Source organism: Rhinopithecus roxellana, chromosome 7, assembly GCF_007565055.1.
Source record: "Rhinopithecus roxellana isolate Shanxi Qingling chromosome 7, ASM756505v1, whole genome shotgun sequence".
Taxonomy (NCBI): Eukaryota; Metazoa; Chordata; class Mammalia; order Primates; family Cercopithecidae; genus Rhinopithecus; species Rhinopithecus roxellana.
In genome coordinates, this window is record NC_044555.1 from 58468885 (window position 1) to 58596866 (window position 127982).

At 51.5% G+C, this 127982-nt stretch overlaps 5 protein-coding genes and 3 pseudogenes across 32 annotated transcripts in view; 5 read left to right on the forward strand and 3 right to left on the reverse strand.

Annotated features, from left to right (window-relative positions):
- SLC10A3 (solute carrier family 10 member 3) overlaps positions 1-3247 on the reverse strand; it is a 3396-nt gene extending 149 nt beyond the window's left edge. The window contains exons 1-5 of one of the 14 annotated variants that reach the window (XM_030933868.1): positions 3142-3247; positions 2861-2912; positions 2497-2530; positions 1991-2233; positions 1-1627 (exon numbers count right to left, since the gene is read on the reverse strand). The exon at positions 1-1627 is cut by the window's left edge and continues 149 nt beyond it. In XM_030933868.1, coding sequence (XP_030789728.1) covers positions 53-1486 — 1434 coding nt within the window. In that variant the 5' untranslated portion in view covers positions 1487-1627; positions 1991-2233; positions 2497-2530; positions 2861-2912; positions 3142-3247 and the 3' untranslated portion in view covers positions 1-52. Of the gene's footprint in view, positions 1628-1990 lie in introns of all 14 variants that reach the window. The other 13 variants (XM_030933869.1, XM_030933870.1, XM_030933866.1 and 10 more) reach the window with 13 other exon arrangements.
- A 12426-nt stretch (positions 3248-15673) lies between these two features.
- FAM3A (FAM3 metabolism regulating signaling molecule A) lies at positions 15674-25357 on the reverse strand. Of its 4 annotated transcripts, XM_010369226.2 has the most exons (10): positions 25009-25357; positions 24857-24911; positions 22258-22371; positions 21329-21352; positions 17948-18071; positions 17769-17827; positions 17297-17347; positions 16885-16969; positions 16683-16809; positions 15674-16382 (listed from the first exon to the last, which is right to left on the reverse strand). In XM_010369226.2, the coding sequence occupies exons 2-10, from the start codon at positions 24867-24869 to the stop codon at positions 16287-16289; spliced, it is 693 nt and encodes a 230-aa protein (XP_010367528.1). In that variant the 5' UTR covers positions 24870-24911; positions 25009-25357; the 3' UTR covers positions 15674-16286. The 4 variants fall into 4 exon arrangements, with proteins under 4 accessions (XP_010367528.1, XP_030790129.1, XP_010367527.1 ...); XM_030934269.1 differs by lacking the exon at positions 22258-22371; XM_010369225.2 differs by having other exon boundaries at positions 24857-25357.
- A 9637-nt stretch (positions 25358-34994) lies between these two features.
- Positions 34995-36856, forward strand: LOC104667050 (annotated as a pseudogene). The gene has a single exon (XR_004058400.1). The product of XR_004058400.1 is annotated as a eukaryotic translation initiation factor 5 pseudogene (transcript).
- Positions 36857-42686: 5830 nt separating this feature from the next.
- Positions 42687-59997, reverse strand: G6PD (glucose-6-phosphate dehydrogenase). 7 transcript variants are annotated; one of them, XM_010369231.2, is made up of 13 exons: positions 59886-59997; positions 58490-58617; positions 47568-47605; positions 47366-47474; positions 46580-46797; positions 45733-45891; positions 45430-45555; positions 44971-45064; positions 44337-44523; positions 43865-44100; positions 43686-43762; positions 43485-43577; positions 42687-43387 (listed from the first exon to the last, which is right to left on the reverse strand). In XM_010369231.2, the coding sequence occupies exons 2-13, from the start codon at positions 58607-58609 to the stop codon at positions 43297-43299; spliced, it is 1548 nt and encodes a 515-aa protein (XP_010367533.1). In that variant the 5' UTR covers positions 58610-58617; positions 59886-59997; the 3' UTR covers positions 42687-43296. The 7 variants fall into 7 exon arrangements, with proteins under 7 accessions (XP_010367533.1, XP_010367531.1, XP_030790280.1 ...); XM_010369229.2 differs by having other exon boundaries at positions 45733-45894; XM_030934420.1 differs by lacking the exon at positions 59886-59997 and adding an exon at positions 59439-59688 and having other exon boundaries at positions 45733-45894.
- Positions 59986-88571, forward strand: IKBKG (inhibitor of nuclear factor kappa B kinase regulatory subunit gamma). 4 transcript variants are annotated; one of them, XM_030934426.1, is made up of 10 exons: positions 59986-60179; positions 65290-65491; positions 69422-69633; positions 71791-71909; positions 73660-73812; positions 74961-75057; positions 76091-76234; positions 76831-76973; positions 77191-77252; positions 88531-88571. In XM_030934426.1, exons 2-10 carry the CDS (start codon positions 65305-65307, stop codon positions 88554-88556), a joined length of 1143 nt encoding a protein of 380 aa, XP_030790286.1. In that variant the 5' UTR covers positions 59986-60179; positions 65290-65304; the 3' UTR covers positions 88557-88571. The 4 variants fall into 4 exon arrangements, with proteins under 4 accessions (XP_030790286.1, XP_030790287.1, XP_010367530.1 ...); XM_030934427.1 differs by lacking the exon at positions 88531-88571 and adding an exon at positions 80920-84946; XM_010369228.2 differs by lacking the exon at positions 88531-88571 and adding an exon at positions 77551-78279.
- A 3895-nt stretch (positions 88572-92466) lies between these two features.
- LOC115898710 lies at positions 92467-95857 on the forward strand (annotated as a pseudogene). Its single transcript, XR_004058401.1, has one exon. The product of XR_004058401.1 is annotated as a cyclic AMP-dependent transcription factor ATF-4 pseudogene (transcript).
- Positions 95858-96197: 340 nt separating this feature from the next.
- LOC104677257 (cancer/testis antigen 1-like) lies at positions 96198-100224 on the forward strand. The gene is made up of 3 exons (XM_030934428.1): positions 96198-98906; positions 99565-99699; positions 99939-100224. The coding sequence occupies exons 1-3, from the start codon at positions 98647-98649 to the stop codon at positions 100075-100077; spliced, it is 534 nt and encodes a 177-aa protein (XP_030790288.1). The 5' UTR covers positions 96198-98646; the 3' UTR covers positions 100078-100224.
- Positions 100225-103326: 3102 nt separating this feature from the next.
- Positions 103327-110383, forward strand: LOC104667053 (annotated as a pseudogene).
- Positions 110384-127982: the final 17599 nt, after the last annotated feature.

Consider the following 127982-nt stretch of genomic DNA (forward strand, 5'->3'; position numbering starts at 1 on the left):
AACTTTGGTGGAGTGTCGGGGCTGGGGCTGATGAAAGCTTGACCCAGAGGCCTCAGGGAACTGGGAACAGGCTACTGTAGATGCAGTGGCCGATGACCAAGGCCAGCATCTCGGAGGTGCCGCTCAGCGCCACAATGAAGGGGGCCTGGGAGGCATAGTCAGCTTGAAGGCGGCGGAGGGATAGCTGCAGCATGGTCAAGGCCAGCAGGCTGTTCTGCACCCCTACCTCAATGCTGACTGTCCGCCGCTGGGCCACCGGCAGCTTCAGACATGTGGCCAGGCAGTAGCCCACCAACAGGCCAACCAGGGGCACTGTGATACCCACCAGTACGATGGGTAGCCGGACACCTGCCAGGATGAAGACCCCCATGCGATAGGCCAGGAAAAGGCCGCCCAGGAGGAGCACAAAGCTGAAGGGCTTGATGACTTGCAGCAGCAGCTGGGAGAACTTGGGGAGCTTGGACTTGATCAGCACGCCCACTGCTATGGGGATGGCGATGAACAGCAGGGTGCCTAGGATTTTGGAGATGGGCACGTGGAGTGTTTCATGGATGCTGAGCAGGTGGCTGTAGATGGCTGAAGACAGAGGCAAGAAACCAGTGGCAGCCACCGTAGAGATGAAAGTCATGGAGATGGCCAGGGTGACGTCCCCTCCAAGAAGGAGGCTGAAGAGGTAGCTCCCTCCGCCGCCAGGCGACGAGCAGGTGATGATGAGGCCCAGAGCCAGGGCCTTGGGCAGCATGAAGACCTTGGCCATTAGGAAAGCGTACAAGGGCATGACCAGAAACTGGCCCAGGAGGCCCAGCAGCATGGGCTGGGGGCTCTGCATGAGCCCCTTCAGAACCTCGAGTTCCACTTTGCACCCAAACGAACACTTGTTGACAAAGATAAGAGGCAGGAGCAGGTAGAGTATTGGGTTTTCCGAGAAGTGGGCCAGGTCGGTGCTGAGGGTGGCAGGGGTGTCTTCAGCAGGGGAGACCTTGATGTAGAAGTCTCTCCGCTCCTCGATCAGTGTGGGCGGGGCCTCATGGGCGTCCACCAGCTGGATGTGGAGTGGGGCCAGCCCAGCCAGGCCTGAGTGGATGCTCACCACAAAGCCACCCCCACCTCCCCAGGTTATGGCACTCACGTTCTTGATGGTCAGCACCTCTGTGTCCAGGGATGTAACCCTGAGCATGGGGCTGGGCGCCGTCCTGTTGGCTTGGCCTGGGTACTGGCTGGAGATCACAATGATGCCCTCACTCTCCTCAGGAAACTCAAACTCCATCACAGAGCCATCTCCAATGCTCAAGTAGCGGCCCCCAGTCAGTGGCACAGTGTGACCCCCAGCAGTGCTGAGGCTGCTGCTGGCTGTCCCTCGGGCCCCCCACGGCAGGCTGATGAGCAGCAGGGCAGCTCTGAGCATGCCTAAGGGACTTGTGCCACTACCCTCGCCTCCCAGACCAGGCCACTGCTGAGAACTGCCCCTGCCCTGCATTAACACCATGGCTCTTCCTGGAGGGCGGATGCGTGCCCAGGCCCTCTGTGGCTTAGGAGAACATCCCCACTGGTGCTGCTGGGTTGTCCTGAGAAGGATTCATGGGTGGGTCCCAGTCCTGTGCTGCCTTCCTCAATGGCAGGGCTCTCCCTGAGGAGGTAAGGGACACAGAGAGGCAGCTGGTGAGGGCGTGCAGTCAAGAACCCAGGAGCATGGGGATCTGGAAACCCACTGCTAAGAGTAAAACTCAGCAGGGACCCTTGCCCCACACTCAGGAATGGAGAGGCAATGCCTAGTGCTGGCCCTTGAGTGCCATTCGGCTGTGGCTCCCTGGCCTGCTCTACCTGCCCCTACAGTGACTCGATGAGGGTCCTGCTGGGAAGCAGGTCCTCCCTCCCCAGGGAAGTTGCCAGAATGGGCAGCAGGAGTGGATCATCCCAGTGGGGTGGGAGAAGCAAAGTAGAGGAGCTAAGATGAAGGCACCAGGGCTGAAGCCACCAGGGTGATACGAACCAGTCAGAAGGGACGGAGCCACATGTCTACTGGGGGGCTTTCTTCTCCTTTTGTCAGAGCTCCCACTGGTCCCAGACTTTGAGACTCCCAGAGCCACTGCGATATATCTCAGAGGCTGTGCTCAGAGTCCAGGGCTCCCCCCATGTTCACATGGAACTATGAGTGTTTCTAGGGACCAGCAGCACCTCCTTCCATTTCTCAATTTGGGCAGCGACCACTGTAGTGTCACATCACCTGCTAGAACTGGGGCAACCAGGATGGAGACACAACAGCTTTACATCACCCCTGTCAGTTGCCTCATGCACTGTTGTGTCCCAGTCCTAGAAGAGGACTGCCTCTGTAGACCCTATCACTTTGGCACTGGCCTCCCGTCATCTGAGACTGGGGCGAAAGGCAGAAGTAGGGAGCAGAGGTTAGGTTAAGCCAAAAGTTCATCCCGGCGAGCCTCCCCTATCCCTAGCTTAGGATGACATGGCCTCTGCTGGCTTGAAGTTCGGGTCACTTACCCTGGAGGCCTTGGTCCAGCCATGTGTCTTATCTCTGAAGAGGGAGGCAGGAAAACCAGTGGGGTGGGAGAAGCAAAGTAGAGGAGCTAAGATGAAGGCACCAGGGCTGAAGCCACCAGGGCGATACGAACCAGTCAGAAGGAAAAGGCTAGGGGCCATTCACCCCATGCCCCATCCCTCCAGTAGGGCTGGTGGCTCTGACTCACTCCAAGACGGGTTTGGCCCAGATCCCACACCATTTCTGCTTGAGGGGCCGACAGAGTTTGAGCAGATGCACCCCCAAGTCAGGGGAGGGAGTCCCGGCCCTTCCACACCGGCCAGGTGTTCGGGGTAACTGGCAATGCTGACAGGGGCTCCTCCCTACCTGGGAGTCCGGAAGTTGTCGGACGGGTCGCTAGCAGAGCTCTGGCGCGGACCTGGGAGGGAGGAAAGGAAGGGCACGCCGCCGTCCCACAGCCGGCGACCCGCTCGGGCCGTTTCGGGGTCTGGGGGAGCACCTTACGACATTCCTGGGCCCCGCGGCCCCGCCAGGCCTCGCGAACGAGCGGCGGCGGCCCTTCCCTGCCAGGCCCGACCGGGCGCCCCAGTGGGCGATCGCGGAGCGGGGTCGGGGCCAGAGGCCGCCTCCCTTCCGGAGGCTCTCACCTGCCACAGCCACGGCGCAGCTCAGCTGCAGCGTCTGCCCGGCCGGCAGACGCCCGCGAGCTCGGCCCGTCAGGGCCCCGCCTCACCGAGGCCCCGCCCTTCCCCGCCCAGCGCGTCAGGGACCCACCCCTCCCTCAGCGTCCCGCTCCACTCCAGCGGCTCGCTGGGTTCCGACCGGTTGTGACGTATCTGGGAATGACGCGGGTAAGCTGGTCGGCGCCCGGCTCTGCCTGGACCAATCGCTTGGCAGCGCATCTGAACCTGTTGTGATCGCTGGGGCGACCCGCTCTGGGAGGGAGCCCCACGCATTCCCGATTACGCTGCGACCTCTAAAGGCAGTGGGACAGAGGGTTACCGTTAGCAGGGCTGGGGCGCCCGTGGGCTGCTGTTACGGCTGGGAGCCCGGGGTTAGGGTTTTGGTCATGTTGCCGCTCAGGGTGCCCAGCCCTAGGGCCCCAGGGCTGAGTTGGACCGACCTGGACGCCAGGTTCTGTGCGGAGTTCCTCCTTTCGTTCAAGCATTGACCGAGCGCCTTTTTCTATTTATTTATCTTCTGAGACTGAGTCTCGCTCTGTCACCCAGGCTGGAGTGCAGTGACACGATCTCGGCTCGCTGCAACCTCCGCCTCCCAGGTTCAAGCCATTCTCCTCCCTAAGCCTCCCGCATAGCTGAGATTACAGGCGCCCGCCCCCGCGCCCCGCTAATTTTTGTATTTTTAGTAGAGACGGGCTTTCACCATGTTGGCCAGGTTGGTCTCGAACTCCGGACCTCGTGAGCCGTCCGCCTCGGCTTCCCAAAGTTCTGGGATTACAGGCGTGAGCCATTGCGCCCGGCGAGGGCCAATTTCTATATCGTGGAACATTAAGTGAACTTGTCTGCGTTTCCAAACTTTGGCGCCACTAGCAAGGTGCGGAGGCTTCGTGGTAAAGGAATAGAAGGCAGAAGGTTGGGGACAAGTATGATGGGAAGGTATAGAAAGAGTGTCGGAAGACAGTACAGAGGTGCAGAGCAAAGGGGGATCATATGTTCCCAAAGCTTGTTGGGGCAACTGGAATCAATCTGCACACTTCAACCTCTTGTCAAGACTGTGATGGAGTCGGAGGTATTTGCCCCGGGTAGGTGCACAAGACACATGGTTGCAGATGTGAAAAAAAAAACAAGCGGCCGGGCGCGGTGGCTCAAGCCTGTAATCCCAGCACTTTGGGAGGCCGAGACGGGCGGATCACGAGGTCAGGAGATCGAGACCATCCTGGCTAATATGGTGAAACCCCGTCTCTACTAAAAAAATACAAAAAACTAGCCGGGCGAGGTGGCGGGCGCCTGTAGTCCCAGCTACTTGGGAGGCTGAGGCAGGAGAATGGCGTGAACCCGGGAGGCGGAGCTTGCAGTGAGCTGAGATCTGGCCACTGCACTCCAGCCTGGGCGACAGAGCGAGACTCCGTCTCAAAAAAGAAAAAAAAAAAGAAAAGAAAAAAACCAAAACTGAACAAAACCACCCATGTCTCTAATGTTTCAAATAAATAATATACATTTGATTTCATTATTTATTTATTTATTTATTTTGAGACAGGGTCTCGCTCTGTCTCCTAGGCTGGAGTGCAAGCTTGGCTCACTGCAACGTCCACCTCCCAGATTCAAGCGATTCTCCTGCCTCAGCCTCCTGAGTAGCTGGGATTACAGGCATGTGCCACTACCACCCGGCTAATTTTTATATTTTTTAGTAGAGACAGGGTTTGCCATGTTGGCCAGGCTGATCTCGAATTCCTGACCTCAAACTATCTACTGGTCTCAGCCTCCCTAAGTGCTGGCATTACAGGCGTGAGCCACTGCGCCCAGCCAAATAATATACTTTTAATTAATTTATTGATATTTAAATTTATTTTAAAAGTTTATTTATTTATTTATTTAGAGACAGGGTCTCACTCTGTTACCCAGGCAGTAGTGCCATCATAATCACTGCAGCCTTGAACCCCTGGACTCAAGCAATCTTCCCGCCTCAGCATCCCAAGTAGCTGGGACTACAGGAGCATGCCACCACGCCCAGCTTAAAAAGTTTAGTTTTGGCCAGGTGCGGTGGCTCACGCGTGTAATCCCAGCATTTTGGGAGGCCGAGGCGGGTGGATCACAAGGTCAGGAGATCGAGACCATCCTGGATAACACGGTGAGACCCCGCCTCTACTAAAAATACAAACAAATTAGCCGGGTGTGGTGGTGTGCGCCTGTATTCCCAGCTACTTGGGAGGCTGAGGCAGGACAATCTCTTGAACCTGGGGTGGGGCGGAGGTTGCAGTGAGCTGAGATCCTGCCAGTGCACTCCAGCCTGGGTGACAGAGCGAGACTCCATCTCAAAAAAAAAAAGTTTTTTGTGTGTGTTTTACAAAGTTCAAGTTAGTATGTGCGCATAATATGAGCAAATATACATATGCTGAAAGTTCTTATAAGGGTTTGATGTGTGGATGATCAAAAACATTTGCAACCATAACTCTCAGCCATTCTTTAGCCTCCAGGGATCAGTAAGGCAGAAGCGATTTGTGTGTTTGTACTTGGTGTTCTGGAAAGGTTGTTCTGTCCCTTTCAAATGGGGTTGAAGGGTCCTGATGGAAGTAGACAGTATTTAGACTAGGACAGGTGAGAGGGCTTGACTTGGCACATGCTGGGGCTGAAGACTGCAATTTGGAAAAGCGCAGTAATTGGCCAGAGGGAGAAAGGAGTCAGCTGGAAAACCCAAAGAAGGAAAACCAAAAAGTTGTGTCCTTTTTGAAGGAAACGTGAATTTTTGTATTCCACTTGCCTGTGCTCTTGGGCCTACCTGATGCTGTCAGTGAAACTCACCTGGAACTAACCACTCGGCAGCCACCAATTCTTTTTTTTGCCAGAGGTCAAGGAGAGCAAATGCAGTCAGAAGACTGCTGTCTGTTATTGTCAATCACTTCAGCCTTCCCTGAAAAGCCTGAGTGGGCAGGTGGAATATCTGACATGAAGAATTGGTGGCTTTGTCTGCAGGAAAAGGGAATAGCTAGATCAAAGGCAAGAGAATGTTCCTAGTTGCTTTAGGGAATCAGTAGTTTACCCCAGGACTCGGTGGCTCACGCCTGTAATCCCAGCACTTTGGGAGGCCGAGGCGGGTGGATCACTTGAGCTCAGGAGTTCAAGAGCAGCCGGGGCAACATGGCAAAACCCCGTCTCTACAAAAAATACAAAAATTATCCTGGCGTGGTGACATGCGCCTATAGTCCCAGCTACTCGGGAGGCTGATGTGGGAGGGTCGCTTGAACCCGGGGAGATGGAGGCTGCAGTGAGCTGAGATCACACCACTGCACTCCAGCCTGGGCAACAAAGTGAGACCTTGTCTCAAAATAATAATAATAATAATAGTAATAATGATAATAATAATAATAATAATTTACCCTAGAAGAGAAGGAGGAAGAGGTGAGGATATCTAGTGCCCAAAGAGAAGTCATCTGGACTGGAAAAACAGATGGAACAAATGATAGCAACAGCTGGAACAACATCAACACATTTCAGATGGGAGGCCTGCCAGGTATTATGTAATAAGGTCACCGTGGTGACCCTGAGAGGCGTGCCTACCTCTGCTCTTGAGGCAGGGACCTCCAGAAACAGTTTTTTGTTTGTTTGTTTGTTTGTTTTGTTTTTTGTTTTTTGTTTTGAGACAGAGTCTCACTCTATCGCCCAGACTGGATGCAGTGGCACAATCTTGGCTCACTGCAACCTCTGCCTCCCGGGTTGAAGTGATTCTCCTACCTCAGCCTCCCGAGTGGCTGGAATTACACCCAGCTAATTTGTGTATTTTTAGTAGAGATGGGTTTTCACCATGTTGGCCAGGCTGGTCTCAAACTCCTGACCTCGTGATCCGCCCGCCTCGGCCTCCCAAAGTGCTGGGATTACAGGCATGAGCCACCGTGCCTGGCCCAGAAACAGTATTTGATAAATAAGGAGGCCAGGCGAGGTGGCTCATACCTGTAATCCCAGTATTTTGGGAGGCCGAGGAGGGAAGATTGCTTGACCCCAGGAGTTTGAGACCAGCCTGGGCATCATGGGAAGACCCTATTTCTACATAAACAGATTAAAAAATATTTTAAAAGGCATGGAAGGCATATGCTAATGTAAGTATGAGGTACACTGAGTATCCACAGTGAAGTGTAATGACACCTGTCACTTTTGCCTGCCCGGCATCAGGTTGCAGCACCTTAGTTTTCTTTGGGGGAACCATCCGTCCTCCACTCTCAGTACGCATGGTTTGCATGTGGATGGCCCCAACGCTGGGCCCTGGAGTGGGCACATAAGCAGGTGCAGCCAGCCAGCCACTCAGACTGATGCAAACATAATGCCATAATCCAATCTGGACCAATGAGGGTTAGTCCCCAGGGACTTGTACTGAAGTGTTGGGAATGCCATCCTACGCCACAGAGAGGGAGACTTAAAGAAAATGATATTTATTTGGAATGGGTATTGCAATGGGAATGTGTGTGCCATAGTAAACGGTGTATATTCAGGGAGGTGAAGGGAGAAAAAGGGTTTTGTGGTTGTTTTTTGTTTGTTTGTTTGTTTTTAAGGCAGGGTCTCACTCTGTTGCCCAGGGTGGAGTGCAGTGGTGTGATACTGGCTAACTGCAGCCTTCACCTGCTAGACTCAGGTGACCCTTCCACTTCTGCCCCCTCAAGTAGCTGGGACTACAGGCATGTGCCACCATGCCTGGCTAATTTTTTTGTATTTTTTGTAGAGATGGGGTTTAACCATGTTGCCTTACGCTGGTCCCGAACTCCTGCGCTCAAGCAATTCTCCTGTCTCAGCCTTCCAAAGTGCTGGGATTACAAGCATGAGCCATGGCAGCAGGCTGACAGAGGTGTTTTTGTTTGTTTATTTGTTTTTGAGATGGAGTTTGGCTCTTGTTTCCCAGGCTGGAGTGCAATGGCGCGATCTCGGCTCACTGCAACCTCCGCCTCCCGGGTTCAAGCGATTCTCTTGCCTCAGCCTCCCGAATAGCTGGGATTACAGGCGTGGGCCACCACGCCCAGCTGATTTTGTATTTTTAGTAGAGACAGGGTTTCACTATGTTGGTCAGACTGGTCTTGAACTCCCAACCTCAGGTGATCCACCCTCCTCAGCCTCCCAAAGTGCTGGGATTACAGGTGTGAACCACCGCGCCTGGCCAACAAAGGTTTTTAAAGAAAAAATGAGAATTACATAATTGTTTTCAGGTAATTATCCTTGGCTACAAGCATTAATAACAAAAGTGGCATCAGTCCAAGTTTGGACAGGCAGTTGCTGGGTAGATGTCTTCACAGAAGTATTCTCTCTGTGTCAGGTGATGATAGCCATTGTACAGGGTTATAGTTTTTGCAGAGTCTCATGATGGGTTTTGGTGTCAGGCATCACACATGAGAACCTTCTCTTCATGGCCTTCCCCAGCTCTGGTTTTCAGGTTTTTTTTTTTTTTGTTTTTTTTTTGTTTTTTTTTTTTTTAAGGTGGGGTATCGCTATGTGACCCTGGCCGGAAGTGCAGTGGCTTTTCATGGAGCGATCCTACTACTGATCAGCATGGGAGTTTTACTTGCTCTGTTTCTGAGCTGGCCCAGTTCAGCCTTCCTTAGGAAACCTGGTGGTCTCCTGCTCCCAGGAAGTTACCATATTGATGCTGAGTTTAGTGAAGACACCAGATCAGATTAGCATACCACAGCCCAGAAATCCTGTGCTCAAGTGATCCTCCTGCCTCAGCCTCCCCAGCAGCTAGGAATACAGGTGTGTACTACCATGCCTGGCTAATTAAAAAAAAAAAAATTTGTAGAGACAGGGTGTCCCTATGTTGCTCAGGCTCATCTCGAACGCCTAGACTCAAGGGATCCTCCCACGACAGCCTCCCAAAGTGCTAGATTACAGGGGCGAGCCACCACACCTGGCCTAGCATGGAAGTTTTAACCTGTTCCATTTCCAGCCTTGGCTGGTTCATTCCTCCCTAGACAACCTAGTGGTCCTCCACTCCCAGGATACTGATGCTGAGCTTTTTGTGGACACCTGATTGGCATGGCACACTATAGCCCAGAACTCCTGGGCTCAAGCGATTCTCCTGCTGCAGCCTCCTGAGTAGCTAGGACTATAGGCATGCGCCACCACACCTGGCAGGGATTTTTTGTTTTGTTTTGTTTTTTGAGACAAAGTCTTACTCTGTCACCCAGGCTGGAGTGCAGTGGTGCGCTCTTGACTCACTGCAACCTCCATCTCCCGGGTTCCAGCAATTCTCCCACCTCAACCTCCTGAGTAGCTGGGACTACAGGCCTGCATCACTACGCCCAGCTAATTTTTCTATTTTTACTAGAGACACGGTTTTACCACGTTGGCCAGGATGGTCTCAAACTCCTGACCTCAAGTGATCCACCCGCCTCAGCCTCCCAAAGTGCTGGGATCACAGGCATGAGCCCCCGCGCCTGTTTTGTTTTTAATACAAGTGACTCCATTTTGCTTCTGGCAACTTTCACGTTTCCCCCTTTTGGTCGTGATCTTTCTTCAAAAGCAGTGGGTTTGGACTGTCCCCCAGTACTGGGGTGGACCTGTCCTGGGCTGCTGGTCTGGTTCCAGATAAGAGGGAGTGATTGACAACTAGGAGTCAGTGTCAAAACCCCTTTAGGCACATCTGAGCAACACTGGAAATTCGGGGAGAGTTGCACTCAGACTAAGTCTACCTGAAGTCCATCTTTACGTTCAATTGTTTGTGTTCTGTGGTCTTCTGGCTATCATCTGGAAGCCCCAGGCCAGCATATTCTGTTAGCAGCTGTACTTCTGCAGAAGCTTCACAAGTAATAAGTACAAATTGTTAAAAGGAAAAGACCAATTAATATTAATAGTTTTCATAATGCTTTTGAGCTATGAACCTAGGCTTAAAGGCAATCAAGTGAATAAATCAAATGATCATGGGGAATTAGGTGAGACCCATTATAACCTATGTGACCCGTTATAACCTATGTTTTGTAATTTAGTGTATATGGGGCCTCAAGTTCTCCAGGGGAATTTATCCAGGTTCAGCAGGTGCTATTAGCAATAGAACAGATATTTCCTGATTTAACCAATAGATACTGAAGGATCTCTTAGGTCAGGTTCTGTGAGGTTACCGACAGAAGCTATTGATTGTGCAGTTTAAATTACACCATTATCCCGTCAACGAAAAGGCAGACATAAGAAAGGAAAAATTAAGAGTGATAAGATTTTCATTTTGATGGGTGAAGCTCTCAACTTCTTTTTTTTTTTTTTTTTTTTTTTGAGACAGAGTGTCTGTTGCCCGGGCTGGAGTACAGTGGCCGGATCTCAGCTCACTGCAAGCTCCGCTTCCCGGGTTTACGCCATTCTCCTGCCTCAGCCTCCCGAGTAGCTGGGACTACAGGCGCCGCCACCACGCCCGGCTAGTTTTTTGTACTTTTTAGTAGAGACAGGGTTTCACCGTGTTAGCCAGGATGGTCTCGATCTCCTGACCTCGTGATCCGCCCGTCTCGGCCTCCCAAAGTGCTGGGATTACAGGCTTGAGCCACCGCGCCCGGCCTTTTTTTTTTTTTTTTTTGAGACAGAGTCTCGCTCTGTCGCCCAGGCTGGAGTGCAGCGGCATGATCTCAGCTCACTGCAACCTCTGCCTCCTGGGTTCAAGCAATTCTCCTGCCTCAGCCTCCCGAGTAGCTGGGATTACAGGTGCGTGCCACCACATGCAGCTAATTTTTAAAAAATATTTTTAGTAGAGATGGGGTTTCACCATGTTGGCCAGACTGGTCTCAAACTCCTGACCTCAAGTGATCCACCTGCCTCGGCCTCCCAAACTGCTGAGATTACAGGCGTGAACCACCATGCCCAGCCGAAAATCTCAACTTCTTGTTCTGGTTTGCAGTTTGAGTGTCTCTGGTTATGGCATCAGGTGGTTTGGAGAACTTTCCGTGTGACCCATTAGGCATGAGACTTGTCCCTTGATATTTATACCAAGTTTTCTAGCTCCAGCTTCAAGGCCTTTAGCAACATAACAGTTTTTTTTTTTCTTAGTTGGAGAGTTTTAGCCAAATATTAGAGGAAATTAGGAGGATTTGGGGTCTAGTCCTGTCTTCGTGTAGATAAGAAACAATGCAAAGGGCTGCAATCTTTTTTTTTTTTTTTTTTTTTTTTTTTTTTTTTTTTTTTTTTTTTTTTTTTGAGACGGAGTCTCGCTCTGTCACCCAGGCTGGAGTGCAGTGGCCGGATCTCAGCTCACTGCAAGCTCCGCCTCCCGGGTTCATGCCATTCTCCTGCCTCAGCCTCCCGAGTAGCTGGGACTACAGGCGCCGCCACCACGCCCGGCTAGTTTTTTGTACTTTTTAGTAGAGACAGGGTTTCACCGTGTTAGCCAGGATGGTCTCGATCTCCTGACCTCGTGATCCGCCCGTCTCGGCCTCCCAAAGTGCTGGGATTACAGGCTTGAGCCACCGCGCCCGGCCTTTTTTTTTTTTTTTTTGAGACAGAGTCTCGCTCTGTCGCCCAGGCTGGAGTGCAGCGGCATGATCTCAGCTCACTGCAACCTCTGCCTCCTGGGTTCAAGCAATTCTCCTGCCTCAGCCTCCCGAGTAGCTGGGATTACAGGTGCGTGCCACCACATGCAGCTAATTTTTAAAAAATATTTTTAGTAGAGATGGGGTTTCACCATGTTGGCCAGACTGGTCTCGAACTCCTGACCTCAAGTGATCCACCTGCCTCGGCCTCCCGAACTGCTGAGATTACAGGCGTGAACCACCATGCCCAGCCGAAAATCTCAACTTCTTGTTCTGGTTTGCAGTTTGAGTGTCTCTGGTTATGGCATCAGGTGGTTTGGAGAACTTTCCGTGTGACCCATTAGGCATGAGACTTGTCCCTTGATATTTATACCAAGTTTTCTAGCTCCAGCTTCAAGGCCTTTAGCAACATAACAGTTTTTTTTTTTCTTAGTTGGAGAGTTTTAGCCAAATATTAGAGGAAATTAGGAGGATTTGGGGTCTAGTCCTGTCTTCGTGTAGATAAGAAACAATGCAAAGGGCTGCAATCTTTTTTTTTTTTTTTTTTTTTTTGAGACGGAGTCTCGCTCTGTCACCCAGGCTGGAGTGCAGTGGCCGGATCTCAGCTCACTGCAAGCTCCGCCTCCCGGGTTCATGCCATTCTCCTGCCTCAGCCTCCCGAGTAGCTGGGACTACAGGCGCCCGCCACTTGCTTTGTATTTTTTAGTAGAGACGGGGTTTCACCGTGTTAGCCAGGATGGTCTCAATCTCCTGACCTCGTGATCCGCCCGTCTCGGCCTCCCAAAGTGCTGGGATTACAGGCTTGAGCCACCGCGCCTGGCCGAGCTGCAATCTAATAACAGGCATATTTTAGTGTTTTTCCTTTAGAAACAACTATTTCTGGGAGGCCGAGACGGGCGGATCACGAGGTCAGGAGATCAAGACCATCCTGGTTAACATGGTGAAACCTTGTCTCTACTAAAAATACAAAAAAAAAAAAAACAAACAATTAGCTGGGCGTGGCGACAGGCGCCTGTAGTCCCAGCTACTCGGGAGGCTGAGGCAAGAGAATGGCGTGAACCCAGGAGGTGGAGCTTGCAGTGAGCCGAGAGCGCGCCACTGCACTCTAGCCTGGGCGACAGAGCGAGACTCTGTCTCAAAAAAAAAAAAAAAAGAAAGAAAGAAAAAGAAAAAGAAACAGCTTTTTCTCTCTAAGGTCATCTTGATTTTTACTAAAGATAATCAGAGTAATACAAATTTGTTTGTAAAATAAGTTTACTTTGATCAAATTTTGCCTGCAAGAATAGTGATTTGACCACATAGTAATCTCAGATTTTTTTTTTTTCAGATGCAGTTTCACTCTTGTTGTCCAGGCTGGAGTGCAATGGTGCAACCTTGGCTCACTGCAACCTCCACATCTGAGGTTCAAGCGATTCTCCTGCCTCAGCCTCCTGAATAGCTGGGATCACAGGCATGTGCCACCACACCTGGCTAATTTTTGTGTTTTTAGTAGAGACAGGGTTTTACCATGTTGGCCAGGCTGGTCTCAAACTCCCGACTTCAGATGATCTGCCCACCTCAGTCTCCCAAAGTGCTGGGATTACAGGTGTGAGCCACTGTGCGTGGCCTGGTTTTTTTTTTTTTTTTTTTTGAGACAAGGTCTCGCTCTGTCACCCTGGCTGGAGTGCAGTGGCACAGTCACAGCTCACTGCAGCCTCAACCTCCTGGACTGCAGCAATCTGCCTGCCTCAACCTCCATAAGTGCTGGGATTACAGACATGAGCTACCAAGCCTAGTCCCATAGAATCTAAACCATCTCTAGATTATTTATCATGCTTAATACAATACAAATGCTATGCAAATAGCTATTACACTGTATTGTTTCTTGTTTTTTGATAGGATCTCACTCTGTTGCCCAGGCTGAAGTGCAGTGGTGTGATCTTGGCTCATGACATCCTTGACCTCCTGGGCTCAAGTGATCCTCCTGTCTCAGCCTCTCAAGTCACCATGCCTGGCTAATTTTCTTTGTTTTTTTTGTAGAGATGGGGTCTCGCAATTTTACCCAGGCTGGTCTCGAATGCTTGGGCTCAAATGACCTGCCCACCTTGGCCTCCCGAAGTGCTGGGTTATAGGGCATGAGCCACTGTGAGAGTCTACACTGTATTTTTTTTTTTTTTCTTGAGATGAAGTTTTGCTTTTGTTGCCCAGGCTGGAGCGCAGTGGCATGATCTTGGCTCACTGCAACCTCTGCCTCCCGGGTTCAAGTGATTCTCCTGCCTCAGCCTCCCGAATAGATGGGATTACAGGTTCCTGCCACCACGCCTGGCTAATTTTTTTTTTTTTTTTTTTTTTTTTTTTTTTTTTGAGACGGAGTCGCGCTCTGTCGCCCAGGCTGGAGTGCAGTGGTGTGATCTCGGCTCACTGCAAGCTCTGCCTCCTGGGTTCACGCCATTCTCCCGCCTCAGCCTCCTGAGTAGCTGGGACTACAGGCTCCCGCCACCACGCCTGGCTAAGTTTTTGTATTTTTTAGTAGAGACAGGGTTTCACCATGTTAGCCAGGATGGTCTCGATCTCCTAACCTTGTGATCTGCCCGCCTTGGCCTCCCAAAGTGTTGGGATTACAGGCGTGAGCCACTGTGCCCAGCCCCCCCCCCCCCCCCGGCTAATTTTTGTATATTTAGTAGAGACGGGGTTTCACCATGTTGACCAGGCTGGTCTTGAACTTCTGATCTCAGGTGATCCACCCTCCTCGGCCTCCCAAAATGCTGGGATTACAGGCGTGAGCCACTGTGCCCGGCCACTGTATTGTTTTTTACTTGTACTATTTTTTATTCTTGCATTTTTATTTTTTTCAAATATTTCCAATCTGTGGTTGGTTGAATCTGTGGACATGGAACCCCCATGGATATGAAGGGCTGACTGTATGCTAGTCTCTCTCCTTCTGGAGATGTTTGCAATTTTCCATAGCAAATCTAAAGAGTGAAGTATGTATGATCCTGCAGTGGATCCATCATTACACATTTTTGTCCAAACCCATCAAATGTCCAACAGCAGAGTGCATGTGAGCACCGATGCTGGTTCATTGACAGCAACAGATGGGACGCTGGAGGCTGGCAGGGGGCACACAGGAACTCTGACCTTTCCACTCAGTTTTGCTGTGAACCTAAAATGGTTCTAAGAAAGAACATTTACCAAAAAAAAAAAAAAAAAAAAAAAAAAAAAAAAAAAAAAAAAAATACACGTAGAAAGTTCCTGGTGCAGAGACAGGACTGGGTATTGGCTGTGTGACCTTTTCAGTCCTGGAATCACCATTGTTTCCTGCCTGGTGAGTCTCTCCTCCAGGGCACCCCTGTGCCTCCAACCCCACGTGCCTGCTCCGGAAGCACTTTTGTCTTCCGAGGCTCTGAGCTCTACACTCTTCCTGGGGTCAGCTCTTAAGTCCATCGCCCCTAATGTGGCCCTGTCAAGGACACCACAGTGCCTCCCATCTAGGAACTGCCTTCTCTCCTTTCGCTGAACTCAGACTGCTTCTGGGCCTCTGGATTTGACATTCCAGCAAAATTGCTTCTAACTTGCTGGCTCTCGCTCAGCGAAGGGAGGTATTAACCGTAACCTGCGAGACACACGAAAAGCCCAAGTGACTCGACCCCTCAAACCCTGACTTCAAAGGCAGCCAAAGTCTGTGGGCGACACGTGCTCTTGGATGATGATGGGGGTGTGGCGGGGGGGCCTGGGCTGGTGTTAATCCCTGTCCCTACAGGCCTGCACTGGGTCAGAGGGAGTTGTTGAGTTTCCTGCAGCCCCTGAATGTGGAATCATCTCTCCCAGACAAAGCCATGGTGGCACTACCTGGGGCTGCTCTGATCACTGCTTGAGTCACATCTCAGTCACAGCAGGGCCTGTTGGTGGCAGGAGCCCTTGAGACAAAAGGCTGTCTGCTAGGGCTGTGGGAGCAGGTTGGTTAAGACGCTGGAATCTGTCCTCCCACACCCCAGAGGGCACCATCACCCCTGACTCCGTACTGACAACAGCGTCTGAAGGCATTTCTTCTGTGGGGCCATCACTTTATTAAGGGGTCATCTAGAAGGTGGGCCCCCTGACAAACCGCGGGCGGGACCGTGATCAGGCTCTAGCTGCTTTACCACCCTGGGCCAGCCTGCTCATGAAGCAGCCACCGGGTTTAGCTCACTGGAAGGAATCACACTGGAAACATGTGTAGCCCGCAGTGCAGAGGGCGGCTCCAGAAGGGAGAGGTTCTGGAAGATGCCCCAACCTGCCGGGGGCTGCTCCCAGAGTTGCACAGTGAGGGGCGGGCACCCAGGGCTGTTCCAGGACTCAGGATGGGGACGGAGATGGTGTGAAGAATGGAGGAGGACAGGGCTAGATGGGCTGACCGGGGGAACAGTGTTACGAAAAGGAGGCGGGTACCCTGGGCTCCCGTGACAAAGTGCAGCAGGGCTAGCCCCTGCAGCCCCCATATCCTCCACCACCTGGAACACCACATTCTGGTCACTGCCTCGGAGCCCCAATGTGTTGGGGCCACAGAGCACTCCTGCCCAGGCGTGGGGTGTGGGCTTTGGCCTGTGTCCGCCCGGCAGCGCGCGTGCCTCCCTTGGCCTGGCCTCCCTCGGCCTGGTCCTGGCGCTGGCCGTGCTAGCTGGCCATGCTTCTCCGCGGGATGCAACCTTCCATCTCCAGCGCCTCGGGCCAGCCTTCGTACTTGTTGCTGTGCTTACTGTTCTTCACGTGCTGCGGGGAGGGGAGCAGAAAGTCATGACCTTGGCCTTCAGGGACAGGGGACAGGAGTGGACCAGGGCCCAGGCTTTTAGTCACCTGTGCCGTGCTGGCCAACAGTGCACTCTCAGGGCACTCGGCCCCTCCACCCATCCCAGGGAAACATGGCACCAGCTGCACTGGCCCACCCCTCATAGCTGGACTGGGGATGGTCCCCTGCTAGGGCGGCAGCAGTCGGGGAGACGCATGGCATATAGGCAGAAGGGCGACGGGCTGCCCTGTGCTGGTGGGGGTGATGCCAAGCACCCCTCATACCTGCTCAAAGGGGCTCTTGTTCTGCACACCCTTGGCCCCCACAAACACCCAGCTATCCCGGAAGGCCAGCTCCTTGGCGTTCCTGCTGCCCAGCTCGCTGAAGAGCTTTCTGGTCTCTTCATTCATCCTGCAGCATGGGAGGAAGAGGTGTCAGCTGTCGCTGCAGAAGGTAAGGCTGAGGCTGGCCTCCCCAAGTACTTACTTGGTAGCTGGGTCGTCGTAGGATGCCACAAACACCAGGGTGCCTTCGTGCAGTGGCCGAATAAACTTCAACAGGTCGTTGACATCTGGCAGGGGGCAGATGCCACGGAACAGGGGTCATCAGGTACCACTGAGCACCCTCCCACCAGCCCCTGTTCTCCAAACAAGGAAACCGAAGTAGGGATTGGCCTGGGACGTGCCCCGCCAAGGGACAGACTGGTCTAGGAAGCTAAGGCATCCCCATGACCTTCCACAGCCTCTAGACCAAGCTGGTGATGCCCCTGTCATTTCTGAACCCAAGGAGGTGACTGAGAAGCCCCAAGTACAGACAGAGAGAGAGAGCAGTGTCTCAGGGGAAGCTGCCCAGGTCATTTTGCTGCAGTCAAAACGCAAGATGCTGTGCTATAACTCACCTCCGGCCCACATGTCAAAGGCCCGGGCCTCGATGAGCTCGCCGCTGACCCCTGTGTCAGGAGGGAGGGCCCTGCTGGGTGAGCCAGGCCAGCCTCAGGGCACAGCAGGCGGGTAGCAACGGGGGGCAGCCCTTCTGGAAGCTTTCAAACAGTCCCCCAATATTCATTCATTTGTTCAGGCAGCTGCATCCCACCCCAAGCTATGGTGCCTGTCTGGCATTTGAGGCCCTCCGGGGGCTCCATGAAGCACCCCCGACCTCCCAGAACCCTCCCCAGTGCTTTATTTTTTGCCATCGTGCCTTTTTGTTCATTGGGTCACTCCTCTGTGGAGCCTTCGGCTTTGCACAGACTCCTTCCTGGGCCTCCCTGGGAGATCCTGAAGGGGAGGGGAAGGGAGGGCAAACACCCAGAGGCCTCCTGGGGAGGGAGCAGGGAAGGAGGGCGGCAGGCCACACTCAGCCAGGGGCCTCACCGTTCACCAGGGCGATGTTCAGCCCACGGCCCACGTTGTCCTTGACGCTGCTCATCAGCCTAGTTAGGGGCGGGGGACGGGGAGATCCCACATGGGCACATCTGCTCCACTCTCCCTTGCAGACCCGGCCCTGGATCCCCCACTCCCTCCCTGATCCCCATTCACCCCAGGGAGCTCACATCTTGTCCTCAAGGCAGATCTTGGGCCCAATGACGTTGGCGGCCCCGCTGACCACACGGAAGGCCAGGTGCTCCTCAGGACATGGCTGGGGCAAGCCGCACTTGTACTTCCTGGCCCGTGGCGCTGGGCAGGGATAGCAGGTGTTACCCATGGGCCTGGCCCTGAGGTCACCTGAGATCTGAAGGGGAGGTCAGGACCAGCACACATGGCAGAACAAGCGACCGCAGAGCGGGGAACAAGTAGGGGGATGTGGCTCAGGCCAAGGCTGGAGACACTTCCATAATCTATGTCCTACTGGTGAGGCCACAGGGACCCAAGACAGAAGGATTTTCTGTTACTGGTGGGAGAAAAGAAAGGATGCTGAGGGCTGCCCTGGGCCACTGCACAGCCAGGAACAAAGCAGGGGTGAAGTAAGTCAGGCTGGGGACCTAGCTGCATGGATGAGGCCAACCAGAGCAAAGGCAGTATGGCAGGGGGTAGTGTGGCAGGGGGTGCAGCCTGTCTCCTGATTTTGATGGGGGTTGGTTGGGAGGACTGGAGCAAGATGGCTTCCCTTATGGGTTGAATTCTGTCCCCTCAAGATATGTTGAAGTTCTAATCTCCGGTACTTTAGAATGTGATGTTTGCAAATAGGGCCTTTGCAGAGAAATGAATTCAGATGGGGTCATATTGGAGTAGGTGGGGCCTTAATGCAACATGACTGATGTCCTCATAAGAACAGAAGCGACAAAGACACACAGAGGGAAGACAGCCATGGGACACTGGAGAAGAGACAGGAGTGATACAGCCAGAGGCCAAGGTATGCCTGGGGCCACTGGAACATGGGGAGGTCAGAAGGACCCTCCTGTAGAACCTTCAGAGTGAGTGCCACCCTGGTGACACCTTGATTTCAGACTTCTGGTTTTCAGAATGGGGAGAGAATCCATTTCCGTTGTTTAAGCCACCCAGTTGAAATGGCAGTTCCAGGAAATGGATACAGGTTTTGGCACCAGGAAGTGTCATGCTTAGGTAACAAATACCTAAAAATGTGGAAATGGCTTTGGAACTGGGTAGTCAGTAGAGGCTTGTCTTAGTCCATCTGCTGTGGCCATAACAGAATACCACAGACTGGGTAATTTATAAAGACAACAGATTCATTTGGCTCATGATTCTGGAGGCTGCGAAGTCCAAAAGCATGGCGCTGGCATCTAGTGAGGGTCATCCCGTGGCAGAAAGGTGGAAGGCAGAAGCAAGCGTATGAGACACAGAAAAAAAGGGGGCTGAACTTCAAGGTAATTAACTTACCGATAATAATGGCATTCATCCATTCATGAGGGCAGAGCCCTCATGACCTAACTACCTCAAAAAGGTCCTGCTCTCAAGACCAACACATTGACACATTTCAACATGAGTTTTGGAGACAACATTTAAACCACATCAAGGCTGTAGAAGTTTGAGGTACATGTTAGAAAAGGTCTGGATTGCTTTTAAGAGACTGTTGGTAGGAGTATGGATGTTAAAGGTAATTCTGATGAGAGGATGGGAGAGCAATAGACACAGCCTCTGTGGTCTTAGAGAATGCAAACATCATCATGAACAGAACGTTGCTAGAAACATGAATGTTAAAGGTGCTTTTGGGTTGGGTGTGGTGATTCACGCATGTGATCCCAGCACCTTGGGAGGCCAAGGCAGGAGCATCACTTGAGGCCAGGTGATCAAGACCAGCCTGGGCAACATAGTGAGACCCCGTCTCTACAAAAAATACAAAATAAGCTAGCTGTGGTGGTACATGCCTGTAATCCCAGCTACTCAGGAGGCTGAGGCAGGAGAATCCCTTGAGCTATGATTGCACCACTGCCCTCCAGTCTGGGTGAAAGAGCAAGACCCTGTCTCAATACATTCAAAAAATAAATAATAAAAAATAAAACATTAGCTGTGTGTGGTAGCACATGCCTGTAGTCGCAGCTACTTGGGAGACTGAGGTGAGAGGGTCGCTTGAGCCCAGGAGTTTGAGGTTACAGTGCACTGGGATGGTATCACTGCACTCCAGCCTGGGCAACAGAGCGAGACCTCTGTCTCTACAAAAGAAGAAAAAGGAAAAAAAGGTGCTTTTGGTTAAGCCTCAGAGGAAAATGAGGGACATGTTTTTCAGTTATTGGGCACTGGAGGAAAGCTGATCCTTGTTATAAAGGAACTTGGCCCAGGCGTGATGGCTCACACCTATAATCCCAGCACTTTGGGAGGCTGAGGTGGGAGGATTACTTGAGGTCAGGAGTTTGAGACCAGCCTGACCAACATGGTGAAACCCCATCTCTACTAAATACGAAAAGCAGTTGGGTGTGGTGGCAGTGCTGTAATCCCAGCTAATCAGGAGGCTGAGGTGGGAGAACAGCTTGAACCCGGGAGGCAGAGGTTGCAGTGAGCCAAGATTCCTCTATTGCACTCCAGCCTGGGTGACAGAGCAAGACTCTGTCTCAAAGAAAAAAAAAAAAAAGACCTTGGTTGAATGTGTTCTAGTGTTTTGTGGAAAGGAGAATGTGTAAGTGCTGAGTGCTGAACTTGGATATTCAGCTGAGGAGATTTCCAAGCAAAGTGTTGAGAGCATAGCCTGATTTCTTGCTGCTTATAGTAAAATGTAAGAGGAGAGACATGAGGAAGAAACTGTTGAGCACAAAGGAGCCAGAAAGCGAAGATGTGGAAAATTCTCGGCCTAATCATGTTACAAAAACTGCAAAAGTGTCCCCTGGAGAGAAGAGCAAGGCTGTTCAAGCATTTGTCCCAGAGCTGAGGTATGTGACTTGTGGGTCCACTCAACCCTTTCAGCAGAAATCTGCAATGAAGATGGGGTTATCTAGGAAGCATCTGTAGGAAAACCCTCTGACTTTATAGCTTGGACCCCTATAACTTGCACAAGAGACCAACAAGGCTCTTGAGAATCGTACACCAGCAGAAACACTGCTGACCTGGAGTGAAGGGGGCGGAGATGAGATGAAGGGACGGAAGGGTGGCCCCGAGGGTGGGGCTGTCTCCTGTTTCAGAGCATGGGGTCATTCCAGCAGGCCCAGAAAAAAGAATCTCAGGTCACAGAGGATTCCTGATTCCCCTCAGGCCTTGAAACCAAATGAATTTTGCCCTGCTGGGCTTTGGACTTGCTTGGGACTGGTGACCTCTTTCTTCCTTCCAAGTTGCCCTTTTGCAAGTGGGAGTACCTATCCTAGGCCGGCTCACTATCACGTTCAGGCAGGAAGTCACTTGGTTTCTAGGTTTCCAGTGGTGAGCAGCCCCCGTGGACCGCGATAGCTGGTTTTGGGAGGAATAAATGGAAAACAGAAGCCCTACAGGACTGGGAGCAGGCAGGGGCGTCACAAGGGAAAGGAGAAGGGGGGTGACAGGGGCCTTACCTGCAGTCACCGAGCTCTCTGGACCTGTGGATACAGAGTGGTTTCCGTTAGTGTGGAGCCTCCCAGGGCCTGAGGCAGGGCAGCCTGGCCCTCCTTACACCGTGAAGTGTAGACACAGGGAGTCAGGCTCGGGGGCTGGGGGCTAAGCCAAGCTGACCTTGGCATGCTTCCCGCTCAAGTGTAGTCATGTTCAGATGAAAAACTCCCTACTCCAGGAACAGGGGGAAACGGAATTAGAAAAAGTACTTAGATGACCTGGCCGGGCATAGTGGCTCATGCCTGTAGCACTTTTGGAGGCCGAGGCGGGCAGACTGCTTGAGCCCAGGAGTTTGAGACCAGCCTGGGCAACATGGTGAAACCCCATCTCTACTAAAAACACAATAATAATAATAATAATTAGCTGGGTTTGGTGGTGCGCACCTGTAGTCTCAGCTACTCGGGAGGCTAAGGCACTACAATCGCTTGAACCCAGGAGGTAGAGGTTGCAGTGAACCGAGATCGCACCACTGCACTCCAGCCTGGGAGACAAAGTGAGACACTGTCTCAATCAAACAAACAAAAAAGTACTTAGGTGACCTATTACCAGTCAACAAGGTGTAGAGTCCCCTCTCCATCTCAGAGCCTACAGGGAGCAACCCGGGCATCACTCCCCATGTTCAGTGGAAGCTCCCTGCCCCTTACTCTGGCCCTACTGACTCCAGTTGGGCACAGAATTCTAGTGATCGGGTACTGGCTTTCCTAGATGAAGCAACTGGGTGTTGGGGGAGGCTGTGCCTTATGTCAGGAGACAGACTGGGGACAGCCAAAGGTAGCCTGCCAGGGAGGAGACAGAAAACCCAAGTCAACCCCCAACCCCAAGCCTCAACCACACGCCCAGGTGGCCACCTTGGTGGCCTCCAGAGAAGGATACGGCGGGGTCCCACACTCACTGGTGAAGAGTTGCTGGATGCGAGGAAAGCCACTGCCAGGCCCACCCAGGAGGATGCTGACCACGATCCATGTGAGACCCACACTGACGACTAGGGCCACAATGCGGAGAGGGCCTGCAGGCAGGACAGACGCGGGGTGGGGTCACCTCAGATACCAGTGAACCCCAGAATGACCCCATAGCCTTGCATGACTGGATCTCCCCTGCCACTTGGGAAGAAGTGGCTGGAGGACAAAGAGGTGGAGAGCTGTTGCCTTCCACCAGGCCTGAGAGGGAGACTTGAGCTCCCTGGCAGGTGGAAAGAGGAAACTGAGTTCAAATCCCAAGGCTGCTGGGTTTGGTTCTCCCTGGCGGGTCTGAGAGGGGACTCTCTGCTCGAGAAGGGCTCCATCCCTCTTTCCAAGAACCCCCTGAACTTCCTGCCTCTGAAACCACCAATACATTTGGGTACCCACCTGCCCCTCCTTTCCTCCTGTTCTGAGGGAGAAGGGTCCCTACTCCCTTTTAAGACCAGTCCCAGCCAGGCGCAGTGGCTCACGCCTGTAATCCCAGCACTTTGGGAGGCCAAGGCAGGTAGATCACGAGGTCAGGTGTTCGAGACCAGCCTGAAAAACATGGTGAAACCCCGCCTCTCCTGAAAATACAAAAATTAGCCGGGCATGGTGGCGCACGCCTGTAATTGCAGCTACTCAGGAGGCTGAGGCAGGAGAATAGCTTGAACCTGGGTGGCAGAGGTTAAAGTGAGCCAAGATCATGCCACTGCACTCCAGCCTGATGATAGAGCAAGACTGTCTCAAAAAAAAAACAAAAAACAAAAAACAAAAAACAGTTCCGTCATCTGCTGGGACCTGGATTGCAAGCTCCCCAGCCTTCTCTGATTTCTTGCAATAGTGATCACTCTCTCTAGCTCGCTCTTTCTCCTGTATTTTCAACATCTCCAATGTTAAGAAAGCAAAGAAAACACTCTTCTTCAAAACCACATCCCCATCCTCTTTCCCCTAACCTTTCTTTTCCCTGTCAACCCCCTCAAAAGTCATCTATACTCATTCCATCATCTCACCTCCTACTCCCTCCCACCCTACTCCAGTCTGGCCTGGCTTCCACCACCCCACCAAATCAGCTTGTTGCCAAGGCCGCTGATGACCTTTGTGGTGTCACCACCCCGGTCACCTGTCAGCCCCCAACTTCCTTGACCTCTCAGTGGGCTGCCCATGTCCTCCTGACAGAAGCACTCATTTCTCTGCTGGCTTTCAGGACAGCACACTCCTCATTCTTCTTAGTTAGATTGTCTCCTCTACCCTCCCCTTAAAAGCTGGACTTTCCCAGGCTTCCATCTCAGGCTGCCTTCTGGTCCCTACCTGTAGTGTCTTTTTTTTATTTATTTTTTATTTTTTTGAGATGGAGTCTTGCTCTTGTCCCCCAGGCTGGAGTGCAATGGCACAATCTCGGCTCACTGCAACCTTCGCCTCCTGGGTTCAAGTGATTCTCCTGCCTCAGCCTCCCGAGCAGCTGAGATTACAGGCACCCGCCAACACGCCCGGCTAATTTTTGTATTTTTAGTAGAGATGGGGTTTCACCATGTTGGCCAGACTGGTCTTGAACTCTTAACCTCAGGTGATCCACCCGCCTCGGCCTCCCAAAGTGTTGAGATAACAGGCATAAGCCACTGCGCCCAGCTGTATTTTTATTTTTATTTTTTTGAGACGGAGTCTCGCTCTGTCACCCAGGCTGGAGTGTGCAGTGGCACAATCTCGGCTCACTGCAACCTCAGCCTCCCAGGTAGCTGGGATTACAAGCACCCACCACCATGCCCTGCTAATTTTTTTGTATTTTTTTTTGTAGAGATGGGGATTCACCACGTTGGCCAGGCTGGTCTCAAACTCCTGACTTCAAGTGATCTGCCCGCCTCGGCCTCCCAAACTGCTGGGATTACAGGTGTGAGTCACCGCGCCCAGCCTGTAGTGTCTTTTTAGATGATGTCATTTACTCCCAGCTCTTTAATTAACCAGCATGTGTCAATGACTTCCTATTTTCTAGTTCCAGCTGTGGCCTCTCTTGAAACCACTCCCTGCCAGCTGGTTCCTCACTGGCCAGCTCCACTTGGATATGTCCACAAAGTTACCAACTTAGCAAGTCTGAAGTTCAATTCCTGAGTTCTTTCCACTCTCCACCCCGCCCCAACCTATCCCTCCCCAAGGATCTTCATCTTAGTTGTCCAGGTGACAGTAGGGCTGTCATCGGGTTCATGTTGAAGCCCACAGCCACTTTTGTCACTTCCCCTCTAAGATCACGCCTCTCCACCTGCACTCCCCACCTCCTCTCTCTCACCACTCATTTTCCAAAAAGCAGCTGGTCTGCTACCTGCGTTGGGAGATACTGACTATACTAATCTTCCTGTCATAGCTCGGGGAGCTGATGTCCTCAGAGGTGAAAAGATTTGGTTAAGGTCAAGGAATGAGTGTTTGTACAGAGTCCTCTGAAATTTCCAAAACCAAACCCAGTGGTCCACCCGCGCCTCTCCAGACACAGATGTCGGGACGCTGGGCCTCCATCCAGGTGCCCTTTTCAACTCCCTCCCGTTCGCTGCGGAAGCCACCCACCTGCCAACCTCATGTCCACTCTCCTCCTGCTGGGTTGGGACCGCCGGCAAGTGCACTGTTTGGGGGGAAAGCGGAAGAACGGGTTTGGGTGGGGGTCAGGGGCAAGCCTGTGCAGGACCCCTGCTGGGGGCGGGCGCGATCGGTGCTACGACCTGTTTGTCCAGCCGCCCGGCCAGGCAGGGCTCCTCGGAAACGCGCGGGGAAACCCTGCCTGGCCAGGAGGGGCCTCAGGAACCCGTTGGCTCACGATCTTGCCCACAGGAGCCTCCAGGGCTGGGACGCAGATGTGGTTCTCCTGGGCTCGGGCAGTTCCTCCAGGCCTGGGGACTGGCGACGCGGGCCGGGCCGGAGACTTGTCTGGCCGTGGGAATACGTGGTCTCGGTCAGGAAGGCTCCCTGTCAGGCCCCCTGACCCGTTCCGCCCGGCAAGAGGAGGCAAGGTCGCTGCGCAGGGCGGCCAGGCAGGCCCGGCAATGGCGGCCAAGGGCGGGGCCACAGCCCGTCGGCCCCGCCCCCGGCAGCAGCCGCGCCGTCTGGCTCCACGCAGGCCCCGCCTCCAGACCCGCCTCTACCGCTCGCGCCGGCCGCCTGATGGGAGGGGCCTGAACCTGCCCCGTCCCTGGATCCCTCGTCGGCCCCGCCCCCGCAGTACGTTCAGGCTGAACCCACCGCCCGCGGAGTGGGAGGGGCCGCGTCGGTCCCGCCCCGGAAGCCTCCCCGCGGCCCTTTCTCTGGTGGGAGAACCCTGCCTACCTAGGCTTGGAGGGCTGGGGCTGCGCTTGCGCCCTGAGGTCAGATTTCTGAGGCGTGGGAAGACGCAGATGGATCTGGGGCGGAATTAGAACCTGTTCCAAAGTTGATCCATGCACCTTGTAAGGGCAAGAGAGGTACAGAGGCGCAGATAGGGAAGACCGCAGGATCCAGCATGAACCTCTGGCTGCCTTTCCTTAGAGTCTGTTTTCTGTTCAGAAGCACGTTCTTGCTGTCTCTCGTATCACTTTTATAATGGGACGGGGCGCCTCAAACTATTTCAACATCCTTGAAAACTCTTGCCTGCTCCACCTGCCTGATCTCTAACACCCTCCCCCTCAGAGCTGCTCAAGCTGTTGTTTACACCACACCCCACCCTAAAAGCAGAGGAGAATAAAATTTTCGGGGGGCAGTGGAGGGGGGAGTTTAGCGCTATAACCGGAGGCTTTCACAGCAAACCAGAATTTATTTTGAGGCCTCTCAGGTGCAGCTTTCAAGTCACGTGACTTTCGTGGCCTATGATTTGTTTTTCTAAGACCACCAGAGCGGGCACAAAAGAACCAGCGAGCAGGCAAGGGTAGGAGCAAAACTGCAAATTTATTTTGGTCACCTAGCTTCAGGGAAGTAGGTGGGTAGGGAGGGGTCTGTCGGCCTCCGGCAAAGGAGGCCGACAGAGTCCCCCGATCAGGAACCCCGCCCGAGAGCCCCACCGGGGGACTCTGTCGGCCTCCTTTGCCGGAGGCGGACAGACCTCTCCCTACCCACCTACTTCCCTGAAGCTAGGTGACCAAAATAAATTTGCAGTTTTGCTCCTACCCTTGCCTGCTCGCTGGTTCTTTTGTGCCCGCTCTGGTGGTCTTAGAAAAACAAATCAGCCTACACAACTCTTTTCACTTGAAAACAAGTGTGACGTTGTGAATTCCCTAACAATAGGAAAAAAGAAGGCTCTAGAAAGAGCAGTGCTTGGCTTTCCCTGCGGCTCCAAGCTGTGCCGGCACCCAGCGGACTGTGTGGACCTGGGGTGGTCTCTGGCCGCAGGCAGACGCGGCCCTTCGGCTTTTCTCCAGTCACTCCAATTCTGCCTGACTGCCTGGCTCTCTCCCCTCCTCGCCTGCCCGCACGCTGCCCCCACCCCTGCCCGGGCTCCCTCTGCCCATCAGAAGGGTCAAGCTCCCGTCCCTTCTGCCCTGCCGGCTGCCCCAAGTGCGCCCTGACCGCCTACTGCGCTGGCATGGCCGGGGCCACCCTGGCAGCTGATCCATCTGTCTGGAGGGCAGCAGCAGGGCCGAATGAGAACCATGGAAACCTCCCTGCCCTTTGACCCAACTTACGGGAATCTCCTACCCTCAGGGAAACAATGCAAAATATAGAGAAAGTTTATAGAGCCGGGCATGGGAGAGCCCTGGTTAGAATCCAGCAGTTCCTATACTGGAGTACGCAACAGGGTCAAGGTAATCCCTTTCAGCTGCTTGCTGCTGGAGCCAGGGCTTTGCATTTGCGTTTTGTCATGGAATTTGAAAGCCTCTCAAGTAATTATGGTACCAAATCTTGGGCTCCATGCCCTCCCCAAGGGGGGCCCAGTCGAAGAAGTTCCAGGTTACTCACACCCTTGAGCTGCCAGCCAGGCCCAGGGCGGCTGCCATGCGGTGGTTCTTCAAGGACAATGTTTACGTGTTGCTCAGAACAGGCAATTATGAAAGGTTGCTTTAATGAGTCTCCCTGAGCATTCGGAGACAACTCTCCCTTACCCCGGGACACCACGTGGGTGATGGGCCAGAGGCCTGGGATTCAGTTCCAGGTCTTCTGGACTTCCTGGGGCGGCCTTGCAAAAGTCCCTTATTTTCTCTGGGATGGTTTGGATTCCTGTGGGGGTCTGGCCAGCACAGTGACTAGAGCACATGGTCTGTCACCATCCAGGCCAGCATCGTGAGGCACACTCATTGTCATCTGTTCTTCCAGGTCAGCCCTCATAGATCAGGGCAGCTTCAGCAGTTCTCAAATAGCAGATGTCACAAAATGGGGGTGGGCAATCCTGCAGCAGATGCCTCTGCACTTTCTGTTAGAAGGAGACCCCAGGTATTTTTGAGCACTGTTCTGAAGAAGGAAAAATCCAGAGTATACATACACTTAAAGCTGGGAGGGGCACCTGCCAGGGAGAATGCATAAGGGATAGAAACAAAACAGAGGGCCGAAGCCTCCGCCAGAGAGAAGAGACTGAGTTCTCAGCAAAGAGAACACCTTTCAGTGCTGTGGCCAACGGGATGTCAAGCCTGCTGAGGCCCGGGAAGAGCAGGAAAAAATCAAGTTATAGACACACACCACGGAATAACCTCTATACAGAAAGGAGCGCACCCAAAATAATACTATATATTTATAGATGTACTTTTGTATTGGGGTAAGACATATATAACATAACATTTGCCATCCAAATCGTTTTAAGTATATGATCCTGTGGCATCAGTTACATTCACAATGTTGTACAACCATCACTACTATCTTTGTGTGTGTGTATATTATTATTATTTTTTTTTCCGAGACAGAGTGTTGCTCTCTCTCCAGACTGGAGTGCAGTGGCACAGTCTTGGCTCACTGCAACCTCTGCCTCCCCGGTTCAAGTAATTCTGCCTCAGCCTCCCGAGTAGCTGGGATTACAGGCACCTGCCATAATGCCTGGCTAATTTTTGTATTTTTATTAGAGACGGGGTTTCAACATGCTGGCCAGGCTCGTCTCAAACTCCTGAGCTCATGATCCGCCCGTGTCGGCCTTGCAAAGTGCTGGGATTACAGGCGTGTGCCACCGCATCCGGCTATGTATTACTTTTTTTTTTTTTTTCCTCACTGGAAGCTCCGCCTCCCGGGTTTACGCCATTCTCCTGCCTTAGCCTCCCAAGTAGCTGGGACTACAGGCGCCCGCCACCTCGCCCGGCTAGTTTTTTTTTGTATTTTTTAGTAGAGACGGGGTTTGACCGTGTTAGTCAGGATGGTCTCGATCTCCTGACCTCGTGATTCGCCTGTCTTGGCCTCCCAAAGTTCTGGGATTACAGGCTTGAGCCACTGCGACCAGCCCGTGTATTACTTTTATGGGCTCATATATATGTCCATAGAAATATAGAGTTCTTTAAAAAATTCTATCAATAGATATTTCTTTTTCTTTTCTTTTCTTTTTTTTTTCTGAGACAGAGTCTCACTCTGTTGTTCAGGCTGGAGTGCAGTGGTGTGATCTTGGCTCACTATAACCCCTGCCCTGTCTCCCAGGTTCAAGTGATTCTCCTGCCTCAGCCTCCCGAGTAGCTGGAACTACAGGCGCCTGTCACCATGCCCAGCTAATTTTTTTGTATTTTTAGTAGAGATGGGGTTTCACTATGTTGGCTAGGCTGGTCTCGAACTCCTGACCTCAGGTGATCCGCCCGCCTTGGCCTCCCAAAGTGCTGGGATTACAGGCGTGAGCCACCGTGCCCAGCAATCAATAGGTATTTCACTTCCACCAATACAGAAGCATCAATTAACAGTGACTGGTTGACACTTTTAGGCAGTGGCTTGAGAAGGGCCCTGAATGAGCCACCTACATGGAACACAGAATTTGAGATGTGCAAATGTGGAGACCTGAAGGCTTGTTATGGGAACAAAAGGTGGCCGTGTATACAGAGGAGCGCAAATGAAGGGGACTTATCAGCAGTGGCAGGGAGTTCATGCTCAACAATTGGCAACAAGTGAGGCAGCTACAGGCTACTCAACTGGGGATTGATGCGTGGTGCCTCTGAGGTTCAGCTCTGGGCCTGATTGTCCGATAAAGGGCAGCTAAGGTGGGTGCAGTGAATCACACCTGTAATCCTAGGACTTTGGGAGGCTGAAGTGGGAGGATTGCTTGAAGCCAGGAACTTGAGACCAGCCTGGGCAACAAAGTGAGACCCTGCACATATACATACATATATATACAAATAAACAAAGGGCAGCTAGACTCCACAGAAACCATGTTGAGGATTCCTGTGCAGGAAGGGGGGTGATAAAATGCAGAAACCTGAACTGACACAGCCAACACATAACTGCATTGTCTCATTTTTCATGATTTTTTTCTTTCTTTTTGGAGAGAGGGTCTCATTGTGTCGCCCAGGCTGGCGTGCAGTGGCACAGTCAGAGCTCACTGCAACCTCCGCCTCCCAGGCTCAAGTGATTCTCTTGCCTCAGCCTCCTCAGTAGCTGGGATTACAGGTATGTGCCACTACCGACCGGCTCATTTCTGTCTTTTTAGTAGAGACGGGGTTTCACCATGTTGGCCAGGCTGGTCTTGAACTCCTGGCCTCAAATGATCCACCTGCCTCAGCCTCCTAAAGTGCTGGGATTACAGGCGTGAGTCACTATGCCCGGCCATTAATTGCCAAGTCTCATTGGCTCCTAGTATCTTAATCCACATCTGCTAAAGTTGTTTAAGGTACAGCTAAAAGATCACCCAGGCTGGGCTTGGTGGCTCACACCTGTAATCCCAGCACTTTGGAAGACCCAGGCGGGAGTATCACTTGAGCCCAGGAGTTCGAGACCAGCCTGGACAACACAGGAAAACCTTATCTCTACCAAAAATACAACATTTAGCAGCATGTGGTGGTGCACACCTGTGGTCCCAGATACTTGGGAGGCTGATTTGGGAGGATCACTTGAGGCCAGCAGGTCAAGGCTGCAGTGAGCAATGATCACACCACTGCACTCCAGCCTGGGCGGCAGAGCAAGGCCCTGTGTCAAAAAAATAAAATAGGAGCTGGGAGCAGTGGCTCACACCTGTAATCTCAGCACTTTGGGAGGCTGAGGCAGGTGAATCACCTGAGGTCAGGAGTTCAGGACCAGCCTGGCCAACATGGTGAAACCTCGTCTCTACTAAAAAAACAAAAATTAGCTGGGCATGGTAGTACACGCCTGTAATACCAGATACTTTGGAGGCTGAGGCAGGAGAATCACTTTAACCTGGGAGGCGGAGGTTGCAGTGAGCCGAGACTGCACCACTGCACTGCAGCCTGGGTGACAGAGCGAGACTCCATCTCTAAATTAATACATAAATAAGGCTGGGTGCGGTGGCTCACGCCTGTCATCCCAGCACTTTGGGAGGCCGAGACGGGCGGATCACGAGGTCAGGAGATCGAGACCATCCTGGCTAACACGGTGAAACCCCGTCTCTACTAAAAATACAAAAACTAGCCGGGCGAGGTGGCGGGCGCCTGTAGTCCCAGCTACTCGGGAGGCTGAGGCAGGAGAATGGCGGGAACCCGGGAGGCGGAGGTTGCAGTGAGCTGAGATCGGGCCACTGCACTCCAGCCCAGGCGGCAGAGCGAGACTCCGTCTCAAAAAAAAAAAAAAAAAAAAAAAAAAAAGCATCTCCGGCCGGGCATGGTGGCTCACGCCTGTAATCCCAGCACTTTGGGAGGCTGAGGCAGGTGGATCACCTGAGGTCAGGAGTTCGAGACCAGCCTGGCCAACATGGTGAAACCCTGTCTCTACTAAAAATACAAAAATTAGTCAGGTGTGGTGGCGGGCGCCTGTAATCCCAGCTACTGGGGAGGCTGAGGCAGGAGAATTGCTTGAACCCAGGAGGTGAAGGTTGTGGCAAGCTGAGATCATGCCACTGCACTCCAGCCTGGGCAATAAGGGCGAGACTCCATCTCAAAAAAAAAAAAAAAAAAAAAAAAAAGCAGCTCCATTAGGAAGACTAAAATGATGGTGTGCTAACTTGAACAGTTAGGTTGTACAAGAAAGGACTTGAAAGTTCCTTTTCTGATGTCCTTCAAGACATGGGTTCCATTTATATGCACCTTGTTCTTTCCTGTAACTTCAGCCCGGAGTTGAGCAAAAACATGGCTTCCTTGTCCTCAAGTCATTCTTGGGCTTCAGAGAGAAGGTGCTGGACCTTTGAATCAACGAGCAGGTTACTGGTACCTTTGCCCTGAGAATACACTGGTGGTGCTTGTGGCTGCAGCGTTTACCCCAAGGTAACTTTGCTATGAAATATCTCGCTTTTATTATTTTTGCATCACTCTAGTATATTGACTTTGGAAATAAAAGACATCATTCTATTTATAGCATTCCGTTTTTAGTGGTGGTATTTCCATTGACAAAAAAACACCCAGTAATTCTCGATTGCTGAAAATGTCAAATCATAGAAAATGTAGCATTCCTATGCATTTCGTTAACACTGTTCTCCAACAGTTGTTAGCTGAAGATTCATCTGATGAATCAGATTTTTCCAAAATAGATGATTCGGATGTTAGTTCTGTTTAGAAATAACTCCAAGTACAGTTTTTATATATTAGTTTCACATTGAAAATCAGTCAGATTTACTTCAACCTCAAAGAGTGTGTTTATGTAAAAATAAACGAACACTGGCAGCCTCCGCCTCCCAGGTTCAAGCAATTCTCCTGCCTCAGCCTCCCCAGTAGCTGAGATTACAGGCGCCCGCCACCACACCTGGCTAATTTTTGTATTTTTAGCAGAGATGAGGTTTCACCATGTTGGCCAGGCTGGTCTTGAACTCCTGACCTCAGATGATCCACCTGCCTCAGCCTCCCAAAGTGCTAAGATTATAGGCGTGAGCCACAGCACCCGGCCGGCTTTTCAATGGTATATGGGAATGAGCTGCTTGGTCAGCTGGATAATAAATGTACTGTCAGCCTCAGGACTGCCTGCATTCACCCTAGGAGGCAATCAAACCCCATGTGATGGGTCATGAGATGCTGGAACATCACTGTATTGCTGGCTTTGGAAAAAGACAGATTTTTTGTTTTTTTTTTTTGAGACAGTGTTTCACTCTGTCGCCCAGACTGGAGTGCAATAGTGTGATCTCGGCTCACCGCAACCTCTGCCTCCCGGGTCCAAGTGATTCTCCTGCCTCAGCCTCCAGAATAGCTGGGATTACAGGCATGCGCCACCATGCCCGGCAAATTTTGTATTTTTAGTAGAGATGGGGTTTCTCCATGTTGGTCAGGCTGGTCTCGAAGCCCCAACCTCAGGTGATCTGCCTGCCTCAGCCTCCCAAAGTGTCAGGATTACAGGCGTGAGCCACTGCACCCGGCCAGCTTTTTTTTTTTTTTCCCCGAGACAGAGCCTTCTCTGTCACCCAGGTTGAAGTGCAGTGACACAGTCTCGGCTCACTGCAACCTTAGCCTCCGGGGTTGAAGTGATTCTCCTGCCTCAGCCTCCCGAGTAGCTGGGATTACAGGCACCTGCCACTAAGGAAGGAGACCACTACTACTCCTGCTGCCCTCCTCCCCCTACCTTGCCTAGTTCACAAGACAGGAGGAAAGAGAGAAAGAAACAAAAGTAAGATAAATAGCCAGACAACCTTAGCACCACCACCCGGCCCTAGGAGTTAAACAAAGTAATAATAATAACATCAACCCCTGGCCTAAACTACTTGTGTTATCTATAAATTCCAGACACTGTATGAAAAAAGCATTGTAAAACTTTTTGTTCTGTTAGCTGATGCATGTAGCCCCCAGTCACGTTTCCCACGCTTGCTCGATTTATCACGACCCTTTCACATGGACCCCTTAAAGTTGTAAGCCTTTAAAAAGGCCAAGTATTTCTTTCTCGGGGAGCTCAGCTCTTAAGACGCAAGTCTGTCGACGCTCCCCGCCGAATAAAAAACCTCTTCCTTCTTTAATCCGGTGTCTGAGGAGTTTTGTCTGCGGCTCGTCCTGCTACACCACCAAGCCTTGCTAATTTTTGTATTTTTAGTAGAGACGGGGTTTCACCATGTTGGCCAGGCTGGTCTTGAATTCCTGACCTCAAGTGATCCACCTGCCTCATCCTCCCAAAGTCCTGGGATTGCAGGTGTGAGCCACCATGCCCGGCCAAAAGATAGATCTTGTCTCATTCTCCTGCCAGAAAGCTCCCTGAGGCTGAACATCTGAAAAAAGAACCCAAAACAGAAAGAAGACCCCTGACATTTGCTGTGTACAGTGCTACTCAGAATTATTTGAAGAAAATGTTCGATTTCCTTCTTAATTTCTTCATTGACTCACTGGTCATTCAGGATCATATTGTTTAAGCAAATATTTCCCATAAAGGCCAGGTAGTAAATACCCTCAGCTCTGTAGGTTACACAGAAGTCTCTCTCATGACCACAGTCAGCCCTTTGTATTTGCAGGTTTCACATCCTCAGATTCAATCAACCTCAGATAGAAAATATTTGAAAAACAGCAGCAGCAGCAACAACAACAACAACACATAACAGCACTGGGTAGGTGTGGTGGCTCATGCTTGTAATCCCAGCACTTTGAAGGGCCAATGAGGGCAGATCACCTGAGGTCAGGAGTTCAAGATCAGCTCGGTCAACATGGCAAAACTCCGTCTCTACTAAAAATACAAAAATTAGCCAGGTGGTAGTGCGTGCCTGTAATTCCAGCTATTCAGGTGGCTGAGGCACAATAATCTCTTGAACCAGTGAGGTGAAGGTTGCAGTGAGCTGAGATTGGGGCCACTGTACTCCAGCCTGGGCTACAGAGTTGGACTGTGTCTCAAAAAACAAAACAAAACAAAACAAAAAAACAAGCAGCAATACAGTAAAACAACTATTTACATAGTATTTATTTTGTATTAGGTACTATAAGTTATCTAGAAATGATTCAATGATTTCAAGTATATGGGAGGGTTGGGTGTGGTGGCTCACACCTGTAATTCTGCAGTTTGGGAGGCCAAGGCAGGAGGATTGCTTCAGCCCAGGAGTTCAAGACCAGCCTTGGCAACATGGCAAGATTCCATCTCTATTAAAACAAAAAAATAGAAATTTAAAAAGTATATGGGAGCGGCTGGGCACGGTGGCTCACGCCTGTAATCCCAGCACTTTCAGAGGCCAAGGCGGGCAGATCATGAGGTCAGGAGATCGAGACCAGACTGGCCAATATGGTGAAACCCCATCTCTACTAAAAATACAAAAATCAGCTGGGCATGGTGGCATATACCTGTAATCCCAGTGACTCAGGAGACTGAGGCAGGATAATCGCTTGAATCTGAGAGACGAAGGTTGCAGTGAGCCGAGTCTGTCACTGCACTCCAGCCTGGGTGACAGACAAGACTCCATCTCAAAAAAAAAATAAAAATAAAAAAGTATACAGGAGGATGTGCGTAGATTATATGCTGTGCCATTTTATATCAGGCACTTGAGCATCTGTGGATTTTGGTACCCCTGGGGGTCCTGGAACCAATCCCCGTGGATACCAAGGGAAGACTCTACTCGACTCTGCCACTACAGACAGTAAGCAAATGGGTGTGGTTGGGTTCCCATAAAACCGTATTTACAAACAGACAATGTCTACTTAGGTGAGCTGCACATTGACCTCTTTAGCTCATTGACCTCTTTAGCTCATTATTCCTTCTTGCATCTCAAATTGTTCCATCTAAGTCAGAGAGTCAGAGCGAGAACATTCCAGAGGTCGCCAGGCTCCGGCGCTGATGGGTGTGGACCGCGGACGTCGCTGGGACAGCCCCTCCCCGCTGCTCGGCGGCGGCACCTGGCCCGGCCGCTCCTCGCTGCGCTTCGCCTCCGCTTCCTTGGACTCGGACTCGGGTTTAAATCGCGCCTCTCTTCATCCCAGTCCCGGGCGAGCAGCGTTGGGTTTATGTCTTTATTTGACGAAAACGAGCTGTTGCGCAGCCATTGGTACCTGTATTGGGGAAACATAGCATACAAGCAAGAAGCTTACAGCCTCAGTGGCGAAAATTTTTTCATGTCAGAGACCGAGAACTCTTGCAGTCGTTTATGTCATCCCTTCTTCTCCAGACAGAAGATACCAAAAAGTTGCAATCAAAGATCTCTTCATCTTATTGATAAAGCCACTAATAAGCCAAAATGTCTGTCAATGTCAACCGCAGCGTGTCAGACCAGTTCTATCGCTACAAGATGCCCCGTCTGATTGCCAAGGTCGAGGGCAAAGGAAATGGAATCAAGACAGTTATAGTCAACACGGTTGATGTTGCAAAGGCGCTTAATCGGCCTCCAACGTATCCCACCAAATATTTTGGTTGTGAGCTGGGAGCACAGACCCAGTTTGATGTTAAGAATGACCGTTACATTGTCAATGGATCTCATGAGGTGAATAAGCTGCAAGACATGTTGGATGGATTCATTAAAAAATTTGTTCTCTGTCCTGAATGTGAGAATCCTGAAACAGATTTGCATGTCAATCCAAGGAAGCAAACAATAGGTAATTCTTGTAAAGCCTGTGGCTATCGAGGCATGCTTGACACACATCATAAACTCTGCACATTCATTCTCAAAAACCCACCTGAGAATAGTGACAGTGGTACAGGGAAGAAAGAAAAGGAAAAGAAAAATAGAAAGGGCAAAGACAAGGAAAATGGCTCCGTATCCAGCAGTGAGACACCATCACCACCACCACCACCAAATGAAATTAGTCCTCCTCCACATACAGTGGAAGAAGAGGAGGATGATGACTGGGGAGAAGATACAACTGAGGAAGCTCAAAGGCGTCGAATGGATGAAATCAGTGACCATGCAAAAGTTCTGACACTCAGTGATGATTTGGAAAGAACAATTGAGGAGCGGGTCAATATCCTGTTTGATTTTGTGAAGAAAAAGAAAGAAGAGGGTATTATTGATTCATCTGACAAAGAAATTGTTGCTGAAGCAGAAGGACTGGATGTAAAAGCCATGGGCCCTCTTGTTCTGACTGAAGTTCTTTTTAATGAGAAGATTAGAGAACAGATTAAGAAATACAGGCGCCATTTCCTACGATTTTGTCACAAAAACAAAAAAGCTCAACGGTACCTTCTTCATGGTTTGGAGTGTGTGGTAGCAATGCATCAAGCTCAGCTTATCTTCAAGATTCCACATATCTTGAAGGAGATGTACGACGCAGACCTTTTAGAAGAAGAGGTCATCATCAGCTGGTCGGAAAAGGTCTCTAAGAAATATGTCTCCAAAGAACTTGCCAAAGAGATTCGTGTCAAAGCAGAACCGTTTATAAAATGGTTGAAGGAAGCAGAGGAAGAATCGTCTGGTGGTGAAGAAGATGATGAAAATGAGAACATTGAGGTGGTATATTCGAAGACTGCCAGTGTACCGAAAGTGGAAACCGTGAAGTCGGACAACAAGGATGACGACATCGATATTGATGCCATTTAAAGGGATGGATGCAACCTAGCTTAACAGTATAATGCTGCAAATTTTCTCCATTATCAGCCAGAAGTGCAACATGTATGTGCAAAAGCTAAAATGGCTTAACATCATGCTACACTTTACACTAAAAATCTACCACTGTGAGTGGTCTGTAATTAAGCCCAATGAGACATCTAGGGAGTCCATACACATCAGTGAGCAGATGTAGTTTGCTTATTTATAGCATGTTTCTTTTTGAAAAACTAGTGGTGGACACATTTGGATCACATTTATACAGTTATAAAAATAAAGATTTGATTTTGGTCATTCAAAAAAAAAAAATTGTTCCATCTAGTACTGGGTTTCTTCTGCTTGAGGCACACAGTTTTGGCTGAGAAAATGAAAATGTGGGTGGCAAATTCTCTGCTTTTGTTTGCACTTCACCATCATGACCCCCCCCCCCCCTTTTTTTTTGAGACAGAGTCTTGCTCTTTTGCCCAGGCTGGAATGCAGTGGCACAATCTAGGCTTACTGCAACCTCTACCTCCCGGGTTCAAGTGATTCTGCCTCAGCCTCCCACACAGCTGGGATTACAGGCAAGTGCCACCACGCCTGGCTAATATTTGTATTTTTATTAGAGATGGGGTTTCACCATGTTGTCTAGGCTGGTCTGGAACTCCTGACCTCAGGTGATCTGGCCACCTTGGCCTCCCAAAGTGCTGAGCCAGTTTTTGGTTCCCGCATTCTCTCTTTCATGTTGCATAATTTGCCACTAAACCAGTCCATCTACTTTTAAACTTACAAGCTCATATTTTACCTTTTTTTGAGACAGGGTCTCACTATGTCACCCAGTGGCTTGATATTGGCTCACTGCAACCTCCGCCTCCTGGCCTCAAGTGATCCTCCCATCTCAGCCTCCTGAGTAGATGGGACTACAGGCACTTGCCACCACACCCAGCTAGTTTTTGTATTTTTTGTTGCCCTGGCTGGTCTCGAACCCCTGGGCTCAAGCAATCCCTCTGCTTGATCCCTCCCAAAGTGCTGGGATTACAGGCATGAGCCATTGCAGCCAGCCTAGATGCTTGTATTTGTAATTTTCAGATACTCTATTGGGTTTACCAGATAGAATAAATTGGCAACATCACTTTATACAGTTTCCTGTTCTTTGCAGCTGTCCCACCATGACTTCTTATTTCGCTAAATTTGGTAAGTACAGTTATTTTATGATGTCTGGCTAACAATTCCAGTGCCGGAAGACTGCATGATCTGTCGCTATTGCTCATTGTTTCTCTTGCAATGTTGTTTCCTGGTGCGCCCAGTTACCTCTGATGATGTGCTTGCCCTCATGCTTTAAAAAGTACCTGTATGAGGAAGGAGTCTCCCCTGGGAGGGTTAGCATTGGGTTCTGCCAGACTGGGCGTTGGGGAACTGCCCATCCAGGATCCCTTAAGCCAAGTGAAAGGCTTAAGATTCCATGGTCAACCCCAGGGAATTTGAACCCTGGCTCAGTTGCAATTCTGGGTTTACTCTCAGTATGATGGGGCAGCAAGTTGGGGGCCTCAAGATTTGATTTGTGTCCACTTCGCTTTATAAGGCTGTCAAGGAAAAGTTCCTGGGTGGGCAAAGGCAACTCGGGGATTAATTTATATAATGGGGGTCCTAGTTTTCTCTGAAAAGTTGGCCTTACAAATATATGTGTGCATATATATATTTATATATACATTATATATTATATATATTTTATATTTATATATACACATATATCAAATTATATATATAATATATATGTAATTTGAGACAGGGTCTTGCTGTGTGGCCCAGGCTGGAGTGCAATGGTGTGATCATGGCTCAAGCGATCCTCCCACCTCAGTCTCCTGCATAGCTAGGACTATAGGCGTGTGCCAACATGCCTGGCTAATTTTTGTATTATTGTAGAGACAGGGTTTCACCATGTTGCCCTGCTGGTCTCGAACTCTTGGGCTCAAGCAACATGCCCAAAGTGCTGGGATTACAGGAGTGAGACACTGTGTCCAGCCATAGTCTAACTGTCCTTACAGAAAGCCAGAATTCAGTCTGCTTCTTGTTGCCTCAAAGCTTCCTCAAGTGTTCTAGCAGGGGAAAGCAGTGAAGCTCTAGGAGGCAAGAGGCCTTCTCAGGGACCCCAGCTTTGGCCTGTATGTCTGGGTGTGGTCCTGGGCTAGTCTGGTCAGGTCTCATAGCTGAGTTTCTCAGCTTCTCCTCCTGCAGCACAGGAAGGACAATCCCTTCCGGCTGCTTCTCACAGGGAGAGGGCAGTGGTGAGCCTACAAAATAAAGGCCCCAAGCCAGCCCCGCCCCATTTGTGCCTCTCCCTCTCCTTTTCTGCTCCTCAGAGCAGACAATGCAACAGTCTCCGCCACGCAGCTCAGCCTGAAGACCACTTCTCCACTCCCATCCCTTTCTGGCTCAGCCACCCAGCAGTGGGCCAGGCTGGGATGGAAGGAGGGAGAGGAGCTGGAGAGAGTTTTAAGTACTCTCTGGGCTTCTCACATTGCTGGCTTCAGTGGTTGCTGGACGCAAATTGATGTGATGTCAGACACTGGCGGCAGAGGAGCTAAGGCATTTGGGTCTGTGCTGCTGTGGCACCTGGGACTCAGTGTGAAGAGGTCAGGCTAGGTTTGAAATTCTCCTCTGGCTTAATTTGCAGGTCTGGGCTGGGAGGTGAAGCTCTGAGTACACTGCGAGTGTCAGAGGTCTGGCAGGGGGGCTTTTTCCAGTTCCTGCCCACTCCCACGTGGGGTGAAACCTTGAGAGATGAGACACCAATCCAGGGCCTCTGAAGACCCACGAGGTAGAGTGGACTTAAGAGTAAGTTGTTGACCGGGTGCAGTGGCTCACGCCTGTAATCCCAGCACTTTGGGAAGCCTAGGCGGGTGGATCATGGGGTCAAGAGATCGAGACCATCCTGGCCAACATGGTGAAACCCTATCTCTACTAAAAATACAAAAATTAGCTGTGTGTGGTAGCGGGCACCTGTAGTCCCAGCTACTCGGGAGGCTGAGGCAGGAGAATCGCTTGACCCCAGGTGGTGGAGGTTGCAGTGAGCTGAGATCACACCACTGTACTCCAGCCTGGTGACAGAGCAAGACTCCATCTAAAAAAAAAAAAAAAAAAAAAAAAAAAAGACTAAATTGCAGCCAGGCACGGTGGCCCACGCCTGTAATCCCAGCACTTTCGGAGGCTGAAGCAGGTGGATCACGCGGTAAGGAGTTCGAGATCAGCCTGGCCAGCATGGGGAAACCCCGTCTCTACTAAAAGTAAAAATTAGCTGGGCATGGTAGTGCGCACCTGTAATCTCAGCTACTCAAGAGGCTGAGACAGGAGAATCGCTTGAACCCGGGAGGTAGAGGTTGCAGTGAGCCGAGATCATGCCACTGCACTCCAGCCTCGGTGCCAGAGCCACACTCTGTCTCAAAAACAAACAAACAAACAAACAAACAAACAAACAAAAAACCCGGTAAATTGCTGGACCGGGCGCAGTGGCTCATACCTGTAATCCCGGCAGCTTGGGAGGCCGAGGCGGGTGGATCACCTAAGGTCAGGAGTTCGAGACCAGCCTGCCCAACATGATGAAACCCCGTCTCTACTAAAAATACAAAAATTAGCCGGACGTGGTGGCATACACCTGTACCTCAGCTATTTGGGAGACTGAGGCAGGAGAATCACTTGAACCCAGGAGGTGGAGGTTGCAGTGAGCCAAGATTACACCAGTATACTCCAGACTGGGTGACAGAGCAAGACTCCATCTCAGAAAAAAAAAGGACATTGTGGGCCAGGCGTGGTGGCTCACGCCTATAGACCCAGCTACTCAGGAAGCTGAGGTAGGTGGATGCCTGAGCCTGGGAGGCGGAGGCTACAGTGAGTTGTGATTGAGCCACTGCACTCCAACCTGGGCAACAGAGTGAGATCCACTCTCCAACAACAACAAAAAAAGCAAATTGCAGCTGAATTCTTCGGCATTGCAGACAGAGAAGGGGTGAAAACAGGGCTCCAGCCTTGAACTGGTCAGCAGGGGTCGGGCAGGCTGAGTGAGTCACCCTGCGGAATGGGTCAGGGTGGATCTGGGCTCACAGGCAAGGGCCTCAGTGCTCCTGTGAGCTCCAGGGGGCTGGGGACGACTGCCTTCTTGTTCAGGGTACAACTCCTGTTGTGTGTTTTCTGGGGCTTATGTCCTTGTCTCAGTGTAGGCACCCGCAACTGAGGCAACAGTGGAAAGCCCTGGCCTGATCTCTCATTCTCTCCCATTGTGGCCCCAGCAGTGCCCTCACCTGGGACCTCCTTCCTCCACCCAAGTAGGTGCTCAGAGCTGAAGGGACAGTTGCCTGTTGAGTTCGGGTGCCAGTGGATTGTCCTCCACCTCCCGGGTTCAAATGATTCTCCTGCCTCAGCCTCCCAAGTAGCTGGGACCACAGGTGCCCGCCACCACATCCGGCAAATTTTTGTTTTTTGTAGGGACATATTTTTGTCACGTTGGCCAGACTGGTCTTGAACTCCTGGCCTCAAGTGATCTGCCCACCTTGGCTTCGGAAAGTGCTGGGATTACAGGCGTGAGCTGCTGCACCCAGCCTTACTTGGGTGTCGTGCCCTGTCTTGGAATCTAACCTGCTTAGCCTTGCCACACCCCATCAGTCCTCAGCCCAACCTGGCTCTCAGCCTTGCCACAACCCCTTCTGGAGGCCACAGGAACCAGGACAGAGGACGAAAACCGCTGCCCCTGTGGCTGAAGCTTCATATACTTCCTCCCTCTGAAAACTCAGAGGTGCCAGTCCCCATGCAGGGGACAGGAGGAGCAGGAATTGAACACCGGGATGCAGCATGTGTGTCCCTGTTGCCACAGGTCTCACTAGAGGCCTCCTTCGTCCTAGGACATCGGGCCCTGCTACCTGCAGGGCCCAGGGTGTGTGTTCTCACCCGTGCTGCAGGTAGAACACTCCTCCCTGGCCACTGGTTTGCTCTCCGCAAAGGACAAAGCCCAGCACCACCTGGTCATTTTGTTCCCTGCTGGCCTCACCTCCTAGGACCAAGGCCACGAGTACAGGTCTTGCACCACACTGCCTGGTCTTGCCATCTCCCTGGCAGGACACATGCTACACTGAGACACCCAGGGGCTGCTGCCCGTGTGGGGAGCAGTGTAGGGGCTGAACAGCGGCCCCCAAATGCATGTCTCCTGGGAGTTCCCGATGTGACCTTATTTGGAAATAGGTGGTCTGCAGATGTCATTACTTGAGTTAGAAGCAGGTCATACTGGAGTGGTGTCCTTACGAGGACACAAGAGAAGCCATATCATGGTGAGACCATGAGAAGACAGGCAGTAGGAGCGGAGTGAGGTGACCACCAGCCCAAGATGCCTGGTTCCCCAGGAGCTGGAGGGGGCAGGAAGGACCCTCCCCTTGGGCCTCTGACGAGAGTGCTGGATCACGGACTCTGGCCTCCAGAACTGGGAGAATCAGCCTATGTTGAGAGCTGCCCGGTGTGTGGCACTTGGTTACGTGCCTTGGCAGCCCCCAAACTCTGGCCCTTCTGCCTGGAAGGGGCGGCCGGGCCGTGGCTGCATATCACTGTGGACCATCCCATCCCCCTTGGCCTCTGATATCACTTACAAAACCCACCCTCTCTCCTTCCTACATAATTCCGGGATCTGTGGACTGGGGCTGGCAGTGTTGCTGAAAGCCATCTTGGGTGGGGCAGGGACATGGACAATAAGAGTGGAAGGTGACCCCACGTCCTTGCACCTCAAGCCGGTCTCACAATGACAATATGTGTGGAGAGGAGGAGAACTCAAGAGGTGTCTCCGACACCACGCGTGGTCACAGCTGGACATGGGGTCAGAACGAGGGGTGAGGAGCCCAAGGTGGGGAGGCCACAGAGGAAGTACCCGGGTGACTCAGGGAGTGGGACGAGGAAATGGGTCCTCAGGGAAGCAAATGACAAGGGGACAGGAGGGGCTGTTTGCGGATTTAATGGCAGGGGATTGAGGTTGGGAGGAGTCCCAGCTGCTGCTTCTGCTTTTCTTGTAACAGGGAGGCTGCCTATGGGTGGCACAGCGTGGCCATGGAGTGCAGAGTTGGTGGGACAGGGGACATCCAGGGGGCTCGAGATGTTGCTGGTGACGAGGAATGTCAAGTGGCACTGAGGCTGGCAGGCAAGGCCACAGGCAGGTTCTCTCACGTGGGCGCTCGCCCCTTTCCTCCCCTTCGTCCCTCCCTCCTGCCCCAGGTCCCACTCAGGAGCGAGCCCCAGTGACCGAGAAGCTCTGGGACAGACGAATAGGCACCCTCCTCCTTCCTTCTGTTGGGCTGGAGTGAGTGGAGGAGGTGGCTCAGCTCCTGGGCTCAGGCAGGGTCTGGAGGGGCCAGGATGGTCTCGAGTGCTTGGCAGCTGAGGAATGTAGCTGGGCTCGGGTAGTGGCAGCAGCGAGGGGCGGGCCAGGGTGGCCGGAGCCCAGGGCCAGGAATGTGCAGCTGAGGCCAATGGTCCCAGAGTCCTCCCGACTCAGGGTTGGGCGGCGGGAAGGAGGGTGGCCATGGCGAGGGTGGAGGTGGGCGCCCACGGCTCAGAGCTTGTGGGGGTTCACCCACTTGTAGGTGCCCTCATACTGGAAACCCACTCTCTTCATCAGCTCATCTGCCTCCATGGGGCCTCGGCTAGAGAGTGACGGGTGGAGGAGAGGCATGAGGCAGCTCTGCCCTCACTCCGCCCCTGCCCTCTGGGCTCTGTCCCCAGACCCCACCCTTTCCTCACCTGCCATAAAGGTAGGGGATGGGCTTGGGCTTCTCCAGCTCGATCTGGTGTAGCAGTGGGGTGAAAATACGCCAGGCCTCCCGGAGCTCGTCGCTGAGGGTACATGGTGTGGGGCTTGGGAGGCTGGCACACAGGGAAGGAGGGAGGGCAAAGGCCACCCCATTCCCCACAGGCACGCAGGGGCCGGCATCTGGGCCTCACCTGCGCACGAAGTGCATCTGGCTCCCGCAGAAGACGTCCAGGATGAGGCGCTCGTAGGCGTCAGGGAGCTTCACGTTCTGTGAGGGAGAGGGTGTCACTCATGTCACTGCCTGCCACCATGCTGAGTCCCCCGGGTCCAGACCCCCCACCCTCCACGCTGCTCCTTCTCTGTGGGGCACCTTGTATCTGTTGCCGTAGGTCAGGTCCAGCTCCGACTCCTCGGGGTTAAAAAACATGCCCGGCTTCTTGGTCATCATCTTGGTGTACACGGCCTCGTTGGGCTGCACGCGGATCACCAGCTCGTTGCGTTTGCACTGCTGGTGGAAGATGTCGCCGGCCACATCATGGAACTGCAGCCTCACCTCAGCCTTGCGCTCGTTCAGGGCCTTGCCGCAGCGCAGGATGAAGGGCACTCCTGCGTGGCGGAAAGGGCAGCCTCAGTACCAGCTCTCGGGGTGTGGATCAGGGCGTGAGTGTCTCAGCGGGAGCTCCAGTGCCCACACAGGCGAACGTGAAAGCAACTGTAGCAGGGTCCCGTGTCCCGCACGGCTGGCTCCCCTGCCCAGCAGCAAGCGGGTGTGACCCCAGCGAGGGGGGTCTCCCGAGGGCATGCCCAGTTCCGCCTTGCTGGGCCTTGAAGGCGTCACCTACCATCCCACCTTTCATTCTCCACATAGAGGACGACGGCTGCAAAAGTGGCAGTGGTGGACCCGTGGGGCACCGTGGGGTCGTCCAGGTACCCTTTGGTGGCCTCGCCCTCTCCATCGGGGTTCCCCACGTACTGACCCAGGACCACATTGTTGGCCTGCACCTCTGAGATACATTTCAACACCTTGACCTGGGAGAAAGCCAGGGGAGAGAATGGGCCCCTTGGGTGTTGAGCTGGGGTGCAGGGATGACTCTGGCCACAGATGCGCAGCCCTCAGGGCAGGAGAAGGCCCCTGCTTGGCTCTGCTCACCTTGCCAGAGGCCCAGCTCAGGGCCCCTCCCTGAGGGCCCTTCAGGACCACCCTGGTCCATCTCAAGTCTATTCTGATGGATAAGCTGAGGCCCAGAGAGGCAATGGTCCTCCCTGGTCACATAGTGACTGTCAGACCTGGGACATGACAACTTGGGCTTCGTGACTGCCAGTCCAGGTCACCTCTGGGAGGACAAGCTGTGCTCAGAGCTGGTGACTTATCTGGGGTTGAGGACACTTGCTCTACATGCACACCCCTGCTCAGTGCCTCGTCACAGATGGGCCCACGACGGGGCATTGTCCTGGGGACTGGGGTACATCCCCCACCTTCTCATCACGGACGTCATCCGAGTTGGTGGAGGCGGGCTTCTCCATGGCCACCAGACACAGCATCTGCAGGAGGTGGTTCTGCATCACGTCCCTGGGGACAGAAGAGGCCAGGGCTCGCCTTAGCTCCTGGCCCTGTTCACCTGATTCAAGGGCGTGGGGGCCCCAAACAAGGCTGCCTAGTGACAAGCTGCAAGACTCACTTCCTGGTCCCCCTTGTCTTCTAGGCCCCCTTAAATCAAGGAAGGACATGGTGATGCTGTCACTGAATCATGAAACCCTGGGGTGCTTGGCTGAGTAGGGGTCCAGTCCTTTCCAGCCCCGTCTGACAGCTCAGATACTCAGGTTTTGAACTGCATGGTGAGGAGGAGCTCCCCCAAGACAGGGAAGGGCAGCCCTGCAGGGTTACTGGCTCTGCCACCCTGTGCCAGCCTCCCAGGAGAGGGGAAGAGCTCTCACCGGATGATCCCAAATTCATCGAAATAGCCCCCGCGACCCTCAGTGCCAAAGGGCTCCTTGAAGGTGAGGATCACGCAGGCGATGTTGTCCCGGTTCCAGATGGGGCCGAAGATCCTGTTGGCAAATCTGCGGGGAGGGGCAAGGTGGAGGAACCGCCCTTGGTCCTCTGTGGTGCAAGGGCCACATGGGAGGGGTCACCCTTGTCCAAGTTCTGGAGGAATACGTCCTCGGGGAGGCAGTGGGCCAGGTGAGGCCCCTGAGCACCACCCCCACCCTGGTCCCCCAGCCAGGGCTTGGCCCTACCTCAGCACCATGAGGTTTTGCACCATCTCCTTGCCCAGGTAGTGGTCGATGCGGTAGATCTGGTCCTCGCGGAACAGGGAGGAGATGTGGTTGGACAGCCTATCGGAGCTCTGCAGGTCCCTCCCAAAGGGCTTCTCCACAATGATGCGGTTCCAGCCTCTGCTAGGAGCCCGGAGCTGTGTTACCCCGTTGAACCCCTCTTCAGGGAGTGAGGGTCAGAGCTGCATCATTCAGATGCCCTCCCAGGGGAGTAGGGGTCAGAAACTCCTCACCTCCATGGCCACCTCCCCTGCCTTGTGTTCCCAGGTGACCCTCTGGCTCAACACCTTCCGGGAAGCCTTCCTACCCTGGGTGTCAGGGTGGTGTTGCTGGCATGCTGCCGGGGGCCCGTTCCCCTCCTGCCTCATGCTGGGTCCCCAGTGGGTCGGAGTAGCCTGAAGGCCCATAAGGGAGCAGAAGAAGGAGGCGTCCAAGGCATGGCTTCCTCATTGGTTTGAAAATGAGAAGGGGACCCTTGCTTTTCTACCCCTGCATTCAAAGCCAGCCAGAAAACAAGAGCCTCTGCCTGGGTTGGGAAACCACCCAGCGCGGGCCATGCTGCACTCGCGGAGCGAGGCTGCCACCCTGCGGCCTGGCCGGGCCTTTGGGGAAGCAGAGCAGGCAGGTGGTGAGCGTTTCGTGGAGCGATGCTGCCACCTTGTGGTCCCGGTGGGGATGGCCCCGGCACCATGGATGCTGCAGGGGACAGACAGGCTGCCTAGATCCCTGGCCGCGGACACAATTGCGGTGGGGAGTACTGCCTGGGCCAGCCTGGGAGGCAGGAAGGGAGGGCAAGGACAAGCCTTACATCTGGCTCATGCAGGACTCGTGAATGTTCTTGGTGACAGCCTCATAGACAGTGGGGGGCAAGGCCAGGTAGAAGAGGCGGTTGGCCTGTGACCCCAGGTGGAGGGCATTCATGTGGCTGTTGAGGCGCTGGTAGGAGGCTGCATCATCGTACTGGCCAGCCACATAGGAGTTGCGGGCAAAGAAGTCCTCCAGCTTGAGCTTCTCCTCTGGGGTGGCCTGGGAGACACGGACGGACAGACAGAGACAGATGTCAGCCCCTGTCTTGGAGTTCGTGTGTGTTCTGTCCCAGGGAAGTGGAGGGTCTTCCCTGGAGGCCCAGGGAGGGTGCCCTCAGAAGTCAGTGTCCCCGTCCCACACTGGGTTCAGCCCCATCTCAGCAGCTCTGCACATCCAGAGGGAGGGAGGCCAAAGCAGGCAGCACAGACACTGTCCCAGGCTGGGACCCTTGTGCCTTAGGACACAGGCCAGATTTCAGGACATTTTGACCTGGGAGAAATACACTGGAGAAAGTTCTCTCTCCAAAATCATGACACCTAACTGTGATTGGCAGAGAAAACGCAGCAGAGCACAACAGGATAGGACCCGTGAGTCCTGGTCACGGAGCTGGTTAATGGGGGTCTCAAGGAAGTACAAGAGCGGGGGGGGGGGGGGGCGGGGCAGGAGGCGAGGAGAGCATCCCGGGATGGGATGGGGGGAGGTACCCTGGTGGCCACCCGAAGCTGGCCATGCTGGGGGCTGGCAGAGAGGGCAGAACCAGGCCGGGGGAGGCCCTGAGGCCACCCACCTTGAAGAAGGGCTCACTCTGTTTGCGGATGTCAGCCACTGTGAGGCGGGAGCGGGCGTAGCCCACGATGAAGGTGTTTTCGGGCAGAAGGCCATCCCGGAACAGCCACCTGAGGGCAGAACAGCCGTAACCAGTGCAGGCAGGGCAGGACCAGGCCTGTCCCTGGCGGGAGGTCACAAGGGCAGTGGGGGGACACACTTACCAGACGGTGGGGTAGATCTTCTTCTTGGCCAGGTCACCCTGTGGCAGAGGGAATAGGTGTGTGGTTAGAAGTGGCTGGGGACACAACCTACATACATCATCCTCCACTCTTGGTGATCCGGGCACTACTCAGGATCACTACTGGGCCATAAGCATATCTGTCTTGCCTAATATACAGACAGAAGAGCCCCGAGATTCAAGCCTGTGCCAGCCCTCCACCCCTGACCCAGAAGGCATAAACGCATCTCCTGTGTTCCAGAAGAAAACCTGAAAATTCAATTCAGTAGAACTAAGGGACGACAGAAGTATCATGTACCCAAATTTGTGAGATATGACCTCAAATGCTTACATTAGCAAAAGAGTGGCTCAAAAATAAGGAGCTAAGCATTTCACTTAAGAAGTGAGAAAAAGGGCCAGGCGCAGTGGCTCACACAAATAATCCCAGCAGTTTGGGAGGCCGAGGTGGGTAGATCACCTGAAGTCAGGAGTTCAAGATCAGCCAATGTGGCAAAACCCCATCTCTATTAAAAATACAAAAATTAGCCAGGTGTGGTGGTGGGCACCTGCAATCCCAGTTACTCAGGAGGCTGAGGCAGGAGAATCACTTGAACTGGGAGGCGGAGGCTGCAGTAAGCTGAGATTGTGCCAGTGCACTTCAGCCTGGGTGACAACAGTGAGACTCCATCTCCAAAAATTAAAAAAAAAAAGGTGAGAAAAAGCATAGAATTGCAAGCCAAATTACAAGGAAGGAAATAATGACAAGTAAAATTAATAAAATGAAAAGCTAACCCAAAGAAAAGATGAACGAAGCCGGAAGCTGGTGTTTGAAAAAGACTAATAGAAACAGACAACCGTCTGGCATGGCTGCTTTTTTTAAAAGGGCATAAACAACTGGTACAATAAGACAAAACCCCAGACAGGAAACAAGAGAGGGTTTTATGAATTTTATTCCATGTCTGACAACCTAGATGAGATGGACAAATTTCTAGAAAAATCCAACCTACTAAAACAGACCAATGGGGCTGGGCACAGTGGCTCACGCCTATAATCCAGCACTTTGGGAGGCCAAGGCGGATCACCTGAGGTCAGGAGTTTGAGATCAGCCTGGCCAACTGGCAAAACACCGTCTCTACTAAAACAGAAAAATCAGCCAGGTGTGGTGGCTAATAATCCCTGTAATAAATAAAGCCTGTAATCCCAGCTACTTGGGAGGCTGAGGCAGGAGAATTGCTTGAAACCCAGAGGTGGAGGTTGCAGTGAGCCGAGATTACACCACTGCACTCCAGCCTGGGCAAAAGAGCGAGATTCCATAAAAAAAGAAACAGGCTGGGGGCGGTGGCTCATACCTGTAATCCCAGCACTTTAGGAGGCCGAGGCAGGTGGATCATGAGGTCAAGAGATTGAGACCATCCTGGCCAACATGATGAAACCCCATCTCTACTAAAAATACAAAAATTAGCTGGGCAAGGTGGCGCATGCCTGTAATCCCAGCTACTCGGGAGGCTGAGGTAGAAGAATCACTTGAACCCGGGAGGTGGAGGTTGCAGTGAGCCAAGATTGCACTACTGCACCTCAGCCTGGGCAACGAGAGTGCAACTCCGTCTCGAAAAACAAAAAACAAAAAACAAGAAAACAACCAAACAGCCAGGCACGGTGGCTCACGCCTATAGTCCCAGCACTGTGGAAGGCCGAGGCAGACGGATCACTTGAGGTCAGGAGTTCAAGACCAGCCTGACTAACATGGAGAAACCCCGTCTCTACTAAAAATACAAAATTGGCTGGGCATGGTGGCCCATGCCTGTAATCCCAGCTACCCAGGAGGCTGAGGCAGGAGAACTGCTTGAACCTGGGAGGTGGAGGTTGCGGTGAGACAAGATCAGGACATTGCACTCCAGCCTGGGCTACAAGAACGAAACTCCATCTCAAACAAACAAAAAACAGAGCAATGGACCTGAGAGGGGGCAATGGCCACAAATCTTCCTACATAAACCACCCCCTCGCATAGAGTGTTGCCAGTGGGTTCTACCAAAATGCAAGCACAAGAGAATTCCAGCCTGAAGCAAACTCTTCCTGCAGAAGGAAGAAAGGGGAACACTTCCCAAGCTACTTTATGGGGCCTACAGAGCTTTGGTATGGAAACCTGATGAGAAAGGCACATGGGAAAACCCACACGCCTCATTCACACACACATGCAGATGCAGAAATCCCACACGAAATATCAGCAGGCTGGGCACAGCTCACACACCCCAGCACTTTGGGATACCAAGGTGGGAGGATTGCTTGAACCCAGGAGTTTTTCTTTTTTGCCCCCCCCCCCTTTTTAAGACATGGTCTTACTCTGTCATCTAGGCTGGAGTGCAGTGGCACAATCTCAGTTCACTGCAACCTCTGCCTCCTGGGCTCAAGCAATCCTCCCACCTCAGCCTCTAGAGTAGCTGGGACTGAAAGGTACATGCCAAAACACCCAGCTAGTTTTTTGTATTTTTTGTAGAGACAGGGTTTCCCCATGTTGCCCAGGCTGGTCTTGAACTCTTGGGCTCAAGTGATCTGCCCGCCTCAGCCTCCCAAAGTGTTGGGATTACAGGCACGAGCCACTGTGCCCCACTAACCCTGTCTCTTTAAAAAAAAAGAAAGAAAACATCAGCAAAGCAAACCCTGCAATGTTAAAACCGGTAACACATCACAGCCAAATGGGGTTTATTCTGTAAATAAAAAGTTGGTTTGATATTAACATAGGAAAAAATCAATCATTGAAATTCACTGTATTAGGAGATCAAAAAAAAAACCTCTAAGAACTCTCTGCTTACTGCTATTTTGATGTTTAAATCTAGCAATCTTGCTTAACCCAACAAATGTAGATAAAGTGTTTCAGAAATTACCTATTCATGATAAAACTCTTATCAGAGGAGGAATACAAGGGAACTTCATTAACTTGATAAAGGGCATCTATAAAATACCATTACGGCTGGGCGCGGTGGCTCACGCCTGTAATCGCAGCACTTTGGGAGGCCAAGGCAGGGCATTGCTTGAGGTCAGGAGTTTGAGATCAGCCTGACCAATGTGGTGGAACCCCATTTCTACTAAAAATACAAAACTTAGCTGGGCGTGGTGATGTATGCCTGTAATCCCAGCTATTCAGGAGGCTGAGGCAGGAGAATCGCTTGAACCCAGGATGCAGAGGTTGGAGTGAGCCAACATCGCACCACTGTAGCCTGGGCAACAAAGCTAGACTTCGTCTCAAAAAACAAACAAACAAAAAAACAAACAATAAAAACGCCCAAAACCATCATCCTTACAAATACTATAAGCATCACACTTATGGGAAATGTTGAAATATTAATAATTCCTTTATGCAATCAGGAACAAGAGAAGTGCAGTAAGGCAAGAAAATGAAAACAGCTAAGGTTGAACTGTGAGGTGGTACGGGTGCTCCCCAACAGTCTGCAAGCCTCTGATCAAGTGAAACACACACGTAGCATGTGACCTACCCAAGAGAAATGAAAGCGCAAGTCTACACAAAGACCTGCACACGAATGGTCACAGCAGCCTTAGTTCATAGCGGCCCCAAACTGGAAACATGTCAAACACTTGAATTAACACGTGACCCAGCAAACTGTGCATTCATACAATGGATACTACTCAGCAACACTGGGAAATCACAGCATCAGAGATGTAATCCTCTGCGAGCTCCCTCACACGGAGTTCTGGAATAGGCAAAACCAATCCATTGTGACAGAAATCAGATCAGCAGTTGCCTGGCACAGGGGCAGGCTGGTTGGGAATGGGTACCCAGGAACTTTCTGGGGAGATGACAATGGCTTTTATTGTGATGAGGGTGTAGAGCCAATTGTACAGTTAAGATTTGCGCACCAGGACGGGCGCGGTGGCTCAAGCCTGTAATCCCAGCACTTTGGGAGGCCAAGACGGGCGGATCACAAGGTCAGGAGATCGAGACCATCCTGGCTAACCCGGTGAAACCCCGTCTCTACTAAAAATATAAAAAAAACTAGCCGGGCGAGGTGGCGGCGCCTGTAGTCCCAGCTACTCGAGAGGCTGAGGCAGGAGAATGGCGGGAACCCGGGAGGCGGAGCTTGCAGTGAGCTGAGATCCGGCCACTGCACTCCAGCCTGGGCGACACAGCGAGACTCCGTCTCAAAAAAAAAAAAAAAAAAAAAAAGATTTGTACACCAACAAAAGAGGGCGAGAAAACCAACAATGAAGCGGAGGGTGGGCAGTGGGTCAGAAATCACCCTTTGGGGGCCAGTGACTGTGAGGGCCCCAGGTGAGAGGGCTTCCTGGGTGCAGAGCATATTCTGTTTCTTGATCTAGGAGCAGTTTCTGTGGCTGTGCTGAGTTTGTGAAAAGTCATCAACAAGCTAGACCTGCACCATTCGTGTTCTTCATGACATATATTTTCTTTTCTTTTTTTTTTGAGATGGAGTCTCACTCTGCCGGCCAGGCTGGAGTGCAGTGGTGCCATCTCGGCTCACTGAAATCTCCACCTCCCGGGTTCAAGTGATTCTCCTGTCTCAGCCTCCTGAGTAGCTGGGACTCCAGGCACCTGCCACCATACCCTGCTAATTTTTGTATTTTTACTAGAGATGGGGTTTCCCCATGTTGGCCAGGCTGGTCTCGAACTCCTGACCTTGTGATCCAGCTGCTGTGGCCGCCCAAAGTGTTGGGATTATAGGCGTGAGCCACCATGCCCGGCCCATGACATATATTTCATTAAAACACAGTAAAAACTAATAGTCGGCCGGGCGCGGTGGCTCAAGCCTGTAATCCCAGCACTTTGGGAGGCCGAGACGGGCGGATCACGAGGTCAGGAGATCGAGACCATCCTGGCTAATGCGGTGAAACCCCGTCTCTACTACAAAATACAAAAAACTAGCCGGGCGAGCTGGCGGGCGCCTGTAGTCCCAGCTACTCGGGAGGCTGAGGCAGGAGAATGGCGGGAACCCGGGAGGCGGAGCTTGCAGTGAGCTGAGATCCGGCCACTGCACTCCAGCCCAGGCGACAGAGCGAGACTCCGTCTCAAAAAAAAAAAAAAAACAAAAAAAAAAACTAATAGTCTGGGTGTGGTGGCTCACGTCTGTAATCCCAGCACTTTGGGAGGCGGAGGAGGGTGGATCACCTGAGGTCACGAGTTCGAGACCAGCCTGGCAAACATGGTGAAACTCCATTTCTACTAAAATACAATTATCCGGGTGTGGCAGTGCGCGCCTGTAGTCCCAGGTACTCGGGAGGCTGAGGCAGGGGAAGTGCTTGAACCCCGGCAGTGGAGACTGCAGTGAGCCAAGATCACGCCACCGCACTCCAGCCTGGTGAAAGAACAAGACTCCATCTCAAACAAACAAACAAAAACTAGCCGGGCGTGGCGGCGGGCACCTGGGATCCCAGCTACTCGGGAGGCCGAGGCAAGAGAATCGCTTGAATCCGGGAGACGGAGGTTGCTGTGAGCCCAGATCGCGCCACCAAACTCCAGCCTGGATGACAGCAAGACTCCATCTCACGAAAAAAGAAGACACGCTCTTCAAAGTGATCAGGCACTGCAACCATGGATGGGTCCATTTCTGCAAACCATTACAGAATGGGGGCCATGCCACCAGGACAAATGCACCCACCCAGAGCCAGGCGGTTAGGAAGCCACCAGAGGGCTTCCAGGAGGGAAATTGCTATGGTGTGGGTTCCTTGTGTGCTTGCGCTCTTCAGGGGTCCTGCTCCGCTTCTGACCCTCTTCAGGTGAGCTCAGTGCCAGGACTGCAGCCACATGGACCTCTCACTGCTGCATCCTTCAAAGTCCAGCAGACGACCCCTCACCTTGGGGTAGGAGCTCCTCCACTCAGCTCCTCACAGCACCCTGCCATCAGTGGGGCTGGGGAGGGGAACACTGCCCATGTCACATCAAGTCACGGTTGGCCCCACACACAGAAAGGACCAGCTTGCTGGGAACTGGACCCTGAAATAAACAGTAAGAACCACAGCCTGCAAATACCTCTAAGCCTCACCCAAAGCAGGTCATGTTTGCTCATGACCAAATTCCAGAAGATTGGGAGGCATCGGGACAGACTCCAGAAAGGTACTGGTGGCAGTGGACTGGTCTGCTGAGTCACAGCAGCCCCACGCTCCAGGCTGTTTGTTTCTGCCGCTCCCTTTGGGATTAACTGCAGATTGAACCTGCTCACCTTGTTTCAGCTCAGCCTCTGCAACCGACTGTCTGCTGGGCTCCAAGTCACCTGAGAGGCGAGGTGAGGTAAGTCGGAGGACAGCAGGGGTGGGGGAAGGCAGGCCGCTCCCTCCCATGGTTATGGGGAGCTAAGCTAAGCTAAGCTGAGCCGGACTGAGCTGCTCTCCTGAGGGCTCAGGGGTAGCCCTGCCCTCCCAGCTGGCTGTGATGCTCTAGTGGGATTTTCTGGAGGAACAAACACGAAAAAACATCGGGAAACCTGACAGCTTGGTCAGGAGTCTACTCGCACCACATGGGTGCGGGCAATTCAAGGGGTCCTTAGTGAAAAGCAGTTGGGAGCTTCTCCTCTTCCCCGTGCCCTCCTCTCTCCTGAGGACCACAGCAAGGGAGGGATCTGCCCAAGGACACAAGGTGACTTAGCAGAAGCAAGACATGATGAAGATCTCCAGCTACCGATGTCTGGCTAGGCCAGGGCAAAGGGACCTGGGACATGACCTGTCTGTTTTATAAACCCAAATCGCTGCAGCCCTTGTCTTGGCATGAGGGTTTCATGGTAGAGTGCAATGCCTGCTGGAGGGCCAGCAAGGGTGGGCCATCCCATCCCCAAGGGTCACTGGGTTCAAGGACCTGCCCAGACTCCCTGGGTGGAGCCCTGGGCCTTGGCAGGGACCCAGTTGGTTCCTGGCCACTGGGGCCAGAGAATCTGGGGGCTGCTGAGTTAGTTCAGCTGAAAAACCAACAAAAGGGCCTCCCTCCTATACCCAGGGGCTCATGAGTCACCGGGGCTTTGGGGAAGTGCCAACATCATCATGACACAGCAAAAATCTTATCAGACCAATGGGGAAGTCAGCCCAGAAAAGTTCGGAGGAAAGCGGGGGCGGGGGCCGCTGGGTCATCCCTCACACAGGCCCATCATGGGTATGCGTCCTGAATGCCCATCAAGCCCAAGCCCATGGCCCTTGTGATCCAGGTGAGGAAACTAAGGCCCAGAGAGGTGAATACCCCGCAGACTCTCAGTCCCAGTCTCTTCCTCTCACCCCCTGTGAGGCTCTCCGGCCTCATCGAGGTCCCATCAGGTGGGGAAAGATGCTGTTCCAGGTGCACACTGGTCTACAAGGCCAGAGCTTTCTGGAAGGGGACAGTAAGTACCTCGGCTCCCTTTATGGTAGGGGTGGGAGTCCTGAGAAAGCGGGAAGTGGCCCACTTGGTAACTCTGAGGTGCCATCAGGGCCCCCAGGAAGGAAGCTGGGTGTGTGCGCAAGTGTGAGGTAAGCTGGCCAGGGAGGAGGAAGGGACAGAGGAAGGCCACGTGGGTCCAGCCTGCCCCAGGGTGTCCCGCTTGCCCAGGCTGTGGGTCTGCCAGCCACTTGCCTGCTTTCAGTTTCTAGGTCATGCTGAGCTTGTTCCCAACTTGGGGCTCCGGGCATTTGCTCTTCCTTCTGTGTGGGTGCTCTCCAGGCCCTCCTCGTGGGATCTATGTGCTCTGGGGGGCTGGGGACACATGGCCCACGTGTATCTTCTGAAACACACGCCAGCCTGTGCTCTTGCTCGTCTGCTTACTTGCCATGGTTTCCTGGCCACAATAACACATAGGTCCCATGAGGAGGGCAGGCACTGGCTGCTGTGGCCCAGAAGTACCCAATCGCTGTCTGCTGAATGAATGGAGAATGGGCTGCTTTCCTGGAGCAGCACATTCTAGGATCGTGTGCCCTCAAGTGCCACCCTGCCTACCTCCCACACTGAGTGAGGCATCAAGAGCAGAATGAGTCTGAGAGCGGGAGCTGTTCCAGGTGCTGCCTGAGCACACCACCTTCCACCTCCCCCTCCAGCAGGAAGAGGAAGAAACAAACCACCAGGCTCTTCAGAGACAGGACCCCTTGTCCCCTACCCACAGTGCTGGAGCTGGCACTTCCTATTTCTGCTTTGAAAGCCTCAGGTTGTCACTCTCAGAGCAGAAGAGAGCAAAGGGGAACCCTACTGATTTCAACAAAACGAAGTTGCCCAACCCCAAGCTGGCCACAGGCGAAGGCAGTGAAATGACACAATCAGCTTGGAAAAGCCTAAAGACCCTGGGCACTCTTTTCAAAAGCTGTCATTTGCTATACGAAATGCTGAGGTTCAGGGAAAGGAAAACACTTGCTCCAAGTCACACAGCAAGCTTGCATGCTCTCAATGAGGTGTCTAATAAGAGCTGAAGGCCTGGAGTCATAAGCCATCATTATGGTCTGAGTTGTTCTGTTGCAGTGTCCTTGTGGCAGCACGGGGTGGAGACGGGGAAAGGAGGAGAAAGCAACCTCAGTTACCTTCTCCTCCAGTCTGCTTCTTGGACTGAGGGCTTAACAGTCAGAGTCCTAGCTGTTAAGGTTTGTGGCCGATGAAGGTATGGCTCTTTTTATTTATTTTTTTGAGATGGAGTCTCACTCACTTGGTCACCCAGGATGGAGTGCAGTGGCACCATCTTGGCTCACTGTAAACTCCACCTCCTGGGTTCAAGCGATTTTCCTGCCTCAGCCTCCCAAGTAGTTGGGATTACAGATGGGTGCCACCACACCTAGCTAATTTTTGTTATTTTTCTTTTTTTTTTTTGAGACGGAGTCGCATTCTGTTACCCAGACTGGAGTGCAGTGGTGCGATCTCTGCTCACTGCAAGCTCTGCCCCCTGGGTTCACGCCATTCTCCTGCCTCAGCCTCCCGAATAGTTGGGACTACAGGCGCCCGCCACCACGCCCGGCTAATTTTTTGTATATTTAGTAGAGACGGGATTTCACCGTGTTAGCCAGGATGGTCTCAATCTCTTGACCTCGTGATCCACCTGCCTTGGCCTCCCAAAGTGCTGGGGTTACAGGCGTGAGCCACTGCGCCCAGCCTTTTTCTTTTTGTTTTGAGATAGAGTCTCGCTCTGTAGCCAGGCTGGAGTGCAGTGGCACGATCTCAGCTCACTGCAACCTCTGACTCCCTGATTCAAGCGATTCTACTGCCTCAGCCTACTGAGTAACTGGGACTACAGGCATGTACCACCACGCCCAGCTAATTTTTGTATTTTTAGTAGAGATGGGGTTTCACCATCTTGACCAGGATGGTCTCGATCTCTTGACCTTGTGATTCGCCTGCCTCGGCCTCCCAAAATGCTGGGATTACAGACGTGAGCCACCGCACCTGGCCAATTTTTGTATTTTTAGTAGAGACTGGGTTTTGCCATGTTGGCCAGGCTGGTCTCAAACTCCTGACCTCAGGTGATCCACCTGCCTCGGCCTCCCAAAGTGCTGGGATTGCAGGCGTGAGCCACCTCACCCGGCCAGGTATGGCTCTTCTGAGGAGACCAGGCTGAGGCTGGGGATAAGGCCAAGTCCAATCTACTGTGGGCTCCACCTGAGTACCTCTCCTGGGTCTCAGGCTTACGGGGAGTCAAAAGCCAATGGCCCCTCCTTACTCTCCCACTGGCAGAGCCCTTCTCCCTCGGCTGCCTCATTCCTTTTTGGCTCTCCTTTTCTAAGTTCTGATCAGAAGTACAAAGGTGTCAAGGAGTAGGTTTGGCAAAGAGCGACAACGCGTTGTCTATGTGAACAAAGAACCACTGAGCTCATCCAGCACTGAGGGGCGCACAATGTGGCAGAGCTAACTAGTTTTGATAGAGCTCCTTCTCAAGTTACAAGGTAAGTTAATGGCAAAGGTGGTCATACAGTAGTGAGCAGATTCTTGAGTGTATCCAGGGTTAAAAGTGAAAACTGAGACCACATGTAATTTGAGATGAAGCCCTTGTTCCACCAGCCCCTGCATAGTCTCACTGCCCCATGGGACACAGGGGAGGGTGCTCTAGTCTGGGGTGATGGTTGTCCTAGGACCACCCCTCCTTCCCCTCCCACGGAAATCCTCATGCTATACTATTCTTTGGTCTTTCCTATGAGTGCAAAATGGCGGTTCCACAAACTGGACAATTGGGGCCAGGTGGGGTGAGGCAGAGCTTCTTGGTAGGCTTTCGAAACTGAGGCAAAGAGATACTGTTTAAAGAAAGGTTGAGTGTTTGTACTGACAGAACTTGAAGTGTTAGTGAAGAGGCAGAGATCAGGTCTCAGATCCTGCCTTTGGAACTCATTTGTTAAGGCATGAAGAGGTTTAAAATAAACCACAGAATGAATAGCGTTCCCTGTTTTCCCAAGAAGTCCATCTAGCCAGTCCCTACAGAACCTGCAACTCCAGGACTAAGGGCTACATTCAGAGGCTAGGCACAGGGTTCGGAAATGTCCTGTGGCCGGGTGCAGTGGCTCACGCCTGTAATCCCAGCACTTTTGGAGGCCGAGGCGGGCGGATCACTTAAGGTCAGGAGTTTGAGACCAGCCTGACCAACATGGTGAAACCCCGTCTCTACTAACAATACAAAAATTAGCCAGGTGTGGTGGTGCATGCTTGTAATCTCAGCTGTTTGGGGGGCTGAGGCAGGAGAATCGCTTGAATACAGGAGGCCGAAGTTGCAGTGAGCCAGTATTGGGCTACTGCACTCCATCCTGAGCGACCAGAGCGAATCTCCGTCTCCAAAAAAAAAAAAAAAAAAAAAAAAATGTCTTGCAAGTACATATGCACATCAGGTAGAGCTGGGATGATCCTGGCACACTAGCAGGAGCGGGAGGAGGGGCTCAACTTAGCAGAGCCTGTGTGGTCCTGCAACAATTAGTTGGAAAAGCTGAGGCATGGAGCAGGCACTTCCTGGCTTTTAAGATTGGGGCCTGGGAGAGACTCACCGATGCACCCATGATGATGAATATGTGTGTATCTGACTGATGGAAGGCATCGCCCTGGAACAGCTCTTCCCGCAGGATCCCGCACACCTGGGTCCGGCTCAAGGCCACCTGCTCTGCCATGACGCTGTCTGGTAGAAGAAAGGCTCGTTAACAAGGCAGAAGAACAGGAGAGCATTGAGAAATTAGCCCTTTTCTTGAGAGTTCCTCTGGGGTCTCACCGGGATGACACCTGATTACCCAAGCCACTCCTTGTGAACGGCTGGGCATTGGGGAGTGCTTGATGAGTTAGAAACTGCTGGCTCTGGGCTCCAGCCACACTCTCCTTCATTCAGGGTGTACATTACAAAATTACCCAAAGCATTGGTGGATTCCGGCTAGAGCATCAATTCTGGACAACCAAGTAAAATCCTTGTGGGGCACGGAATTATGCGCCCAGGACCATTCATTCCCGACTGTAGCGGGAACTCCACAATGACCTGGACCATGGGACGTGATGCAGATGCTGGAGTTCAACTCCAGCCCTCCCCTGGCCAAGCTGGGAGACCCCGGCCGGCAAGTCCCCTTCGCTCTCGGGGTCTCAGGGGCTCGAGAGGAGGTGCGGAATATAAACGGATTAAGACCCTCTCGAACAAACAGCGTGTATTTTACCGCCGCGCGGCGCAGCGCCGGGCAGTACGCTCCTCCGGCTGCGCGGCGCCCGCCCGCCCGGTTACCTGCGCTTCGTCGCCTCCGCCCTCCGCGCTCGCAGCCCCGAAGTGTACGGCCGTTTCCGGGGGCTGAGCCCCGCCGGCCCATTTAATCTGCAGGGGCGGGGGCGGGCGCCTGGGCTGAGCTGACCCGCCTCAGGCGAGGCGTGCGGGGCGGGGCCTCGACCGCCATCCCTCGTGCGGGCGGGGCGGCGACAGGGCAGGTGCGCGCGCATCCCAGGCCAGCCCCGCCCCTCAGGCACCTGCGCTGGAGGCCGGCCCGCCGGCTGCCTGCCATACCCGCTGCCGCTGCTCCGCATCCCCAATGTCCGGCGGGGACGGGTGCAGCTCCGCGTAGTGCTCCCGCATCCCCATCGCCGCCCAGGCCAGGCCCCGCCCCTACTGTCGGTTTTCCCGCCTGCCTGGGCGGCCTCCCGCACTCGCGGAGGGCTCCACTTCCGCCAGCAGCGTGGCCACGCCTCCTCTGGGCTGTCCCTCGGCTCCTGGGCGGGGCCTTCTGGCGCGCCGCTCCCCCGGGAACCCTCGCCTGTTCGCGGGTCAAGCCGGCCCTATTGGGCAGTCTCTTCTTGACTCCTCCCCCGGAGAGGGCGGGGCGCCCGAGCGCCCCGAGGCTAGACGCCGCCGTCCGAGAGACGAGGGGGCGTGTAGGCCGTGACGCCCTTCAAAGTGGCCGGTGTGCTTATCATTACCGAGCTTCGGCGGGCGTGCAGAGCCTGGCTGACTCAGACTTCTCTCCGGAGCGGGATGCGGCCCTACCGCGACCTCGCACTTCTCGCCGGCTTCCCGTGTTCCCGGGGCGGGGCTTGTATGTTTTTACTTCCGGATCCGACAGCTATGACGCCGGAAGCCGGAAGCGGGGATTTCGATAGCGGAGAAGGAAAGGGCGACCGCGGAACTGGAACTTTCTCGGAGCGCCGGGGCCCTACCTGCATTCACAGTCCGCAGCTCCCACCCTTCTCACGTCTGACGGACTTTGCTGACAGGTGTGATCCTTTTCCCTAAAGACAGGGTTCTATCGGTGGGTGTTCCGCCGCTTCCGAGACTCCCCCGGACGTTCAGGCTCCCCCATCTGTTTTGGGCCCCAGCCGGTTCCTGCCGCGCGCTTCTGGAGCACTGGCCAAGGCGGGCCGATTCAGGACCCAGGTTACTTGGGAGGCGAGCTGGACTGTTTCTGCTCCTCCCTTCTCTTCCACTGCGGGGTCTGACCCTACTCCTTGTGCGAGGACTTCTCTAGTTCAGAGACATTTTCTGTTCTCCAAAGTTGACTGCGCTCGATCAGGGTCGTTAAATTCTTCGAAAATGCCTCAAATATAGTTTGGCAGCTAGGTATCTGATCTCATGTGCCTGTTTGCTCGTTTTGCAAGACAACATCGGTCTGTTCTCATACTGTTTCTGTGATCTGAGAATGAATGGGCTGTCCTGGCACATTAGAGGAATAGCACGGAGGTCACTATAGCTGGAGCAGAGTGAGGGAGGGGAGCACAGTTGGAGAGGAAGGGATGGGGTACCCGATGGTACAGGGCCTTGTAGGCCGTTGTAGGGAGGTTGACTTTTACGCAGAAGGCAACGGGGAGCCATGGTAGGGTTCTCAGTAGAGAAAGAATGTGATCGGAATTACGTCTTACACTGATCGTTCTAGCAGTGGTGGGGAGAACAGACCATAGTGGGGAAGGGTAAAAGAAGGGCGACCTATTAAGAGGTAATTGCAGTAATCCAGCTCAGAGACAGTGCTTTGAACATTTTATTATTGAAAATTTCAAAAATGTACACAAGTAGAAAAATTAGTATAGTAAATCTTTTTAGTTTGTTTCTGAGAGATGGAGTCTCGCTGTGTCGCCCAGGCTTGAGTGCAGTGGCACGATCTCAGCTCACTCTAACCTCCTCCTCCTGGGTTCAAGCGATTGTTCTGCCTCAGCTTCCCAAGTAGCTGGGACTGCAGGCATGCGCCACTACGCCCAGCTATTTTTTGTATTTTTGGTAGAGACGGGGTTTCACTGTATGTTGGCCAGTGTGGTCTTGAACTCCTGACCTCAGGTGATCTGACTGCCTCAGCCTCCCAAACTACTGGGATTACAGGTGTGAGCCACTGTGCTCGGCCAGTATAGTAAATCTTACATTCACAGCTCCCAACTTCAACAATTGAAGTTATCAACTTGTGACTAATTTTGTTTATACCCCTCGCAAATCTCTCCCATTATTATTTTTTTCTTTTTCTTTTCTTTTTTTTTTTTTTTTGAGACAGAGTCCCCTCTGTAGCCAGGCTGGAGTGCAGTGGTGTGATCTCCACCCACTGCAACCTCCGTCTCCTGGGTTCAAGCGATTCTCCTGCCTCAGCCTCCCACATAGCTGGGACTACAGGCGTGCACCGCCACGCCCAGCTAATTTTTGTAGTTTTAGTAGAGATGGGGTTTCATCATGTTGGCCAGGATGGTCTTGATCTCTTGACCTTGTCATCTGCCTGCCTCGGCCTCCCAAAGTGCTGGGATTACAGGCATGAGCCACCGTGCCCGGCCTCTTTTTTTTTTTTTTTTTTGAGACCCAGTCTCACTCTGTCACCCAGGCTGGAGTGCAGTGGCGTAATCTTGGCTCACTGCAACCTCCATGTCCCAGGTTCAAGCGATTCTCCTGCCTCAGCCTCCCAAGTAGCTGGGATTACAGGCATGCACCATCACTCCCACCTATTTTTTTTTTTTTTTTTTTTTGTATTTTTAGTAAATACAGGGTTTCGCCATGTTGGCCAGGCTGGTCTCGAACTCCTGACCTCAAGTGATCCACCCGCCATGACCTCCCAAAGTGCTGGGATTACAGGTGTGAACCACCATGCCTGGCCACCATTATTATTTTCAATAACAGCTTGAGATATCATTAGCATGTCACACAGTTCATCCATTTAAAGTGTACAATTCAATGGTTTGTGGTATGTGTATTCACAGAACATTTTCATCACCCCCCCAAAGAGACCCCATACCCTTTAGCTCAGCTTATCTTCCCCCCAGCCCTAAATGGCTCTCCCCGGTAACCATTAATCCACTTTATGTCTCTATGGATTTGCTTGTTATAAACATCTCATATAAATAGAATCATACAGTGTTTAGTCTTTTGTTTATTTCTCTTAGCATATTTGCAAGATTTGTTCATGTTATAGCATGTGGATGTACTAGATTTTGTTTATTTATTTATTTATTTATTTATTTATTTTTTTGAGACGGAGTCTCACTGTGTCGCCCAGGCTGGAGTGCAGTGGCCGGACCTCAGCTCACTGCAAGCTCCGCCTCCCGGGTTCATGCCATTCTCCTGCCTCAGCCTCCTGAGTAGCTGGGACTACAGGCGCCCGCCACCTTGCCCGGCTAGTTTTTTGTATTTTTTAGTAGAGACGGGGTTTCACCATGTTAGCCACGATGGTCTCGATCTCCTGACCTCGTGATCCACCCGTCTCGGCCTCCCAAAGTGCTGGGATTACAGGCTTGAGCCACCGCGCCCGGCCTAGATTTTGTTTATTCATAGTTGGTGGACATTTGTTTCCACTCTCTGGCTGCTATGAGTAATGCGCTACAAGCATTCATGTGGAGACATGTGTTTTCATTTCTCTCGGGTATATACCTAGGAGTTTTCCCATTATTTTGAGGTGAATTCAGACATCATCTTTAAATATTTAAGTGTGCCTCTCTCTAAGACAGGACTCTGAAAAACAACCACAATATCATTATGACACCTAAAATAGTTAATGTTAATTGCTTAGTGTGATCAGATGGGTCGGGGGATACATTTTGACGGGATTTCCTGATGGATTAGATGTGCTCTTTGTGTGTGTGTGTGTGTGTGTGTGTGTGTGTGACAGAGAGAGAGAGAGAGACAGAGACAGAGAGAGAGAGAGAATCAAAAAAGACTTGACAGCTGGAGGATGGATTTGCCATCAGCTGATAACAAAGGAGGCCTTGGGTAGATCTGAGTTTTGGGGACTGTCGGGGGTCTTAGAGAGGTTCGTTTTGAGAGGACTACTAGATAACCAAGTAGAAATGTTGAGTTTGATAAATGAATGTGGAGTTTAGAAAAGAGGTCTAATTAAGCATCAAGATTGGAGTTCAAGGCGTGAGACTGGATAGAATTCCTGCGGGAGCAAATGTAGTTACAGAGGAGAAGACGTCCTAGGACAGAGCCCTGGGGCACCCCAACATGAAGGGTGGGAACCCAGTGAGAGTGCCTGGGCAGGAGTAGCCAGCAAGATAGAGAGGAAACCAGGAGAAGGGGCTGTTCTGGAAACCAAGGGTGGAGTGCAATGGCACAATCTCAGCTCACTGCAACCTCCACCTCCTGGGTTCAAGCAATTCTCCTGCTTTGGCCTCCCGAGTAGCTGGGACTACAGGTGCGTGTCATGTCACCACACCCTGCTAATTTTTTTTTTTTTTTTTTGAGACGGAGTCTTGCTTTGTCGCCTAGGCTGGAGTACAGTGTCTGGCTCTCAGCTCACTGCCAGCTCCGCCTCCCGGGTTCACGCCATTCTCCTGCCTTAGCCTCCCGAGTAGCTGGGGCTACAGGCGCCCGCCACCACGCCCGGCTAATTTTTTATATTTTTAGTAGAGACAGGGTTTCACCGTGTTAGCCAGGATGATCTCGATCTCCTGACCTCATGATCTGCCTGCCTCGGCCTCCCAAAGTGCTGGGATTACAGGCATGAGCCACTGCGCCCTGCCAGACATTTTAATCTCACAGTTCTGGAGACTAGAAGCCCAAAACCAAAGGGTTAGCAAGCCCACACCCTCAAAGGCTCTAAGAGGGCGATCCTCCCTTGACTCTCCCAAGCTTCTTTTTTTTTTTTTTTTTTTTTTTTTGAGACGGAGTCTCGCTCTGTCGCCCGGGCTGGAGTGCAGTGGCCCGATCTCAGCTCACTGCAAGCTCCGCCTTCCGGGTTTTACGCCATTCTCCTGCGTCAGCCTCCCAAGTAGCTGGGACTACAGGCGCCCGCCACCTCGCCTGGCTAGTTTTTTGTATTTTTTTTTTTTTTTTTTTTTTTTTTTTTTTTGTGAGGCGGAGTCTCGCCGCTCTGTTGCCCAGGCTGGAGTGCAGTGGCCGGATCTCAGCTCACTGCAAGCTCCGCCTCCCGGGCCCACGCCATTCTCCTGCCTCAGCCTCCGGAGTAGCTGGGACCACAGGCGCCCGCCACCGCGCCCGGCTAATTTTTTTTTGTATTTTTAGTAGAGACGGGGTTTCACCATGTTAGCCAGGATGGTCTCGATCTCCTGACCTTGTGATCCGCCCGCCTCAGCCTCCCAAAGTGCTGGGATTACAGGCGTGAGCCACCGCGCCCGGCGTTTTTTGTATTTTTTAGTAGAGACGGGGTTTCACCATGTTAGCCAGGATGGTCTCGATCTCCTGACCTCGCGATCCGCCCGTCTCGGCCTCCCAAAGTGCTGGGATTACAGGCTTGAGCCACCGCGCCTGGCCTTCTCCCAAGCTTCTGATGGCCCCATTTATTCCTGGGCTTGTGGCTGCTTCACTCCAGTCTCCGAGGCAGTCCCGACATGGCCTCCTCCCCTTGCATCTCCCTCTGGCTTCTCTCTTCTGTCTCTCATAAAGACACTGGTTGTTGGATTTAGGGCCCACCCACGTCACCCAGAATGATCTCCTCATGAGATCCTACATCTTCAAAGACCCTTTTCCCAAATCACATTTATATGTTCCAGGGGTTGGAACATGGGCATGTCTTTTCGTGGGGCTACCATTCAGCCCACTACACTGGATGAGGGGCCGATACCCTCCACTTCTCCTGCTTGGAGGTGTGTAGGGGGTCGGGATTCCCAGCATACTGACATCTCCCTCCACAAACAGTCCTCTTGTGACTCTCCCACCTCTGGTGAAATTCATCTGTTTCCAGCCTGGAGATAGGCCTTTCCAAGTCCCACATGGGTGGTACAGCACCTCCCTTTGGAGTGGGAGTATCTGCTGCCCCTTAGACTGAAAACCCACTTTAGCATCCTGATACACTAGGCGAATTATCAGCATTCTGTTTAAAATGTAGCCCCAGAACTCATAGGCTCGTTCTGCTGGGTAAGGATGTGGGTCTCCTGTGACTCCCCTGCTGCCTTTCTCTTTCAGCCCGCGCCCTGTTGGATGAGCAGGCACCTCTGGAAGAGCCAACTGTGTGAGATGGTGCAACCCAGTGGTGGCCCGGCAGCAGATCAGGACGTGCTGGGTGAAGAGTCTCCTCTGGGGAAGCCAGCCATGCTGCACCTGCCTTCAGAGCAGGGCGCTCCTGAGACTCTCCAGCGCTGCCTGGAGGAGAATCAAGAGCTCCGAGGTGAGGAAAGAGTCAGGGGATCCGACCCTGCTGAGGGGAAGGCATCTTTTCCCCACCTGCACCTCTGTGTTTCCTGGGCCTGGGGTGGGGATGTGCTGCCTTCCCTCTTGGTTTCAGGAAGTAGACTCTGAGATGCAGATTAGCGGGGAGGAAGTTTAGAGTGCTCTCAGGACCAGTACTGGGAAGGGAAAGGAGGGACAGCGGAAGAAGCCGGGGTGGGCAGAGGGAGAAGCACGCTGCCTGGTAGGCTCCAGGACAGCCTTGATGGACCTTACAGGGAGCTCTGGAGCTGGAATGAACCTTCCAGGTTGGACCAACATGTCCAGGCCTCTGTGTCCCCGGACTGAGCACTCATGAAGTACTGTCCATCCTGGGACATGGCAGAGTCGGCCCTGGGAAGAGGCGTGGTCTGCCCAGAGAGGGGGTGGGGCCTGTCCTGGAAATGGGCGGGGCATGCCGTGGTAGAGGGGCGTGGTCTGTCTTGGGAAGGAAGGTGTGTGGCCCCCACAGGCAACATTCCTCTGGGGCAGTCCCGGTGCACACCTCAGCGGAGGTGAAGGCTGACTTCCCACATCCAGCGGCTGGGACTGGGGAGTTCTCTCCTAGGCTGCCATCTGGGCGCCCCGCACCCTCGGTGCTGCTCAGCTCCAGGTCGTCGTGGGTTCAGGGCTCAGCTGCACGCTCCTGCCCGCGCCTTGGGCGTGATGGCACCCCCAGCCCCTGCCATTCTTCCCCCTCACCCCCTCTCCCCGCCACTGCTCTGCATTGCCCTGGGTTAGCCCAGGGGGGCCAGGTGGCTCCCGCCCTACACTCTTGCCTTTCTGCTGCGGCGGCCTTCTAAACCGCCGGCCCCAGAGCTGCAGGGAGGGGCGGCACAGACTCCCCACGTGGCTCATTGTGTGTGGTGGGGCCTGTAGCCCCTTTTCTTCACCCTTTGGTTCCTGTTGGGGACTCAGGCCAAAGTGTCCACCCCATCGTGGAGGACAACACCCCTTCCTTGCGGGAGTCATCCCTGAGCTGGCACCTCAGTTGTGTCTTCAGTTGGCTCTCCGTGTCCTGGCTGGCTGGCTGGCAGCTCCTGGGCGAGGTGGCATGTGCTGTGACTAGTAGAGGCCGCTATCATGGGCCCACTCCCCTGCCTTCTTTGCTGGACTGTGGTCCAAGATGTTACGTGGGGCTCTGTGCTGACAAGTTACATACTCTGTAGGCTTCAGAGAGTGGCTCTGGCTAACACCCTGTGGGAAGGAACAAGACCCATACCTGGATGTGTCTCCTCTTCCTGTCACGGCAAATCACCTTTCCTTCCATGGAGGAAGGGTCAGTGCAGTCAGCTTGCTGTCAAGGGGCTGCTTGGTCTGCTCGACAGCGAGGCTGAATTGAAGAGGCCCTGCTGGAACACGGAGACCCAACACAACCTGCCTGCTCCAGGACAGGGTCCCCCACCTCAGTGCTGTCGGCACCTGGAGCTGGAGAATTCTCTTGTGCATTGTGGGTTGTGGAGCAGAGTCCCTGGCCTGTACCTGCTAGATGCCAGTAGCACCTGTCCTGTTGTGTCAGCTAACAATATCCCCAGATGTTTATTGCAGAATGACCCCTGGGGGGATACAGTTGTCCCTGGTGAGACCCACTGTATTGGGATCTTCAGAGCACTGGTGCACAGAGGTGACAGCTAGACTGAGGGCCTCTGCTCATCCCCAGGAGAGTGCTCTGTTGAGGGGGACTTGAGGGTGAGTGTTGCAGGCCAGTCGTGCTTCCCTTCCAGGCTGTGTGTTCAGCGCAGCAGCTTCCCCCGGGCTTCAGGGGCACAGGGAGGCCTCAAGGCTGTATTGACTCCCCTTGCTCTGCCTGACTTGAGCTTTGTGGGTGGCAAGTGAAACTTGTGTCAGGCCCTGGGCCAAGCCCCCAAGGGCCCAAAAGATGTCTGTCCCGGAAGATGTACATGCTTATGTTCATGGAGGAAGCTGTATTTAGAATGTTTAGGGGGAGATTCACAGAAGAAATTGCATGTCTCTAGTGTGTGACTCCACTTATGAGACATGTCCAGAAGAGGCCAATCTGCAGAGGCAGATGCAGATGAGGAGGGGCCTGGGGAGTGACTGCTAATGGGGTCCCGGAACTGTTCTGGAATTAGATAGTGCGGATAGTTGCGCAACCTGATGGACATGCTGAAAACTGCTGAATTAGTTAAAATGGTGAATTTGATGTCATGTGAATTTTACCTCAGTTCAAAACATTTTTTAAAAGACAAGTTGCCAGCCAGGTGCAGTGGCTCATGCCTGTAATCCCAGCACTTTGGGAGGCCGAGGTGGGGGTATCACCTGAGCTCAGGAGTTTGAGACCAGTTTGGCCAACATGGTGAAACCCCATCTCTACTACAAAAATTAGCCAGATGTGGTGGCAGGCACCTGTAATCACAGCTACTTGGGAGGCTGAGGCAGGGAGAATTGCTTGAATCTGGGAGGTGGAGGTCGCAGTGAGCCGAGATCGCACCACTGCACTCCAGCCTGGGCAACAGAGTGAGACTCTGTCTCAAAAAAAAAGACAAGTTGCAGAGGAGCTGAGCTTTGGGCAGAGCGAGCGGGATTCTAACGGGGTTGGATGTTGTGCTCATCAGCAAGCAATAGTTAGTTGGGTGAGGGTTTTGATCACGGGGTAGCTACTGCCTTCCCCATTTTACCCAGCTCTGTAGTTGCTATGAAGTTGCTAGAACCTTGGCATACCACTTACCAGTTTTGTCACCTCAAATGGCTCCTTCACTGCCTGGGGTGTCTCCTGGGTGTGGGGCTCTCCTTCCTGTGGCCTCTGCTGACTGCCTGGCAATGGCACATGCTCTGGTGAGGGGAGGACGAGCGGTTTTTGCTGTTTGTTTTCTGCTTTCTCATTTAACCCTCCTCGTCTTGTAAGATGAATGTTGTTGTCTCTGTTCACTATGCAGATGAGGACTTTGAGTCTCAGAGACACCACTAACTTGCCTGGTCCAAGACTTCTGGGCCTCTCAGGCTGCAGCCATCAATGCTGCAGTGACGTTTGCCTGGGAGGCTGACCCTGGGAGTCTGCAGGCGTATTAGGACCCCCTGATCCAGAAGACAGCAGAGATGTAGGCCAGGAAGGACCGCTACCGAGCATCTGAGGGCAGGCACACCTCAGACTGACCAGAATACAAATGAATTCGAGTCACTTACAAAGAAAGTGGCATAAGGCCAGGCACAGTGGCTCATGCCTATAATCCCAGCACGTTGGGAGGCCGAGGTGGGAGGATCGCTTGAGACCAAGAATTTGAGACCAGCCTGGACAATATAGGAAGATCTTGCCTCTACAAAAGTAAAAATTCAAAAAAGTGGCATTTGACACTTTTTTTTTTTTAATTGAGATAGTTTCACTCTGTTCCCCAGGCTGGAGTGCAATGGTGTGATCTCGGCTCACTGCAACCTCCACCTCCCAGGTTCAAGTGATTCTCCTGCCTTAGCGTCCCAAGTAGCTGGGATTACAGGTGTGTGCCACCACGCCCAGCTAATTTTTGTATTTTTATTACAGACGAGGTTTCACCATGTTGGTCAAGCTGGTCTGTAGCTCCTGACCTCAGGTGATCCACCCACCTCAGCCTCCCAAAGTGCTGGGATTACAGGCATGAACCACTGTGCCTGGCCGACACATGCTATTAAGTGAAGCTGATGTGTTTGGTGTTGTTTTCTTGTAGAAAGTGAGGGCATTTGTGTCATGGATTTTGGAAGTGTTTAAAGAAACAAGAGGGAGTGTTGAGGTGCCGCCCACCCCTGAGAGAAGCTGCATTGGTATTGTGGCGGGGAGGGCCCAGGATGGGTGGCCCCACTTCTGGCCTCTGACTTCCTGAGCCTCAGGCCCATGTGGGCCCAGGCAGGGCCCAGCAGGCCGGGCTGCCCAGCTCCCCTCCACTATCCCCTCTGCCACCAGATGCCATCCGGCAGAGCAACCAGATGCTGCGAGAGCGCTGCGAGGAGCTTCTGCATTTCCAAGCCAGCCAGAGGGAGGAGAAGGAGTTCCTCATGTGCAAATTCCAAGAGGCCAGGAAACTGGTGGAGAGACTCAGCCTGGAGAAGCTCAACCTGAAGAGGCAGAAAGAGCAGGCTCTGCGGGAGGTAGAGCACCTGAAGAGATGCCAGCAGGTAGCCGGGGCAGGGCCAGGTTCTGAAAACCCATGGTGACGCCAGTGTTCCACGAGGGAACTCGTGGTCGGGGTCTCCCAAAGTGCCCTGGGGCTCAGTGCTGTGCTGGGCTGAAAACCCAGAAAAGCCGTCACACTCTGAGTTCCGGTTTATTACAAGGAAAGGACACAGGTCACGGTGAGCGAAGGCTCAGGGCGCACAGGACAGGCTCCAGGAGACACCAGGCGTGAGCTTCAGTGGCTCCTTGCCCAGGGGAGTTGTGCAGATAGCACCTGTTTCTTTCAGCAACAGTGTGGGACAGTGTGCACGGAGTCATAACTAGGGAAGCTCACCCCAGCCGTGGCGGCCAGGGTTTCCATGCGGGGTGGGCTGTGTAGGCGTGGAGTGCCTGTGTGGCCAACCCTGGTCACTCAGGCTACAGCCACCAGAGGTCCAGCTGTGTGGCCCAGGGCTCCCGCATAAATCATGTGCTTAGCACAGACCCCCTGGTTTCAGGGCCTTTGTGTGTGGGCTTGGCTGATTGCAGGATCCTGGCGATGTTAGTCAGGAAGGGGCTGTGCTGCCTTTGAGGGGCAAGGTGGGAAGAAGTGGTGGAGAGGAAACTTACTGGCAGGTACCTGGCACTTGCCACAGCCAGGTTCTGCTCCCCTGGGGAAAGGCGTGGATGGTGGGCTGTGCACGCCGCTCCACTCAGGGCTTGGAGCGCCTGGCTTAAGGCGTTGATTTCCTGTGTGGGAAGTGGATGAGTTTTCTACAGCTGCCGTGACCAAGCACCACAGACTTCGGCGAGGCCGAAGCCCCAGAAACGTGTGGCCTCCCGGTTCCGGAGGCCTGGAGGCTGAGCTAGCGGTGGTGTCTGCAGGGTGAGCTCCCCGCCAGGGCCGTGAGGGAGCGGCCTTCCAGGCCTCTCCCCGGCGCCGGGGGCCCCCGGCGGCGCCTCTCCAGCCTCCACCTCCGTCATCCCGTGGCCTTGTCCCCGCGGGCCTCTGTGCCTGTCCTCCTCTTTTGACAAGAACACCGGAGATACAAAGATACACAAAAGCGGGCCTTTGTTCAAGCTGGGAAAAGAGATTTTCTTCAGAAACCCCTGCTTGTGGGGGAGAGAGCTGAGCTCCGTTCCCGCCCCAGCAGAGGCGACCTGGCTTTGCTAAGGGAGGATGAGGGAGTCGGGAGGGGGCGAGTGGAGGCTCAGGTGAAAGATGACAGGGCAGCCAGCGTCCTTGCCACGAGGCCAGCCGTGTGTGGGAGCTGCTGGTGCTTACCAAGGTTGGGATTCTTCCCTCCCGTGGAGACTGGGAGACCGGGCCCCATGCCTCCTGAGGTTTCCATTTCCAAGGAGTGGCTGCGGGGCCCTCGGGAAAGACCCTGGGTTGTGGGTGCTACGCAGATGTCTCAAAGGGACAGGCTAAGCCCTTGCTAGTAAATGCTGTAAGAAAGGGAGGTCAGGTGTTGGCCGGAACAGACAGTAAATGCTTTGGACAGCCCTGAGCGTTTCCAGACGGGAACTCACTCAAAAGGGGGCTGGGGCGTCCCAAGGGCACGGCCTTAGGCTCCCAGAGGCCCCGTGAGGTGGTGGCCGGGTGTCTTCGTGCAGGGGTTTGAGTGGAGCGTGCCTGCCGAGAGGTTCTGCAGTTCCCAGTGTTTAACAAAATTCAGTGTTCACTCTTTGATTTGCACAAACTCTCCCATCCTAGCGGCCCCGGGTGTGGACTGGGGCCTGTGTTTATTTTGCCCTGTTCGTGCCTGACCTCCTTTTGCCCCAAGTCTCAGAGAGGCTGAGAGAGATCCCCTGTTGGGGCTGCAGCCGCAAGGCCGCCGGGTTCAGCCCTTAAGGCCTGCTTGCCGGGGCAGTGACTAAGTCGTTGACAACCTCAAGGCAGCTTTGTGCTCCTTTATCTCTTTGGGGATCTCTTTTGGCCCCATCTGTGTGTCTCACCCTGTGGTAGAGGGTTAAGGTGGGCAGCTGGGGAGGGTTGGGTGGCCCTTGGGCTCATGAGGCCCCAGGGCACCCAGGTTTGGGGGTGCCGAGGGCAGGAAAAAAGGCCTCATGGTGCGCAGGCCTCAGCCTCTTGCGGGTTGCCCCGGGGCTTGCGGATGGCAGGAGTGGGCCGCTGGGGAGAAGGCAGTGCTGACAGGAAGTGGCTTTTTCTCCTGCAGCAGATGGCTGAGGACAAGGCCTCTGTGAAAGCCCAGGTGACATCCTTGCTCGGGGAGCTGCAGGAGAGCCAGAGTCGCTTGGAGGCTGCCACTAAGGAATGCCAGACTCTGGAGGGTCGGTGAGTCGTGGGAGCCAGCTCCGGAGACCCCTTCCAGGGTTTCCAAAAGCATGAGGTGGGTTTAGGGGCTTCCAGGCTGCTCCTTGATGAGGCTAGACCGGGGCAGGCTGCGTAAACACGTTGGGGCAGGTGTCGGGAGAGGTCTGGGCCAGGCATCCGGGACCTGGGTCCCAGCCAGCTCTCCGCACTCTGTGACCCTTTGATGGAGTTTTGATTATTTCCTTAGGAGGCATTTTGGGGGCCCTGAGCCCACACCCACGGTGTCTAGTTCTCTGGAAGGACTTCTGGGACCGGTGCACGGTTGCCCGTGTGGCTGAGGTAGATGACAGTTTTGGAAAAGGGCACAGGGCAGGAGCCGCCAGGGCAGGAGCCGCGGGGGGAGTTGGAGAAGCCCTGTCCCAGCCTCCCGCCGCCCTGCGAGCGGCACAGTGAGACGTGCCTCCCACACGGGCCATGTTCCTGCCCAGAGATGCCCACTAGACACTCGGCGCCCTGGGTGTTTACCGGGGACAGGTCCTGTGAGCGCCCTCTGCCAGACAGGTACCTAAATCTCCGACTCCCAGCAACAGAGTGGGTGCTCATGGCAACCACGTTGTCCCTACAAATGGTGCAGGTGCAGGGACCGCCCTGACCACTAGGGAAAGTGTCACTGTGTCAAGGGAACTTTACCAGCCAAGGGCCAACCTTGCCAGCCAGTGGCCTCAGGCCTGCTGGTTACTCTCTTTTGCAAAGGGGTCTTGGTTCTTGTGAGTGGGACCATTGGGTCCAAGGGCAGGGAGGTTTCTGTGGTTCTCATTCGGCCCTGCTTCTGCCCTCCAGACAGATGGATCAGGTGCCAGGGGGGCCCCGGCCACCCCAGCACAGTAGGCCGTCAGGGTGTACTTGGGGCAGCCGGCAGGACAGGGGGAGGGGAGCTCCACCAGGCTCTGATGGGCAGAGGGAGCCCGTGCAGGGTGTGGGGGCAGCATGGGGCAGGCGTGGAGGGGAGAGCCAAGAAGCCAGGCCTGCCAGGCAGAGTTGGGGTGACTAGAGAAGGGCCGTGTCTGCCTGTGGCCAGAGGCCACCCAGGACCTGCACAGAAGCACCCACCATCGTCCCTGCAGTGAGGCTGTGTGGTAGGCTGAGGCCAGACCCTGGAAACTGGAGGTTAAGGGAGCTGTAGGGGGGCAGGTGTGGGAACTGAGCATCCGAGCAGGTCGTCTGGGACTCCAGCAGAGCTCTGGGCAGCACCAGGGATGGGGCCGAGTCCTAGTCGGCATTGAGCTCAGTGCTTGCATGCCCAGGTGGGCAGTCTCTCACTTTTGGAACGACAGTCTCTCCTGACCCCTCCAGTGAGACTTCTTTTGCTGGGGCCCCCAGCAACCCCCCATTGGAACTCCACAGGCAGTTCCAAGGGCTCCTCTCATCTGGCCCCAGCACTGCGGGATGCAGGTGACCCCATCCTTTTCTCGGACCACCCCCTTCCCCTGGCTTCCAGGTCTCCTTGGCATCTTGACCCTGTACTTGGTCACCTGCTGGGCCCCTACATTGAAGCAAACACGTCTCAAGCAAAGCTCCTCACCTGCTGCTCCCACCTGGCCCCCTGCAGTTGTCCTTGTCTCTGGTGACGGTGCCTCCACCCTGCTGCCTGGCTTCAGCTCACGGTCACAGAGTGTTCAGAGCCGACCCCCACCCCCCCGCCCATGCCCTGTGCATAGCCCTTCCTCTCCCCCTGTTTGTCCTCCCTGAGTCTGCTCTTTCCCTGTGCCAGGGCCCGGGCGGCCAGCGAGCAGGCGCGGCAGCTGGAGAGTGAGCGCGAGGCACTGCAGCAGCAGCACAGCGTGCAGGTGGACCAGCTGCGCATGCAGGGCCAGAGCGTGGAGGCCGCACTCCGCATGGAGCGCCAGGCTGCCTCGGAGGAGAAGTGAGTCAGCCGGGGCGGGGCCGCACCGCAGGGTCTGTGGTTCTACACTTGATCTTAGCCAAAAGGCCGAGAAGTGTTGGGTCCGGGGTTCTTTCTGCCTTCTGAGGAGTCCTTCAGATTCTGTCTGTGGCTGCGGGCCCATTCTGTCCCTTAGCCTTGCTAACAGTAGAGGCGACTATGATGACACCCGGTTTGTCTTTGACACAATCATGCCCTCTGCTATCCAGACCACGTCTCACTGCCTGTCCACACATGGCCTTTCTTGTAGTTTTTTTTCCTAGCCACTAGGTCATCAGGGGACTTGTCCTTTAAAACCCCATCTAGGCTGGGTGCCCTGGCTCACGCCTGTAATCCCAAACACTTTGGGAGGCCAAGGTGGGTGGATGGCTTAAGCCCAGGAGTTCAAGACCAGCCTGGGCAACAGAAAGACAACAAAAATACCCCAAGCCTCCCTTCTACCGGCATCCAATCTGGGGCCTCAGGTTCCTGTCCTTGGCGTGCCTTTTGAGTCTCCTTTAGAACAGTTCCCCTGCCTTTCTGAGCTGTTTGTGAAGTTCACCGTTTCGAAGAGTACAGGGTAGTTCCATTGTATTATTACTATTAATTATTATTATTACTATTACTATTGTTATTTTCAAGACAGGGTCTTGCTCTATCGTTCAGGCTGGAGTGCAGTCACATTATCTCAGTTTACTGTACCTTCTGCCTCTTGGGCTCAAGCGATCCTCCCAACTAGCTGGGACTATAGGCACAGGCCAGTACACCTGGCTAATTTTTGTATTTTTGGTACAGGTGGTGTTTTCCCATGTTGCCCAGGCTGGTCTTGAACTCCTGAGCTCAAGCGATCCTCCCGCCTTGGCTTCTCAAAACGTTGGGATTACGGGTGTGAGCCACCGCATCTGGCCGCGATTTTATTATAAACATTTTAAAATACTAGCTTTTAGGAAAACGACATTAACTGCCTGGTGACCAGTCCAGCGCTCTGCTTTAGAGCTGACAGCCTCAGGAGTCCTCACACAGCCTTGGAAGACCCCATTCCAGGCCTGTGATGCGCGGGAGGGAAGGAAGCGGGTAGAGTTGGAAGCAGGCAGGAACTGTGGCTGGACTGGGATGAGGTGGTTTCTCCAGCAAAAGCTCCTTTTCCTCAGGCGGAAGCTGGCCCAGTTGCAGGTGGCCTATCACCAGCTCTTCCAAGAATACGACAACCACATCAAGAGCAGCCTGGTGGGCAGCGAGCGGAAGCGAGTAAGTGCGGCTGCCGGGGCTCTAGGGCTGGCCTTGCCTCTTCCTCTCCCCGCTTCCCTGAACCTTGAGAATGGGCTTCTGGGAGGGACGCTTGACTTGCCTTAGACCTTTATCAGGCTGCAGCTGTGACAGCTCAGGGAAGCTGTGGGGAGATGGCAACCCCGGGATGTGGCTCTCAGGAGTGTGAGCAAGCCATCATAATGGGGGGCTGGGCCAGAGCCTTGGGATGCTCCCTCTGTGGGGCTGGGGATATCTTGTCTCCATGGACATTCCCTCTTGCCAGCCATCGCCATCTAGGCACCTGGCTTAGCTTCCCCCAAGCCAAGGTAAGCCCGGCAACATTTCCACCCCAGTGTTGGTCGGGAGCCTTTCCCTAGTTTGTCCTCATCAGACCTAAGCTGGGTGCATTTCGCTAGCGATCACGTTTTAGCAGGGCACCATCAATTGTAAGTGTACCCAGAGGAGATTTATAAGGACAAAGCCTGAAGCCAGGTCACGTGGGGAGGAGTTAGCTACAAAACTGGCCACTTAATTTCTGGAGGGAAGCGTTGGTGGGGTGTGTCTGCGTGTGTCTCAGGGAGCTGGGGATGCCTGTGTGGGAGGAGTGCACCTCTGACCAGGTGGCAGAGTGGAAGGACTGAGGACTCTCAGCTTAGCTGTGCACGTGGTGGGCACAGGACCGGCTCGCTATGAGTGGGTGTAGCCTGTGTCCTACGAAGGGTGGGAGGAAGGCTGTGCAGCTGGGGGTTCTGGGAAGGGAATGTCGGCCTGGCTGGAAGGTTGTGCCAGATGACCTCAGCGGCCTCTTCAGTCTTGAAAAAAACCTCAGCATCTCCTCCTCTGTCGTTTTGGGCCGTGACAGGATGCAGTCTTCTCCCTATGCACGCTGAGATCCTGCAATGGGCCCTCAAATCAGGGGCTGGCATCACCCAGCTTGGTCAACCAGGGCCACTCTTTCGTCTTTCTCAGTTCTTCTCAGCCGGCCTCGCCCCGGGCCGACGAGGCTCCGTCAGCTCCCCTTGCCCGTCTTTAGGGAATGCAGCTGGAAGATCTCAAACAGCAGCTCCAGCAGGCTGAAGAGGCCCTGGTGGCCAAACAGGAGGTGATCGATAAGCTGAAGGAGGAGGCCGAGCAGCACAAGATTGTGATGGAGACCGTTCCGGTGCTGAAGGCCCAGGTGAGGGCCCTCCTTTCTGGCCCACCCTGGCACTGGGACCTGGAGTGCCTCTTTGGCGTCTTTTTTTTTTTTTTTTGCTTTTTGAGATGGAGTTTTGCTCTTGTTGTCTAGGCTGGAGTGCAGTGGCACGATCTTGGCTCACTGCAACCTCTGCCTCCCGGGTTCAAACGATTCTCTTGCCTCAGCCTCCTGAGTAGCTGGGCTTACAGGCGCCTGCCACCACGCCCGTCTAATTTTTGTATTTTTAGTAGAGACAGGTTTTCACTGTGTTGGCCCGGCTGGTCTCGAACTTCTGGCCTCAGGTGATCTGCCCACCTCAGCCTTCCAAAGTTCTGGGATTACAGGCGTGAGCCACCGTGCCTGGCCTCTTTGGCATCATTTTGTAGTGGCCTTTCGTAAGCTTCTGAACCACTTGTGCTGCTCCTTAGACCTCTCGGTGAACTTGGCGTTACTCGCTGACGTGTCTGTTTCCTCTGCGCTGCTGGGGGCTCTGGGAGGACAGCAGTGGGCTCTGCTTTGTTCCTGTGGTGCCCGGCACAGTGCCTGATGGGTGGCTGGCTTGTGGCGGGCACATCCCTTTCTGTTGGATTTGTCAGGCGGACATCTACAAGGCGGACTTCCAGGCTGAGAGGCAGGCTCGGGAGAAGCTGGCCGAGAAGAAGGAGCTCTTGCAGGAGCAGCTGGAGCAGCTGCAGAGGGAGTACAGCAAACTGAAGGCCAGCTGTCAGGAGTCGGCCAGGTGGGCCTCTCAGAGCGTGCCCGTGTAAGCAGTGGGTGTGACACTGGGGGGTCGCCAGTGGTGACCGCAGGAGATGGATGGCTCCTGGTGTTCTGGGTTAGGGCTCACTGTGGTCCCTCTCCTCTCACCTGAGCTTTCAAGAGCTTCTTTGACACTAGTCCAGCCAAGGAGCTTTACAGAAACGCGTGCCTTGACTGGACGGTTTCTGTTTTCAAAGGATCGAGGACATGAGGAAGCGGCATGTTGAGGTCTCCCAGGCCCCCTTGCCCCCCGCCCCCGGTGAGTGAGCGAGCATTGGGCCTGTGGGAGGAGGTGGGTGGGGAGGGCAGGTGCTGCGCCGTGGGAGGTCACAGTTCGACCTTCTTGTCGCTCTCCGGAGACTTGACGGCGGGAGCTCGTATAGGCCACCCCATCGGTAGCTCACCCCCTTCCCTGAGGCTAAGGGAGGCGTGCCGTGGTATCGGCGGCTCCTGGTTTTACATGAGTGGCCTGTGAGACCAGGCCTGCCATTGACAGTCCTGCCAAGTCTCCGTCCCCTTCCATCCTCCCCTTCCCTCTGACTCTTCTCTCTTCCCAGCCTACCTCTCCTCTCCCCTGGCCCTGCCCAGCCAGAGGAGGAGCCCCCCTGAGGAGCCACCTGACTTCTGCTGTCCCAAGTGCCAGTATCAGGCCCCTGATATGGACACCCTGCAGATACATGTCATGGAGTGCATTGAGTAGGGCCGGCCAGTGCAAGGCCACTACCTGCCGAGGACATGCCCGGGACCGTGCAGTCTGCGCTTTCCTCTCCCACCTGCCTAGCCCAGGATGAGGGGCTGGGTGACCACAACTGGGATGCCACCTGGACCCCCACCCAGGAGCTGGCCGCGGCGCCTTACGCTTCAGCTCTTGGTCCACTGGTTGCCTCTTTTAGGGTAGATGCAGCCCTGATCAGGCCTGACTCGCTGCTCTTTTTGTTCCCTTCTGTCTGCTTGAACCACTTGCCTCGGGCTAATCCCTCCCTCTTCCTCCACCCCGCAGTGGGGAAGTCAAGAATGGGGGCCTGGGGCTCTCAGGGAGAACTGCTTCCCCTGGCAGAGCTGGGTGGCAGCTCTTCCTCCCAACGGACACCGACCCACCCACCACTGTGCCCTGGGAGTGCTGCCCTCGTACCGTGCACACGGGTGCTCTCCTTTTGGGCTGCATGCTATTCCATTTTGCAGCCAGACCGATGTGTATTTAACCAGTCACTATTGATGGACATTTGCGTTGTTTCCAATCTTTTTGTTACCATAAATAACGGCGTAGTAAAAATCCTTGTGCATTAGTTGTGCGTATCTTTGGCATAGATTCTGAGAAGTGACACCACTGAGTATGAGCGATGGGGTAGATGGTACCTGAGCCCCTTCCTACTTGGAGCTTGGTTTCCCGTCTCTCCCCACCCCCTATTTCCCTAGCCTTGCCAAGGAGGAGGTGGGAAAGCCCGTTTGGGTTTTTGTCATTCGCTAGGCCATGCAGTTCTCCGTCAAGTGTGAGCTTCAGCATCTTTTCTGAGACTTAAGGATGCTTTTTAGTTCTGCTTGTGAATGGGCTGCTCATATCATATGTATATATGTATGTATATGTGTATAAATGTATATGTGTGTGTATATACATATATATATATATATATTTTTTTTTGAGGCAGAGTTTTGCTCTTCTCACCCAGACTGGAGTGCAGTGGCGCAATCTCAGCTCACTGCAACCTCCGCCTCCTGGGTTCAAGCTATTCTCCTGCCTCAGCCTCCCTAGTAGCTGGGACTACAGGTGCCTGCCACCACGGTCGGCTGATTTTTGTATTTTTAGTAGAGACGGGGTTTCACCATATTGGCCAGGCTGGTCTCGAATTCCTGACCTCAGGTGATCCACCTGCCTTGGCCTCCCAAAATGCTAAGATTACAGGTGTGAGCCACCGTGCCCGGCCAATTTTTGTATTTTTAGTAGAGACAGGGTTTCACCATGTTGGCCAGGCTGGTCTCAAACTCCTGAGCTCAGGTGATCTGCTTGCCTCGGCCTCCCAAAGTGCTAGGATTACAGGCGTGAGGCACGGCGCCCCGCTGGGCTGCTCATATCTTTTATCCATTTGTCTACTGGGTTGTTATCTTTTGTTGCTCAGCTTTTAGAAACTCTTTGTCCATGAGCAGGATTAGCTTTGTGCCTGTGATAGAAATTGCAGATATCTTTTCCTGCTTTGACCTTGCTACTAGTGTTTCTTTGTTTTTTGTTTTGAGACAAGGTCTCTGTCTGTCACCCAGGCGGGAGTGTGGTGGCACAATCAGAGCTCACCGCAGCCTTGATCTCCCAAGCTCCAGCAGTCCTCCTGCCTCGGCCTTGCGAGTAGCTGGGATCACAGGCGCGGGCCACCACACCCTGCTAAACTACTGTGCTTCTCGGCCTCGAAGTTTTTTTTCTTTGTGTAGTCACATTTACCCATTTTTTTCCCCTTTTACTACTTTGAGTTTGAAGTCGTCATGACCACCTCATGGTCTGATGGAAGGATGCTTCACACACGAGCACTTTTCTTTTTCCAACACCGAAGCATGCTTTTGTCTTCACCAAGAGTGTTGCTGCTCAGTGTGACCGGTGGTGGCTGTTTCATCACATTCCAGAAGTTTGTGATACTGTTTCCTACACTGGCCCCAATTATGAAGAACGGATGACTGTACTTGTTTTACAAGATTCTGGAAATTTCCTAGGATGTCAGAGCCCTGGGCATTAACGCTGCAATTGTAGCAAAGGAAACAAAGTTGGAAGTTGACTCCCCAGCACCCGGGCCTGCCTTCCTGCTCTCCTCCAAGCTGCCCTGGTTGGGAACGGGATGTTGTGAATCCACCCCGAGGCTTCCTCACAGGGCCTCCTGCTATTTGACAGTGTGAGGCTGGCTAGAATTGGGATATGAAGCCTTCTAAAAATTAACCTGGCCTGAGGGCTTTCTCAGCATCTGGGGGTGGGGTGTGGGGGGGAGTGATCTTTCCCCTTCTTCAAGCCAGGTGTCCATCAGATTGTACTTGGGAAACTGTGAAAGGCACAGACAGCTTCTCTGCTCACGGGTGCTGCACTTAAATCCTAATCTTGCAATTTTTCTACAAGAGCACTTTACATTTTTTTTTTGGAGGGAGGGTGTATGAGTGGACTGTGGCTGCTGTAACAAAGTACTGCACACTTGGGGCTGAAAACAACAGAAACTCCTTCACAGTGTTGGAAGCCAGAGTCTGCAATCAAGTTGTCAGCAAGGCTGGTTTCTTTTCTTTTTCTTTCTTTCTTTCTTTTTTTTTTTTTGATAGAGTCTTGCTCTGACACCCAGGCTGGAGTGCAGTGGCGCCATCTCAGCTCACTGCAACTTCCGCTCCAGGGTTCAAGCAATTCTTGTGCCTCAGCCTCCCGAGTAGCTGGGATTACAGGTGCCTGCCACCACATCCTGCAAGGCTGGTTTCCTCTGCAGGCGCCAAGAGAGTCATTTACGGGCCTCTGTCTCAGCCTCTGCTGGTTGCTTATAGAGCCATCACCCCAGTCTCTGCCTCTGTCATCACACAGTCTCTTCCTCTTCGTCTGTGTCTTCCCTTTTGTCTCATAAAGGACACCAGTCACTGGATGTAGGGCCCACATGAATAATCCAGGATGATCTCCTCATCTCGGCATTCTTTACATCTGGAAAGACCCTTTTCCCAAAGAAGGTCACACCCATGAGATATGCACGTATCTCTTCAGGGCCACCACACCACCCAGTATGGGGACATTCTCCAGAGCACACAGATGAGGGCAAATGCAGCAGCAGTGCCTGGGAGCTGGAAGAACCCACCGCCCTGCCTCCTTCCTCCTCTGGTAGCACGGTGTAGGGTTGACCGTATTCCAGACACCAAGGATTTAAAACCATACCATTTGCCCAGAAGTAAGGCATTCGAAGGTTTTCCTTTTCGGCTTTACTTAGGTTGAGCTTCCAGAACAACTGGTCGGATTACTCTTGGGAGGGAACCAGCCTGCCTGCCCTATTGGCTGCGGCCCCTTGATGCACAAGCCAGAACCCCGTTCCTCCTGGAGCTTGTGGCGTTCTCTGGTGTTTATGCGCGCTCCCCCTCCTGCCAACCAACGCACGAGAGCAGTGCGGGTGACCAGTAAGCACAGTGAGAAGGTGTTTCGCCCTCATCGGTAACTAAAACAACACCAAGTCCAACAGCAAGCCAAAAGTGATCTGAAAATGGCAACTGATGAAGCCGTAGGTGAGCACTCTGCCGGCAAGGTGCAGGACAGAGGCCTTGCAATGCCGTCCCTTCCGAGGGGGCCATTTGCTGGGATGGAGCAAGCCCGTAGGCAGCGTCCTCAGCCCTGGTGCGTAACCCTAAGAGAGAGTCGGGCACTCACGATGACTCTGGCTTTGGGGAGGCGCTTCACTTCATCGTTTGTAGCTGCCAAAGGTTGGGGTAAGATAAGAGGCTGCATATGTAACGACGTGGCCCGGCACAGCTGGCATTTTGAGCATCTCACACGCAACATGCCTTATAGCATGTTGGTGTGAACAGGCTAGGTGCCAAACTTATGGATAAAGCGTGACCCCAGTAGAGAAGTAAAAGCTCTGAGTGCACACCCTGCTAACATTTGGAGGGACGTGAGTAGCTGGGTGGCCAGTAATGAGAAGTTTCCCTTACATGTTAATATATTTCCTAAATGCTTATAATTTGCACGCATTCCTTTGATACACACAATACGTCTTTCCACACAGTGGCTCGGGTGTTAACGCAGCTTGGTTTTCTTCTGTGCCAGTGGCAGGGAAGAGCTCACTGTTGACACAGCCGGTCAGCAAGGCACGGGCAGGGGCTTACCGTGTCTCCTGGGGCTGCCGTGACCAAGTACCACAGACTTCGGCGAGGCCGAAGCCCCAGAAACGTGTGGCCTCCCGGTTCCGGAGGCCTGGAGGCTGAGCTAGCGGTGGTGTCTGCAGGGTGAGCTCCCCGCCAGGGCCGTGAGGGAGCGGCCTTCCAGGCCTCTCCCCGGCGCCGGGGGCCCCCGGCGGCGCCTCTCCAGCCTCCACCTCCGTCATCCCGTGGCCTTGTCCCCGCGGGCCTCTGTGCCTGTCCTCCTCTTTTGACAAGAACACTGGAGATACACAAAGATACACAAAAGTGGGCCTTTGTTCAAGCTGGGAAAAGAGATTTTCTTCAGAAACCCCTGCTTGTGGGGGAGAGAGCTGAGCTCCGTTCCCGCCCCAGCAGAGGCGACCTGGCTTTGCTAAGGGAGGATGAGGGAGTCGGGAGGGGGCGAGTGGAGGCTCAGGTGAAAGATGACAGGGCAGCCAGCGTCCTTGCCACGAGGCCAGCCGTGTGTGGGAGCTGCTGGTGCTTACCAAGGTTGGGATTCTTCCCTCCCGTGGAGACTGGGAGACCGGGCCCCATGCCTCCTGAGGTTTCCATTTCCAAGGAGTGGCTGCGGGGCCCTCGGGAAAGACCCTGGGTTGTGGGTGCTACGCAGATGTCTCAAAGGGACAGGCTAAGCCCTTGCTAGTAAATGCTGTAAGAAAGGGAGGTCAGGTGTTGGCCGGAACAGACAGTAAATGCTTTGGACAGCCCTGAGCATTTCCAGACGGGAACTCACTCAAAAGGGGGCTGGGGCGTCCCAGGGGCACGGCCTTAGGCTCCCAGAGGCCCCGTGAGGTGGTGGCCGGGTGTCTTCGTGCAGGGGTTTGAGTGGAGCGTGCCTGCCGAGACGCTCTGCAGTTCCTAGCACCATCATTTTCTCCTCCTCAGACCCCTTGGTTCTCCTCCCACGCCCCAGCAGCTGCTTCGCAGGCTCCTTGCTGGTTCCTTTGTCTCCGAGCTGAGTCCTGAATTCTCTTCCTCTCCTTGCTCAGACGCCCCCACTTTGTGACCTCGTCCATCTTCAAGGCCTTGATGCTGATGACAGATTTCTATCTTCCAGTCCTGATCTGTTCCTTCATGAAAATGAGCCCAGTAGCCCGTCGAAGCCAGAACTGGACTTTTAGCCCCCACCCCCTGCCAACTCTACCCTTTCCCTCATCCCCAGTTGCTTAAGCCAAAGTGGATTCCTCTTCCTCTCATGATCCAAACTCCTGAGTCCCTTCACCTTTTGCCTAGACTATCACGGCGACCTCATTGCTGCTTTCACAGTGGAGAGCGTGGGCTCCCTGTGATCTACTCTCCACACGGCAGCTGGTGTCATCTGGTAAACCCTTGCTGAAACCCTCCCATGCCCTTCAGTTGCCCTGGAAACCTGAACTCCATCCGCAGTCTGGCTCCCAGAGCCCCCACGCCACTGGCACTCACGTTATGTCCCTCTCCTGCTGGCCCGCTGCACCCAGCCGCACCACATGCTGGCCGTACCACATACACGCTGGCCAATTTTGGCCCTTCCTCGAACACGCGGCGCTTGTACCTGTTGTCCCCTCATCTTTGCATGGCCGATTTCTTTTTCTCATTCAGCTCTAAGTTTAAATCTTCAACAGTTCTAAGTGGATCACCTTCTTCACCTTAAAGTCCTCATCCTAAATCACACTGCGCTGTTTTAACTCCCTGCTTGGCAGCAAATGGCCTCATTTATTCTGCTTTGTTTTCTCTCTCCTTCCACCAGAGGGAGAGCAGAGGCCTCCTCCAGCTCAGTCAGGCACCATCCCCTGGAACAGCGGTCCCCAACCTTTTTGGCACTGGGGACTGGTTTTGTGGAAGACAAGTTTTCCACAGACGGGGGTGGGGGGTGGGGTGACGGTTCAGGGATGAATGTTCCCCTTCAGATCATCAGGCATTAGTTAGATGCTCATAAGGAGCACACAACCTAGATCCCTCATACACGCAGTTCACAATAGGGTTTGCGCTCCTGTGAGAATCTAAGGCCGCCGCTGATCTGACAGGAGGCAGAGCTCAGGCGGTCACGGGAGCAATGGGGAGCGGCTGTACATACAGATGAAGCTTCACTCGTGTGCCCGCCACTCGCCTCCTGCTCTGCAGCCCAGTTCTTAGGCCACAGACCGGTATCGGTCCACGGCCAGGGGGTTGGGGACCTCTGCCCTAGAACGACGCTCAGCACAGCCACACTCGGTACACATTTCTTGGTGGCCTGAGCTTGTCTTGAAGCTCCATCAGGATTTCTCGGTCAATATTTTTGTAGACCCTACCCTGTCACCGTAAGTGGTGCTTGGTAGAAATGACTGTATTAATGTGATAGAGATAACATGGAAAACCCATGGTAGAGAGCATGGCGACTAACTTGGGGGGACTTCTTGTTGCCTTTTTTTTTTTTCATTTTTGCAGCAATGCAGATATTGTCATATTGCTGGGGCTGGTCTCAAACTCCTGGGTTCAAGCAATCCTCCCACCTGTGCTTCCCTAAGTGTTGGGATTACAGGCGTGAGCCACTGTGCCCTGCATGGGGGGACTTCTTATAAGCATTTTTATTTATTTATTTGGAATTCGGATGCATAGATCACGTTGGCCTGATAATGTATGCGCAAGAGCACAGACTCTGGGGTCTTATGGACAAGCCCCACTCTGGCCCTTGCTTAATCTCTCTGAACCTTAGTTTCCTCATCTGTAAAAAGGGCAGAAATGCCATCCGTGTGCAGCAGAGTACTGATGAAAGGATGGATGCAATGCTCTTACGGCAGTGCCCGACCCAAGGCACAAGGAAAAACCACGAAAGCAATTCCAATTTACACCATGCCCCAAATTGGATTTTCCATTCGACTATAATTCCTCCCAATAAGGGCTCAAAACGTTGTCTCAGGGAAGGCGATTGGTGGTTGGTTGCCCACGGCTGGAGGAGTTGGGAGACAACGGGGAGTGACTGCTAATGGAGACAGGGTTTCCTTTTGGGATGTAGAGAGTGTCCTGAAGCTGGTCATGCTGATGGTTGCACGTATCTATTAATATACTAAAAGCCATCCAATTGTACACTTTAGACATGTGAATTGTGTAGCGTGTGAATTAAACCGCAAGTTGTTATTTTAAAAATGCTGTCTAGGACAACTGTGCGCCTCCTGTAAGCTCCCATGAAAATGCAAATGAAGCCGGGCATGGTGGCTCACGCCTGTAATCCCAGCACTTTGGGAGGCTGAGGCAGGCGGATCACAAGGTCAGGAGATCGAGACCACGGTGAAACCCCGTCTCTACTAAAAATACAAAAAATTAGCCGGGGGCGGTGGCGGGCGCCTGTAGTCCCAGCTACTCAGGAGGCTGAGGCAGGAGAATGGCGTGAACCCGGGAGGCGGAGCTTGCAGTGAGCCGAGATCGCGCCACTGCACTCCAGCCTGGGCCACAGAGCGAGACTCTGTCTCAAAAAAAAAAAAAAAAAAAAAAAAAAAAAAAAAAGAAAATGCAAATGAAGACACAGAAGAAGATCAACATTGAACATTTACACCATCACCTAAAGCTATGTTTGACAGGTGACCTTTTTTTCCTTCCTTCCTTCCTTCCTTCCTTCCTTCCTTCCTTCCTTCCTTCCTTCCTTCCTTCCTTCCTTCCTTCCTTTCTTCCTTCTTTCCCTCTTATTCCTTTCTTCCTTCCTCCCTCCCTTCCTTCTCTCCTTCCTTTTTTCCTTATTCCTTCCTTCCTTCCTTCCCTCTCCTCCCTCCCTCCCTCCCTCCTTCCTTCCTTACGTTTTTAACAGTAGAGACAGGATCTCACTGTGTTGCGCAGGCTGGACTTGAACTGCTGGAATCAAGTGATCCTCCCACCTTGGCCTCCCCAAATGCTGGGATTACAGGCTTGAGAACTGGCAGGGAGACTGGGCGACTGACTTTGTCTTGTGAAGCAGAGTGACCCTACTCTGTCCTTTCCTCAGAGACTCAGGGTTGGTACCAACCAGGAAACTAGCAGCTGCTCTTGTACTGGGCCCAGGTTGCTTTCTCTATAGTCATTGAGAGGCAAACCCTCAAACAGAGAGTGTGTCAGCAGGGGGCAGGCAGCTGATGGATGTCATTGTACCCTTGGGGGAAGAGAACTCAGCAGGCAAAGGAAGTGGGGGAGATCCAGGGATTCCATCGGTCGCGTTGGTTCTGAGTTTCGCAGGCCTGAGGGGAAGGGGTGGGATTTTCTTTCTGAGTCTAGGAGAGCCTAAGTCGATAAATGTGTGCTATAGCTGGAAATAAGTCTTCTCCTGCACCTAGTGGGCGGTGGCCAGGGTGGTCTGTCTGTCCATCCCCAAAAGCATTGCAAGACCTGCCATCTGTTTCTGGTGATACTGGCTGGTATTATTGAGACCGATATTTCTGCTGAAAATAACTGCAAATGAAACAGTTTGAGACTGTTCAAAACAACTGAGAACCAGCAAGCGAGCAAAACCTGAGAGGAAGTGAGAATCCAAGAAGAAGTACGCCACTGAAGCTGCTTATTTCCCGAGGACGCTGGGTGACCTGGGCAAACTTGGGTTTTGGTTCTGGAGGCCGTCCAGGCAAGGGAGGCAGCAGGCAAGGCCCAAAGCCTTTGTGAAGTGTGGAGAGTTGAAGAGCAGCCCTCACTGCATTAAAGAAACCCCACCCCAGCTCCGTAGACTGCGGGGAAGCAGGAGATGAAAGGAAAGGGAAAACACCCATCTGCAAAGTTGTGGCCAAGGGCCAGGTTCTGTGCAGACTCGCAGTCTAGGTTTTCCTGGTGGGGCCATTCAATGGCCCTCAAGTCCTAAATTTGGTCTGAGGTGGTCCTGGGCCGACAGTACCCATATGAGTTTCCTAGGGCTGCCATAAGAAACGGTCACAAACTGGGGGGCCAAAAACAACAGAAATGGATTCTCCTGTGGTTCTGGAAGCTACAAGTCTGGAATCCAGCTGTCAGCAGGCTTGGTTCCTACTGGAGGGTTTGTGGGAGAATCTGTTCCATGCCTCTCTCATAGCTCCAGGTGGTTTCTGGCAATCCTTGGCACTCTCTGTCTTGTAGAGGCACCGCTCCAATCTCTTTGCCTCCTTCTTCGTGGGGTCATCTTCCCAGTGTGTCTACCTCTCTCTCCTATGAGGACACTAGTCATATTTGATTAGCCCCCACCCCAATCTAGTATGACCTTAACTTGATTACATCTGCAAAGACCCTATTTCCAAATCGGGTCACATTCCCAGGCACCCAGGTGTTAGGACTTGAACATCCCTTTTTGGGGGACACAGTTCAACCCACAACGGTTATCCCAATGGATGTGTGGATTTGTGGGAGTCTAGGGTTGAGATGCAGTTCCATAAAAGTTCCTGAACGAGAGCGTGTCCTTTGCAGGAGCATGGATGGAGCTGGAGGCCATTGTCCTTAGCAAACTAACGCAGGAACAGAAAACCAAATCCCACATGTTCTCACTTATAAGTGGGAGCTAAATGATGAGAACACACGGACACGTAGAGGGGAATGAAGCACACTGGGGCCTTTTGCAGGGCGGAGGTTGGGAGGAGGGAGAGTATGAGGAAAAATGGCTCATAGTTACCAGGCTTAATACCTGGGTGATGAAATAATCTGTGCAACAAACCCCCATGACACACGCTTATCCATATAACAAACCTGCACATGTACCCCTGAGCTCTTAAAATAAAAAGAGCGATGTATTAATATAAGAACTTCAGGAGCACTGGGGAAAGAAGTTCTTAATGATAATGAGCAGTGCACATAAAAACTAAGCACACCCGGGGCAGGAAAGAGACCATGAGACTAAGAGTTCAGATGCTGGAGGCTGGGTGCAGCGGCTCACACCTGTAATCCCAGCACTTTGGGAGGCCAAGGTGGGCAGATCATAAGGTCAGGAGATCTAGACCAGCCTGGCCAATATGGTGAAACCCCGTCTCTACTAAAAATACAAAAATTAGCCAGGTGTGGTGAGGCAGGAGAATCACTTGAACTCGGGAGGTGGAGCTTGCAGTGAGCCGAGATGGTGCCACTGCATTCCAGCCTGGGCGACAGAGTGAGACTCAAAACAGATGCTGGAGCCACCACACAGATGACAGAACAACTGAACTTTAAAAAATAAATAAATAGGCCGGGCGCGGTGGCTCAAGCCTGTAATCCCAGCACTTTGGGAGGCCGAGACGGGCGGATCACGAGGTCAGGAGATCGAGACCATCCTGGCTAACACGGTGAAACCCCGTCTCTACTAAAAAATACAGAAAACTAGCCGGGCGAGGTGGCGGGCGCCTGTAGTCCCAGCTACTCGGGAGGCTGAGGCAAGAGAATGGCGTAAACCCGGGAGGCGGAGCTTGCAGTGAGCTGAGATCCGGCCACTGCACTCCAGCCTGGGCGACAGAGCGAAACTCTGTCTCAAAAAAAAAAAATAAATAAATAAATAAATAAATAAAAAATAAAAACCCTTGAGAATATCTGCAGGGAATAGGGAATATATATATTCAAAAAGTAACAGCTGTCTTACTTTGTATTTGTTCGTTTATTTATTTATTTGAGACAGGGTCTCACTCTGTCACCCAGGCTGGAAGGTAGTGGCACAATCACAGCTCATTGCAGCTTTGACCTCCCGGGCTCAAGCAATCCTCCCGCCTCAGCCTGTGGAGTAGCTGGGATTACAGGCGTGTACCATCACGCCCGGCTAATTTATTTTTATTTTTATTTTTTTGCAGAGATGGGGTTTCGCTATGTTGTCTAGGCTGCTCTCGAACTCCTGGGCTCAAGCCATCCTCCCACCTTGGCCTGCCAAAGTGCTGGGATTACAGGCGTGATGAACTCAGTTTATTTTTCTCTTTCTAAAAACTACCTACTTGCTTTCTCTGTGCCCGGAAAAGCCTTCAAAGCAATACTAATGCGTCGTAGCTGGCACCAAGACTGTGGACTGAAGTGCTCCTGCTGAAGGTAAATTTGAGACATGACCACAGCGTTTGTCAAGAGGACACTGCTGCCAACCAGTTTGAGTTGCCATTGGCTACGAATGGAGCATCAGAAGGAACAATGGCCCTTCCTGCCGGCTGCTCTGCCGGTCTTCCTTCCCGCCTCTCTTCCTCAATCCTGTCCTTCTCCCCATCTTCTTCCAAAAGCCCCTGAGATTGGGGGCCCACTCAAGGCAAGTGTGGAGGGCGGCTGGGGACCAGTGTGAAGCATGATCCTCCACTGAGCGCAGCAGTGTCCTGCACAAGGAAGTTTTGTGGAGTAAGGAAGGGAGTCGGCAAGGGTGACAGTGTCCTGGGGAGGGGTCAGGGGTCCAAGAGAGGAACGTGTGCCAAGTTGGGTGGTGACCTGATGGGCTCAGATGATTGACTGGCTTTGCAGTAAATATATGAGTGATGTAGGGACCTGGCTTTCTCACCATTTGGAAAAGGAGTTGCAGATATGAAAAGGGAGAAGGCTTGAATGTGGGTTCGATTTGGAGTTGTTGGTGTGAACTCATTGATCTAGTCTGAATGTTTGTCCCCACCCAAATCTCATGTTAACTTGTAATCCCCAGGGCTGGAGGTGGGGCCTGGTAGGGGGTGTTTGGGTCACGGGGGTGGATCCCTCATGAATGGCTTAGTGCTGTCTTCGTGATAGTGAGTTCTCGAGAGATCTTGTCATTTTAAAGTGGGTGGCATTCCCCCCTCCCCCCCCCCCACATTCTCATTCTCTCTCTCTCTCTCCCTCAGTCGCTCCTGCTTTCGCCATGAGATACACAAGCTCTCGCTTTGCCTCCCACCACAAGTAGAAGCTTCCCGAGGCCTCTCTAGAAGCCGGGCAGATGCCAGCACTACGCTTCCTGCAGAGCCTGCAGAACAAAGAGCCCAGTATATCTCTTTTCTGTATAAATTACCCAGTCTCAGGTATTTCTTTATAGCGGCACAAGAGTGGCCTAATACACTGATGGCTTTCAATGTACAGATAGGTATAGAAATAAACATAGCTGTAATGTAGGGCTGTGGGTATGCATATGTCTCAGCTCCATCACTTAGAAGGCCTGGGACCATCTCAATAGCAGTTGAGTCGACTTAGCGCCTGGGTCTCGATTTCTAAACAACAGCCTTGATTAAAAAGAACAGAGCTCATTAGAGAAATGACTGATTCCAGGGCTAGGGCAGAGAAAGTCCAAGATTAACTGGATCATCTTGTTGTCCCAGAAAAATAAGGAAGTGCTTAAAGAACAATGGAGACACATTTAGCTGGACTAAGAGAGAGAGAGAGAGGACTAACATCAGAAACGAAAGTAGGCACGTTACTACTGACCTTGCAGAAATAAAAGTATGCATGAGAGTACGGAAACGTATGACTTCCTTTAACTTCATTCTCCTTTACTTCTGAGTTGGTCAAGAATTAGAAGCAAGAGTTTGGGAACACTTTGCTAAAAGGGTTTCTATTCACTGCTGCAGATATAGCTAAGCTATACATATATAGATATAGATGATAGAGATAGATAGAGATGATAGATAGATAGATAGATACAGACAGAAGACCGGGTCTCACTTTGTCACCCAAGCTGGAGTGCAGTGGCGTGAACATGGCTTACCGCAGACTTGACTTCCTGGGCTCAATACCATCTTCCCGCCTCAGCCTCCAGAGTAGCTGGAACCACAGGCGTGCGCCACCATGCCTGGCAAATTTTACAATTTTTTGTAGAGAGTAGGTACAGCCATGTTGCCCAGGCTGCTCTCGAACTCTTGAGCTCAGGCAATCCGCCCAGCTCAGCCTCCCAGATTGTTGGGATTACAGGCGTAAGCCACCATGCCCGGCCAATTGCAGCAATAATATTCTTTTGCAAAAAATTTGTTCACTGTTGGTACCGAAGAGCTGTTGAACATCCTATTATTGGACAGGAAGCATTTGTCATGGTACAGGCCAGGGTTTTCTGCCCCAATCAGGGTCTGATGTTAGGAGGTACGTGGAGAGATGGGTAACCCTAACAGTGTCACCGTTTTCTTACTTTCCCCCAACAACTCATCTCATTTATTCATGTTTGTGTTTTGCAGACAATCGAAAATAACACATCACAGTTACAAGCGCCATTACATATAGTGGTAGTTTTTCTGATCCTAGACAAAGACCACTTGAGTTTATTACAACCCCTATCAGCCATGGTACTTTGGGCCAGTCACTCAGCCTCTCTTAGGTTTAGTTTCCACGTCTATGAATAGGATGACAATCATATTCTGCATGCTTGCTCTGAGGATGGAAAACATCATTTCCCTTTTTTTAGAGTCAGGGTGTCGCTCTGTCGCCCAGGCTGGCGGGAGTGCAGTTGTGCGATCACGGCTCACTGGAGCCTTGACCTCCTGGACTCAAGTGTTCCTCCCACCTCAGCCTCCCGAGTAGCTGGGACCACAGGCAAGAGCCACCGTGTCTAGCGGAAAAGACAGTTTTTATAATGACTTTTATCTCTTTCATTTCTTGACAAAACCATGTTTTTGTTCACTACTTCAAGGTGAATGATGTCCTTCGGTTCCAAATCTAGTGTCTGATTTGAGTGCTAGCTAGCCATTGGATAGATGCTGGAGGAAAAACAACTGTTCTCTGATTTGATTTTATGCTTAAGCAGATTTTCTGGAAGCTTGCACACCTGTTATCTTTGAAAAAATAAATCGGTTATTGGTTAATTTTTTCCCCAAACAGTGATACAATGAGTTATGATTATAACATGACATACGTGTACCTCAAAATCATTGTGTAGTACAAATCGCAAAACTTACAGGAAAAATGGGGTTAGGGGCACAATACTCAAAACCTTTGTCAGTGACACATAAAAAAAGAAGATGGGAACCTAGTAACAATGGTAGCACAGTTCTATGCATGTTAAATGGCTAAAAATACTTACGTGCTGCAGCAAGTATGGCACCTCACCTTGAATAAGACCTGAAGTTTGCTTGTGGAAATGGCGGTGGAAGGGTTGCAGGCCATGAATTGGTGAAAGGAGGGTGTTCTGAAATTGGACAGAAAGTTGTAACACCAGATGCGGACTAGTGTGGCTTATACTACGTGTGCTGAGCCGAGGGAGTGGAGTAAGGTGGGAATCCCCTGGGAATTTAAGTAAACACTGATCAAAATGTTTGTTTAAAACCAATTCTCTTGTATTCATTACGTTGGCATTTAGGAATGAAGTGATGTTTCCAGGACCTATGTTGATTGAAAGACCAAAGATTTTGTACCTGTTGAGTCTACGTCTTTACAGTACACTAAATTTGTAAACTCAGAAGAATTTAAAGATTCAGTCAACAATTGGGTATTTAGCAAGGCACTCTGGGAAACAGAAAAACTATAAGACAGTCTCTGCCTCGGGGCGACCAACTACTTTTAAAAAATTTAACTGGAGTGTATATGAAAGAGGAAATGGAGGCGGCCTGGTGCAGTGTGGCTCACGCCTGTAATCCCCACACTTTGGGAAGCCGAGGTGGGAGGACCGCTTGTGTCCAGGAGTTTGAGACTAGCCCGGGCAACATAGTCAGATGCCATCTCTACAAACCATTTTAAAAAATTAGTCGGGCGTGGAGGTGCGCACCTATAGTCCCAGCTACTTGGGAGGCTGAGGTGGGAAGATGGGTTGAGCACGGGAAGTCAAGGCTGCACTGAGCCGTGATTGCACCACTGCACTCTGACCTGGGTGACACAGTGAGACCTTGTCTCCAGAAAAAAACAACAACAAAAGGAGGAAATGAAAATCTAGAAAAATACGTGAAATCTTTTCCTATCAAATGTTTCCCCCTAAGCTTTAATGATCCTATTTCAATAAAGGAAATATGGGAGAATATTGATGACTGGCAGCATGTAGTGGTTAAGAGCACCGGACTGGGAGCTGAAGAGTCTGTGATTCCCGAACTCCTGGGCTCAAGCGATCCTCCCACCTCGATCTCCCAAACTATTGGGACTATAGGCATGAGCCAACATGCATGGCCGAGTCTGTGATTCTTTACTGGAATTGAGTGACGTGTGTTTTCTTCTTAAATGACATTGTGAATTTCCAAGATCCTTGAAATCTCTTTGCATCTCTTTCCAATTTGCCGTCACTATGCCTGAAGTTCAGCTGAAATGCTTATATTTCAGCTTAGACCATTACCTGTATTCTGATCAAATATGTTATGGCATCGAAGCTAATTTTGAGACATGGTCCCTAGGCCATGGGACCTACTGACCAGAGATGGAAGTCCATGTGCTGCTTCTGTCCCAAGGGAGATGAGTATCTGTTAGGGGCTCACTCGGGACTCTGTGCTGCTACCTGAGTGCGATGCAGATGCTGGAGACTTGAGAAGATATCACTGTAGACCCCAACCCTGTTATAGCTGATGAGGAAAAAAACTGAAACCATGTATTATTGCCCCCACAAAATGCACGTATTATATTGATAAGATGTGAACAATATATTATTCCTCAATATTCTGCAAGTTGCCTTTCCATTTTGTTGATCGTTACTGAATCCTTCCACCCCAAAAAGGATTATATGAGAAGATTGTGAACAACTGTTTGCCAACACATTAGATAACCTAGATGAAATGGACAAATTCCTAGAAATGTACAAACTATGAAAACTGACTCAGGAAGAAACAGATTTCATTTCCTTCAGATCTATACCCAGAAGTGGATAGCTGGATCATATGGTAGTTCTATTTTTAAGTTTTTGATGGACATTCACAGGCCTGGAGGCCGAAGAGGGAAGAAAGGATTTTTGGACCCGGCCCGGGACACTGCTATCTGTGCCCCAGCTGCTCCAGCTTCAGCCATGTCTAAAAGGGCCCCAGACACATTTCCAGCTGCTGCCCCAGAGGGTGCAAGCTGTAAGCCTTGGTGGCTTCCATGTGGTGTTAAGCCTGCGGGTATGCAGAGGGCAAAAGTTGAGGCTTGGGAACCTCTGCCTACATTCAGAGGATGTATGGAAACACCTGAATGTCCAGGCAGAAGTCTGCTGCAGGGATGGAGCCCTCCTGGGGAAACTCAACTAGGGTAGTGCAGAAGGGAAACCTGGGGTTGGAGTCCCTACACAGAGTCCTCCCTGGGGCACTGCCTGGTGGAGCTGTGAGAAGGGGGCCACCGTCCTCCAGACCCCAGAATCGTAGATCCACCGGCAACTTGCATTATACTCCTGGAAAAGCTGCAGACACTCAACACCAGCCCAGGAAAGCAGCCGAGGGGGCTGTATCCTGCAGAGCCACAGAAGGCCTTGGGAGCCCACCCCTTGCATCAGTGTGGCCTGGATGTAAGACATGGAGTCAAAGGAGATTATTTTGGAGCTTTAAGAATTAATGACGATTTTCTGCTGTCCCCACCCACACATGTAGTTTCCTCCACACGTGCGTGCCTTCCCTCCTCCCGGCCTTCAGGGTCCATGGCCACCATGGCGTATTAGGGGTAGCAGTGCCTGTGGCAGCATTGGCCTTGGCAGTGGTGGCAGCAGCACCAGGCTCTGCAGTGGCACCCACCGGCGGCTTAAGCCATGGCACTTCTCACAGCATTCAGCAGCAGCATTGCTGTAACTGACAAAGACACCTTCAAATTAAGCACATTCCTTGATTCCAGCAAAGCACTGCACCATGACCAAGATGAGCTTCCTGAGCAGTGAGGCGTTGGTGGGGGCTTGATGTCCCCCTTTGACCAGTCAGGTTTGGGGACTGAAGAAAGCCTAGGTCTCTTAGATGTCTACCTGGAGGTGGCCAGGCACTTCAAACCTCATGGGTTCTCCAGCGACAAGGCTAAGGCAGACTCCTCTGAATGGCTGCCTGTGGATGGGTTGGTCAGTGCCTCCAACAATGGCAAGGAGGATGCTTTCTTTGGGACAGATTGGATGTTGGAGAAAACGGATCTGAAGGAGTTCGACTTTAATGCCCTGTTGGGTATAGATGACCTGGAAACCATGCCAGATGAGCTTCTGGCCACGTTGGATGACTCGTGTGATCTCTTTGTCCCCCTAGTCCAGGAGACTAATAAGGAGCCCCCTCAGACGGTGAACTCGATTTGCCATCTCCCAGAAAGGTGAACAAAACCCAACCAGGTTGCCCCCTTCACCTTCTTGCAACCTCTTCCCCTTTTCCCAGAGGTCCTGTCCTCCACTCTAGATTATTCCTGTAGTCTAGAGCTGGGAAGTGAAGTGGATATCTCTGAAGGAGCTAGGAAGCCAGACTTCACTGCTTACATTTCCATGATCTCTCAGTGCATAAAGGAGGAAGTCACTCCCTCAGATAATGATAGTGGCATCTGTATGAGCCCAGAGTCCTATCTCAGCTCTCCCCAGCACATCCCCTCTACCTCCAGGGGCTCTCCGAGTAGGAGCCTGCCATCTCCAGGTGTCCTCTGTGGCTCTGCCTGTCCCAAACCTTATGACCCTCCTGGGGAGAAGATGGTATCAGCACAAGTAAAGGGTGAGAAACTGGATAAGAAGCTGAAAAAATGGAGCAAAAACAGAACAGCAGGAACTACGTATCACCAGAAGAAGAGGGTGGAGTAGGAGGTCCTCGCTGGTGAGTGCAAAGCCCTGGAAAAGAAGAACGAGGCTCTGAAAGAGAGGACAGATTCCCTGGCCAAGGAGATCCAGTACATGAAAGATTCGATAGAAGAGGTCTGCAAGGCAAGAGGGAAGAAAAGGGTCCTCTAGTTGAGGGTAGTCAGGAGCATCAGTGTGCTTGTACACAGGAGTCTCGCGCTGTAGCTGTGTGTTTGAATAAATTATTTTGTAGTGGAAAAAAAAAAAAAGAATTAATGGCTGTCCTGTTGGGTTTTGGACTTGCATGGGGCCTGTAGACCCTTTGTTTTGGCCGATGTCCTCCTTTTGGAAAGGGAGTCTTTACCCAATGCCTGTACCTCAATTGTATCTTGGAAGTAACTAACTTGTTTTTGATTTTACAGGCTCATGGGCAGAAGGGACTTGCCTTATCTCAGATGAGACTTTGGACTGTGGAGTTTCAAGTTAGTGCTGAAATGGGTTAAGACTTGGGGGACTGTTGAGAGGAGATGATTGTATTTTGCAATGTGAGAAGTACATGAGATTTGGGAGGGGACAGGGGTGGAATGATATGGTTTGGATTTATGTCCCTGCCCAAATCTCATGTTGAATTGTAATCCCTAGTGTTGGAGGAAGGGCCTGGTGGGAGGTGATTGGATCATGGGCGTTGGTTTCCCCTTTGCTATTCTCATGATAGTGAGCTCTCACGAGATCTGGTTGTTTAAAAGTGTGTAGCATCTCCCCCTTCACTTTCTCTTTCTCCTTCTCTGGCCATATAAGATGTGACTCCTTCCTCTTTGCCTTCTGCTATGACTGTAACTTTCTTGAGGCCTCCCCAGCCATGCTTCCTGTAGAGCCTGCAGAACTGTGAGTCAATTAAACCTCTTTTCTTTATAAATTACTCAATCTCAGGTAGTTCTTTATAGCAGTGCGAGAACAGACTAGTACCGTCACTATTGATGAGAATGTTGAGCTATAGGTACACTCATACATTACGGTGGAAGCGAAAATTGGCTCAAACCACTTGGGAAAACATGGCATTATCTAGTAAATTTCGAGATATGTATTGCCTGTGATACAACAATTCCAAAAAGAAACTTGGACATGTGCTTCAAGAGACCTGTACAAGTATGTTCATAGCCAAGGGATGGAAACTATCCAAATGCCTGCCCATCATCAGCAGAATGGATAAATTAGAGGACTATGAAACTCTGCCGTAATGTAATAGGTAGTTTCCAAGAACTCCAATCACATACAATGCGAAACTGTGTTACTGTGGGGTTAATGAAGTGAACGAGGCAAGCCTACTGGACCATCCAAATCTGTCCTGATCCCGGCTGGAGTTTGATGCCATCTAGTGGCAGATGTTGCTCTGGCTGAAATATTGATGGAGGAGATTTCCGGCCCAGTGGCTGACTGAGACTTCCAGGACGGTGGCAGTATCCCCGGGAATCTCTCAATCAGTTAGGACTTCCTTTCTTGACTTGATCTGGTGATAATAGGTCAGGAAAATAATGGGGACCAGGAGACCCTCCCTCTGTCTTCCTGCTTCCTAAGACAGGGTCACGTGTACTTTACTCTCCCTTCCCTGACCTGTTGAAGGTAAGAACTTTAGCCTGCCTCTGTCTGAGAATGGGGACTGAGCAGAGGATGACAGGAAGGATGGCAATCACTAAGTGGGTTATGTCTCATTTTCAGCTATTCCAGGTGTAATTGTGTTATCAAGTAGTGTTCTCTGGTTTTTAAAATCCGTCATTTAATGAAATATATGCAATGAAATACAGTAGTGAAAACAATGAACTGGAGGTACACGCAAGAGCTTGGGCGAATTTTTCTTTCCTGTAAGTAAAAACATTTTTAACTGATGTATGATAACTCCACATATTTATGGAGTATATGTGATATTTTGATACATGCAGACGCACACACTATGTAATGATCAAGTCGGGATATTTAGGATATCCTCCACCACCTCAAGCATTTATCATTTCTTTTTTGGGGGAACATTTCCTATCTTTTAGCTATTTTGAAATATACAATAAATAGTCCCTCTACAGTGCTATCAAACACTAGAACTTACTCCTTCTATCCAACTATATGTTTGTCCCCAGTAACCTCCCCACCCTCCCCACCTTTCCCAGTCTCTGGTAACCATTATTCTGCTCTACCTCCAAAAGATCAAATTTTTTAGTCTCCCCGTGAGTGTCAATATGCTTTTCCCAGGTGCAGAGGCTGCTGATTCCTGGATTTGGACGGTGGGGGAGAGTGGTTTGGATTGCAGTACCTCCCCCTTCCTCAGGGCTAGACCCTGTCCGGTCACCTCCTGTTGCCACAGGTGTGCCTGGCACAGACATCCAGCTCCCAGGGCCATGCCGCCCTCACCCCTGCATGCCTCTAGAGGTACCTGTCCCGTGGATTTGACCCCCCTTCCGGACACACAAGTAGATCAGCACCCGGCAGACACAGGGTCACCTCCCAGCTCCCCACCAGGTAAGAGCGACCAGGACAGGGACTGATACTGCCGAATCCAGGAGCCAGGCCCAGCCCAGCCTCAGGTCCAGCAGGTCCCGCCTGTCCACCTGCGCCGGGCCTAGAGCCCGGGAGCCCCTGGCTGGTGGGAGGCCACCCGCAACCCACCCCACACGCAGCTCCAGCTCCCCCACCAGGCGGGGCGACTAGGACAGGGACAGAGCCTGTTGAACCCAGGAGTGAGACCTGGCCCTGGGTCCTGCTGGGCCCTCCCGTCCACCTTGGGTGGACCTGGCACATGGGAGACCTTGGCTGGCAGGAGGTCACTCCCACCTGACATGCGATTCCAGCTACCCCACCTGGCTGGGCGACCGGGACAGGGACGGAGGCTGCTGAACCCAGTTAGAGGCCTGGCCCCGGGGTCTGTCCTGGACGCTCCCCCAAGGACAGGCAGGATAGGCAGGGTCCGGGACGACGGCCGCACAGCCCCGGCCCTGTGTTCCCAGGCCCGCCTTGCTCCTCGATGTGAGGAAGACCAGGGAGACGGGACAGGCTGGGCCCCGCGGTACCGGACTACCTGCAGGGCTCCCGGGACAGGGGCCTGGTGGACCGCCGGCTGCTCAGGGGTGACGGGTCCAAGCTGGCATGGCGGCCACCTTCCGGCCCGGGCTCTCTTGGGGCGGGGCAGGGTTGGCGAGAACCAGTCATGTGCTCCGGGGCTCGCTCAGGGTCTCCCAGGGCCGGAAGTAGGGCCCCTGTGCGCAGGCGCCCTGAGGATCCCGGGCTGCCCCTCGCACGCCAGGGGGCGGAACTTCCTGCAGCCTCACTGCCTCCGCGTCCTCGTGGGCCCTGACTTTCTCTCTGAGCGCACCACAGAGGCTCAGGAGCCATGCAGGCCGCAGGCCAGGGCACAGGGGGCGCGGCGGGCGATGCTGATGGCCCAGGGGGCTATGCTGGCGGCCCAGGAGAGGCGGGTGCTGCGAGCGGCGGAGGTACTCAGGGCATCGCGGCAGCAAGGGCCTCAGGGCCAGGAAGGGTCTCAGGGCCAGGAGGAGGCGTCCCTCGTAGGCCACGTGGTGGCCCGGCTTCACGGCTGAATGGATGCTGCAGATGCAGGACCAGGAGGCCGGACAGCCGCCTGCTTGAGTTGTATCCTGTTCTGTTCTGTTCTGTTCTGGACAGTTCTCGTGGCGGGGTGGGGGCCGGGAGATGGGGAGGGCAGGGCCAGGTGGGGGAGAAAGCAGGGGAGATGTGAGTAAGGGGTTGGGTGGGGGTGGGGGTGGGAATTGGGAGGTGGGGATACGGGAGGCCAGCTGTGAGGAGGGCAGCAGGTAAGGGCTGGGAGGTAGGGGGTGTGCAGGGTTGGGGAGAGGGGATGGGTGATGGGGTTAGGGGCACTGGGTCATGCAGGAAGGGGGGCAGGGGCCAGGAGATAGGGGGACCCGGGTGTAGGAGGGGATCAGGAGGTGGGGGGAAGGGAGCAAGATGGGAGCGGGTGGCGGGAGGTGGGGAGAGGGAGGGTTGGGTGACGAGGAGGGGGCCGAGTGATGCGACAGGGGGCAGGGTGGGGAAGGGCCTTGTAAGGGCATGGAGGAGTCACCTTGGGGTGCAGCAAAGGAACGTGTGGAACCAAGACAGCTGAGTGGGATGTGCTACTGGGCCAGTGCCTGGGGAGACAGCCTGGGAGGGATGCGCTGGGTAATCGGGGGTGGGGGTGAGGAGTGGGGAAAGCTGACCTGGGGTAAGCAGCAGGCCGGAGGCACAGCCCACGTCCTAGGAGATGATGCCTTAACAGGGCCCCCACCAGCTACCTCACCATGCCTTTCCCGACACCCATGGAAGCAGAGCTGGCCCACAGGAGCCTGGCCCGGGATGCCCCACCGCTCCCCATGCCAGGGGTGCTTCTGAAGGAGTTCACCGTGTCTGGCAACATACTGACTATGTCAGTTCAGGACCAGGACAGGGACGGGGCCTGGGTGGGTGGCGTGCGCAGCGTGGCAGGGTGGGGGCTGGGATCCGCCTACACCCCACGGTCAGGTCTCCAGAGACCTGAGAACACCCCAGCACAGGGTCTCAGAACAGAGACCTGGTGCACCAGGCCCGCCACCACCCGAGGGAGCCCGGGGAGATGGGTGCAGAGGTGTCGCCTTTAACCTGATGTTCTTCGCCCCTCACATTTAGCCGACTGATTGCTGCGGACCACCGCCAACTCCAGCTCTCCATCAGCTCCTGTCTCCAGCAGCTTTCCCTGTTGATGTGGATTACGCAGTGCTTTCTGCCTGTGTTTTTGGCTCTGCTTCACTCAGGACAGAGGCGCTAAGCCCAGCCTGGTGCCCCTTCCCAGGCGTGCCTCCTCCCCTAGGGGATGGTCCCTGCACCAGTGGCCACTTCATTGTGGGGGCCTGATTGTTTGTCGCTGGAGGAGGCCGGCTTACATGTTTGTTTCTGTAGAAAATAAAACTGAGCTGCAATTCCGTGTCTGAGTCTCTTCTCGACGAGCGAAGGCACCTTCAGACTTGCGTGCCCTTGTCCTCGGGTTGCAGGGGAGGCTCTGGGATTCAGAGATTGAAGTAGCACAAGGTAATGGAAGACAATTTGGGAAATGGGGGAAAATGAAAAGCCACTGGGTCCCGCCGTTCAGCTTTAACTACTGTGGACGTTTTAGAATACTTTCCTCAATATGCTTGCATTTATGTGTTAAATATATGACAGTAGCACATATAATGTTTTTCCAGCTCAGCATTAAATTTGTTCCCAAATTGTCTTCATTGAACATACGAGCTTTTTTACTTTGAAAAAATTCTTGAAAAACATGTACTTGAATAGGTGCATAAAACCAGCATTATCATTTCACTGTTAAGCATGTGATATGGGTCGGGCATGGTGGCCCACACCCGTATTCCCATCGCTGTGGGAGGCTTGAGGCGGGAGGATGACTTGAGACCTGGAGTTTGAAGCCACTCCGGGCCATGTAGCGAGATTCTGTCTGTAGAAAAATCATTTAAAGGCCAGGCACGGTGGCTCATGCCTGTAATCCCATCACTTTGGGAGGCCGAGCAGGGCGGATCACCTGAAGTCAGGAGTTCGAGAGCAGTCTAGCCAACATAGTGAAACCCCATCTCTACTAAAAATACAAACAGAACACATTAGGCAGGCATGGCGGCGGTGCCTGTGATCCTGGCTACTCGGGAGGCTGAGGCAGGAGAATCACGTGAACCCGGGAGGCGGAGGTTGCAGTGAGCCGAGATCGTGCCACTGCACTCCAGCCTGGGCGACAGAACGAGACTCCGACTCAAAAAGATTAAAAAAAAAATTAGCTGGGCGTGGTGGTGTGTGCCTGTAATCCCAGCTACTTGGGAGGTTGACGTAGGAGAATCACTGGAACCCAGGAGGTGGAGGTTGCAGGGAGCTGAGATCATGCCACTGCACTCCAGCCAGGTTGACAGGAAAAGACTCTGTCAAATATATGTATACACGTGTGTGTGTGTATGTGTGTGTGTGTGTGTGTGTGTATTTAAAAATTAGGTGGGTGTGGTGGCAGGCACCCGTAGTCCCAGTTACTCAGGAGGCTGACATGGGAGGGTGGCTTGAGTCCAGGATCTCGAGGCTGCAGTGAACTATGAATGCACCCCTGAGCTTCAGCCTTGGTGACAGAGCGAGACCCTGTCTCTAAAATAATAATAGTAATTCAAATAATCTAAAATCTTTGTGTACACGCAATATAACCAAAACACAGGTTCATTCCCTCACCTCTTGGAGATCGAATTAACAAGAGCGATGTCTGCTATGAAGAAGCAGACTTTCTGCCATGCTTGGTTTAGGGGAAGACGTACAGGCTCCTGCCTTTAAGGGCTCTGCTTCCCTTTGTGGGCAGAGAGCAGGGCCTTTTAAAGGGGGACTTGGCATGAATGGTAGGCAGGGGAGGGGGCAGGCGGCTGCGGGGTCTACGTGACATGCTGAGGTGCCTTGTCTGCTGCACGGACAGGCTGGCACCATCTTGGCCAGAGCTACATTGGAAAGGGGCTGTATGTCAAGCTGAAACAGACATATTCTTGAGCTGCGTTCCGGGATGCTCTTAAGTTGCTTGGAGACAACTTGATCCCTTTGAGTTTTGTTTTAGAATTTGCTCGGTGGGACCAGAGCATATTTTAATGTAAATTCATAGTATTAGTTGACAATCTCCAGTTGCTTGGCAAGGCTGTAGTTGGAAACGAGGACTCATACGCTGTCAGTAGGAGTGGTAGTAACCTCTATCTGGACATTTATTTGGCATTTTCTATTGAGGGAAAGATGTACATACCCTTCCACCTGTAGGGAAAAAAAAGAAAGATCAGAGTGTTACTGTGTCTATGTAGGACAGGAAGACATAAGAAACTCTGTTTTGACCTGTACCCCGAAGGATTGTTTTGCCCTGAGATGCTGTTAATCTGTAACTTTGCCCCAACCTTGAGCTCACAGAAACGTGTGTTGTATGGAATCAAGGTTTAAGGGATCTAGGGCTGTGCAAAGTGTGCCTTGTTAGTAAAATGTTTACAGGCAGTATGCTTGGGAAAAGTCATCGCCATTCTCCATTCTCAATAAACCGGGGGCACAATGCACCGCGGAAAGCCGCAGGGACCTCTGCCCTGGAAGGCCGGGTATCGTCCAAGGTTTCTCCCCGTGTGATAGCCTGAGATATGGCCTCGTGGGATGGGAAAGACCTGACCATCCCCAGCCCGACACCCGTGAAGGGTCTGTGCTGAGGAGGCAGGCCTCTTGCAGTTGAGACAAGAGGAAGGCCTCTGTCTCCTGCCTGCCCCCGGGAACGAAATGTCTCGGCATAAAACCGGATTGTACATTTGTTCTATTCTGAGATAGGAGAAAACCCGCCCTGTGGCGGGAGGCGAGACATGTGGTGACAGTGTTGCTCTGTCACTGTTTACTCCACTGAGATGTTTCATTTAGAAAAGCATAAATCTGGCCTACGTGCACATCTAGGCATAGTACCTTCCCCTGAACTTATTTGTGACACAGATTCCTTTGCTCACGCGTTTTCTTGCTGACCTTCTCCCCACTCTCACCCAGTTCTCCTGCCACATTCCCCTTAGTGAGATAGTAAAAATAGTAATCAATAAATACTGAGGGAACTCAGAGACCGCTGCCCGTGCGGGTCCTCCGTATGCTGAGCGCCGGTCTCCTGGGCCCACTGTTCTTTCTCTATACTTTGTGTCTTATTTCTTTTCTCAGTCTCTCATCCCACCTGATGAGAAATACCCACAGGTGTGGAGGGGCTGGCCCCCTTCATCCACCCACCTTGAGGAATCCATCTGAGAAACTCCTGGACAGGCAAATGAGGTCAAATCCACCAGCATCTTAATGACACCTTCACGTAAATAGTTTTTAGAATGTAAATGTCCACCAGCTGTAGGAAGGCTGGACAAATCACTGCGCAACTGAGGAAGGCGAGGGGGGTTGGCACATCCAGGCCATGCCAAAGCCGGTTCTGTCTCAGAGCAGGAGAGCTTATCCAAGAGACGTGGGCACGCTGTGAGGTAGTCCCAGCAGGAAGCCAGGCGAATGCCACCTCCGCATGTCTGCCCCGGAGGGTGTCAGCAGCTTCCTTCTCCTCTGGATCGGTGGTGTGCTAGGAGAGGCCTGGGTCTCTGTCAAGGCCAGGGACGGATGGAAGCTGAGAGAGGACGCTGAGACCTGGGGAGCTTCCTGATTATGGGCAGCACTCTGGAACGCAGGGACTCAGTGAACTCGCTCTGTTTCAGCCCGAGGTGCACAAAGGAAAACCGAAAGACCAGAAGCAATGTCAGAGAGACCTTCCTGCCACGCCAGCGGGATTCCTTGGGAGCCAGTGAGCGCTCCAGCCCTTGAGGGCTCTGTCACAGCTGGTGGGAGCATGGGTCAAGCCTGTGGCAGAACACACCCCAGCTTCAGGTGAAGAGGTCCCTAATGCTTCCCTCTAGCCTTCATATTCCAGAATTCCAAGTCAAGTCTGAAGAGTCTACTTAACTTCCGTCCTTTCAAACATGCAGAGTGGTCATCACACGCGGTTAGAGGAGATTGACTCCTGGTAAAACGGGGAGGCCCGGGCAAACCTGGCCACGAGTCCAGCGTGTGCCCACCCCAGCGAGGTCACCGTGCCCCAGGGGAAGCAGCACCCGGAGAGGTCATCGTGCCCCAGGGCCGGGACCCTGGCCGGGCTGGCTCAGAAGTCCAGCTGCATTGCAGCTGTAACTGCGTCCAGACAACTTTGACCAGGCGCTGAGCCACCGGCCCCTGCAGGCAACATCACGGGCACAAAAGCAGAAGCCCAGGGAGCAAAGATGAAGATCCAGGAGCACAGTAACTGTCAGGTAGGGACCTGCTGGCCCACTGAGTCTGGGAGCAACGCTACAGGCTCTGCAGGGAGACCCCCGGAGTGACCCGGGGCCTGTCTCCAGAGGGCGGCCCTTCCTTAACTGGAGCTGCCTCTTCCCCTCCTGCCCTAGGACGTAAACCTTGCTTGGCTGAAGTATTGAATTCACGGGGGATCTGACCCTGCTTCGCCCATGATGCTCATCTGTCCTCTGGGCTCTCATTCCCTGAGCTTCCCAGAGCGGCCTCCTTTGTTTGGCTCAGCTCTGTGTCTTCCTTCCTGAAGCTGTGTCTCCAGTGTGTTAGGCTGCCCCTCTCTTCCCTCAAGTGACCTCAAGGGCCCAGGAGGAAACACAAGAGGGCAGGAGGGCTCCCTGAGGTGGGGAGCAGACAGACAGCAGGTTCTCCTTCTGCCCTCCCTTGAAAGATGCCCCCAATTCACACCCACGTGGGCGCCGGCGTGGCAAGGTGGGTGAGGAGGGGGAATGGGCGAGGCCTCAGGTGATCCTCCCACCTCGTTTTCTAGCATTAGCATATGGCATGGGGGAACAGCGTGGGGAGGTACATGGCTGTCAAAATGAGACTCAGGTTGGGGACACGACAATGATGAATGTGTCTGGGTCATGCAGCATACATGTGTGCTGTGCACTCTCCGTATGACTGTGTGTGTGTGTGTGTGTGTGTGTGTGTGTGTGTGTGTGTGTGTGAGACTGCATATGCAGAGGCAATTGCAGGCGGCAGGGCCACCAGGATCCTGACAGTCCTCTCATGTGGCTGTGGCTGTGGGTGATAGTTACATTCTTCTCTATAGTTTTCTGTATTACTCATTCGTTTTCCCTCCCGTGAAACTGTTTTATCTACAGAGTCCGAGGAAAAACAATAAAATACCTTTTTTTTTTTTTAAAGATGAGATCTCACTTTGTTGTCTAGGCTATGAGGGATTATAGCTCACTGTAGCCTTGAACTGGCCTCAAGCAATCCTCCCACCTTGGCCTCCCAAAGTACTGGGATTACAGGAGTGAGCCTAGGATATGAAATGTCTTTCATAGATCGAAGGCTATTCAGGTTTTCTACTTCTCTTGAGCAAGTTTTGGTAATCTGAGTCATTCAAGGAATTTGTCTATTTCATTGAAATTGGCAAATTTATTTCCAAATATTGTTCCTAATATTTCCTGGTTATTCTTTTTACAGTTTTATTGGTATTTCAGAAAGCATTCAGGTTCATGGATTTTTCTCTATTGTTTGTGCATTTTACAGTTTTAAATTTCTGCTCTTATTTATTTCTTTCCTATTAGAAATTTAGATGTTTCAAATCTATTTGTTTTTAAAATTGGCATGTAAAATTGTATGTATTTACCATATACATTGAGATGGGTTTTTATAGCTTCTATTTCTTTAATTGACACATACCAGTTCTACATATGTATTGGGTACATAGTGAAGTTTTGATACGTATGATGTAGAGTGAACAGATCAACGTAATTAGCATATCCATCACCTCAAACATTTATCATTTCTTTGTGTTGGGAATATTCAACATCCTCATTCTAGCTGTTTGAAGCTATATAATATATTATTGTTAACTGTTGCCATTCTACAATGGCATAGAACACTAGAACTTATTCCTCCTAGCTAGCTATAACGTTATATCCTTTAACAAATGTCTCCGTATCCCTCCCTTCCCCTCCCCATCCCAGCCTCTAGTATCTTCCGTTTTACTTCCGTAAGACCAACTCTTTTTAGCTTCTGCATATGAACGAGAACATGCAGAGTTTAACGTTCTGTTCCTGGCTTACTTCACTTAACAAAATGTCCTTCAGTTCCATCCATGTTGTCACAAATGACAGGATTTCATTCTTTTCACGGCCAATAGTATTCCATTGTGTATATGCACCACATATTCTTTATCCATTCACCTGTGGTTGGACCCTTGTGTTGATTCCAATCCTTGGCTATTGTGAATAATGCTGCAATAAACATGGGGTGCAGCTGTCTCTTCAATACATTGATTTCCTTTTCTTTGGATAAATTCCCAGTAGTGGGATTGCTGGACCGTAGGGTCGTTCTACGTTTAGAGTTTTGAGGAAACTCCATACCATTCTCCACAGCGGCTGTACTACTTTACAGTCCCATGAACAGTGTGTAACAGTTCCCTTTCCTTTGCATCTTTCTCAGCATTTGTTATCTCTAGTCTTCTTGATACTGGTCATCCTAACTGGGGTGAGGTGATACCTTATTGGGGTTTGATTGTCACTTCCCTGCTGATTTTTGATGGTAGCCACGTTTTCATTTATTTGTTGGCCATATGTATGTCTCTTTTTGAGAAATGCCCGTTCAGATCATTTGCCCATTTCTGTTTATCTTTTTATTAATTTTTTTTTTTTTGAGAGGGAGTGTCGTCCTGTCGCCCACGCTGGAGTGCAGCGGTGCGATCTCAACTCAATGCAACCTCCGCCTCCCAGGTTCTAGCGATTCTCCTGCCCCAGCCTCCCGAGTAGCTGGGATTACAAGCACCCGTCACCAAGCCCAGCTGATTTTTATATTTTAGTAGACACGGGGTTTCACCATGTTGGCTAGGCTGGTCTGGAACTCCTGACCTCCAGTGATCCGCCCACCTCGGCCTCCCAAAGTGCTGGGATTACAGGCATGAGTCACCGCACCCGGCCCATTTGCCCATTTTTAAACCAGATTGTTTTGGTATTTTTGCTGTTGAGAATCGTGAGTTCCTTGTATATTCTGAATATTAATCCCTTGACAGGTGAATACTTTGAATATATTTTCTCCCATTCTGTTGGCTGTCTTTTCCCTCTGTTGATTGTTTCCTTTGCTGCGCAGAAGCTTTTTAGTTTGATGCAATCCCATTTATCCATTTTTGCTTTTGTTGCTTGTGCTTTTGTGATATTATTTATAAAATCCTTTCCCAGACCAGTGTCCTGAAGCATTGAAGATTTGAAGTATATATACATTGCGAAATGGTTAAATCTAACTTATTAAGAAATGCGGGCCGGGCGCGGTGGCTCACGCCTGTAATCCCAGCACTTTGGGAGGCCGAGGCGGGCAGATCACGAGGTCAGGAGATCGAGACCATCCTGGCGAACACGGTGAAACGCTGTCTGTACTAAAAATACAAAAAAATTAGCCAGGCGTGGTGGTCGGTGCCTGTAGTCCCAGCTACTCGGGAGGCTGAGGCAGGAGAATGGCGTGAACCCGGGAAGCGGAGCTTGCAGTGAGTGGAGATCGCGCCACTGCACTCCAGCCTGGGCGACAGAACAAGACTCCGTCTCAAAAAAAAAAAAAAAAAAAAAAAAAAGACAAAAAAAAAAGAAATGCATTACCTCACATAGTTGTCATTTTGAGGTGAGAACACTTAACACGCACTCTCAACATTTTTCAGGAATAAAATATATCGTCATTAACTATAGTCACCATGCTATACAACAGATCTCTTGAATGTATTCCTCCTACCTGAGTGTAAATATGTGTAAATACAATACAGAGATACGATGTTGCATATCATGGGGAAAGATTTAAAAGATCGAACATGTTCTGCTTAGAGTGTGTTATGGGCTGAATTGTGTTCCCCCAAGATTCGTATGTGGAAGCCCTCACCCTCAATGTGCATGGATTTGGAGACAGGGCCTCTAAGGAGGTTACTGAGGTTGAATGAGGTCACAGGGGCAGGCCCCTGGTCCTATAGGACTGGAGCCCCTATAAGAAAAGGAAGAGAGTCGCATTCCTGCCGGGCACTGCGGAACTTGCTTGGCCTTAGTCCCTCAAAGTCCTGCCAGGACCATTCACGGCCACTCCCGCGTGCTGGAAGACGAGATTGTCAGGGCTTTGGCAATATTGGAAAAGTCCTATTTTTGCTCCCCTTGCCATGTTTCTAGGTCCTGCCCTCCACATACAAATAACAGGCTTGAGCAACCAGCGTTCCGTTCCCTCACTTCCCACTAAATGTGCCTGTGCTCCTGCTCACCCCCACACATCCAGGAGCTACGGGTAAAGTCATAAAAACGGGGTGAGCAGGGCAATTCCCCGCTGCATCTCTCCACTTGCACCCTGTTCCTCAACATCCACATCAAACGTCTTCTGAAGCCTCTTGAGGGTCGTTTCTCAAAACGCGTGCCCTGAGCCCAGCTTGGGCCGTTCTCATCTGGCTTTCTGTGGCGTCCTAGTGTCTCTGGCCCCCTCTCAGTCCTTGGCCTGACCCCGAGCCACGGGCTGAGTTCCTTGGTGCGGGGAAGTTTGAGAATCTGGAATTTTTTTCTCAGGAAGACAATTATGTGCATCCACCATCTCATTTATTTATTTATTTAGTTTTATTTATTTTTTTGAGACAGAGTCTCATTCTGTCTCCCAGGCTGGAGTGCAGTGGCGCGATCTTGGCTCACTGCAAGCTCCGCCTCCCAGGTCCAAGCGATTCTCCTGCCTCAGCCTCCCGAGTAGCTGGGACTACAGGCGCCTGCCACCACACCCGGATAATTGTTTTTTTTTTTTGTATTTTTAGTAGAGACGGGGTTTCACCGTGTTAGCCAGGATGGTCTCAATCTCCTGACCTTGTGATCCACCTGTCTTGGCCTCCCAAAGTGCTGGGATTACAGGCTTGAGCCACCATGCCCGGCCGCCGTCTCATTTAATACAGGTACCCTCAAGAGAGACGTCACCATCAGCTCCACGTCATGGGTGAGGGAACAGACTTGGAGAGGCCTCGCTGTTCTGTCTATGGGGGCAGCAGGCAGGGAAATTATTTATGTTGTTGGCAATTAGGTGTCCAGTGTACGTCCTAAGAACTGCGTTCCTTACCCCGCAAGAATCTTATCCACCCATGTCTTTCTTTTTAGACTGTGAGTGAGTGACTTATTCTCCTCGGGCCGACTCTGGCCTGGCTAGGGTAGCTAGGGTAGGCCTTTTAAGGCACGACTGCCTCGTTTCTTCTCTCCACACTGGTAATTCGAGGGAGAATGTCAGACAGAACAGAAGCCTTGGAGCCAGAAAGGCCAGAAATCTCTCTTTAATACCTTACCAGGTTTCTGATGAGTAATACAACTTTCACGTTTGTCATTAGGAACGAAATTTTGTTTATTGCATGAACGTCCCTAACAGTGATTTTGACACCAAGAGGGTGTTCAACAAATGGTAGCCTGTGTTTTCCTTTCATGATCTCAGGAACACCTTTTCTGACCACTCTCCCTAAAACCTTTAAGCTGGCTTTATTTTTCTCTTTTACAGCGCTTCCTGGTACCTGATGTTAAGGCAAATGTGCCGTGGTGTCCTGGATGCGGCATAGCCCACCTCTTCCCAACTCAGACTGAGCAACCCTGGCTGGTACCGTCATGCCGCTGGACTTGTGATCTGGCAAAGAGGAGGAGTAGGATGTGGGTCCCGGTGGACACACAGGATGCCACCTCTCAGTCACCCTGTTCGCACTCGTGGCTGGCTCTGGCCACTCCTCCTCACTCCTCTCTGTCCCATCCCGTGCTTTTCACACTGCTGCCTCCAGGATCTTGTTGCTGAGATGAATACCACTCTCTTTGTGGACAACGTTGAAAGAAACGTGACCAAAGAGCTCCTTTTCAAGCTATTTCACCAAGGCTGGGCCAGTAATAAAGGTGAAAATTCCAAAAGATGAGGATGGTAAACCAAAGCAATTTGAATTTGTGAATTTCACACAGGAAGTATCTGCCCCTCTTAGTGAAATCAAACTCTATGGAAGGCCTATCAAAATACAATTTAGACAGGAAGTAGTCATGCCTCGCAGGATATCTGTTTGTCATGTCCTCAGCCTCATGTTGCAAATTCAAGTCCTGCCTCCACATCTCCCAGCGGTGGGTATGAAAGGACTGTGGGTAACAGAGTTCCATCAGCACAGATACTTCAGAGATCTTTTTCTTCTCCAGAAAATTTTCAGAGACAAGCAGCGATGAGCAGTGATTTGAGGCAAACGCCATCTTTGGTTCTCCGCCTCTGGATGAATTAGGATTTTCACCGTCAGTTCAATCACACAATCGTACTTTGAACCAGTCTTCAAGCTCGCAGTGGCGCCAAGATGCACCCTGATCACTGTGCAGAGTCAGACAGAATTCTCATCCCTACCTAGCAGTTAGACACTATAGCCGGGAACGGCGTCACGCTGATCATGGATGTGACCATCATTACAGAGGACGCAGAGATGATTTATTGTATGACGACTGGAGCCACAATGGCTGGACTATGACTGTGATAACAGAAGAGACGGTGGCAACGATGGAAAATGGCGCTCATCTCGCACTAACAAGTGTTAAAAGGACGTTGTTTTTCATAGGGTCATTATTAGGCCCTTTGTCTAAGTTGGTGTGGAACTATTTTGTGGAAAACCTGCACAGAGCAGCCTTACAAGTTGTCACATTTCTTTATAAAGTTTTGTAAATGTATAGCTATAATTTAATACCAAAATGGAAATAATTGTGGTTTTATTACATGAATGATAATCTTTCACCCCTGGGTTTTATGAAGAGGAAAGGTTTTATGCAAAACAATGTGTCTCCATTCCTAATTGTTTTAAACACTTTAGGAGGGATTGGATTATATAGATTGGTTGTGCGATAAAGGAGATATTTTAATTATCATTTATCTTTTTGTATTGCGAGAAATTTCTTGCTCGTGAATCAGATTTTGCTGTGTGTAATAGAAAGCATCCCAGGTGGCTGTCTGAAATGGCTATTGGTACATTTCTTGAAAAAAAACAAAAAAAAAGATTCCCAAAGTCTTTAAGTACTGCCTCTTTCAGTCAAACTTTAAAACTGTTAGCAGTTTCAAAGTGCTCAGGAGGTGTGTGCAAAGACAGGTTTAAGGGAGTTTGCACAGGTTGCTTTTTCCTTTGAACCTTTGAAAAAATTTACTCTTCACATTTTCTGACTTGAAAATTATTGAATCTTGTTTAACAAAACTTTTACATATTGAGATACTGTTTCCTTTTCATGGCAGAATTCTTTGTAAGAGTTCGTTTGTTGAAAACCAGGGATCCTTTTGAATACCACAGCCTTAGTTCAATGTTGCTTTTTAATATATAGAAAATAGTTTTTAAAACCAAATAGGAGTAATAGTGAATTATGAGGAACATAGACTTACAAATTCCAAAAATACTAACCTGGTGTCATAAGTTTGTATGACGCAATACATAATAATACTCTCACTTGAGAAGCTGTGATTGAGTACCCAGGCTAAGACTTTGCCCCTGTCTCAAATGCTAATCGCTTGGAGGGAGAACACAGCTGACTGCTGTCTCCCTGAATACGTTTGACAGAGACTGTCCAGTTGGGGTTTCTGGCAGCTGAGACATCCAGGCAAGTTCCGACTTATGCGGGAAGGCCAGCACCGGGGCGCTGTCCCAGGAGGCATGGGGCCGCTGGTCACCAGGGCGGGGAAGCAGAGAAGCGTGAACACAACCCTTGCACACGATGACGCTGCTGTAAACGTGTACACCACAGGCTGTGGCTCGGCACGGGCTATCCGGTTCCCCGGAGGGCAAAGTGGCAGATACTCAAGCTGAGTGTGAAGAGATCTATCTAGGTCCCAGCGGAAAGAAGCGGGGCAGACCCCACTCCCAATTCAGTGCCTCCCTTTTGCCTGTCCCCTAAGCCTTCTCTCCAGCCCAAGAGAAAGTGGCAACTGGTCTGGAGGAGCCCTAGGCCCTACCCTGCTGGTTCTGCTACCAGCGCAGCACCTGTTGATGCCAAAGCTGGCGTGTGTCACGCCCCCTCGCCAGCACTGTAGACACAATGACTCGGCCAGTTGATAGTAGCCAACCTTCATCTTCAGCTGTGCCAGAACCGGCATCCTTTAGCATCAGGAAAATGGACAGTGAGACTGAGATATCACCACATCATACTTGCCACAGTGAGATGCCACCGCATACTTAGTAGAAGGGCTAACATGAGAAAGACTGACCGTGCCAAGGGTTGGGGGAAATGGTAGAAAGAACCAAACTGTTGGAGATGTGTCCGAGGCTTCTTGTCACTTCCACAAGAGTCCTACAAGAGGAAGATGAACTTGGACTAGAGCTAGGAGTCTGCAAGCCAGAGCTGGGAGGGGATGCACTTCTGAGAGCGTGGCTCTCCTCCTGAGACCTGAAGTCTTTGTTGAATGAGAACCTGAACATTTGGAACCTTACAGGCTGAGAAAGCTAACTACTAAAGCTCCAACTGCAGCCATTTGCGCAGGTGCCCTGGAATCAGCATCCTGAGGAGGCGATACAGACTTTAGGAGCCAGCCAAGTAGTTAAGATCAGCACTTCAGAAATGAGACAGCCCAAGCCCCATTCATGAGGGATTCACCCCCATGACCCAAAATCGAGCTGGCACTTCACATGGTGAAAACAGGAGGGAAGGAGGGAGGGAGGGAGAGAGAGAGAGAGAGAGAGAGAGAGAGAGAGAGAGAGAGAGAGAGAAAGAGAGAAGAGAGAGAGACAGTGGGGGAGGACGAGCCACACACTTTTATTTATTTGTTCATTTCTTTGAGACGGGGTCTCACTTTGTCGCTCAGGCTGGAACACAGTGGTGTGATCACGGTTCAGTGCAGCCTCAACCTCGCTGGCTCAAGCATTCCTCCCACCTCTGCATCCAGAGTTGTTGAGACCAGAGGTGTGTGTCACCACGCCCAGCTAACTTTTGTGTTTTTTGTTGAGATGGGGTTTCGCCATGATGCCCAGGCTAGTCTCAAACTGCTGGGCTCAAGCGATCCACCCACCTTGGACTCCCAAAGTGCTGGGATGACAGGCGTGAGCCACTGTGCCCAGCTGCCACACACTTTTAAAGACCAGATCTCGTGTGAACTCAGACTGAGAGCTCACGCATCAAGAAGGAGACAGCCCAAGCCCCATTCATGAGGGATTCATCCCCATGACCCAAGATCACCTCCCACCAGGCCCCACCTCAAACACTGGGGATTACAATTCAACATGAGATATGCTGGGATCAAACATTCGAGCTGAATCACTGCATGACCTCCAAGAAGGCCATACTCCCCAATGCTCACATCAGGTGTGGCCCAGGGGGACAGATGGATAAGGAGAGACCGCCAGAAGGCAGAGCCGGTGGCCACAGAAGGCAATGTGAGGACAAGGGGTTCTTTCCCAGATGACAGACCCAAGGGCTGCCTGATGGAACAACCAAGGACTTTGCTCCACTGCTGCAGGAAAGCCCTCATGTTATCCCTGCCCAGAGGGATTTGTTCCATTGCTGCAAACCAGAGACTGCGGTGTGTCGCCCATCTTCCCCTTCTGGCTGACTTCAAGTTACCCTCCAGTAATGAGTCTCACCTTCTTCCTTTTTGAAATAAAGCTCGAGTTTTACCCGTGCACATTACCATCTAGCTGGGGACTTATACCCAGGCTCCCTCGTCGTTAGATATGATTACATGTGACCAGGGCCAGCGTCCTGCACACGGGACCTCTGCATGGGGTCCTGCTCTCAAGAGGACCTCACTCTTGGTCCAGCGCTCTTCTGTGGCCTCTGAAATTCCTCATCATTTTATATTTGAACTTGCGTTATGTAGGTGAAGTCCCTTGGGACAACAGAGCATGTGCAAGGGCAGAGGAGATACAGCCGGTGTCAGCATGCAGATGTGTGGGCCCAGGCCCGCAGGTGCCAGAGGCAGTGGGCAGCACCCGTTCCATGCCTGGGGCAGTCTGGGGTGACGTGGGGCCTTGACAGGTGGCCAGGGTGAGACCTGGGCCCAGACTGGCAGTGGAAACGGTGGCTGGGACACGGAGGATGTGAAACCCCTGAGCCCTTGGCCATCCACTTCTAACTGCCAGTGAACAGACTCCCCCAAGTTGGGCCAGAGTCACCAGAAGACATTCACATCCCTCCCTTTTGATTCATAAGCCACCATGCTGTGACTTCTGCCTCTGCCCCTCTACTGAAACTAAGGAGAAGTGGCAGGTGATGGTGAAGGAGGAGAGGACAATGCACAGGTTCTGGTGGAGTTCTTCATAAACCTGATGGGAGCTAAGAAGCCTAGAAAGAGAAGCGGGCCTGAGTAGAAGGAAGATTAGGTCACCTGTGCTGTCTTAATTCCTGCTGAAATAACCACGCAGGAGAGGCTGACCGACATCAAGCCAGGGGAGAGATATGGGGTGTTGTCGCAGCAGAGAAGAGAGGGGAGAGCCAGGAAGGTACCAAGGAGGAGCGGGAAGTGGGGCGCGAGCTCTGGAAGGGGCTAATTTGCTTCTGCCGAGGGGTTGGGAGGATAACGGTGACGGATGAGAACGACGAGACCACAGAAAGAAGAGATGCGGGAAGGACAGCATCGTGCATGGAAGGGCAGAATCACAGGGTCCCCAGACCCAGGTCACTATGGCCAGCAGACTGGAGGGCTCCTGCTCAGAGGGTAGCCCAGGCTGACCTGATGGAGTAAAGGCAGGCCACATACTCTGAGAAGTACTTTAAGTTAAGACTGCAATGAACGGGGGGAGGAAAGCCATGCTAAACTTCAGGAAGAGAGGAAGCATTGGCAGGGCAGCAGGGCAGGGCTTTCCGACGAGACGCAGGCAGAACAGGGGGAACTAGCGTCGCCATAGCTCCTTGACTCTAAGGGGACCTGCTGCTTCTGTGCATGCAGATGCTGTATCCAACCTGTCGCAGAGAGTAGAGTCACACTGAAGCCTCCCATCGGAGCCAGGCCCCAGCCGTCCCACATGGCCAAGACCTTGGGAAAGGGTACAGAATGTACACCATTCACTTCAAAGGATCTGGAATTTCTCAATGAGGCACTGCGTGGCCACTGAAACAGAGAGAGGCATAACTAAGCATTCCAGGCACAGGGAGACAGATGCCTTCCCCTCACCCCCTGGGACAGGCTCAACCTGGCAACATGAACACCCCATCCATACCTGGTGGTGTCCAGCCCCAGGAATGACCCACCCACCTGTCACCCCAGATACAGGCAGATACGTTTTCTAAATAAGGTCACCATGTATGAGTCGTGCTCAAACTTTGGTACATATCAGAATCTCTCAGAGCCTGTTAAAATATGGACACTCCCCGCCAAGCAGCAGTTAGAAAAAGCAAGTGCAGTGTGCAGCAAGTGTGCTAAAATAAGGTCTCTGGGACTTGTTGGCAAAGTTTACGTGTGGTTCAAACGATCTATTTCTACCTAAAGGTGGGTGGGTGGATGGATGGATGGATGGATGGATGGATGGACGGACAGATGGATGGACAGGTAGATTAGCTAAGCAGATTGGCTAACCCCATTTGTCCTGATGCGATGATTACACATTGCATGCCCGTATCAAAATATTTCAGGCACCCGAAAAATGTATCCACCTACTATGTACTCATAAAAATTAAAAGTCAAAATTAAAATCAACAAATAGATTAGATAGGTTGGACAGGTGGATGGGTCATGTAAATACACAGACGCCTCCAGGGCCAGACCTGCCAGAGTCTCCCTCCCACAGGAATGGTGGTCCCTGAGTGGCCAGTTACACCCCCAGCCCCAGTTCCACACCACCTCAGGTTCCGCACTAATATACCCTGGTCTTCCCCCTCCCAGCCTACCAAGTTGATCCTTGAGGTTGTCGATTTCTTTCTGCAGCAGAGGACACTAGCCCTCCTGCCGGCAAGGTCTAGGATAGGTCTGTCCTATCACCCACCATGGTGTCACATGCTCAGGGCATCAAGACTTGGCCCCACAAGTTACTCTCCGGAGAGCAGCTTGCACAATCTTATTTCTCGGGGCATAGATGACAGGATTTAGCCTTGGGGTCACTGCTACAAAAAGCCACCTCTTTTTGTAGATGGGCTCCCTAAAAGCCATGCGAGCCTTCTAGGGATTAACCTTCAAGGGATTAACCTCTCTTGCACCAGGAAGATGGGATCTGACATCTTGGTGGGGGCTTGCTGGAGAAGACAAAGCCGGCCCCAGACATGTGTCTGACTCCCGTGTCTATGCTCCCAGCCACTGTGCTACGACTGACCCACAGACCTTCCGTGCCATTTATCCAGGTATGTACCTCCATTTGTGCATTTGGCGTCTCCTTAAATACCACTTGATCAACACCGAGCTCGTTATCTGGTCCTGTTCCTTTTGGAGCCAATGCCGTTTTCAACTTTGCCGTCTCCACCAGTGTCTGGCACATATGAGGGGCTCCCTGAATGTTGGATCCCTTCTCCGTCTTACTCTCCCTATGTCATCAGTCAACCAGCTCTGTTAACGTGTTCATTTAATTGAATAGGCATTTACACACACACACTGTGGAGCGGGTGCTGGGAAGACTCTTCCTTTGCAATACCCCGTATAGCCATCCCTTCTTCTCTATTTGTAAGTTTTGGGGCACTCATCACCTCACTCCAAGTCTCACTACGAGCAACCTCCTGCACAGAGTCCCTGCCCTCAGGGAGTTCACAGTCTGATGGGAGGGACACGGAAGAACAGACAATTAATTCTTATGTGATATGTCATATGTCGGGGTAGGCTCAAGGTCCTACGGAGAGCACCCAAGAAGGGTGCCTAACCAGTTCTGATCAGGGACGAGGTGACATCTCTGCTGACACACAAAGAATGAGTAGGAACTAGCCAGTCAAGGAGTGGAGGAGAGGAGCGAGGAGACACAAAGGTGAAGGCCCCAGTTCCTGCTCACCATCTGTGGGCTAAGAATCTGACCATTCCAATGTAGGATGAGGAGGGTGAGATAGAGGGAGGCACCAGAGAGGAAAGGACTCGCTCGGCTCATGAATGGCTCTACTGATGAGTGGCTCATCAGTTACCACAGACAGATGCGTGTGCTTAGACCAGGAGCTCTCCAAGTGGGGCCTGTGGACAAGCGGCCTCAGCTTCCTCTGGGACTTGTTAAAGATATGCGATATGGTTTGGCTCTGTGTCCCCACCGCAATCTCACCTTGGATTGTAATCCCCATAATCCCCATGTGTCAAGCGTGGGACCAGGTGGAGGTAATTGAATCGTGGGGGCAGTTTCCCCCGTGCTATTCTCGCGATAATGAGTGAGTCTCACCAGATCTGATGGTTTTCATAAGCATCTGGCATTTTCCCTGCTCGCACTCATTCTGTCTCCTGCTGGCCCTGTGAAGAGGTGCCTTCCGCCGTAATTGTAAGTTTCCTGAGGACTCCCCAGCCGTGCAGAACTGTGAGTCAAATAAAGATCTTTTCTTTATAAATTACCCAACGTCGGGTATTTCTTCACAGCAGAGTGAGAACGGGCAAATACAATATGGATCCTCAGGTCCCATCCCAGACCTACTGAGTCAGAGACTCTGAGAGTGGAGCTCAGAAATCTGTGTTTCAACAAGTCCTGCAGCTGATGCGGACGCCTCTAAAGTTTGAGAACCACTGGATGGAAATAGAGCTTAACTATTCCCTGGTGGTTTTCAATTTGCATCTGAAAGCAGGAAGGAGAAACACACACACACACACACACACACACACACACACACACACACACACCCTGCCACATTTTAAACCTAGCTTCTGGAATTTTTCATAAGTTTCATCAGTTGCAAAGATATGATCTCTGGCTTACTATAAATATTCATCGTTGAAAACTATCCGTGCCTGGGTATTCTTTGGAGAGACCTTGTTTGCCCTCAGCAGTGTGCATACCTGGCTTTGAAGAGCAGGCACTGAGACCACACAACCACGCCAAGGCCGTTGACGGGGCTTGCTCCCCGGTGAGTTCCCACTGAAAGACTTCCGCCATCTTCTAGAGCACGGGATGGGCTAGTCATTCTGGGAAGTGGTCTCTTCTTGTTGGCATCAGGGCCAACTCTGACCTCAGGCAGATATGACTGAGTGAGTGGACTGACTCTTCTCTTCTGGGGACATCATGTGGATGATGCAGGCAGTGCAGTAGAAAGTGAGCATGTGGACAGAGCCGAGTACTTCTTCTTTCCCAGGGGTGTGGACTAAATGTCACTCTTTTTCCATAACTATCAACATTTCCTAACTAACTAACTAGTTGGCACCCAGATTCTGAGGTCCAGCTGGGACAGACACAAGGGACAGCTCTTTAGGTACAAGATTGCCAAAGATGCCAGAGGTCAGGGCTGTGCCAAGAAAGTCACCTGAATCCAAGTGACCCTGCAGCCCTCCACTGTGGACCCATGGCTGATGATTCGGGGCTGCAGTGAAGCCAGGATAGGTAACGTGAAAGTCCGGTCCTCTTGCTAGGGACAGACAGAGGCCAAGCCGCAGCTGGCACATGTTCAGCTAGACTCTAGGAAGAGAGACACTCCAGGAAGAGAGACCCACTTTCCAGAGTCACGTGGATCACAGAGTGGCTCAGTAAAGCAATCCAGACTTTTCAGCCTGAAGTTGGGCTGACTTGGGGGTTGACTCCGCTGACCTGATTAAGCCGAGAGTCTTACGAAATACAAAAGGACCTTGGCTAGAGAGGCTCGAGGGAATCACTTAGAGGTGTCTGCCAACCCTATTGCTGAAGTTGTGGGTGCCCTCTGCGGGCAGCCACGATTGTAAGTGTGGTCCCTGGTGGAGCAAACAGACTGACTCTTTGAGCCAACAAATGACGACAAATAACAAGTCCATGCTGCAACCTCACAGCCCAATGCATGGGATTTCTGCACTCCTTGTCCAAAACTGAAGACGACCGTGGGAGTTCACGGTTCCTTTTGGGAAACAGTGACTCTCATGTCAAAACATAAGAATTATGGGATGGACTGCCATCATTTTCCCAGTGCCGCTTCTATGCCAGGTCTGTGCTGGCAGCTGTGAGGAAGGCTAACACTTGGAGTGGACGTTAAGAATTCAGCATCAGAATTAAGTCAGCTTAGGATGCTTACATTTAGAATCAGCCTGCTTAGAAGGAAAACTGAGGGCGAGACTTGACTGAGGGATGGACTTAAGCTGGAGCCAGACAGATGGCCAGAGGTCAAGCTCAACTCCACCCCTTCCTGGATGTGTGATTTAGGGCGAGCTAGGATACTCAGCCTCTGTCTCTCAGCTTTAGATGTTTCCTCTTTCACGTGGAGCGAATAATAGCAGCTAGCTCACTTCGTTGTTTGGAGGAATAACAGAGAGAACATGCGGATACCTAGTTCATAAGTGCAGGCATCCATTCAGAAAAGAAGCACGACACTCCCCCACTCCCGCTAGTGAGGCCTCACCCTATGGCTCTCGGAGCATCTACGCTGGAAAACAACGGTCCTGTGTCAACACATACTGGGGTATTCTGTGGTTAGCAACAACACACAGAGCATTGGCAGCGTAGGCGGGTCCGGCTACGTTGTCTCCCATTCTGTGCAGAAGTGGAGATGGGCCTGAGACAGCCCCAGCACATCTCCCAGGGACACTGAATGTACTCAGGTGGAATAACTCCTGGGGAACAGGAATTGCACAGCTAGATGCACGGAACAAAAACAGTTTGGTGTTGAAGAAGAAACAGGAAGGCTGGTCAGCGAAACAGATTTAAGAGTCCAGACATAGATGGGTTTAATCCACGTGGGAATTTGGTGATATAATAAAGGAGAAATTTAAATTTCAGAAATGATAGAGGCAGCATTGAATAAGTGGCATTTCAGACAACTGGCTCTCCATTTTGAACACACACACACACACACACACACACACACACACACAAAGGCGGATCCCTACCTCTAACTTGTTGTGAATAGTTTCTCATTTGTCTTTTGCTACCCATACACTTTTAATTTTATGCAGCCACTTCATCGTTTTTACGGCTTTTCTTCTCTGTGATCTCTTAGCTCAGAAGTGTTTTCAGGACTCTCAAACGAGAAAATATTCACAGCAGTCTGATGAAGCCAACTTTGTTAACAGAGAATTTTAGGACAAGACAAACAACCCGATTTTAGAAATGGGCTACAATATGAATAAGGAGCTCACAAGAAAAGAAATACAAAAGCAAATAAGCACATGAAAAGATGCTCAGTTTCACCAATTTTTAAATAATTTTCATTTCCTTCTTCAGCTTTTTTTTCTTCTTCTTCTTCTTGAGACAGAGTCTCGCTCTGTCACCCAGGCTGTACACTGGTTGTACGCTGGTGCAACCTCAGCTCACTGCAACCTCCGCTTCCTAGGTTCAAGCGATTCTCCTGTCTCAGCCTCTCGAGTAGCTGGGATTACAGGTGCGCACCACCATACCCGGCTAAGTTTTGTATTTTTAGTGGAGACAGGGTTTCATCATGTTGGCCAGGCTGGTCTCAACCTCTTGATGTCAAATGGTCCCCCCGCCTTGGTCTCCCAAAATGCTGGATTACAGGCATAAGCCCCCCTGCACGGCTTCCTTCTTTAGTTTTTAAAGAAAAATTAAAACAATGATTTGTTTTTCCGTCTGATTGGCGAAAATTTAAATAATTCCCATCAGTTCGGCAAGGATGTGAGGCTAGCAACACTGTCATAGGCTGTTGATGACAGTGTATATTGGAGGGCAAGTTGGCAGCGATGTAAGATAAGGGTAGGGGAAGGAGAGTCCAGATGGCCGGGGAATCTCCTCTGGCCAGAGCAGAAAGTACTGAAGGAAGAGAAAGAACAGGCAGGCATACTGAGCACCTTGTCCTGTGTTTTAATTGAGGGGTTTCCTGGGGTCTCGCCCTGTGCGCTGCAGAGAGCAAGTCAGGACTGTGGAACAGCCTGTGCTGCAGGGAACCTGAAGGAAGCTTTGGCAAAACTTGGTGATGTGGTTTGGCTGTGTCCCCACCCACATCTGATCTTGAAGTGTAGCTCCCATAATTCCCACGTGTCATGGGAGGGACCTGGTAGGAGGTAACTGAATCATGAGGACGGATGTTTCCTGTGCTGTTCTCATGACAGTGAATGAGTCTCAGGAGATCTGACGGTTTCATGAAGGGGAGTTCCCCTGCACACGCTCTCTTGACTGCCGCCATGTAAGACGTGCCTTTGCTCATCCTTTGCCTTCTGCCATGATTGTGAGACCTCCCAGCCATGTGGAACTGTGAGTCCATTAAATCTTCCTTCCTTTGTAAATTACCCAGTCTTGGGTATGTTTTTATTAGCAGCATGAGAAACAGACTAATACACTTGGCCTCTCTCCCCAAAACCCGTGCTCAGTGTCTGTCCTTTTTGGAAAGCCTTTCCTGGAGATACACGCTCACATCTGAAAGACACCATCCTTCCACCCCACAGCCTATTAGCCACATTGGCTTTCATATGTGTTCATTCAACCACCATTTATTTTGAGCATCCATGAAGCAGCAGACACTAGGGCCAGGCTCTAGAGATGCGCCCAATTGCAGAAACTCCTGGGGACACTAGGGACCCAGCTGCCACCACTCAACACATGCTTGTCCCAGACTGGAGAGCTCATGGGCTAGAGAGAAACATGGAAAGAGTCAGCAGAAGAAAGGTGCTACATGTTTGCCGGTCAATCCTGGAGGAAGTCGTTTCCTTACCCTTAGACTGGCTTTCCATGCCATGTCCCTTTCTTCTTGTGTCTCCTTTTGGTGGCCTGGCATGACGGTGTGGTGTCATTGAGCCAGCTTTCACCACAGGGGAAGGGCAAGAAGAGAGCCAGACAGGCCAAGGTCTCCACGGAGCTACTGCATCTGGAGATCATTGTCATGTACATGAGCCGGTACTTTGCTCGAACTGGCTAACATCCATATTCCCATCATCTCCTCCTATCTGTCTCGTCCGCCAACACTGCAACGCAGACTACATCCAGAAGGCCCTTCTGGCTCCTTCTTAGTGGATATGGGAGACTCAGAGAGATAGTCCTGATGATGTTTTAGAGCAGGAGGGTTTTCAAGTTACCCCACACCTTGACTGTCACCTGGGGATAGAGTTTGGATATTCATCCCCTCCACATCTCATGTTGAAATGTGATCCCCAGTGTCGGAGGTGGGGCCTGGTGGGAGGTGTTTGGGTCATGGAAGCAGATCCCTCAAGAATGGCTTGGGCCATCCCCTTGGTGATGAGCGAGCTCTTTCTCTGAGTTCACATGAGATCTGGCAACTCCCTACCCCCTTGCTCCTGCCCCAGCCATGTGATGATCCAACTCCACCTTTGCCCTCTGCCATGACTGGAAGCTTCCTGAGGCCTCACCAGAAACAGATGCTGCTATGCTTCCTGTACAGCCTGCAGAACCATGAGCCCATTCAACCTCTTTTCTTATCAATGACCCGGCCTCAGGCATTTCTTTATAGCAGTGCGAGAATGGCCTAATACCCCTGTAAATTTGGGAGCTGGCTGCGGTCATCCTGGGAAAAGGTGCAGAAGACATTTGTCTTCAGAGAAAAGGAAGAAAGGAGCAGATCCACAGGGCTGAAAGACACAGGGAGGGAGGAAGTCTTGATGGTGTCTGAGTCTCTGGTTTCAGTTTGTTCCTGAGACTCAGCTGCAGTCCTGTCCTGGGCTTATGAGAAACAACCACCCCGCATCCCATAAACCCGGTATTCACATTAGAAGGTCCCATGCTTTCCTGACCTTGGTGGAGTTGCTTTCTGCTTCTTTTGACCCACAGAGTCCCAGCTGCCACATCTGCTTGATCATTACTACAGTTTGGATGTTTTTGCCCTCCAAACCTCATGTTGAAATTGATCTCCAGTGTCGGAGGTGGGGCCTGGTGGGAGGTGTTCCTCCTTTTCCTTTTTTCTTTCCCTTTTCTCTCCTTCCCTTCTAATTTTCCTTCATTTTTTGCCTTTCCTCCTTCCTTTCCTCCCCCCCCATCACCTTTTTTGGACTTGGCTGTGGGGCTATTTTCCACTGAGGCCAAGAAGTTCAATACCAGCCTGGATACCAGAGCAAGACCCCATTTCTACAAAAATAAAAACTAAAAAAATAAAAAATAATTTTAAAATGTTATTGAATAGCTTTTTGTATGATCATTTGCATTTAGATATCCTCTTTAGTGAAATACCTGTTTAGTCTCTTTTCCAATTTTTCTATTGAGTTTATCTTTCTTATTGATGAATAGGAGTCCTCTGTATACTCTGGCTGTAATTCTATCACTGAGATCTTGGCTCTATGATGTAAATATCTCCTCCTATTCTATATTGTGCATTTTTACTCTCTTGCTGGTGTCTTTTGACAAACAGATGTTCTTTAAGTTAATCTAATGAATTAATTTTTTCCTTAATGGTTGCTTTGCCTACTCTTAACGTTGTGAAGACATCACAAGTAACAGCAATATAGCCCTTTTGTATTAATTGCCCATTTTCCCCAATAGATTGAATGTTGAGTAGCATCAATCATAGAGGACATCCTTGGCCAGGTGCGGTGGCTTGTTCCCGTAATCCCAGCACTTTGGGAGGCCGAGGTGGGGGGATCACTTGAGATCAAGAGTTTGAGCCCAGGCTACCCAATATGATGAGACCCCATCTCTACTAAAAAAAAAAAGAAAAAAAGAAAAAAAAAAACCTGGGCATAGTGGTGTGTGCCTGTGATCCCAGCTGCTTGGCAGGCTGAGGCAGGAGAATCACTTGAACCTGGAGGCAGAGGTTGCAGTGAGCCAAGATCGCACCACTGCACTCCAGCCTGGGTGACAGAGCGAGACTCCGTTTCAAAAAAAACTTTTTTTTTTTTTAAAATCATAGAGGACATCTTTGTCTTATTCTTTATGAAAATGCTTCTAAAGTTTTAACATTTGCAATGATGTTTAAAGTTTTTTTATTTTATTATCAACTATTACCGTGTTAAGGAACTTTACTATATTCTCGGTATTCCCCTAGAAAACTTTGGTTTTAACATTTATACTCAGATCTATAAACTACCTGGAATAGATTTTTGCAGAGGTGTAAAATATAGGTCTTTATCACACTTAATAAAATAAACAGTTACTTCATGTCATTCAGTCCATATTCAGATTTCCTCCATTGCCTAAAATATGCCATTTATGGACTGTTTATTGAAATCAAGTCCAAACGTAGGTCCATTCATTCTGTTTCTTAGATCCTGTTCCTTAAGTTTCATTGTCTCTTTTAATCTATAATAGTTGTCTCTCTTTAAATGTTACTTTTCCATATTTACTTGTGTAGAGGGCCAGTTGTCCTGGAAAATGTTTCATTTACTAGATTTTATTATTGCTTCCTTGTGGTGTCTTTTAACTTGTTCCCCTGGCCCTTAAATGTCCTCTTGAAACTAAATTATATATAAAGTGTGGATTCGATTTAAATTGAATATTTTTCAGCACGAATTCTTCACTTGTGCTATACATTGTATCCAGTGTTGAGTTGTATCACTTTTCGTGATCCTAAATCAGGGGTCCGCAACCCCCAGGAACCTGGCTGCACAGCAGGAAGTGAGAGGCAGGTGACGCTTCCTCTGTCTTTACAGCTGCTCCCCATGACTCTCACATTATCACCTGAGTTCTGCCTCCCATCAGATTAGCTCCGGCATTAGATTCTCATAGGAGCACAAACCCTATTGTGAACTGTGCATGCGAGAGATCTAGCTTGCATGCTCCTTATGAGAATCTAATGCCTGATGTTCTGTCACTGTCTCCCATCACCCCTAAATGAGACCATCTAGTTGCAGGAAAATAAGCTCAGGGCTCCCACTGATTCTACATTATGGTGAGTTGTGTAATTATTTCATTATATATTACAGTGTAATAATAATAGAAATAAAGTGCACAATAAATGTAATGTGCTTGAGTCATTCTGAAATCATCCTCCCCTTCCCCCGTCTGTGGAAATTGTCCTCCACAAAACTGGTCCCTGGTGCTAAAAGGTCGGGGACCACTGTGCTGAGGGCTTGATCAGGGAGTTAGGTAGAGACAATCTTATGAGGGTAAAATCCCTCATCAACTTTCCACCTAGTAGTTTTACCAGGCATCAATGACCATTGCTAGAATTGATTATTAACAAGAATTACAAAATGGTAGCATTTAATCTATCATCCTTTCTATATTTTGTAAGTGAAAGAACTCTACCTCATCGTCTGCTATTTGGTTACCCTGAAATAAAATTCATTCCAGAATGGCAGAATAAATGTTTAAGTATTTCCCTTTATTGATGAAATTTCAAAGAACTTGGTATCTTTACAAATTCCAGTGTTATCCAGTGAGTTTTTTTCTCCTGTTTTATAATTGAGGCTCATGTGAACTCATTTTTTTGTAAATTCCATGTGTTTTAATAAATTGCAATCTTATTTTTATATAAATGTTTATTGAAGCATAGCAGACACACAGATGACTGCACAAACTATTAATCTACAACTTGAAGTAGTCTTTAGGGTGAACACACCTTTATAATCACTGCTCATACCAATAAATGCAACAGTACCAGGCCACAAGAAGTCCCTCTCATATTCTTTTCCACATAGCCACTCCTAAGGTAACCACTGCCCTGATTTTACCACCATTATTTAGTAATTTTCTGGTTTGGAACTTTATAAATGGAAACTTGTGCTGTGTCTTCTTTTGTATCTTACATGTTTCTGGTGATGATGACCTGTACTGATTCACATAATTGTAGACTGTTTTTGCTGCTACATTGTATACCAGTGTTTGAATATATTGCAGTCTGTCCATTTTGCTTCTGAGGCAATTTGGATTGTTTCCAGTTTGAGGCTGGAATCAATCTTGTATATGTCCTGCACATGCTCTTTGCTGTACCCACAATTTTTTGGATATTCATTTTGGAGGGGAATCGCCAGCTCATGTGTACATTCCCAGTCTTGGTTGGCGCTGTTAAATAGTTTTCTAAAGTGCTCTTCTCATGTTTGGGTGTTGAGGTTATGCTGATCTCATAAAACACGTTGGGAAATATTCCCCCTTTCTGTTTTCTGGAAGAGTTTACTTAATGTTGTTGTTTTTTATATTTCCATGGAAGAGTTCTCCATGGAGGCCATCAGAACGTAAAGATTTATTTGTGGCAATATAGTTAATTTTAGATTCAACTTCCAGGTAGAGGACTATTCCTATTTTCTACATTTTTTTTTTGTTAAGTGGTCCAGTGACTTGCAGAGTGGTTGGTTCAAGTTCATGTGGTATTCCAAATGTCTTAGACTTCAGGATCTCCTGAAAGCCTGAAATCTGCCAATGCTGTGACTCTGTTGACTCCACAAAGTAGGCTGTTTTTCTACCCTCTAAAATCACAAGTAGAAATTATGAGCAAAAACAGGAGAGTGGCTAAAACAATAATTAGGGAAGAATAGTTATGTTAAATCTGCAGCACTCATTAGTCTTGAATAATGCAAACCTTAAATGGCAATTTCTATGCAAACACGCCCAAGGCTGGAGCTGCGTAAGGCTGTACTCTGTTACTGACCTGCCAAAGACCACTGCTAAGGAGGATTTTTCTCTTTCCTTCTTAATTGCCATAGTCTCCCCAGCTTCCTTGTCCAATTAATGCAGACTAAAGCCACATTCTTATCCAGAGCCTTGTCCGGCAACAAAACTATGTGCTTTATTATCCTGTGAGCCCTGACATCTCAGAATCTCAGGATACAAGACCCAGAAGCAACTTTCCAGGTGTCATTCACAGCTGCCTCATTTTTCTAATGAGAAAACTGACTTAAGAGAAGGGGAAGGCAAATGGCCAGGACTAGTTAGCTAGTCATTCATTCATTCATTCATTTATTCATTCATGTATTCATCCGATATTTATTGAACAACAATTTTATGATAGGCGCGAAGGATGCAAACAGGGACGAATGCTTTTGCTAAAGACAATGAGCTAACAAATGAATACATAAAAAATTAGCAAATATCATATGTACTAGGAAAGAAAAATAGAATGCTGTGATAGAAAATGATGTGCATGTCCACATGAACAGAATTAGGAGCAAGGACCATATGATCGTCTCAGGAGATACAAAAAAAGCAGATTGATAGAAAGCTGGATTTTATAAACTCCAGCAATCCTTCATGATAAGAGCCCTCAACAGACTAGACATAGATGGAACATACCTCAGGATAATGAGAGCCATGTATGGTGAACCCACAGCCAGCATGAGGAAAAGTTGAAAGCATTTTCCCTAGAAACTGGAATAAGACAAGTTCCACTATTCAGCATAGTACTAGCAGTCCTAGCCAGAGCAGTCAGGCAGGAAAGAGAGATAAAAGGTATCCAAATTGGAAAAGATGAAGGCAAATTATCTCAGTTCTCTGATAACATGATCGTATACCTAGAAAACCTTGAAGACTCCTCTAGAAGACTCCCAAACCTGATTAGCAACTTTAGTAAAGTCTCAGGATACAAAATTAATGTATGAAAATCAGTAGCCCATTTCTGTATATCAGTAACATTCATACTGAGAACCAATCCCATTTACAATAGCCACGAAAAATAAATACCTGGGAATACATTTAATCAAGGAGGTGAAAGAGCTCTATAAGGAGAACTGCAAAATACTGATGAAAGAAATTGTAGACAATAAAAACAAATGGAAAAAACATCCTATGCTCATGAATTGGAAGGATCAATATCATTAAAATGAACATATAGCTCAAAGTGATCTACAGATGAAATTCATTTCCTATTAAATTACCGGTGTCATTTTTCACAAAATTAGAAAAAAACCCTAAAATTCATATGGAACCAAAAAAAAAAAAAAAAAAAAAAAAAAAGAAAGAGAAAAAGCACAAATAACCAAAACACTCCTGAGCAAAATGAACAGATCTAGAGACATCACATTGCTTGACTTCAAATTATACTACTAGGCCATGGTAACGAAAACATCATGGTACTGGCACACAAATAGACACATGTATCAGTGGAATGGAATGGAGAACTCAGAAATAAAGCCACATACCTGCAACCAACTTATCTTGGACAAACTCGACAAAAATAAAAAATGGGAAAAAGACATCCTATTCAAATTATTGGTGCTGGGAAAACTGGCTGATCTTAACTGGAAGAGTGAGGCTGGACCCCATCTCTTACCATATACAAAAGTTAAGTCAACATGGATTAAAGACCTAAATGTAAGACTTGAAACTATATAAATCCT

Bases quoted from the DNA above. Each gene is read 5' to 3' on its own strand.
- G6PD (XM_030934420.1), bottom strand. From the start codon at position 59,550: ATGGGGATGCGGGAGCACTACGCGGAGCTGCACCCGTCCCCGCCGGAC. The intron at 47,475-47,567 runs GTAAGTGTGTCC...TTCTGCCCTCAG, and splicing joins AAGATCTACCCCACCGTCTG to GTGGCTGTTCCGGGATGGCC. The intron at 45,895-46,579 runs GTAAGGCTTGTC...CCGGGCTCCTAG, and splicing joins GAGTCCTGCATGAGCCAGAT to CAGAGGCTGGAACCGCATCA.
- FAM3A (XM_010369226.2), bottom strand. The intron at 21,353-22,257 runs GTGAGTGTGGGA...CTGTATCCACAG, and splicing joins CATCCAGCAACTCTTCACCA to GTCCAGAGAGCTCGGTGACT. The intron at 17,828-17,947 runs GTGAGCTCCCTG...GCCCCTAACTAG, and splicing joins ATCTGCCTTGAGGACAAGAT to GCTGATGAGCAGCGTCAAGG.
- IKBKG (XM_010369228.2), top strand. From the start codon at position 65,305: ATGAGCAGGCACCTCTGGAAGAGCCAACTGTGTGAGATGGTGCAACCC. The intron at 76,235-76,830 runs GTGAGGGCCCTC...TGGATTTGTCAG, and splicing joins TTCCGGTGCTGAAGGCCCAG to GCGGACATCTACAAGGCGGA. The intron at 76,974-77,190 runs GTGGGCCTCTCA...CTGTTTTCAAAG, and splicing joins AGCTGTCAGGAGTCGGCCAG to GATCGAGGACATGAGGAAGC.
- LOC104677257 (XM_030934428.1), top strand. From the start codon at position 98,647: ATGCAGGCCGCAGGCCAGGGCACAGGGGGCGCGGCGGGCGATGCTGAT. The intron at 98,907-99,564 runs GTATCCTGTTCT...GGCCCCCACCAG, and splicing joins GACAGCCGCCTGCTTGAGTT to CTACCTCACCATGCCTTTCC. The intron at 99,700-99,938 runs GTCAGTTCAGGA...CCTCACATTTAG, and splicing joins TCTGGCAACATACTGACTAT to CCGACTGATTGCTGCGGACC.